Source organism: Sarcophilus harrisii, chromosome 5 (genome assembly GCF_902635505.1).
Source record: "Sarcophilus harrisii chromosome 5, mSarHar1.11, whole genome shotgun sequence".
In the NCBI taxonomy this organism is placed as follows: domain Eukaryota; kingdom Metazoa; phylum Chordata; class Mammalia; order Dasyuromorphia; family Dasyuridae; genus Sarcophilus; species Sarcophilus harrisii.
Genome location: NC_045430.1, coordinates 161,777,143 through 161,921,321, shown reverse-complemented (window position 1 = coordinate 161,921,321; position 144,179 = coordinate 161,777,143). Strand labels below are relative to the sequence as shown.

General features: G+C 34.3%; 1 protein-coding gene across 2 annotated transcripts; it reads left to right on the top strand.

Annotated features, from left to right (window-relative positions):
- The first annotated feature begins 54,518 nt into the window (after nucleotides 1-54,518).
- On the top strand, nucleotides 54,519-140,898 carry TFEC (transcription factor EC). 2 transcript variants are annotated; one of them, XM_023504822.2, is made up of 9 exons: nucleotides 54,519-54,661; nucleotides 101,015-101,056; nucleotides 101,460-101,702; nucleotides 106,699-106,794; nucleotides 121,765-121,879; nucleotides 123,149-123,205; nucleotides 130,194-130,269; nucleotides 138,856-139,003; nucleotides 139,978-140,898. In XM_023504822.2, the coding sequence occupies exons 1-9, from the start codon at nucleotides 54,605-54,607 to the stop codon at nucleotides 140,356-140,358; spliced, it is 1,215 nt and encodes a 404-aa protein (XP_023360590.1). In that variant the 5' UTR covers nucleotides 54,519-54,604; the 3' UTR covers nucleotides 140,359-140,898. The 2 variants fall into 2 exon arrangements, with proteins under 2 accessions (XP_023360590.1, XP_031794716.1); XM_031938856.1 differs by lacking the exons at nucleotides 54,519-54,661; nucleotides 101,015-101,056; nucleotides 101,460-101,702; nucleotides 106,699-106,794 and adding an exon at nucleotides 112,374-113,952.
- The last annotated feature ends 3,281 nt before the right edge of the window (nucleotides 140,899-144,179 follow it).

The following is a 144,179-nucleotide window of genomic DNA, read 5'->3' as shown; positions in this document are numbered from 1 at the left end:
GGAGCACATTTATCCCCTGGTTTTCCATCTTTCTTGCTATGTTATGGGCCTTAAATTACTATGTTAAGCTTAGAGATATTTTGAAATTATCTCAACAAAATTCACTGAAGACCCATTTGAAATATATTTGTAGCTATAGAATACTACAGACTTTCTTTAGAATATATATAGCTTTATTACTCCCAAAGGAGTTAATACCTCAACTATTGCTTTATAGAGCCTAACACAGTGCTTTTCAATATTAGTTATTCAATAAATGTTTGTGGAAAGAAAGAAAGAAAAAAAAGGGAAGGAGGGAGAGAGAGGAAGCAAGGGAAGAAAGAAAGAATGAAGGAGGGAAAGAAGGAAGGAAAGAAAGAGTGAAGAAAGGAAGGAAATGAAAAAGAAAGAAAAGAGGAGGGAGAGAGGGAATGAATAAATGAATGGGGAAAAAAGAAGGAAGGACAAAAATGAAGGAAGAAAGACTGTGATTAACATATATCTACACATTTAGATCAGCCTTTCAGGTAGCTTTTACAGAGAGTTCACTAACCTGCCAAACATTTTAGTATCCAACTTACTCATTACTCAATAGCATGGTTAATAATTCTTTAAGAGCTCTTAAAGCTCTTGATGTGCCTCAAGGACCCTTCACACCCCTTTAAACAGCCTGTTCCCTCCTGTGAATTGTTTCTACCTATTAATTACTTTCAGCTTCTATAACACTTCAACCAGAGGTGTACTTTTTTTTACATCGGGGGGCCTTTCTGTGTTAACCCACTTTCCAGTATTGACCTTTTTATCTGCATGTACTTACCTACATGTAATCTTTCACTTCATAGATTCCCCCAAGGCCAGATGGTATTTAAACTATATCAAAATGACTCCAAGCAATCAGTCTTATCATTCCACTTGTTACCTATTTTTCTAATGAACTGGGGTTCTTCTTTCCCAGTGCCTAAGAATCCTTAGTTTGCTTCAAAGTTCAGTTCAAATTCTACCTTTTTCAATAAGATCTTTACTAAGGCTCCTTGCTGCTGCTAGAACCTTAGTGCCAAAATTAACCTTATGTTTTTCTTTTTATATGTGTGTATATATATATATATATATATATATATATATATATATATCATAGAAAGATACACACACACATATACATATATATATATATATATATATATTCTTCCCATAGAATGTAAGCTGCTTGAGGTCAGAAATAATTTTAGTTTGTTTTTTTTTCTCTAAGTCCTAGCTCAGGACCTAATAGAAATTGGCACGTAACAAATGCTTCATGGTGAATTGATTGTTTAATTAGTATGGGAGCAGAATCTATTAGCTGAGACAGAGGCAGGGATATCCTAATATTCAACACAAATAGGAGATATGGACAACTTATTTTCCCCCCTCTTCAAACAATTTATTAGGACTCTAGAAGACAATAGGATGTATGATTTCGTCTCCCCTCTATTTTATATCTTCTTGGTTCACATGATCAGTGGAATACTCAGTAATGGTTAGGGTAAATAAGGAAAGGTCTTTGGTTTGGATGCCTCTTTAAGTTGAAATTTTTGGGGGAAGAATTCCATAGGACTTGGAATATTTAGTTTAAGTCAGCACAGTATCAGTCCATGGATTTGGGGAAAGTTTGGAATGGTAATTGTATTCTGTCAATCTGCTTGATGATCCAGAGTAGGCCCTTTCTCTCTCTCTTTTTTTTAAACTTATATTAAGTCCACGGTTAAGTCCATGGTTTATATGGATAGTTTGATTTATGGTATTGGTGTGAAACAGATACAAGTCTAAGATTCTTATCAGCTTTAATAAGTTGTTTTTGAGACAGCTAAGGATTACTTTCTATCTTAAAGATGTAAGTTATGAGCACATGAACTTTCCTGATGTTTTCAGTATTAAAACAGAAAATTTAAAAATGTATTTCTCAAGAAATATTCAGATAGCTCATCCAATCCCATTGACTTTTCATGTAAAAATAAACAGTTGTTTGATGAAATAGAATTCCAAATGGGAATACCAATCGCTTGAAATGAAATGCACCACTATGCAAAAAAGAATTATGGACATTACATAAAATGTCCATTGACTTTAATGAGCCGGATACTCCCACTGTGTAAGCTATGCCCTGGGAATAATTTAGGCTTTTGGTAAGCTGCATTAACTCTTTTAGACCACTGGGGTAACGTTCAGCTCACTGAAGAAGTAGTTTGCACAGTGGGGATAATCTGTCTGTTTTATGTATATTTGAAATGAAGCTCTGGGCCAAGAGGTATTTTTTTTCCCCCAGCCATGGAATTTATATTTTTTAACTTCAAAAAGAGGACAAGCACTTTAGTACGGTTGCTCTGCGCCCATTTACATCACTCTTAGTTAAGATTACCCTCAACTCATTTTTACAAATTCCCGACATCATCATTGGACCCCTAAGCAAGGGAAACTTTCAATCCCCAAGCGCTACTTAAAACTAAAAACCCATAGATTTCATTGGTCTTAAAGACTGCTCTCACACTCTTATGCTTAATATATATCATTCAATTAAATTTAATTCCCAGAAGTATTTATTAAGTGCCTACTGTATGCCAGGCAGTTTTTCCTCACAGCTTTAAAATCCTTGACCTAGCACCCTTATTATATTATTTGTTTGATTCACCATGTCATTGAAAATTTATTTAATCCCTTTCATTCTGAATCTTCTTCTGTTTGATTATACCACTTGTATTACATGGAGAAAAAGAATTGCAATTTATGGACACTGTCCTCAGAATCAGATCACAAGACTACCATATCTTAGTGAAGTATATTAAATCATCTTTATGTCATCCATCCCTGACATCTTTCTCAAACTTATGCTGGCTGTATGATCCTGGACAAGTCATTTAACTTTTCATTGCCTGAGGCAATTCTAAAAGAAATACTTTCTGCACAGGAGGTGATAGTGATGGAATCCTCATTAGAAATTCTCCATACAAATGGAAATACAGGTCTATATTTTGAGTAAGGATAGATATGTGTATATGACATAGCCATGTATTTACATATCTACATATTATACCACAATACTCATATATACATGCTTTAAGATAGCTGGGTTGCTCAGTGGATAGTGTGCTGAGCCTGGAGTCAGGAAAACCTAAGTTAATATCATGAAATGTGTGAAAAGTAGGCATATAATCTCTGTTTGCCTTAGCTGGAAAAAAAAAATATAACAAACCAGTTTAGTATTTTTGCTAAGAAAACCCCACAGACAGTATTAACATGTTATGGTCATAGGATCACAAAGAGTTGGACACAGCTGAACAATTAAACAACAACTACACATATATTTGCATGTGTATGTGTATGTGTGTGTATAAACATCATATCACATGCATATAGAGAAATCAATTTGTCATCAGTAAGGTATACATAGATATTTTGCATACATATGTGTTTGGGTAAAAATATTCATGTTATTTGTTTCTGAATTGTCTAAAGGAGCTGATATAGCTTATCAAAGGATTTAAATTTTACCATGACACATTAAAAGAATGAGCTTATCTGGCTCATTGAAATCATGAACATTTTATTATAAAGTCCATGGAAGTCATAAACATTCATCAAAAAAATCATGCATATAAGATATATGATCATGTATATGTGTACATATTTATGCAAAGTTCACTGTGTATCACAAAGTAGTTACACTAACCCTAAAAAGACATGCATGTAAAATATTTGTGTTTATATATGCAATACCTACTGACTATAATTTGATATCTCTATATGCATATAAAGAGCTTTATTTTATATTATATATATGTGCATGCATTTATGTATATATGTATATATATTTGAGTATCTATATCACAGTATGTACTTATTGGCTTGTAGTCAGTAAATGTGTTTGCATATATTTCATAGGCAAATATATCTTATTTACAAATGCTAATATATTTAATTTGTCCTGTTTATGTACATAGAAACACATAATCATATAGCTCATCATAGACCAATTAATGATGGCAGAAAATAGCAACTTTAGGTAACAAAATCTGTATCTTCAAATTCAAATTCTCATCTATCAAGTAGATATACCATGATTAATAGCATGTACTTTATGTAATTATATGTAACATATTATATGAATGTTACGTTAGTATAAAAGGTGATGGCTTATGTATAATATACATTTAAGTTTAGAAATTATATTATAATTATAATGAATTTTCTCTATGATATTCTAATTATACATATTTCACAGAGAATGTCTATATCTAATAATACAAATTGGAAGGTTACTTTATATAAAGTTATAGCATAATATCAGGAAATATTCCAATCCTCTATTCATATTAAATTTCTCTTTGATGTCTTCAACTCATCTTGCCATCTTGCTTGATTTAGTCTACAAAGTGGTGAAAGGGTTAAATTAAAGATGAAATAGCATTAAGAAGAAGGAAAAAAATCATCTTAAAATAATAAGCTTTTCTATCCTGTTGATCCAAACTGTGTAGTTCCTATTGCATATAAAAGTACAACTTCAAATATACGGCTAAAATTATAAAATTATTTTAAATTTAATTTTTGTATTCCTGCAAGGAATGCCTTTCCATTTATGCCAAAGATGAAAGATATGTAGCAGGACAATTTGTATGCTATTTGAGCTTCACCATTATCTGAATATTCACTGATCTCAATTATTATAATTACCAGGGAAGAGAATACATATTTTTCACTGCTGACTGCTCAAATATTTTTGGTTTTCAAGTTTTGAAAACGTTTACATATTCATATCCTTGCTAATAGAATTAGATAGTAACTATTTTTAAAAATTGATTTGTCAAATTATTAAGCAGATTCTATAGGTGAATTATGAGGCTCTTCTGACAAATTAATGCCTCCAAGTCTCTGGAGAAAGCCCAAGAATTACCCCAAAAAGTATTTATCTAGCATTAGACACTTTGGTAGGTGTTGTGGAGAATGCAAAAGTAAAAAATAATCAGGGATGCATCAAAACCAGCTTTCTAAACATTTTCCAAAAACCAATTGTTCAATTTTCAGTGAGCATTTACACCTCAGAAATTGCTAAACATCTGGGCTTAATTTATTTGTTTTTATTGTCTAGATTTAAGATGATGTTAATTTTGACCACATTACTGTTCAACTCATGTATTAATATTATTTTTATATATTATATATAAATTGATATATTATCATCAGTAAATATTGCCTGAGATTTAGTGACTCTAGGATTATTCTAGGGTAATAATAATTATCATCATCATCATCATCATGGGCATTTTATAGCATTTTAAGGTTTTCAAGGTTTTACATTAATTTAAAATTTATATTTTATTGTACATTTATTATGTACCTGCATGTACATTACTATATCTTTATCATGTATGTTTTATTAAATATATTTTAATTTTTATTTCCATTCGTTATTTAATTTGACATTGCTATTACCTCAAACAAAATAAACCCTGTATCCAAAGAATTCATGATCTTGCTGATGATCCAAAACCTTCGCAGATGAAAATATTTTCAATGGCTGCTATCTTCTTCAGAAGAAAATATAAACTTCACAATTGGGGGCAATCTGATTCTAGCCAACCTTTCCAGGCTTATTTTTTGCATTCTAAACTCTATCCACGCGGTGGCAGAGTGGGACAGTTAGGTTGCTGCAGTGGCTGCAGCCCTGGACAAAGGAGTTAGGAAAACCAGACGGCCTCTAGCACTTAGTAGATGGGCGGCTAGGTGATGCAGCAAAGTGCTGGGCTTGGAGTCAGGAAGCCCCAGGCACTCCCTGGCTGTGAGACCCTGGGCAAGTCACGGACCTCAACTTCATCAGTAAAATGAAATGGAGCAAGAAATGGCAAACCACTTTAATATCTTTGCCAAGAAAATCCCAAATGGGGTCACCAAGAGCCAGACCCAATTGAACGACAATAAACTAACCTAACACACTTAGCCTTTCTCTAAATCAGTTTTCTCTTCATTAAAATGGGGATAATTATAGTACGTATAGGGCTATTGTGAGAATCATACAAGGTAATAATAACAATACATTTGTATGACATATTAAAGCCTACAAGGTGCTATCTAATTTGGTCATCACAATAATACTGAGGTGAAATATGTTACACACTTTGGATATTATTTTTAAAGATGGGAGGGATTGAGGTTAAATTAAATGATATTAAGTGAAAGAAAGTGATTACCTAGTTTTTGAAGCTAGATCTTTCTGGTTATTATACTGGTAATATTCCAACTCATCCAGAAATAGTCTTTTTAGTGAACATGTGTCATATTCTTTTTCAGGGTCAGCTTCTAGAAGTTTTAAAAAGCTTCTGCCTTTTAAATCTGAGATAATTATACAGATTTCTGAGAATCTGCTATAGGAAAGGATTATTTGACTTTCTAGGAATGAAGTTATTTCCAACTGTGGGAGAGAGGGAACCTACCTAGGAGGATATTATAAGATTGTAGAACTATAAAAGTCTCTGGGGATGATTGGGATTCACTAGAGAAAGAAAGGAAAATATTATTGACTAACTAGTGGTCTCCCTTTCACTATGTGATCACAGTACATAGAAGAACAAATACCAGATAAGAAGTCAGAAATCAAAAGATATTGCATGGTTCTACTGAGGAAAGAAGAGCCTTTTTCTTTGTAGGAAGTGTCATTTATAAGAACTTAGGTTTTTAGTTTGTTTTGTTTTTTTAACCTGAGTGAAGAATGTAATGAGAGGAACATTCACTATGGTAACAAGATTCCTGTTATTAGTTACCAATTCTGTCCCTTTCTTGTGTTTCTGGAACTATTTACCAGCTTTTTAGAAACTTAGGATAACTCTGAACTATAAGTGTTAAGAAAGGGAGAATGGTGTAAATTGGAAAAGCAAAATAGTTTTCTCTAGCCTCATAAAGATTATTAGAGACTATATTAGAAACACATTGTCTCTATCCTCTAAGGTAGAGAAGAAGTAAGTGGAATTCAATATGTCTAACTCATCTAAGAGAAAAAGCTGGGTACCCTCAGTTAAGAAGGTCTTCACACATAGATAAGGAGGTCTTTATAAGCTAGCCAGGAATAGATTTAGGCCTTGCAAACAGGAAAGAAAATATGTTGACTAGCTCACAGCCTTATAAACCTGCTGTGAGCCAACACATTGAGGTAGTAGTAGGAAGAGAAAGAGAATTGTAATAGCAGTGGAAGAAGGTACTAGATTTTGGGCAAGGAGGGCAGAGAGCAAAAAGCCATAAAACCAGAATGAGAAGAAAATTTAGACTTTACCCTTTACTGTTAATGTGAATATGGAGTATACAATACAGAACAGAGGGATTGGCTGCTTAGTGTCCCCAAGTTTTTTCCCCACTGGTCAGGAGGGTGAACTTTTAAATATGAGATAATTATACAAATCTCTGAGAACTTGCTATAGGAAAAGATTATTTGACTCTCTAGAAATGGACACCAAGTTATTATGGGAGAGGTGGAACCTATCTAGGACTGAATTATAAGACTATAAAAGTCTGGGGATGGTTGGGATTCACTAGAGAAAGAAAGGAAAATATTGTTGACTAACTACTGGTCTCCCTTCAGATATCTTAGGTTTTGGTTATGTGACGATCCTATTGAAAGAATCTCTTACACCACCCTTTCCCCCCAAAACAAACAAAATAAACAAAATTGTGTTAGAAAATGTAAAGATAAATGGTCTGGATATTAAATTGTTTGACAATGAAGTTGTGTTGCAGTTTAAAACCTCAAATAAAAAATATCTAAATTTGTATAATAGATGAAGTAACTTGTAAAATAGAATGATAGTATCATCATAGATGAAACTTGTAAAATAGAATAATTTATTGTTCCTTTAAATAGTGAGATTAAAGTGAAATTTTGATAGATCCATGAAGTAACACATGTTCTACAGAGTGAAAGTCTTTAATAACTGGAGAAACTTGCATATTATGTTTTATTTTAAAGGATACAACTGCAGACCAGAGAGGGTATTTTCCCTGAAGGCACACAGCTAATCAGTAACAGGATTATATATAGATCTGAAGGCTTCTGTCTTCTCAGGGAATGCAGGAGCCCTGGGATCATAGATGTGGGACTATGCAGGATTATGTAGTTCTTGAACTTTATTCTGATTTGATGTTAGAGGAAATGAAACATTTGCCTGTCACTGAACAACATTGACAAAAGGAAGTTTACTTGGCTCTGACACAACAAGAATCTGCAATAAGGATACCATAGCCCTTAGCTTTTCTATACATCTCTTATGTCCCATACCTACCACCATCGCCCAACCTACGTTGTGGGAAATGTTGGTAGATAGTCCTTCTGATGAGGTCTAGATTTAGAGAACCAAAATGAGATTAGGGTTTCTGGTGATCAGGGAGTTAAATGATGAGGTCTAGTGGCAGGTTCATGGTTTAGGGAACCAAATGGAGAGGTTTGGCTCCCGTGCAACCCCTTGGGATTCTGCATAAGGGTAGGGAGTTTTGGGAACTCCCTTCTGGTAGCGTAAAGGTTCTCTGTCAAGGAATTTACACACCTAGACTGACAAAAGAGGTTTATTATGGGGATTGGAAGCATAAAAGTTTGGTTAGGGAAACAGGTGAGGATAAAGACAGGATGGCAGTGGAAAAGAATATTATTCCAGTGAGCAGAAAGTCCTGGTAGCTGAGTAAGCCACCGAAGTCCATCTGCAAAGACCTTAGTTGATGGAAGCTCATTATATGGCTTGTCTTGGTGGCAGTTGGGAAACCCACAAGTCAGAATGGGGGCTGGGACAACGGGAGCAGATCAGAACCAGTGGGGACTGAGAGAGCCCAAGTTGGCTCAGATCCCATGGAGGCTGGGACAAGCCCGGATCTCCTATTGGAATTCAAAGAGGTGCTTTTGATCAGGATTTGTGAATCAAAGGCCCTGGCTTCCTGGGATATACCTCAGCCAGGAGGAGCTGGGAATCTGAAAGGAATCACAGATCAATCTGAAAGGAATCACAAATCAATAGGAAATACAATTTCTTAAAGGGACCACAACCTGCTTCACTTCTATCACATGTGTGTTTGTGTATGTATGTGTGTGATGGACAACTTTCGGAATCAGATAAAGCTTATGAATTCATTAAGATGTTTGAAAATAATTGATTGAAAAGCTGAATTTAATTTAGAAATTAGTGAAAAAATGGACTCCTAGAAATCCATAGACACTCAGGCATCCAGGGATTCCCCAGGTAAAGAACACCTGATCTAGTACAACCCTCCATTTTTTTTATAGATAAGGAAACTTATCTACAGGACCAAAAAGGTTGTAACTTCAGTAAATTACATAGGTTATAAATATCAAGGGCAGCATTTGAACTCAGATCTTATTACTCCAGGGCCAATGTTCTTTTCAATGTAGTGTATTGCCTCCCTTTAGAATCCAGTCCCTATTTTCTGACTTTCCAAAGCCTCATACTGTTGATAAATACAACAATCACTTGAGGTTCCCCAATGAGCTTCTCTAAAAAGGTGGCATATATAACTTTTTTACATTACAGTATCCTTTTAATCTATCTTTCTTTCTCCTACTTTCCAACTTTTCCTGGGTAATAAAACGTTTGACCATCCCTCAAAATTTAACCAATATTTTATCTTGATCTTCTAGGGGTAAACAAAAATAAAGTCTACTCTGTGAGTATTCATATAAATATATATCTTTGATCATTGTCTAGTCATTTTCAGTCATCCAATTCTTTGTGACCCCAATTGGAATTTTCTTGGGAAATGTACTAGAGTGGTTTGCCATTTCCTTTTCCTATTCATTTTACAGATGAGGAAACTGAGGCAAATAGTTAAGTGACTCACCTAGAGTCATACAACTAGTAAGTGTCTGAAACAGAATTTGAACTCAGAAAGATGAATCTTCTTGACTCTAGTCCCAGCACTCTATCCACTGTGCTACTTAGCACACATAGATAAAAGCTAAAGTGACTGGCTCTGTTACCATAAAATGTATGCTCCGACCTCCACTTAAAATCCTATTCTATTGTTTCATGGTGACATGGATATGACTGGATTCTCAGAAGTTTTGCCAATGGAATACAAGCTCTGAATGGGAAGATTTTGACAATAAATCTGCCAATGGAGTATCTAAGGATCTAAGGATCTGCCTTAGCTTAGCTAAGTACTTAGCACAATGTCTGGCATATAGTTGGTGCTTAATAAATGTTTGTTGACTGGCAGCATTTTGGAAAAGATCATCATCAAAATATTAGTGACAGGCAATGTATTTTTCTTGAGCCATGGCTATTGGGAAGATTGGGAAGATGATCTAAAGAGATGAAGAAGGCTTGCTATTGTAGTAAAAAGAATACCCAGAGTAATGAAATCATCAATTCTTGGATTACTGATGTAAGTAATAATAAGTTATAATATATATTGTATAAATACATATATACATATATATGTATATAGGTTGCCAAGTGTTTTACATAGGTTAACTAATTTGATCCTAAGAAAGGCAAGTAGAGATTAAGTGACTTGCCTACAATCACACACATGGGGTATTCTGTTGTCAAATCTTAACACTTGAACCCAGCAACAGCAAGATTATATGATAATCAATTGTCATTCAATCAAAAGACTTGGCTCTTTTCAACAATGAGGTGATTCAGGCCAGTTCCAATAGATTTGTGATGGAGAGAGGCATCCGAATCCAAAGAGACTGGGAACTGAGTGTGGATCACAACATAGCATTGTCACTTTTTCTGTTATTGTTGCTTGCAATTTGTTTTCTTTCTCATTTTTTTTTTCACCTTTTGATCTGATTTTTCTTTTGCAGCATGGTTAGTATAGAAATATGTATAGAAGAATTGCACATGTTTAACATATATTGGATTACTTGCTGGTTAGGGGAGAGAGGTGGGGCAAAGGCAGGGAAAGAGTCTCATCTATAAGATGGCCTTATCAAAGTATGACTAATGAAAAATACTCTGGAGTGAAAGTTAAGAGATTGAAGTTCCAATATCAGCTCTAATAATCTCCTGCTGTATGATCTTGGACAAGTAACCTCTTTAGGCCTTATTTTTTTTTTTTAATTGATGAACCCTGCTTCTATTACTAATATTCTGTGAAAAAATTAATTCGATTAAACACTTACTTACAGTGTCCACTTGATGTAAATCATTACACTAAGTTCTGCAGGACTTTTTGATTAGATAAGATATTATGATATTTAATACCTTTTTATCATTTGCGCTATATATGAATTAATTTCTACATCAAGAATTTTATATTTGTAGATAAAATTACATGTGTACTTATTGGAATAACATTTTTAACAGTTTAATTTACTGGGTTTTTTGGCAGAATGTATTTGTATATACACATATAAATAAATTAAATAAATAGAATAGAATAAATCAAAAACACAAGTAACTATAATAAAATAGAATATAATAAATATCTAATAAATATTTAATGTGCAACCACAGATCAGAGGAAGAAGAGATCATATCCAGCTTTAGGAATCCTAGGAAAGCCTTATGGTTGAGGTAATATTTGAACTAGAAATTGAAAAATTCCACAAGGAGGGAATCCTAGACCAGCAGAACAGCATACATAAAGGCTAAGGGGCAGGAAAGCCTAAAACATAGTTGGGAAATTGCATATAGTTTAGTTTTTGCTGGCTTGTATAGATCATGAAGAGGTTTAACATGGAAAATATTGCAAAAATTTATTAAGCTGGAAAGGGCCTTTCTTTAAAATTTTTTTCTAAAAAATTCTTTTAAAATTTTATTTATTTAATAATAATTTAAATTTATTTAATTTTTAATTAAATTTTTAAATTGGGCTTGATTAACTATACAATTAAAATGAATAGAAAGTTTTTTAAGAAAGGAATAACCTGATCAGATTTTTTGTGTTAGAAATATTAATCTGGCTCTACTGTGTAGAAATCCTTGGTGAGGGACACCATTTAGGAGGTTTTTAAATTAGGATCCTAATCTTCACGAAAGTTAAAAAAAAAAGACTCATACTAGAATCCTAGTAGTGGGAATTGAAAGGAACAGATGAATGTAAGGAATAAACCAGAGGTATCATTAGAAGGACCAAGATGAGTTAGATGGAGAGGGAGGGTAGAGTCCAAGGTGACTGAGGAAAGGGAACTTTATCAACACAAATCTTAATTCATTTTTTACTTAGTAGAAAACTTTAGGGAGTTACCAGAAGCACATAAAAACTTTGGAATTGAAATATTTAGCTTCAGATCTGTCCTTTACAACACTATCTGCTTGATCTTGAGCAAATCTTGTAAGAGTAACAGAAAGAAGGCTGTCACTGGTTGAAAAGTCCTTGGAAGGCACTAAAGTGTAAGGAGACTGGAAAGGCAGGAGGGGATGAGGTTATATAAAGAGCTTTGATGGGCAAACAGGGGACTTTGTATTTGATTCTATAGAAGATAGGGAACTGTTGGAGTTTATTGACTAGGGGATGGGAAAGGGTAGGATGTGATTAAAAACCTACTCTTTAGGAAGATTGTTTTGATAGTCAAGTGGAGTGTGAATTGGAATGGGGAACAGACTTGAGGCAGGAAGACCAAGCACAAGATGATTTTAGTCATCCAAGCATGAGGTGATGTAGGCTTGTACCAGGATGGAATGAGTATAAAAGGAGAGAAAGAGAAATATGTAAGAAATGTCATGAAGATAGAGTCAACAGCTTTTGGCAGCAGATTAAATATAGGAAATGGGAAAGACTGAGGAATTAAGGATTACACTTAAATTGAGAGACTGGATGATTTGGAGAATGGCCATTAGGAAAGTTATGATGACTGATGTAGAATTTTGTTGTTGTTGAGTTGTTCAATAATGTCTGAGATTTTGTGACCCTATTTGGGTTTTTCTTGGCAATAATGCTGGAGTGGTTTATGATTTCTTTCTCGTTTTATAGGTGGGGAAACTGAGGCAAACATTAAACTAGTCCAGGCTTACACAACTAGGAAGTATCTGAGGCCAAATGTGAACTTAGGAAGATGAGTCTCCCTGACTGTAGACTTGGGATTCTACTTACTGTGCCCACCAAACTACCCAAATACTTTCCCCAAAAATTTGGCAGAGAAAATGAGAATAGAGATGGACTCATTGCCTAAAGCTAGCATAGAGATAGGAAAAATATTTCTTTTTCAAAGAATTGGTAAGATCTTGGTATGTTTATATAGAAAAGGACCTAGAGAAGAAGGAAAGATTAAAGATTTAGAAGAAAGAAAGATTTACAGATAATGTCCTGGGGAAAAGTAAAAGAGATAATATTAAGAGCTAGAATTATATATCATATTACTATTATTTCATCACACATTTTCTCATTGGAGCTTCATACTGTATCTGTGATACAGTATATAGATGTTATCCCATTTTACAAATGAAAAAAATGAGTCTCAAAGAAATTATATAGCTTGTCTGTGGTCACAAATTCAGTTAGTATCGGAACCTTGGAGTCAAACCTGAGTCTTGACAGAGCCACTTGTTTCTTTGAAATATCAAGGAGTAGGCAGAAGATGGTAGGCAAAAACATATAAGTTTTGAATTATGGAGAAAAACCTTAGGTGTCTTTGAGCCTATTATCTGGAATGAGATTGTTTCTTGAGAGCTGAGGGGGTCTAGAACTAAGGTGAATGGAAAAAGTTTACAAGAGCCATTTGGGGGAAAATTATAAGAAAACCCTAAGAGTTGAATATCAACCAATCAAATACAAATTTTATTAAATTCTTTCTATGTGCCAAGCTCTGGGCTGTATCCTGGGAGTACAGAGACAAAAATTAAATACTCACTTCTTTCATGAAGCTCATGTTATGTTAATAAAATTTACCACGCATTAACGAAGGCTCATGGGAAGTTAAATAAAGAAAGATTTATAAGTGTGTCCTATCAGTGAATGACTTTCTTTTGTTTTGGTGGTAGTTATGCTGAGATGAGAATAAACAAAGCAGGAACTAAGTATGTCAAAGAGTGAGATTGAAGGATACTAGTGAGCAAATGGTTGAAGTAACTGACCATGGGATTTTGGTTATGTATGGACACAAATGAGGCCAGATGGAGGAGAAAGGGGAAATGTCAAAGCTGAATGTTGATAAACTAGTTGGGTTGAAGTGAGGTGAGATCACTTGAAGTATCTAAAATCTAAAATGCTAATCAAAAAGGAGAATCTCAGTTGAGGATCATGAAGATAATGGCTGAAATGAATGTCATTAGAGTTGACTTCCCTCCATCTATTATGACCTATATGGATTAAAAAAAAAATGTTCCACATATTAAAAACCCCAAATCACAGCACGGTCTTGCCCTACAAAAGTTGACCTTGGATTTACATTTTCCTGAATAAAAGATAAACTTTGATTTGTTCCTAAAATGTGAGAAAATTTCTTGCTGTTTAGAGGCAGTTGTGGCTTAAAGGGAGCTGATCTCAGAGCCAGGAAGCTCTGGGCTCAAGTCCTACATCTGACACACCCAGAATGTGTGACCCTGCATAACTTCTTACCTAACTTTCTAAGACTCTAATTTGCAGAGAAGGTATCAATCTGCATTAGGAAAGGGAATTTCTTCAAGAGCCAGGAAGTTTTGGGCTCAAGTCCTACATCTGACACACCCAGAATGTGTGACCCTGCATAACTTCTTACCTAACTTTCTAAGACTCCTATTTGCAGAGAAGGTATCAATCTGCATTAGGAAAGGGAATTTCTTCATTTGATAATTCCCTAAATCACTGAAATTACAGATTCAATATTTATCACCATGGTCCTTGCAATTTAAAGTTTATTATTTTGCTTTAAAAAAATGAAAAGAAAACTCAAAGCAATTTAATGTGAGAGACAATTTAAACATGTTTGAATAAAATCCACATTAGTTGCACTATGGAGAGCATAAAGTTTCAGAAGATCTGAGTAACTAATGAATTCCACTGGGCCGTTTCCTTCTTCTTTGGGGCAAGTTGCTTCTGTGGTTTCATCTTCAGAGGCCTGGGTTCAAAACGTTTTAGTAAAAGCTTTATATCCTTTCCCTTTATGGGGCTTAGATTGAGAATCTGCCGCCAATGCCGTGTGAAATGGATTTAGAGATTTTTATTCCTGCGCTGAGTCTGACAGGTACAGGTATTGTCTCGGAGACAGGAGAGCCCCGACAATTGCAGAACAGCGGCATTGGAGGTCAGGACTGAGGTGTGGAGACTTGCATAATGCGGGCCTGTATTATACCTAGATCAGTCTGTCTTTCAAGAGTGCTGTGATTTTTTTCCATTGGAAAGAAAGGGTGAACAGTTGGTGTCAACCTAAATAGTAGCTGGTTATTCGCCTTCTTTCTAACGAACAAAAGCACAGTGAATATTCATAGAAGTTGATATTCTTTCTTTAGTGTTGTGGGTGTATAAGTAAATGCATTGAGGATAGTATCATGCTGTCTGCAGGATGTCTGAAGGAGTATCTTTAATACAAGATCTCCTGGGAGTACTGAAGAATCATGCAGTAATAGACACTTAGTAGGGTAGCTGATGGTAGGTTTTCATGTGGTTTCTTTTTTCTTACCATCCTCTCCACCCCCCAACCCGCCCAGCTTATCGGTGGTTTGATGTTAATATATAATCGTATTTAACACAGGCTCTCTTTCTAGCTGAGTAGTCGTTTATGTTGAACACATTTTGATAAATAGAAGTAGGTACTTTTTGATCGTAGGTTGAATATCGGGACTCAGTGGGGTTGAAATATTTAGCTCTTTAAGCACATTGCATACTTATTTTTTGGTAAACTTTTATTCTTCAGCAAAACGTTTAATGATAAATATTTAAGGATGCCATTTACTGACAAGAATTTTTAAAGTTTTATTGATGACTTGGGTTTTATGCCTCAATCATTGGATGATCTACCCTTCCTAAGAGACATTGAACCATCCCTTAGAATCCTTCCTTTCCCTCAAGATTCAATTCTACCACCACCATATACATTCATTAAGCCTTTCATAATCCCCATGATTTTGGATTCTCCCCACCCCCCTTTCCTTGTAATTACCTCCTATTTCTTTTGTATGTACATATATTTGTGTGTGTTGGTATGTATACATATACATATGTGTATAGGATGTAGTGCTAAGACTAGAGTGGGGAAGACTTCCTAAATTCTAGTCTGCCTTCAGACACTAGCTGTGTGACCCTGGACAAGTCACTTAATCCTGTTTGCCTCAGTTTCCTCATCTGTAAAATGAGCTGGAGAAGGAAATGGCAAACCTCTTTATTATCTTTGCCAAGAAAGCACTAACTGGGATTATGAAGAGTTGGAGATGACTGAAAAATGACTGAACATATCAATATATACTGCTTTCCCTAACAGAATGTGAGTTCCTTGAAGGCAGGGACTGTTTAACTTTTATCTTTGTATCCTCAGTGTCTAGAACATAGTAAACAATTACCAAAGACTTGTCTGATTTGTAACAGAGAAAAACATTGAAGCACAACCATCTGACTAACAACATTTATTCCATTCTATCTAAACAATCCTCCATGGTTCTATTGAACTGAGAGAGACAACATGGACATAGATTTAGAGGTGGAAGGGAGGTGGGTCATCAATTTCAATCCTTTTATTTTACAGATTAAGAAACTGAGCCCAGAGAGCTTCAAATTTAGACTTCTTTATACTATGGCAGTGTCTATACCACTCTTTTAATTATTAATTCTTTAGTCTATTTCAATTGGTCATTATTTAGTTAATGAGTGTTTGGTTCTCCCTTAATATTTTTGTTTATATTATGGTTTTTCCTCTATTGTGTAAATAGAAGTAAAAAAAATTTTTTTTTGGTGCTGCTTCTCAAGGATGGACTATATGTTATAATTTAAATATTGGGGTTTTTTTGGTTGTTGTTTGTTTTCCCAGTTGCTATTGAGAATAACATTTTCTAACTTGGAATAGCAGGACTAATCACAGCCCAACATACTACTTTGAGAATAACTTTTTCTCTTACTGAAAAATCATCCTATTCTTATATGCTTATAAGACATACTATTACATTTGGTAGTCCTATCACATGTAAGTCTCAGATATTGTTGCTTTAATGCATTCCCTCACTACTTTGATAAAACCCTTAAGATGTTGCCACTGGTTCTTTGATGATTTCCTCTGATGTTACAGTGGTTCTCTTTTTTCCTCCAAAAATTCTATTTTGCATAAACATGAGCAGTCAAGACAGTTTGAGTTAAGGGTAAAAAGATTCAAGTTTTAACAACAAAAGTACATATATTTGGCAATCTATTCTCTGATAGAACATGGGCATTTCTCTTAAAATAAATCTAGGCAATGTTTACATTACACTTCTGGAAAAATCTCTGCTATTATTTTTAAAGAAGCCCCAAATGTATCAATCAAGGTTGCAAGTCTGAGATTTATTTATCTCATGTCATGTCCAAGTTCTCATCAATCCAATGAGAATTACAAATAAGACTGAGGGACTAATGCTTCATGCTGACCACTATCTGTAGATAAAGATATTCACATTCCATTTCCTTTCCAACTGACTTTTAAATTAAAACCAAATTATATAGAACTGAAATTAGGATAAATTTTGGTGCAATGAAGGTAAAGGAAAAAAAGAAAAGAAAACATCCTGGATTATATGCTGGAGCTAAACTGAAGGCTAGATAATGTTAGCAGAAAAACAAAGAGGACTCTATGTCTCTTCTTCTTTTTTCTTTTTTAACTTAATTTTTCTTGAGGATTTTTATTTCATTAGGGTGGGAGATCTATGTTTTCTTTTACAACTTGATTTAAGGAAATGTTTTGCATAACTTCACATATGATTTCTTACTTATGGATGGGGATACAGGAGAGAACCTAGAACTCAAAATTGTTCAAAACAAATGTAAAAAAAAATTGTTTTGAATGTAAATAGGGAAAACTATTAAATAAATTGAAAAAAAGGCATGGAAATATTCATGCTCCTATAGAATAAGAAATACACAGAATAAGAAAAGCAATATACATAGCACTTGTATCAATGTAAATAGAAATAATAATATAAGGAAATAGAAGAGTTGATATAATGATATTTATGGCACTTCTTCCAAGACAAGATGTGATGAAATTTACTATCTCTCTTCACTGTAGTATTTGGCCACAATAGTTATGCAAAATTTACTAATCCAGCAGATATTGTTAATGTGTTGGTCAATTTTCCAGAGTTAAAAAAAAAAATCCTTTCTTTTTATAAAGTCTTTGTTACAAGAGAACCTTCACTGAGAAGATGAGAGAGAGGATATATTTGGAAATACAAAGGATGTAGAAACAAAGCAAATACTTATTCTGGATGTCTTGTATACATGTCTTTTTTATATATGAACCATTAGAATAAAAGCAATAAAGAGTAGAGGAAGAAGAAATCAATTAGTTATAGGAAATTTACATTGTGAAAATTAATAATTTGGTTCCTTAACTATAGGATTTCAATTCAGTTCTTAGGCTATAGTTCTATGATTTTATGTTTTGCTTTCAAAAGCTAGTAAGTCCTATTAATAAATAATGATGTCCCTTACCATGAAAATGTTCTCTCTCTACAATTGCAGCCCCTATCCTCTTGTACCCAGTACTGCTGCTCCCCAAAGAAATATTCCTCTCTCTCCATCCCCATCACTGCCATGGGAACCATAGTGGGGGTAAAATTGGGATATTTTACAGAAATTGTGTGTTTAAAAGTGGCAGAATGATAGAATCTGTGAAAAACAGAAACAACTAAGTTGACAGAAGGACAAACTACTAGGCAAGATTTCATCTACTAACAAAGTGATTCCTTCTTCCACTCCAGTATATACATCCCCTTCTTCCCAAGAAAATTATCTGAATTTTGTGTTTGTCATTTTGTTACTTTGCCTGAAACTGTACCAGTTAGAGAATAATATGGACTAATTATAGCATCTTCTTTTAAACATAAAAATAATAATTCATTTTATAATTTTTTTCAGTGTTTGAATTCTATTATATGACAATGTTATATGACAATGAAGCAAATAACCAGGGGGCAGCTTCCTGAACTGCTTTATTCAAGAGGAATGTAATCTGAAATTTCCCACCTTAGACCATGCTGTCTTAGTTGGTGATTGATTATGCCTTATAGCAGCACTTTAAAAGGAATAACTTTTATGAAGGGCAGCGATATCAATACATTCTACAATTATATTCTAGATTCTAGATGGGACAAAAACCAAGAATCATTTTATTCTTTATCGAGGAAATTAGGAGCATTTCAAGAATGGTTCTGAGCCAAGCCTTTTGTGGATCTTTAAGTTTGGACTGAGGCTGCTAGGTGATGTGGTAGATAAAATCCTGGGCCTGAAAGTCAGGAAGACCTGAATTCAAACTAACCTCAAACACTTAGTACTTGTTTGATCCTGTACAAGTCATTTAATTTCTGTTTGCCTCAGTTTCCTCATCTGTAAAATAAGATGGAGAAGGAAATGGCAACCACTCCAGTATCTTTGCCAAGAAAACCCCATATGGAATTATGAAGGATAAGATATGATTGAAACAACTGAACCACAAAATGTTTGGATTAGGTACTTAATAATAGGACTCAACCTGGGATCTGTAAACTCATAAAATATTTTTAATAGCTTTATTTCAATGTAATTGGATTCCTTTGTAAAACTATGTATTATATGCATTTAAAAACATTGTTTTGGGGCAGCTAGATAGTGTAGTGGATAGAGCACCAGTTCTGAAGTTAAGAGGACCTGAGTTCAAATGTGGTCTCATTTACTTAATACTTCCTAGCTTTGTGACCCTGGGCAAGTCACTTAACCCCAATTGCCTCAGCAACAAACAAACAAACAAAAAGCCACAAACCAAAAAAAAAATATTCTGAGAAGGGGTTCAAAGGGCAGCACAACACAAAATAGGTTATGATCTTTTGATCTAGTACAATATTCTCAGACTAGATTAGTATTGAATTATTTTCTTTGGTGGGAATGTAGATTGAGAGAAATGTCAGGCTTTCTTTGGAGTGGAGAGAGTACATATATATTAAACTAACAGTGCATTATTTTCAGAGGTGTCAAGGAAACACAGGCTGTAGTATCAACCATCAAGATTACAATATAATTGGGAAATATTTAACAAAGTAGTTAAAAGTATAATAAAAAAAAAGATGATGTTAATTTGTGATTTTATATGTCAATATACCAATCCTCAGAATCCTTATATATATGGTTTAGTGACTTCTGTTTCTATTTGAATTGGCACCATTGTCTTGGACACATCTCAAATCCACATCCTAAAACAGATTTAGAGGTTTACAACTATCTATTAATTCATTAATTACACATGTTGTATTCCTTGGATCTCTGGATCTTATGCTAGAAACAAGAAAATTATACTAACATTTTGCATTTGAATTGGTTGGAGAGGATACCTAGTCCAATTTTCCCATTTCAAGCAGAAAATCTTCTTGAAATAATTGTGACAAATGACCATTCAGCTTTTGTTTGAAGATATTCTAGTGAAAAGTTCACTATTGTTTGGGATAGCCTGTATTATCATTGTACAGTATTATAATAATTATTAGAAATTACTTTATTAAATAAGAGGTCTGGGATTTTTAGAAGTCCATCTCCCAAAAGGCTGTACATTAGCTCATTTTGAAATTTGAAATAATTAGTACCCATTTTAAAAGATGAATGCCTGTGCTACATTGTTATTGAGACTTAAGCTGGATCTTAGGGAGGAAAAGAGAGACAGACAGACAAAGAAAGAGAGAGAAACAGACAGAGAGATAGAGACAAAAAGATAGACAATGGGTGCCCAAAGTTATTTTCTAAAGCTTTAGTCTGTGGCAGAAGTAAAAGGAGGTGACCTCTCCTCATTAGTTCCTGCTATACTGGACATGATCTAAATGTCTCCTACTCCTGGAGTTTGGGGAAATTCTTATTTTCCTAAATCAATAATATTAGTGCTTGCTATTTGATTGAACTCTTAGCCTTTACTTGCATTCTCTTTTAAGGAAATTTTTTTTTTTTTAAATATTGTTTGTTTTATCCTGACTTGGAAATTTGTGAGCTATACATTGGGAGAGTTGATTATTCCTAGAGGACATTAACCATGAACCCAAAAGTAGCCAATAGTGACCACATTACAATGATCGGCTGCTATATCCATAGAGAATCAAAATCTAACTTCCATACATTGGTTCTAATTCTGCTTTCTAAAACCATGCAAAATGAGTTTAATTGCTCTTCCACATGACTGCTGTCAAATATCTGATGACAGTTATGATAACCTACTTAAGATTTATTTTCCTTCTCCAAGCTAAATATTCCTAATTCCTGCAACTATTTCTCACATGAAATGGCATTCAGGCTTACAACTTTCCTAATCGTTCTCTTCTATGTAGAGACAAGTTTGCCAATATACTCCTAAAATGTAGCACCCCACATTGAAACACCATCCCATTAAAGTGCTCTGAGCAACCCAGTAGGATCTAAAACCCATGCTTTTATGAATGAAGCCTAGGCTTATATGAATTTTGTTTGGTTACAAGTCATATTTTTAGTTCATTCTGAGTTGATATGCTAAAATAAACTAAGTAGTCCTGCCACCTCCATCCCCTATACCAAACTGCTTTTAAACCAGACCTTTCTGACCTTATATTTATAGCTGGACATATATATATACATACATGTGTTTATGTATATATACACACATATATTCACATATATAACCATTTTATGGAATGCTTTTAAAAGCAGGTTAAAGAGCTTGAATTTTTAGCCTAGAGGCATGAATGTGTATACATATATACATATATTTCTTTTGACCTGGATGTTAAAACTTTCCATTTAATCATGTTCAATATTATGCTCTTATTTATCTTATCTTTTAATCCTGTCAAGGGATTTAGAAATCCTGATTTTGACTTCCAATTTGTTAGTTATCCTTTCCAATTTTATGGCATATGCAAATATATATAATTCTGCCTTCTATGTTTTATTCCAAATTGTTGTTAAAACATAAAATAGCATAGGCCTGAGGGCACTCTCTTTCAGAATATGACCAGAGACCTCTGTGCTGATTGATATAAGTTCATTTTGAGGGAGGGGTGTGGCCTTCAACAATTTAAAATTTACATAAGCTCTATTTTTTGGTCACTTATCTTTACCTTGTCACTTTAACAAATAATTTATTTATTTTTAAGATAAAATTTAACTTACTAAATTTAAATAAATGATTTAACAAAAAATAATCATAATAAATAGTTTAACAAATTTTGGTAATAAGCATTGATTATGTATAAGACAGTATATTATGATAACTGTGGAAATATGTATAGAAGAATTGCACATGTTTAACATATATTGTACTACTTGCCATTTAGGGAAGAGAGTGGGGAGGAGGGAGGGCAAAAATTTGGAACACAAAGTTTTGCAAGGGTGAATGTTGAAAATTATCCATGCATATGTTTTGAAAATAAAAAAAACCTTTAATAATAATAATAAAATTTAAATTAAAAAGACTATGTTAGGTGAATGACAAGGATAAGGGAAGTATATAAAAAATGAGATAGCCCTTGATTCCAAATTTGGTACTCTTTCCATTAGATCATATTGCTATATGTGTGCACAACATGAACAGGCAAGTATAATATAACATATAATATTATAGGACACAGGGGAGAGCTATAGAGCTCTACAAAAATTTGAGAAGGAAGATATTCCTTTAATCTGGGGGAAAAGGTTTTGTGGAATAAGTAGTATCTGATATGGACCCTGAAAGAAGATAGGGATTTCACTGGTACAGCTGGGCCATAGTGTTTTTCAGGGAGAAAACTGGCTTTAAAACATTCAAAGAGGAAGAAAATGGCATAATGAGAACAAATCAGCAATAGATTCCAATATCAATTCAATTTAATAAATGTTCTTAGGCATATACTCTTATGTCAATTGCTGGACATACAAAATAAGGAAACAAAATGGTATATCTACCTTCATGAAGATTATTTTCTTCACGAAGGGAAATAACACAAATAAATAAATGCAAAATATTTTCAAAGTACTGTGGAAGGGGCAGTAATAATTTGACAAAGATCTTTTATGAGAGGTAGCGTATTAGTTAACCCTTCAAGGGCCGCAAGATGAAGTAATACTCTACTTCATTAGAGTATTATAGGTGCGATAGATAGCCTTTCCAAAAGCAGAGATGTGAGACAGAATATTGGATGAAAGAAACAACAAATGGAATACTGTGCAGTCAGCTGGGAAAAATAGGTTAGGAACATATTATAAGGGCTTTTAATGCTAAAGAGAATAGTTTCTGTTTTATCTTCTGAGCAAAATGGAGACATTGAAACTTCTTGAAGAGGAGAATGCCATGGTCAGACCATAGCTTTAGGAGAGTAAAGGATGAATTGTAGAGAATAGAGACTGAATAAATGAAGTCCATCAGGAAGTTACTATAATAGTTCAAACAAGAGGCAATGAGAAGCTGAAGTTGATTAGAAAGAAAAATGCCTAAAGAGAAATTATGTGGAGTAAAACTGGAAAGATATTGAAGCCAGTTTATGAAAGGTCTTAAATATCAGGTTAAAAGTTTGTATTTTATCCTAGAGTCAATAGAAACCATTGACAGTTTTTGAATATCTGGATGGCATATATTTGGGAAATTAAGATGGGAGGGAAAAAAAAAAGGCAAAAGCCACTCCCTGTCTTTCAATTGCTTAAAATTTAAGCAGAGAGATAACAAGCAAACAATAATCCAATGAATTCCCCAATTCATACCTGGCACTTTACAAACAACTCATTTGATTCTCACCACAATGTTGAGAAGTAGGTGCTATTATCATTCCTCTTTTACTCATGATGAAACTAAGGCAGGTAGAAATTAAGTATTCTGCCCAGGATCACACTGGCAGTAAGGTAGAAATCAACTGAGGTCTTCCTGATTCCAAGTCTATCATTTTTACCATTTATCCTCATTCACTCAATTATCTAATTCATCTAGGAGGGGAGGAAGGCAAATGGATACAATCAACATTTCTCAACTAAATATATAAAGAAACCCTCATATAGGACTCTATTAACTGAAAAATAGCTATATTTAGTTGTTACCTGTGCTCTTTAATTTTGAAACTTCATGTTTTAATAGTTTTGTTGTCTCTGGTTAACTCATCCTACATTGTTTAATCATTGTATGTATTTGGATTTGCTTTTTTCATTCTCACTTCATGAAAGTCTTTTCACGTTTCTCTGAATTATTATTTTTATTACTCTATGATTCATTAATATTCCATTATCTGATCCTAATTTGTTCCTCCATTTCCAATCACTAGTCACATATTGTGATATGTGTTTTTTCATAATAGAATTTTTATAGAATTTTTTTTTCTGTCAAAAACTCCCTTTGCCCCAAATTTGCAATCCTGGGATTTGAGCTTAGTTCCAAATTGCTATTCAGAAAGACTGAATTAATTCATAGTTCCATTACTTTAAATTAGCATACCTATCTTAAGCTGGTCCTTCCAGTAATGTATTTTCCCATACGTAAAGCAATAAACAGAGTAGGCTATTTACAGGATAAATAGGGGAAAAAAAATAGGGAAGACACTGAAATTAAAATGGTTTGGAGAAGTCCCAAAGACATCTTTGTAGGAAGTGGAATTTTAGTTGGGATTTTAAAGAAGCCAGAAGGCGGAGTTGAGGAGGCAGAGCATTCCAGGCATGGGAATAAAACAGGGAAAATGCCTAGAGCTGAGAGATAATGTCTAGTTTGTGGAACTGTAAGGAAGATGCTGTCATTGGATCAAAGAATATGTATCCAGTAGGAAGGTATAAGAAGACTGAAGAGGTAGGAGGGAGTAGGAGGTGGGATAGGTTATGAATTGAATTCCAGAAAGAGCATCTAGTATTTGTTCCTTAGGCAATAGACAGTCACTGGGAATTTGTTGAGTTAAGAGTGGGAGATTGTGGGGATGGTAACAAGATTGGACCTCATTTTAGAAAAATCACTTTGACGGTTGAATGGAAGATGGATTGGAGTGGGAAGAGATTTGAGGCAGGCTGACCCATACATTATTGCAGTAATCAAAAACAGAAGGAGATGAGAGTCTGCACCAGAGTAATGTGTCAAAGGAGAGAGGGGATATATATATATATATATATATATATATATATATATATATAGTATGTATGTATGTATATCTTAGACATTGCAAAGGTGAAATCATCAACCCTTAGCAAGAGTTTAGACATGGGGATGTAAAAGATAGTGAGGAATCTAGGATGTTCCTAGATTATGACTCTTGAGGGCTTGGAAAGATGGCATTGCCATGTATAATAAAAGCAAAGTAGGAGCTGGGAAGGTTTAAGGGGAAAGTTCCTGAGTTCAATTTTGGACGTATTGGGTTGAAGATGTCTACTGGCTATCCAGTTTGAGATGCCTAAAAGACAATTGAAGATGGGAGGTTGGAGGTCTACATAGAGTATGGGTCAGGGATAGGTAGGTCAGTGTATCATTAGGCTAGAAATGGTTATTAAATCCTTGGGAGTAGAGAAATTGGCAAAAGAAGTGATTTGGAGAGAAGGAGCTGGTGCTCTGAGGGATACCTATGATTAGAGGGTGAGATCTGCAAGAGGATTCCACAAAGAAAGAAGATAGAAAAGAAGTAATTAAGTCAGATTAAGTCAGAGGAAAACCAGGAGAGACTGACGTCCTAAAAATCTAGAGAGAAGAGAATATCAAAGAGAAAAGAGTAATCAACAATGTCGAAAACTGCAGAGTTCAAGGAGAATGAGGATGAGAAAACTGGACAATTAAGAGATCGTTGGTAACTTTAGAGAGAGCAGGTTAGATGGAATGATAAATCAGAAAGCGGATTGTAAGGGATTCTGACAAAAGGGAGAAGAAAGAAAGTGGAAGCACCTATATTATAGATGGCCTTTTCAAGGAGTTTAGCTACAAAGGATAGAATAGAGGACAATAATTAGTGGAGATACAAGAATTAATGGACATATTTGTAGGTAGGGGGAAATGAGCCAGTAGATAGGAAAAAATTAAAATAAGTGAAAGAGTAGGAAGGACAAAGAGGACAGTCATGCTGGAGGAGGTGGGATGGGATAGGATTGCTTGAACAAGTAAAAGGGTTAGCCTTATTAGGAGTAAGGCCATTTTCTCATGTGAGACAGAGGTGAAGAAGGAGATAGAAGATAAAAGGCATCTGAATGATAGATGATAAGGAAAAGGGGAGAAGAGGGATCTCACAACTTATAGCTTCAATTTTTCTGTAAAATATGAGGCAAGGGTGAGGAAGGGGAGAGGGAACCCTGAGACATTTGAAGAGGAGTAAAAAGTTGGGAAAAGTTATTGGGGAGAATGGGACAGTGATGCAATAAAGGAGGTATAGTAGGATAATCTAGCAATAGTAAGGACCCATTTGAGGTTATGTAACAAAGTTACAGTGGACTAGGTCAGAATGGTTTAACATTTTTGCCTAAAGACTGTTTTAATTTTCTTTTTTTTTTTTTTTGGTCATCACTATTTTTTTTTAATTTTTAAAAAGATTTTTATTTTCAAAACATGCATAATTTTCAGCATTCACCCTTGCAAAACCTTTTGTTCTAATTTTTTTTCTTCCTTTCCTTCCCATCCCTTCCCCCAATGGCAAGTAATACAATATGTCATAATTGTTTTCAAACAATTTTCAAATAGTTATTGATAATTTATATTTATTCTTTTGAAAATGTTCTTTCCCATGTAAATTCTGGCTATCAGCATTTTATCAGATGTATTTATGCAGAAATTTTATACCAAACTATATTTTTCATCTGATTCTAGTGGCAAGGATTTTATTTGTGTTAAGTCCTTTAAAAAAGCAGAATAAATCAAATGATAAAATTAATCACTTTATCTTTTATTATATCTTAAATTTCATAACAATTGGTAACAATGTACCCTCTCATATAATATTGCGAGAAATCAGATTTTTCATTCTCTACTCATATTTTTATGATTTTTAAATATTAAATATCTTTTGTTTTTACATTACTTCCATTTATGATTTATGTATTTTCTCCTCTCTTGCTCAGAGAGAAATTCCTTGCTATGAATAAAAGGAAAACAATTAAAAATGTTTGCAAAATTAATCAATACATCAACTGAGTTTGACAAGATATACAATGCTTCATATTAACAGTTTTCTTTTTCTAATTTTCAATAGTATTTTGTTTTCCAAATACATGTAAAGATAGTTTTCAACATTCATCTTTCTAAGACTTTGTCTTCTAGGTTTTTCTCCCTTCCTTCCTTATCTCCCCCTCCCCAAGAAAGCAAGTAATCCATTATGGGTTAAACATGTGTCCTTCTTTTAGACATTTTCATATTTGTCATGTTATGTAAGAAAAATCCGACCAAAAGGGAAAAAAAGAAACAGAAGAAAAAACCCCCAAGCAAACAAACATACAAAAAGGTAAAAATACTATGTTTTGATCCATTTTGATCTAGTTTCCATAATTCTCTCTGGATCCATGTGGCATTTTCTATCCAGAGTCTATTGGAATTGCCTTGAATCACCTCCTTGCAGAGAGGAGTCAAGTTGATCATCACATAATCTTGTTGTTACTGTGTACTTGGTTCTGCTCAATTTACTCTATCTCAGGTTATGTAAGTATTTCCACCCTTTCCTAAAATCATTCTGATCATCATCTCTTAGAAAACAATTAATATTCCATTACATTCATATTCCATAACTTATTCAGCCATTCCCCAATTGATGGGCAGTCATTCAATTTCCAGTTCCTTGCCACTACAAAGAGGGCTGCTACTAATATTTTTTCCACATGTGGGTCCTTTTCCTTTTTTTATGATCTCCTTGGGTTTTACACCCAGTAATGAGACTGCTGGAGAAAAGTTTGATAGCTCTTTGAGCATGGTTCCAAATTGCTCTCCAGAATGGTGGATCATTTCATAATTTCATCAACAATGCTTTCATATCCTAGTGTTCCCATATCCCATCTAACCACTTATCTTTTCCATACCAGTAGTTTTCTACCTCTGCAAAGATAGATTAGTCAGTTAATAACAATAACAGCAATGATAATAATATTCATATAGTGCTTCAGTGTTTGCAAAGCACTTAATAAATATTTTCATATTTTTATCCTTGCTATAGGGAGAATACTATTTTTTATGAATGCTTTTAAATATTTAAATAAACACATGTCCCAGCGATTCCTATCTGAGAATTCTTTTTTTTCCCCTACTTAATAGTACTTTTTCCCCCAATTACATGTAAAGATAGTTTTCAGCATGCATTTTTGTAAGATTTTTGAGTTCCAAATTTTCTTTTCCCCACCCTAAGACAGCAAGCAGTATGGGATGGGTCATATGTATGTGCAATCATGTTAAACATATTTTCATTTTAATCATATTGGGAAACAAACATCAAAACAAGAGAGAAAAAGCATGAAAAAGGAAAACAAAAAGTGAAAATAGTATGCTTCAAACTACATTCAGTCTCCTTAGTTCTTTGTCTAGGTGTGCATGGGATTTTTTTCATTCCAAGTCTATTGGAATTGTCTTAAAACAATGCATTGCCGAGGAAAACTAAATCTATCATAGTTGATCATCACCCAATGTTGCTGTTACTGTATACAGTTTTCTCCTGGCTTTGCTTACTTCACTGAGCATCAGTTCATGTAATTCTTTAAGATTTTTCTGAAATCTGCCTACTCATTTCTTAGAGAACAATAGTATTCCAGTAGAGTGGTGTTGCTGCATCAAAGAGTATGCTCAATTATATAATCCTTTGGGCAGAGTTCTAAATTGCTCTCCAGAATGGTTGGATCAGTTCACAATTTCAATAACAATGAATTAATGCCTCAGTTTTCCCACATCCCCTTCAACATTTGTCATTATCTTTTCCTGTCACCTTAGCCAATTTGATAGGTGTGAAGTCATAACTCAAAGATGTTTTAATTTGTACTTCTCTAATCGATAGTGATTAATTCATATGACTATAGATACCTTTAACTTTTCTATCTGAAAACTGTCTGTTCTTTTGCCCATTTATCAATTGGGGAATGATTTATATTCTTATAAATTTGCCTCAGTTCTCTGTATTTTGAGAAACAAGGCCTTTCTTAGAGACACTGGCTATAAAAACAGTTTTCCATGCTTCCCTTCTAATCTTGGCTGCATTGCTTTTGTTTGTGCAAAAACTTTTAAATTTAATGCAATCAAAACCATTTTGCTCTTCATAATGTTCTCTATTTCTTATTTCACCATAAATAAATCCCTTTTTTGACCTGTATGTGGAAAAATGTTTGTGGCAGCCCTTTTTGTAGTAGCTAGAAACTAGAGATTGAATGGATGCCCATCATTTGGAGAATGGCTGAGTAAATTGTGGTATGTGAATGTTATGGAATATTATTGTTCTGTAAGAAATGACCAACAGGATGAATACAGAGAGGATTGGTGAGACGCATCAGTTCATGTAAGTCTGCTTACATGCTGAGTGATGATGCTGAGTGAAATGAGCAGAACCAGGAGATCATTATACACTTCAACAATAATACTATATGAGGATCAATTCTGATGGAAGTGGCTCTCTTCAACAATGAGAGGATCCAAATCAGTTCCAATGATCAGTAATGAACAGAACAGCTACACACAGTGAAAGAACACTGGGAAATGAGTGTGGACCACAATATAGCATTTACACTCTTTCTGTTATTGTTTGCTTACATTTTTGTTTTTCTTCCAAGGTTATTTTTACCTTCTTTCTAAATCCTATTTTTCTTATGTAAGAAGACAACTGTATAAAGATGTATAAATATATTGTATTTAACATATTTGTTAACATATTTATCATGTATGGGACTACCTGCCATCTAAGGGAGGGAGTGGGGGGAAAGAGGAAAAGTTGGAACAGAAGTTTTTGCAAGGATCAATGTTGAAAAATTGCCCATGCATATGTTTTGTCAATAAAAAGCTATAATTAAAAAAGGAAGAAGATCCTGGGCAAGTCACTTAAACTTGTTTGCCTCAGTTTCCTCATCTGCACTGGAGAAGGAAATGACAAATCACTGAAGTATCTTTGCCAAGAAAACCCCCAAAACACAAAGAGTTGGACACACATGAACAACAATAGGCAGCCATCCTCTAAATAGGGTCTGCCAAACTTGTGATTAAAGATGTCACTCATTTGAGTGTCTGGTGAAACATGCCTGTGGATTTTTTTTTTTTTTTTTTTTTTTTTTAGAATCATGTTTTTAAATGTATAAAATAAAAGAAATACTATTTCAAAGAAAAAAATAAATCTGACTGGAAAACTAAAGAAATAGAGCAAGAAAGCTCTCCTGATTTATTTATGGTATCACCCTCTATCTCTTCATCATGGACCCTTTGACCTTAACTTGCTATTGGGTGTGAAATGTTGATTTATGCCTAGTTTCTGCCATACTATTTTCTAGTTTTCCTAGTAGTTTTTGCCAAATAGTGGGATCTTATCACAGAAAATAGAGTCTGAGTTTATCAAACATTAAATTACCATAGTCATTGACTACTATGTCTTGTGTGCCTAACTTTTTCCACGGATCTACTACTCTATTTCTTAGCTAGTAACTAATTGTTTTGATGACTGCTACTTTATGATATAGTTTTAGTTCTGGTATATTTTTGGGCTGTATTCCTTTGCATTTTTTTTTTTTCTTTAATTGCCTTGATATCCTTGACCTTTTGTTTTTCCAGATGAATTTTATTATTGTTTTTTCTAGCTCTATAAAATAATTTTTGGCACTTTGGTATGGCACTGAATAAGTAGATTAATTTAGGTACAATTGCCATTTTTATTTTATTAGTTCAGCCTATCTATGAGCAATTAATATTTTCCCAATTATTTAAGTTTATTTGTGTGAAAATTATATACATCATGTTTCTACCTTCTGATTTAGGTCTTCCTGACTACAAGTAGTAAATTCTATTTGCTATATTATTTCTCTGTCTGTAGTAATAATAACAGTGATGATGATGGTATTGATAATGGTAACAATGGTGACAGAGTGGACATTTTTAACGGACACCTTATCTTTCTGGGAATGCTTCCAGTATTTTTCCATTCCAAAAAGCAAAAAAACAAAAAAAACAAAAAAAAGCTATTTGTTTTGGGGCAGATATTTTTGTAAAGGTCCCGGGTTCTTGTGGGGCCTTGTCTCTACTATATGTTATTGCTATCAAGTCTATGGTTTCTTCAGTGCTGTCTACTGGCTCTGGCTATATTAGCTCCTGTGTGTTGAGGGATAATGGTTAGAACTTCCATGATAAGGGCAGACAGAAAGCTCTTTAAGAATTACTGCACTCCGTTGGCTTACTCAGAGAATAAATGTCTCCTATCTCTGGACTGAGATTGATAATCCCTCAGATAAGATTTTGTTTTAGGGTTAGATATTTTCTTCTGTTACTAAGTAAATGAATTTGATTTGAAACAAAAGATAAACTAGGGAAGCAAACTCCACCCAACCTGCATTCCTGGCTTTAGTACTCTCATATTTGTTATTTGCAAAATCACTTTGGTTGTGGCCCCTATATTTTGGTCAATGAAAAACTTCAAGTCTCCTTACAGTATTTGTCAGGTCCTTTTTATATTTGATTAAACAGTTTGTGTAGGACAGGAATAATTTGTTCTTAAAAAGTTTTGTGGAATTCATTTCTAAAGCATTTGTTTTAGAGTGGAGAATAGGTTTGTCTGTCATTTGTCTGTATTTCTTTATTTTAATTTTATGGTCTCTAAAAATGAATTATATATTATTGCTTTCTGGGTTTCACTTATGAGTTCTAAAAAAAAAATTAGTTATTTTATTTGGTTGTTCTTTATACCATAGCATGTGATAAACTTTTTGAAGATTCTATAAGATGCTGAAAAAAATAAATATAACTTTTATGATTTTAATTATAATTGCTCCAGGTTCTATTATAAATCGAATATTCTTTTGAGAAATTTCTTGTATGTCTATCAGATTTATTGAAATCTGAAAGTGGCACAATTGAAGTCACCAGTCACATTATCTAAATCTTTTTTGGAATTCAGTTAATTTTTCCTTTAAGTACTTGATACTTTGTAAATTAATGCTTTTAGATTGATTATATAATGCTATTATATTAATATGTATATTATATTGATTATATTTATAATGATTTTATATTGTTTATTTATGGTATCTTCAAGCATAGGAAAATTTAATTCATTGTCTCTTTTGCCTATATTTTGATTCCATAACTTTTCCCCAAAGCCTTCTCTTTTTCTTAACTTCTTTAATATTGCAGGTACCACATCCTCCCAGTCATTCAATCTAGCTATATAATAAGAACTCTTATTCAATCTACTGCCAAGTCCTATCACAATATGTCTCTGATATTCCTCCTTATCTTCATATCCACAGCCACAACCTTGACGTAATTCAAATCATCTCATTTCTGAAATACTCCTTTCTACTTGGAATTCCTAACTTAAGTTTCCTTACCTCTTCCTATCCATTCTCTTCTCAGCTGTCAAAGTGATCTCTTAAAACACAAGTCTGCCTCTTTCAATGAACTCCAGTGGTTTTCTATTGCATCAGTGATCGAGTATAAAATGTTATGTTTGAATTTTAAAGCCCTTCATAACCTGGCCACCTCCTATTTTTCCAGTATTCTTGCATCTAAATGCTCTGATTCAGTGAAGGAGACACTTTCTCCCTCTACTTCATGCAGTTTCACTGGCTGTCCCCCATGTCTCTTTCTCATCCCTACTTCTTGCCTTCTGTGGTATAATAAAACTGGGGTTCCCTCATTACTCTGAAATAGGGTTGATATTCAATCATTTCAGACATCTTGTGACAATGAGGTTTTCTTGGCAAAGATATTGGAGAGGTTTACCATTTCCTTCTCCAGCTCATTTTCAGATGGGGAAACTGAGGCAAACAGGGTGAAATGCCTTGTCCAGAGTCATGCTGCTAGTAAGTGTCTGGGACCCAATTTAAACTCTAGAAGATCCATCTTCCTAATTTCCAGCCCCATGCTCTATCCATTGCACTGCCTACCTGCCAAAAAGAGGATTTAATTTTCCCTACGGGACCACTAAGCTGCCCCTGAGCCCTGATTGGCTTTTGTCTCACTTAATACAGATATTTGATCATTTAAGGGCATAACAAATTCCACCCAAATGGAGCTGAGTTCTTTTGACATGATGGATGCCAGAAAACCAACTGAATCATTGATTCTGCCCTTATGTACCTTTCCACGAAAATCCTGAGGAACCATATCTATAGAACTTAAGTGTCTTATTCTTGTATAATCATGGCTGCATCTGTAAGATCTGGTTCACAACGTGTGGTGTGAAAGCAGTGAGCAGAAGAGTAATCAGGGGGCATCTGAAGAGCCTGGGTAAGGCTACCCAGACGTCCTCAGCTCCAATAAAGTCCAGGGCTCAGGATTCTTGGGTGCTGATGAGCTTTTGTTGGTGGGTCTATCAGACTCCCAGTTTGTGGCAGTAGGGTCCTCGTCCCAGGGAAGTTTGACACTGGCCACCATGATCCAACTGCCTTTATATCCTAGAACTAGGTGAGGTTCCATTTTGGGGAGGATCCCCATCCAGCTATGCTTGATTGTTCCTTTCTTTGCTCACACAGTTTTCCAAACTTTGCCACCACAATCCTCTTGCCTTCTCAACTTAAGACTTCTCTCAGAGCTTTAGACTTTCTCATCTTAGACTATTCCTCTGCCACACTGTCCCTTTTCCCCCATCATTGAAGTCCTTCTGGGACCTGCATTTGGGGAATTGGCCCAGGCTAGCCATACTTCATGCTAGCCTAGGACTTTACCAGCAGGCTTCTTTATCTGTACCTTCTCTGATCCCCTTCCCACTTGCATTTTATGCATTTTCTTCCCCATTAGAATGTAAACTCTCTAAGGGTAGAATCTCTCTTTTTGTTCATATTAGTATCCCAAGCTCTTAGCACAGATACTAAGATACCATCCTACCTACTGGTAAGGTTAGGTCCTAGATAATCTAGGACCTAATCATTTCGGACAATCAATAGATGCTTTTTGCCTGCTGAATTAGAATAAACAAACTTCCTTTTATTAATTTTTAATTGATCCCTAAGTACTTCATTTTCCCCAATATCAAAACTGAACCAACAAGTTAAGCTTGCCCCCAATATCTGCTGGATTCCTTCAAATTTCCCTCTACATCTTGAATGCAGTTTTTTCTTGGCCCCTTGATATCAGTGCCTTCCCTCTGTGTTAACTTCTAATTTATCCAGTAAATATCTTATTTGTACATAGCTCTTTGTATCTTGTAAGTGTCTTAAGGGCTAGAACTGATTTTTGCCTTTCTTTGTACCCCTAACACAATGCTTATTGACTCAAATTTCAAATTTGTCCTCAGGTTTCTTTAATTTCAGGCATTTTTCTTGTTATGATTCCTTGAAATGGGGCATTTAGATTTTTTCCCACCCAGTGACCCAAATTCTTAGATTCTATCTCTAAGTTCTGTGTTCTGATTTTTTAAAAAAATCGTAGATATCTCATTTTCTTTTAGTTTTGCTAGTATTTGACTTTGTTTTCCCTAATGTTTCTTGTTATATAACTGAATTTTTGAATTCCATCTCATATTCTTTTTCAGGGAATCCACTCATTGTTTTAGTTCTAAGCAGTAAATGCTCCTTAAAGTTTTTCATTGAGATCGATAATGTCATTTCTCTTATTAGGTTTTACAATCACTTTTGGAATTCTTATGGCTGTTCCATTTCATTTGTAGAGGTGATTCTTGTTCTGTTATTACAGAATTATTGTCTTTATCTTTAATTTGTGCCTGACATTACCTCATCCTACAGTGTTTCTTCATTGTTTTTGCAGCCTTTGACCTTTGTTTATCTTTCATTATCTGTGCCCTTTTTTTCTTTGATGACTTCTTTACTTTTTATATGTCTTTCTTTAATTTATTTGCTGCATTACTACATTTTTGGAGGTGATGAGAGGGGAATATCCATAACATTTTTCATTAGCTGTTTTCTAGAATCTGCTATGAACTGACTTGGAAAATCAAGGTTTGTCTTTATGTCAGGTTTTTTGTCTCTCCTGTTTATCCAAATTCTTCTACCATGACTACAAATGAGTCTGATATTATTACATGATCATCACATATTGTTAATCTTATCTGAATTTCTCCTTGAAGTTTACAGAGTTTTTCCTAAAAAAACCTATTAAAGAAGATAGTATAATGACTATTATCACCATTGTACAGATGAAGAAATCGGGGTTTCATAGACATTAAATGTTGCCTGTTATAATAAAGTTAATATATGATGAAGCTGTCCTTTTTCCAAATACATATCTTATCTCTCCCTATCAGATTTCAAAAGTAATAGCTAGCATATGGCATTTTTGTAGGCTGTAAAATACTATCTCATTTGATCTTTAGAATGATTCTATGTGTATTATCTCCATTTTACAGATAAGAATATTGAAGAATCTTGAAAAATTAAGCAACTTACACAAATTCACATATCAGAACATGTTACCAGCAGGACTTGAATCTAGGACTTTCTGACTACTAAGGTCAATCCTCTTCCCACCATATTTGCCCTTAATTCAATGGTAGGAATTATGGTTTGCTTATCATCCTTGGGCCTAACATAGACCTTGTATGCAAATTTTTGTCCATCATTATTGTTATTAATCTAAAAGAAACAGAAGCGTTGCTGTTCTTTTGTTTTTGTCCAAAAAAAAATATATGTTGGCTGTTGTCAGCCTTACATGCATAAATGTACTACAATGAGCATTTAAGTGCTACTGTATTTGCATACAATATGTCTCTCTTTAAGAACTTTCAATTGGGAATGAGAAAAATGCAGATAACTGTAATAAAAATATTTCAAGATCAATGAATTAGAGAAGGGCATCTCTGAGTCTCCACTATTGTCCTCATAGTGAAAGATGAAAATCTTCCATTTGGGTATCATGGAAGACTGTAGCCATGGCAAAAAAGAAGAGGGATATTAAAGATAGCACACAATATTTCTTAGGAGAAAAATCAGAAGATAATCATAGGTCTAGATCAAAATGGATTTTAAGTTAACTTCAAAGAATATTTTACAGATGAAGAAACTGAAATCTAGAAAAATTAAGTGAATTGTTTACAATCACTTAACCAGTAAATGTATGAGACAAGACTCAAATTCAGGTCTCCCTAACTGCTTTCTGCCCTGGAACTCTGATGAGGGTCCCCACTCCACTGTGGCCCCAAGTTCTGGTGTGCCAATGTTCCTCCTTACCCTAGTATTAGCAAAGAGACCCCTGTAATCTCCTTCTGATTGACTGAACCAGAAACTACAGTCACTGCTGCTTCAGTGGCTCTCAAGGTCTGCTCCTGGTTTGCTGGGGCTGGGGCTATGCTCTGTTATACTCTCACCCAGGTGCAATGGGCTTCTCCTGTTGGCTTAAGTTCTGGACATCATCTCAGTTGCCACTGACTCAGTCACCCCAAGACCTGTTTTCATTTTGCTGGGGTCAAACTTTCAAGTTGTTCGGGATTGGAAAATTGTTTCATTCCATCTTTTTGTGGATTTTGAAGCTCTAGAATTTGTTTAGCATCATTATTTAAGGGTAATTGGAGGGGCTTGGAGGATTTATCAGAGGAGACCTTGCTTTTATTCTGCTATCTTGATTCCACACCCTTACTACATGTTTAGTTCTAACGCAATGTGCTTCTTATAGGATCTCTAATGTATATACATCATACCAATACCCATAAAATAGATAATTTTTAAATGAATTTTAAATACAGGCACATGGAAGGAAATTTGACAGTAAAAACATCAACAGGATTGAACTCACATATGAAATCTCATTGTGGAAGGTTTTATTTTTTCCCAAAGAAATATCTTTCAAGGTTCTATCTGGTTTTAAACCCTACAACATTATCATCTAATAGGAAAGTTAAAAGAGTAGTATTCTACGTCAGAGAGGTATATAAGTCTATATAAATCTATAATCCTGAAGGCAAGGGAAATTTTGGAGAGCACTACAAGTCATATATGATATGTCTGTGAATATGAGAGAAAACTAGAGCTACCTAGCCTGATGGATAATTTGTTATTAAACACCCTATATGCATGTAATTAAGGCACTTGTACAATACAGGGGAAACAGTGCTGAAAACCATAGGTCATGGTATTTGCTCTGAAGAAGCTACAATCTTACAGGGGCAATAGGAAATATAATACTATATTATTATATACTGTTCTATAATACTTGCACTCATCAGAGTTCCAGGGCAGAAAGGAGTGCTTGTGGTTGCTCACAGACCACAGCACAGTGTACTATAATAATTGCAATAGAAGACAAAATGTGTTAGGTGCTGAGAAATCTAGACAAAGTAGTATGACAAATTTGAGGATAAGATTTATTTTTGTGTATATTAATACTAATTCTATATGTTTTTTTATCAATTATTTCCCTTTTCCCTGAAGTGATATCTTTTTTATCTATGGAATTTAATTTTTGCAGTCTTGTAAGCTAAGTTTTAGGTTGTCTTAGTCATTCTCTTATTTATATTTGATTTTAAAATAGGTTTTACCTTATACTTTGTATCCTACCCCCATTATCCTTATTAGATTGCCTTTCATTTCCATTTTTTATCTAATATTTTCCTTTGCCTTATTACATCAAGCTTTCAAAACAAAAGGGAACGTGATTACATGGAAGATGTAATGCAGAAAAAAGAGTCATACTTAACTCATCTGGAAAAGCTTAAACACAGAGTAAAATACTAGCTAGACATGCCTAGTTATTTACATTTAGAGAAATATTTCCATTAACAAATTTAAGGAATCCTTTTCATTTAAGTGTCATGCCAGAAGAGTAATAAAATAGATACATGAACTAATGAGAGAGAAACCAAGTATTAGTATTCCCTCAAGTGAAAGGGCAACCTGAAGTAATAAGGACAGTTTTCCACTTTTAATTTCCTAATCTATGGCATTTTACATAGTTTCTTCTGTCTTTTGAACTCTGTCAAAAAAAAAAAAATCCTTGCTAAGCCCTGAGCATATAATGCAAGCAAGATAATGATGAGAAAGTCTGTATTTGAATGGAAGAAGGCAGCACCTAACTGGAAGGAAGGTAGAGGGAAGGGGATGGGAGGAGAACCACTGTACAAAGAATAGCCTGGTTTGGCGATGGAAATGAAGAAGTCATGTGGGAGCCTGAAGCAAGATAAAGCAAAAAGAACCTATCCAAGCTCATGGTAATTCCAGAGAGAGAGTCCAAGGTTCTGGTGCAAAGGAGATGGGGGAATGGGGTGGAGTTGGAGGTACCAATCACCTCTAGATGTGATTTCATTAGCACAGGGAACTTCTCCTGTGGAATTCCTTTCACAAAAGCAGATGATTGGTTTGCCAATAAGATTAAATAACTTGCCCATAGTCCCTTAACTCTGTCAGGCAGGATTGAAATCTAACCTCCCAAACCCTTGAACATAAAGTTAAACCATAAAGTCTATTTTCTTTGTATATTGCCTAAATCTAGAGAACTGTGTTTAAATAGCAATAATAATGGTGACAATAAGTGGCATTTATCATGTCGCTTTTAGGTGTGCAAAGCATTTTACAAATAGCTCATTTTATTCACACTTCCACCAAGGAGGCAAGTACTATCTCTGTTTTACAAATAAGAAAACTGAGGCGGAAAGAAGTTATATGATTTGCCCAGAATTACATAGATAGTATCTGAAGCAGGATTTGAACTTGGGTCTTACTGATACCAAGTCCAGTGCTCCATCTACTGTGCCATCTAAATGCTCTGTGAAGTAAGAGGTACTTGCTCAAGGTCCACAGGCACTTGGGAATTGTCAGTAGTTTACATCAGAAATGGTATTCTCTCCAGGAGGAACTCCAGGGGGAAAGAAAGGAATGGAAAACAAAGGGTTTATTTTGAAAGTTCAGTAAAGAAAAACAAAAATAAGGTCAATCTCCTAAGTCTTTTTGCTTTCTGTTTCACTTGTACTTATAAATTCTCAAAAAGAAAGATCTCAGGGACTATTTTGAGTCACTCATTCTGGCTTCAAGGCTCCAAAAACAAAAGGCTATCGATTCTGAGGTTAAAAAAAATTTTCCTAAAATAGAATAAAAAATACCATTCCCATCCCCACTTATAGTTTCACTTAAAATCAAAATGAAAGAAAATACTGTGTTTTTCTCTTTACTTCCCTCTCTTCCAAGAAGTGATTCCTTTCTCTCATTTAAATCTGCTTCTGTTTCTGGCTTGCTCTGTTTCAGAAATTCTGGCTTCTCAATTAGAGTTTCGAACAAAAATCTATTATTTCTTTATCATATTTTCATGTGATCCAGAGAATTATAGAACCATAGAATTTCAGAACTAGAGGGATACAATAGGTCTTTTAGTCCAGACAACTCACAATGCTCTGTTTATTACCCAAGTAACTTTGGGGAAATCACTTAGCCTCAGCTTCCTCATCTGTTAAATGAGATAGCTGAACCAGATTGTCTCAGAGGTCCATTTCTGTTCTAGATAGAAGACTTAGTAATCACTTCATTTTGTAGATCATATCATTTAGGCACAAAGTTTGATTTGCTTAAGATCCACCTGAAAAATTATAACAGAACTGTATTCCACAAAACTTTGACTACCAGTTGGTACTTTTTCCACTTCAGAAAGCAGCCTACCATGAGTAAAACTCATTTTGGAGCTCCCTGCCATTCTTCTTCCTCAACAAGTTCATATATAGTTATCAAGAAATGTCCTTTTCCTTTCTTTTCTTGCTCACCCTCCTTGTCCAGTTCAACTTGTGAAATGAATTAACTGTGTATAGGAAGGCTACAAGGATTCCTCTTCCTGTCTTTAAGTTGTTGGAAGGATGATTTATTTAACCTTTTCCACTATTTACACTACTCAAAATTCACTTAAATTAAAACAAAGCTTTTTTTTTTTTTTTTTTTTTTTTTTAATGGAAGGTGACTTTATATATAAGATGTTCCTAGCTTTGTATTACTCTCTCACAGGGAAATGAGAAAACGAGTTGTATATAGGATACATTAAGAAAACAAAAAGGAAACCACACTTCTCCCTGTCTCTTCCTCTAACTCTCCAGTGTTACTGGTACTTCCCTTTCAAGACTTCTCCCTTCTCCCAATATTCTAGCCTCCAACAGATGCTCCTCATAGGTACCAATCACCTTAAGCACCTGCTCTTCTCCTTGGTATCCAGGATTTGAAGGAAGATGTGGATTCCAACTTGCTTTTTGCCTCTTCCCTGCTTTTTGTAGTTTTTGCTGAAGAGGTCAGAAATTAGCTAACTGGTTCTGTGTGTGGGAAGGCAAAGGAGAAAACTGATGTTTACTTGAAGACTGAGCTCACTGTTAATCTAGTTGAATCTAAAGTATTAATCTAGATGCTTTATTTTGTGGAGCCATTCTTTTCTTTAAAGAAAAGAGAGGGTAATTTTCACTTGGGAGTTTATAAAACAGAAATCATTGTGTCGGGTACATGATAATTTATGATTATGAGTTTGCAGAGTAAGGAGAGCATGTGCTTTGCTGGGAAATTGCCACTGACCACCTCACCCACCGAAATCTCCCTAAAGGCACTTACAAAAGCTTGAAATCAGCTTCTTTCCTTTAAAATAAGGATCCTGCCCTAGTGGAAATGCAAATGCCCCAAAGGAATTGAAGTTATTTGTGGATTTTGAAATGGATTTTCCAGATCTTGTTTTAAGAGTAGATTTAGGGACAAAAAAGTAGATTTAGAGAATAGGGAGGAGGTAAATACAATGAGGGGAGGGCACACGCTAGGGGCAAGAAAGGGTGTGGAGGATATATTCAGGGAAGACTAAGATCTCTCCAGAGAGGAGAGATGAGCTCTTTCTAAGGCTGCTTTCCATGTTTGGTGCCTATCTGATCCCACCTTTCTCCAGTGTCTCCAAGAACCTACTGTAGCATGCACAGTGACTACACACTGGTTTGGGCTAAACCAGGTTGAGGGTAAGTGAGGGCTCTCAAATCCTCCAGTGAATTAGAAGAATGTCTACCACAAGGAGTAAACAAGTACAGAAAAGAGCAATTAAAGGAGTTGAGAAAGTTAAATACAACTCTGTTGATCCTTTTTTTGTTTTGTTTTGTTGCTGTTTGTTTGTTTGTTTTAATAAGGCTGTTAACATACCTTGGACAGGGAAGTAGAAGTAGAAGATAAAGTATAAACTCTGAATGTAGTTCTGTAGAAACCTTATATATTTTGTTAGTTCTTTTCCTTGTTTTGTTAAAAAAAAAAAAGTGAATAAGGAAGCTTGGAAAAGTCACCACAGCTGTAGATGTTTCAGTTTGCCCATGTGTCATGGCAGCAATGATAATCCTCACTAGCTTTGATAGGACTTGTGAAGATTAATGAGTTGATGTTTCTAAAGCACGCTGAGGTAGATGAAAAAAACTTCCTGAGGTAAAAAAGAAATTATTATTGGAATGATATAATGATATGCACATCTTAAATTTGTTCCACATCCTTTATGTCATGCTTCCTTCCTAATTACTGAAGTCTCAGAATACCATTGAGGGCATTGTTATGGATATTATAACTCCAGTTTAATAAAAGTTAAACAGAATTTTAATAGGCTAGCCGCTGAAATGGTGTTTTCTGAAGATAGATCTGGCTAAATTTCAAGATTGGTGATGTCCACTTATTGATCTATATGGTTAGATAGGGACTATAATGTAGTTGATTAAGTACTGACGTTAGTTCAAGTCCCAACTCAGATGATACAGGCTTTTTAGTAGGAAGCAAGGCACATCTCAATGTTCCCAAGCAATCTTCTCAGACTGATATAGAACTGTTGTCTATCAGAATCATAGAGGGAGTTTTTTCATCAGGAATCTCCTATACCAATTAAATCTGATTTGTGGTCCAAAACCAAAAATTTTGGGGATTTTCTTGGACATTTTCTTTTCCAGCTCATTTTACAGATGAGGAAACTGAGGCAGACAAGGCTAAGTGACTTGTCCAAGGTCACCCAGCTACTACATGTCTGAGGCTGGATTTGAACTGAGCAAGATGAGTCTTCCTGAATCCAGACCTGGAATTCTGTCCCACTGTATATCTGGTATTGTATTTATTATATAATTGTATGTTATATTACATTATTTTAGCATTATATTATAATATCTGCTTTCTCACTATCTCCATGCCATTCCTCTGACCACAGTTTCTCATAGCCATTTCATCCAGGTCATCTCCAGTCCAGTCCTCTTGATCTATATCTGGATACTGGGCCCAGATGCTTCTGGAGTAGCAGCCTTTGCACGGTTCTCCCTCACTTAAATCCAATTTATTTGCATGCCATGGTATCACCTCTCTGATGTCCTTTTCCAGAACAAAGGTTAAAACAACAACTTCTGTGAGAACATAGCAAAGTCTTACGTATTTTTTATTCATTCATCTAATGATTTTTCTAAGTAGAAGTCTAGAAAGAGAAGTAAAATTTAGCTTTATAACTTTCATCTGTGCTCTACTAAACTATTTATTGCTTTAATATAGTTTTTTAGTAAAATATCTGTTTATCTGATTAGAAATTAATAATAATACTATTCTTACAGGATAACATAATTCTAATAGTCCAATTTTATCATGTTCATGTATACATCAGAGATGCCTAGAGTAGATAGTCCTCTTTTTTTTATTTTTTGTGGTAACATTAATGTCTTTTCTAATCCTACTTTGAATTTCTTAGAAAATAAAACATTTGTAATTTGTAATTATACTTTTCCCCCTTACATTTAACTTTAAGATGATAGACTGTCTGATTAGCAGCATTTTAGTGAATTAGAAATGATAAATGTAAATTATGTATGCATTATGCACTAACTGTGAATGTGCATATATTAATTAACAATCACAAGAGAATACAATTGACACACATTCATTAAGTACCCTGTATTATCCTAAGTGATGGGGATATAAAAACTAAAAGGTGCCTACTCTCAAGGTGCTTACCTTCTAATGGATGACCCAACATGTATTTGTATAAGCTTGACCAGATTATATACAAAATGAAAACATGGTGATTTGAGGAAAGCTTGAGGATAAAGAAAGACTTTCATGTAGAAGGTGATTCGTGAACTGTGTTTCTTTTTTTCCCCTTTATTTCTTTCTTTTTAAAATTTCTTCAATATTAACCCTTGCAAAATCTTATGTTCCAATCTTCCCCTCCTTCCCCCATCCCTTCCCCTTGATGGCAAGTCCAATATATGTTAAACATGGTAGAAATATATGTTAAATCCAATGTATGCACACATACATTCCTCTCACCTCAGTTTCTCATTCTGAGGCCGTGCTCACTAGATGATAAAAGTTGCCTATAACTGACCTCAGTGGTCATGTATCCTTTCTTCAACATTGTCTCCAACTCTCTGCACAAGAAAAATCAAATCAAACCAGAAAAAAAATGAGAAAGAAAATAAAATGTAAGCAAACAACAAAAAGAATGAAAATGCTATGATCCACACTCAGTCCCCACAGTTCTCTTTCTGGGTATAGATGGTTCTCTTCATCACATGATCATTAATACCAACCAAAATCATCTCATTATTGGAGAGAGCCATGTCCATAAGAACTGATCATCATATAGTCTTGTTGCCATGCACAATGATCTCCTGGTTCTGCTCATGTCACTTAGCACGAGTGCATGTAGGTCTCTCCAAGCCTCTCTGAAATCATCCTGTTGACTGTTTCTTATAGAACAATAACATTCCATAGCATTCATATAGCATAACTTATTTAGCCATTCTCCAACGAAAGGACATCCACTCAGTTTCCAGTTTCTTATGAGCTGTGTTTCTGAAGAAGGTTAGCAATTTGAAAAGACAGAGCTTATGAAGAAAAATATTCTGATTTTAGGGTAGTTAATTCAAAGACCAGAAATAGGGAAAGGGAGGTAACATGTGAGAACAGTGGGTGGGCCAGTATAGCTAAAACATAGCATGAGAGGAGTAAAGTATTAGGAAAAAAGATTGGAAAGAGAGAAAGAAGCCAGATGGTGAGGAGCTTTACCTGCCCAGCAAAAGAGTTTAGATCCTAGATAGAATAAGGAAATACTGAGGTCAGGAAGAGGCAATGATGACCTGAATGATGGTTGGGTGAATTGGGAAAAGGAGATGTTATAAAGATGGAAACAAAAGATTCGACAATTGATTAGATGTGGAGGATGCGTCTGAGGAAGGAGTCAAATGATGATGCTGAAGTGGCAAAATTAAGTGACTGGAAGGATGTTAGTGACATTGATAGTATTAAAGGTCAGAAGGGAAAAGGTTGAGGGGGAATAAAATGATCTGGTTTGAAATATGCATTTTACATGCATAGAGGGAACATAAATAATAGGAATTTGATATGGAATTAGAACTCACAAGAGACACTAGGGCTGTATTTATAGTTCTCCAAGACATCTGAATAAAAATCATAATTGAACTTATAGGGGCTAAGTGTTTCTCCAATTAAGACAGTGTAAAGAGAAGAGGGGAACTCAGGACAGAGCCTGGAAAATGACAAAGGGTTATGAGTTGGAAAGGAAGGAAATAGAGGGAGCTCACCACATAACCTCAATTTTCTTGGCCAAACAGGAATATCTTAGCAAAGATAGAGAGGGAAAGGGATACTATGGGTCCTTTTTATAGAGAGAAGAGATGATTTAGAATAACAATTGTGAATAGAATAGAAAATCAGATAGGAATGAGTAAAAATATTGGGTTTGCTCTATTTAATGCACAGTTGAAATTAGAAAAATTTATAGTGGACATAGCAATCACCTTCTAGTTATCATTCAGGAATGTGTAAGTACAAAGGAGGCAAAGGTGGAAGTAAAGGGCTGTAATTTCCACTTTGTTAGTTTCATACCCTCTTCCCCACAGCTAATGTAAGGGCAAATATGAACAAGAGATATTCAGGACAGGGAATTATGTGGATGTCTACATGATGATAGCAATGGATATATTAATGAATTGTCTTTGGCCAATTTATTTCTTTTTATGATTTTCTTACGTGGAAAAGAAAAAATTCTAAACATTTTAGACATCCATTCACATAAGAAAAAAACATAAAAGAGATTTTACTAATAGCCTTTAGAGACTTGCATCTTCAAAACCGAGGAAATTTTGTCAGCATTTCACATTTAAAATCTTGTCTCTAATCTCTGCCTTTTCTCTTTATCTCTGTTTTTCTCTTTCCTTCTCTCTCTTCCCTCCTCTTTCTTTTTCTTGTTCGTCCATCACTTATAGCATCATTTCTCTTCTTGTTTTTTTTTTTCTTTTTCTAAGAACTGCTTTCTGATTCTATTTCTAAAAATACATTAGCCTGCATTTGGCAAGCACAATTCTCCCCCCCTTCCCAACTCATCAATAGTTCTAACTTCAACATTATCTATTATTGATCATTGATCCTAATGCACAAAAATGAGCCTGGAATTTGGCAACCACACAATGTTCATCATTGTAATACTTCTCTTTAACTGGGCAAAACTTTTTGAGAAAGAAAAAAAATAAATGTTTATATGTTTGGTTTTCATGCTTCCCATGAAATATAGTTAAAAAGAAAAAGATGGGTTTATAAACCACAGATTCTTTTCTAAGAAGACACCTATTATCTCTCATTGAGATAAGGGAGTAGATAACAAACAATAGCCAACGTTTATATAGAACCTATTTTGTGCCAGACAGTGTGCTAAAACTGCAATTATTATCTCATTTGGTTTTCATAAAAACCCTGTGAGGTAAGTGCTGTTATTACCCCATTTTACATTTGAGGAAACCGAGGTAAACAGACTGGGTAAGTCACTTGCCCAGGATCATAAACTAGTTAAATATCTGAAGCTATATTTGAACTCAATTCCTCCTGACTCTGGCCCAATGCTATATCCACTGCCCTATTTGTGTTCCAGAATTTCGAAAAGTACTAAGTATGGCATCTATACAGAATGGGGAAAGAAACAAGTATTTATTAAGTTCCTAGAATGGAGTAGGAATTTTGCTAAATGCTTTACATTTATCATTTCATTTGAGCCTCAAAATACTGCTTGGCTGCAAATGTTATTATCCCCATTTTATAAATGGGAGAAGGAAGAAGACAGAGGCTAACTTTGTCCAGACATTTAGTAAATGTCTAGTGCTGGATTTGAACTCAGTTCTTCCTGAATCCAGTTAGAGTGCTCTATCCACTGAGCCACCTAGCAGACTATTAATTTTGATAAAGAGATTGGTGAGTGAAGTAGAAAAATGGGTAATTCCATGACTTGCCAAGACCAAAGTTAGAAAATTTAAAGAGTTCAGAAAAATAACCAATACTGAGTTAAAACTAAGAGTTATGAAATAAGTTGGACTCAACAGGAAAACATCTAAAAATAGCTAGCATTTACTTAACACTTTAAGGTTTTAAAGGGCTTTCTAAGTTATCTCATTTGATCTTCCTATCCCAGTGAAGGAGATACTATTATCATTCTCATTTAACTGAGGCAGACAGGTCACACAGCTAGTAAGTGACTGATGCAGGATTTGAAGTCAGATTTACCTTACTCCAGACCCTATGCTATATTGATTCCATCTGTTTGTGCTTTTTCTACTAGTAGCTACCTATTTTACTTTGTCAAAATCTTTGCCAAAGGCAACATCTTTTTGTGATAGTAGCTTGGTAACCACACCCTTTAAATACATTATTTAATATAAAATGTAAGCTATATATTAATATAACATGTAGCACTTTACTGTTCTCAAAGTACTTTACAAATAGCTCATGTATCCTTAAGCCAACTCTGGGATGTCGAAAATGCTATTACCTTTCCCATTTTACAGATGGGGGAACTGAGGCAGACAGCCCAGCCATGTAAGCCAGTACATGGCCAATAAACGTCTGAGGCAGGATTTCAACTCAGGTCTTCCTGACTCCAGGTCAGTCTCCATCTACTGCAGCCCCTAGAAGTCTATTTCCATTACTCTTGATGCCATGCTTTTCCCTATCTTAAAGCTACAGGTTAATAGGATATCATTACTGGAAGGTCTCCCTTGATTCTGTGGCATATATTTTACATGACAGTTTCCATGATCTTTCTTAGGCTAATAATCATTCTAAGCTCCCTGCTAATGGAAGTGTTTGATATGGATTAGTAGGGATTTAGTAGCTATAGTTCAAGATTCAAGTAGGTCCATTACAGCAAGACTCATGAAATTTGGTGTGAATATCTAGTAAGGAGAACAACATTAGCTAATAGAAAACAAATCTCAACAGCTGTGCCATTGGGAAGGAGCCTAGCAACTAATCTCTCATATCTATCAATTAGAATAAATATTTTGAGTAGAGCAACAGACTTGAATCCCTTATACTTAATGGCTTTTTAGGGATGCAACATGATAGTCAACTTCCTATTGAAATGCTATTTCTGCTATTCATAGCACGATTTGAAAGCTGAGCCTGGATAAATGCCTCAGGTAGCCAGGGCTACCAAGAAACCAAGATCTGACTAGAAACAAAAAAGTTGTGTAATATGGAATGTTTTTGGATGGATGTGTGAATGGAATTATTTTAACAATTCTGTGCTAGGTGATAGAGTAACCAAGTCATCTTGGGTGCAAGACGTCTAATAGTTATGTTCAAGGATTTTTTTTATTCTCTTGTTGAGAATACTTGTCTTAGAGAACTCTGTACTTAGAATATGGTGACTAGTGCAATATAGAAATAAGAGAGAATCCAGGAATCCTTTGGGTGTTATAAGAATGGAGACTGGGGAGTCAGAATATATATTGTAGAGGTAGGTCAGTGGTTTGGGGTAATCCAGCAGAGGGAAAGAAATGCACTAAACTTGGAAAGGCTGTGCTTAGATTGTCTACCCACAATATTGGGGCAATTCTGCTGTTACCAGTGTCCATGGGTAGAAATCAACAGGTGATGCAGCAGGAGCTTATTTTACAGGGGGCTTTGCAAATACACAGGACTAGATATGTCTGTCTTGCCAGTAAGTGCTTGGGTTCAAAAAGTGAGTTTCACAAATATAAGTCAGAGAAGACATGGTTAGTTAGACATCAATTTTTCCTAAACAATAATAACAACCCTAGGGTTTTTCATGGATTAGAAGCATAGTATGAAGTAAAAGTATGATATGGTGATCAAAAAAAGCTGTGACATTAGAATATATTAAAAGCCATAGCTTCTGAGAGTAGGGAGGTGCTATCTACATAATGTCCTGATCAAATCCCATTTGGAATACTGAATTTAGTTCTGGGTGCCACATTTTAGGAAGCTGATACATTGGAGTGTCTAGAGAAGGGTAAACAGGCTGGAAGAATGCCTTGAGACTATCCCATATGAGGAATTATGGATGTCTAACCTAGAGAAGAGAAAATTTAGGAACATAAAGTGGCATTTCTTTTCAAATATTTGAAGAGCTGTCCAATGTGTTTGGTTTGATTCCTGAAGGCAGAATAAGGAGCAAGGAATGAAGCTTTCAAAGGGATAAGAATAGGCTTAGTAGAAGGAAAAATTTACTAATATTTGGAGATACTCTAAATTAGAATAGAGCTGTGTCAGGAGATAGTGAGTTCCTTTTTCTGGAGTTTTTAAAGAAAAATGAGATTATCACTTGTTGGATAAACTGAGGGGCATTTCAGTTCAAAAACAAGGTGGTTTGGATGAATTTTGAGGTTGCTTCCAATGCTGTGATTCTGTGAGCTGACAAACACTTTGTAGGTACTTCCAGGTTCTTCTGGTTTGTGTGGATTTTTGATGTGATATATGTTTTTTCAACACGATCTCTTCATTCCTCAAATTAGGGCTTACTGTGAGCAATTCCTTTCATATAAGATGGTTCTTTTCCACAAGGTTCAACATATTGAAGGATTCAGATAGCTATGGAGTACAGATCCTTCTATGTCACTGTTGACATCAGTGCCCATAAGGAATTGTTTGAGGTTGTGGATAGTTAAAGACAGGGGTTAAGACCAAGTTCTTAGTAGTAGTTTCACCACCAGAAATCCCATGGGAAGTTTGGAAGTATTCAGCAGAAAGTATTGGGGGGGATGCTTTCAGGAAAAAAAAAAAGACCTCCTGATGTAGTAACAATAGGATCTCAGAAAACTGAGGAACTGCTAGGGAAGTTTCAACATTGTTGGGATCCCCACTCTGATATCTCCTCCACCTTACACGGATCCATATGGTCTCCCTAGTTTATAACATATCTCCCAATATTCATCTCCTCTGCATATTGACATTTCTCCAACTTGGCAAGTGAGTGGAATAGCATAGTTTTTCAAGATGCCCTGAACCAATTTGGTATTCTGGCTAAAGTCCCTGAAGTGGATGAAGATAGTTTCAAGATAAATCATAGTTCCATCAATAAGGAAGATCTTGAGCTCTATGGCTTCATTTGAGCTAATTCATTGTGGATAAAGACAATCAAACCCTTCAAAAATTGATCTACCAGGTCAGGAGTTTTCCATTAGAAGTCTTGACTTAGACTCTGGAAAGGAGCTAAAATATTCTTCTTATACTTGTTCAAGATAATTCAGAATTTGGCCATTCTGAGAATGAGGGGAGTCAACAGACTCCTTGAAATCTTCTAAGAACTTGTATATATTTTCCAAGAGGATGCTATTTCCCATTAGGCAAAAGGTGACTTAGTAGGAAGGGCATTTCTTAGGAGGGTTACTGTAAAAGTATCTTTAGGTTAGATTGTGGTATTTCTCTGAGAATAGAGGTACAGGACCAAACTCACATTGGTCAGAAACCTGTCTTCATGAGAAAAATATTATGTCAGAACTATAACTGGAGTGAGGTTACTAAGAACTCAAAGAAGTGATTCCAAAGCTAGGAAACTCATGTGATACATCAGGTGAAATATTACAGTAGGAGTAGGCTACTTGGTGCTGTCATTTGTTTCATGACTTTCCTGTCCACAATAGCATTTTTTTTTCATGGTGCCATTGACCTGACTATGAATCTTCCTCATTCAGCTGCATCAGCATTTCTGTGAAATCAAGCACAAAACAGGATGTATATCATGGACATTAAGGGAAAAGTGAAAACAATAAAAGCTTCATGCATTCAAAGAAAGGAAAAACATTGTGGCTGAGTTTTCAGGGAAAGTTTCCATGGAAGTAATAGGACTAGAATATATAAAATTATTATATAAAATCATCTAATAAATCCAAAGAACTGGTGGAAGAAACATAATGCTTCTGCAGATAGACTCATGGTCATTTTCCTGAATTATGCAAGTCTGAACCAAAGTCCACTGATCATTCTGTGTACTATGGAAGAAATAGAATAGTAGATTCTTTTTTTCTTAATTGAAGCTTTTTATTTTCAAGGCACATGGTCAGATAATTTTTCAACATTGACCTCCCAGTCTTGTATTCCAAATTTTCTCCTCTTCCCCCACCTGCTCACTCTAGATATGCAATCCAATATGCTATACATGTTAAAATATATGTTAAATCCAATATATGTAAACATATTTATACAATTATCTTGTTTCACGAGAAAAATCGGAAGGAAAGAAAATGAATAAGAAAACAAAATACAAGCAAATAACAACAAAAAGAGTGAGAATGTTATATTGTGATCCATACTCAGTTCCCCCAGTCCTCTTTCCGGGTGTAGATGACTCTCTTTGTCATAAGATCATTGGAACTGACCTCAATCATCTCATTATTGGGAAGAGCCACGTCCATCAGAATTGATCATTGTATAATCTTGCTGTTGCCTTGTACAGTGATCTAGTTCTGTTCACTTCACTTAGCAACAGTTCATGTCTCTCTAGGGCTCTCTAAAATCATCCTGCTGATCGTTTCTTATAGAACAATAATAAGGAATAGTAGATTCTACAGTCATTCAGTCTCACTAAAAAATGGCTAAGTTCCATAAAAATCAAAGAAGTCTTGAGGTCCCTGAAAGCTGTGGAACCATGATGCTGGGGGTTGGGTATGGGTCAGTGTTGAGAGGTATGAGCAGGGGGGCTGTAGGTACTAGTCATCCTGTGGAGTTTGGTGGGTTGGGGTTCTCTTCATGTTGACATTTCTTCAACTTGGCAAATGGCTGGAATAACATGCTCCTCTTACCCATACAAGAAGTTAGATTTAGTATGATTCTGCTTTGGGCTTGTGTTTGGAGCCTCCATTTACTCTGGAGTAAATCAGATGTAGTATATCCTGAGTTATTCAAGCTCATCTATGTCAACTGTTATGAACTGTTATGGTAATAGTGGTGAGATAGGAGGAATGCTAGAGAGCACCCTGAAGCATTAACCATCAAAGCAAAAGAGAGTCTTTGTCTACAAAGACCCTAACTAGAAATTCTAGTTGAATTAAATTAAGGCTAAGGAGAAAGAGATTTGTAGGCGCTCCCAAAATATATCACTGTAGCCACTGATCTTGCGTGACTCATGGGATATGGGTCCCCAGGGCAAGATCTGGGGGGTGGGGGGGGAAACAGGCCACAGGAGAGGGATGTAATAACAGATCCTTGGGAGCAAAGAAATGGACTGCAGGAAGGAAACAGCCTTCACAAATGTTAATGCCCTGAAAAGGGGAAGTCTACCCCATACCTCTTATTTCCCATAGAGTGTTGTTGCTCTGGAGCAAAGCCCCATTCAACCTATTTTACTTAAGTTTTTAAAAATGAATCAGGTTATTTTGCTAGCAACTCTTCTCTGGGTTAATTCATCACAAATGAACTTGACTAAACCTTAAAAAAAAAGATCAAACAGGTATATTCCAAGATAAATCTTGACTTGGTGTATTGAAAGAAGTGGACATATTTTATAAAGGGTGGTTTCAAATTTTTTCTTGAGTTCCTGGAAGAGACAATCCTTTTTGTCTAATAGGTACTTATTCCCCTTGAGGTAGGCAGTAGGAAGCTGGTCCAACCAGGTAAAATACTGCAAAGGCCCGCTTGGTTCCAAGCTGTGGAGTGTTCCTGAGAGTGTCAATCTAAAAATTCTTTCTCCTTAGGACAGAAAATCTGGCAGGTTCTTTACCTGCCTGCAGAATGAATTTACCAACTCAGTAGTGAAACTGAGCAGTTAGTATCAAACTACTGTGGGAACCAGTTTGTTTATTTCCTAGAAGACCTTGATCTTACTGTAAAATGAGGGATTTGGGTTTTTTATTTTGTATTAAACAAAATTTATTGGGTTTCCATCCTGGAGATGATAAGTGATAAGGGAAAGACTACAAACATGGGGGAAGAGAAGGTATTTCAAGAAACAGCCCCCCAAAAGTAATACAGAATACTGTGCTTGGGTTAAAGATAAGAGTTTCAAGAAGGAGCCAATCCACAGTTGAATAATTATGAATCTCATCTCCTATTAATAGACTTGCAAATTTATGTTTTGAAGCAACTAGAGAGCTCTGCTTTGAAGTGATTTTATTATCCTTAAGGCAGTGAGGTAGCATAGTAGATAAACGTGCTGAGCCTGGAATCAGGAAGACCTGAATTCAAATGTGACCTCTGCCCCTTACTAGCGGTGTGACTGTGGCTAAGTCACTTTACTCTGTTTTTCTCGGTTGGACACGATTGAAATGACTGAACAATACTAGCCTTGACTTTTAACTTCATTTCTTTTTTTTTTTTTTGGTTTGTTTTAAGGCTAAACTAGAATAAATGGTATTCCTAATTATTTTATTTTTCCTTTTTTCAAGTGCTAACTTTAATGCAGTCAAAAGTTTTTCTGTTCTAAATATTCACTCTAATCAACAATTTTTACCTTTTATTAAAATCTCATCATTCCTTTAGGGCTTTCAGCAAGGTTGATACTGTCATCTGAAATGAAAGATGATTGGGGAACTTAGCTATTCTGGTAGACTTTTCTTCCCACTTGACTGTTAGGGAGATATTTTCCAGAGACTAGGAAGCCAAGTATTTTGGTGAGATACTTTCAGTTATTCTAATCACCCTCCTTGTCAAACATAAATGTCAACTTGACTGCACTCCTCTTTTTAAAACACAAAAATTACAGTAATATGAACGGAACCTTTGGAAATGAAAATGAAACTTCAGTCATTAACATGAAAGTCTTGCTCCAGGAATCAGAAATGTAGGTTAAATAGAGAAAAGCAGATGAAGCCACTATTCTCTAGTGTCCTGCTAATTCTTATAGCACAAATTGTGATTGGTGAGCAAAAGTGAGAGCTCTGGATTTTGAACTCCTGAGGGATATACTCTGACTATTAAGTACTCCCTCTTGGGAAGGTCGATCTGTAAAGATAGGGCAAATCCCATCAGTGTACCTCCAGGAAAAACAAGGATTAAATCAGGATAGGAAAGGAATAATGAAATCCAGAGACTTCGTAATTTCCTTGCATTATGTTCGGAAAAACATTTAAGTGCCTGAATCAAGCATTGTAGATCCAAAACAAATAAACCAAGAGCTGAACAGTCCCCTACCCTAAAGAGCTTTTCATTATATTTGCCTTCATCTTGGAATAATGGACTTGGAATTGAGAAGACTGGACTAAACTTGCTTGAGTAATTTATTAGCTATATGACACTGCAAATCACTTAGCTGTTCTGGATCCTAGTTTTTACATCCATAAATGAAAGGATTAGACCAGTTGACCTTCTGTCCCCTTCAGCTTGAAATCTATGATGTTGAGATCTATATTTTGTCAATCAACCACCAAACATTTCTTAAGCATCTCTAACTTATGCCAAGTATTCAGGGACTGAAAGACAAATGAAATTGCCCTCATAGCACCTATATTCTATAGGACAGATTCTTAACCTGAGGTCTGCAAGTTTGATTTTTTTTATTTTGATAACTGTTACAACATCATTGATTTTCTTTATGATCCTATGTATTTTATTTTGTGCATTTAAAATGTTATTCTGAGAAGGGATTTATATTTCACCAAATTTGCCCAGGGAAAAAAAAATTAATTGAGAATTCCTGCTATAAGGAATCATATCTCTTGATCCCATTGATAAGATGAAAATGTAATTGAGCAAGGGGATATAATGTATGATATAAATGATCCTTAAGGAACTTTTTAAGCAAAATGAGATCTAAGGAAATAAAAAACTAAACTTTATGCCAAAAAGGAAGCAAAAGCTTGACAAGTATTTCAGGAGAAATACAACCTTCTGGAGCTGAAAAACACAAGCAGGTGAGAGCAATGAAAGAGGGGTAGACTCGGAATTGTCACAAAGTACAGGACCGTAGTCCAATTTGATAACAAGAATGTGTTTTCTGTGCAAAAGCAATAAGGATGGGGCAATCCTGGGATCAGAGTGAGCTCTTTCTGGGGCCTCACCACCACTATCTAGGTGGGTTCATTTGGCCACTTTTCTCCACTCCCCAACACACTTGGGACAAAGATAGGAAGTCCCCCTCCTCCTTAAAAGTGCTTTGTCATTTCTTCTCCCTTAACTGAAATTCCAACCAGGGTTCAGGAAATGCCCTAATGAGCTACTTCTCTTTTCTCTCTTCTGAACTAAGTGGATTCAAACCAGGCCATGCTATACATTATTCATGGTCCAGTTTTGAGCTGTGGTTTGTTTCTTCTGTCCCTTTTTGCATGCTGCTGCTTATGTGCTGGTGGCAGGGATTATGAGTCGATGCTGCTTAGTTGAAGTGATAACAGTGATAGAAATCCAATCAGTGCCGGTAGGTATCTGAACTGACCGGTTAATTTTCTGTACTTTAAATAAACTGATGAAGACCATTCTAATCAATACTTGTTTTCTGTTGCAATATGTGGCTTGCTTGTAATTCAGGGATCATCTTGAATGTCAAATAGGCAACTGGATATTAGAGTTGTCAAGCTGTGATTTCCTATAATTCTGTTTAAATTGATCTCGTAAGTAGCTTTGGATTTCTTGGCATAATCAAGAATGTGGTGATCTCTATCTATTTTAAGAATTTTGGTTACTGAAGCAAATGTTTTTTTTCCCTCCATTTTGATGTTCACAGGTTTTTGGTTTCTGAAAGGGGAAAATTCTTTGGCATTTCATTTGTGGCAGTACATTTATAGATGGTAATTTATGATTACATGTTCATTCCTAACTGTATTTCTGAAATTTATTTTAATGAATTTCTAAAGTATTTAACACTTGGATAAATATTTTTTAAAAATTGGGACTTATAGTAACAGACTGCTATATAGTAGTAATATGGTTTTAATCCAGAGAGTAAGATTTTTATTGTAATTGAAGTTTTTAATTAAAATATTATGGTTAGGAAACAACTTTTGCTAGAAATACAAAGAATTTTTTTAAAAAAAAGTAATAATGGCAGTATATATAGTATGTTTTGAAGTTTCTTGGTTCTATGAAACCTAGTACTGTCATTTCTATTTCAAATATTATTATTTTCCCCAAATTTCTGATTTGAAATGTCAATTTTAGGACTTAAACAAGAGACCCAAATCCAAATCTTAGGTAATGGTTAATTTCTCCTGGGTGACTTAGTTATTTATTTACTACAAACTTCACTGAATATCTAACTTTATAAGAAACTTCAGGATTTTTCTCTCCCAAGTCAACAGAAACAAATGGAAACAGAAGACTGAGGTTATAAGGAAAATTTAGAATCCCTTTGAACTTGGATTATGAGTCTGAGTTAACATATTAAAAATGACTCCTTCAAAATGCATTTTAAGGAGTTAGAACTTTTTTATTGTTTATTAGGAAGTTATTTTTAAAAGATCTCCAATTTGCCAATTCTGTTTTTGCAGTCAAAGACCTTCATGTACTTAAAATTAGTATTTCCTGGTAATAAGTGGTTTGTAAAGTTAAACCTTGCAAAGTGAATTATAAACTTTATCACACTGACCAAATGTTACAGATGTTATTCCCAATTTACCGATGAGGAAATTGATTAAATGATTTCACTAGCAACCACTGTCTCAAGTAGTTTTTAAAGCCAGTTTCTTCTTAATTCCAGATCAAGCACTGTCTCTACTTGACTGTCTTATAGTTTGTGTTTGACTGTCAAATTCTTGATTTCATGGATAAGAACTCATATAAGTCTAGAAACCGGTAATTTTTGATGAACTGAAACTTAAAATTAGTAGTTAAAAGAAATGAAACAAGCTGAATAATATTCTTAAAAGTAGCCCTGACTATTTTTATTGTGGCACAACAGTTTGCTATGTCTCTTTCTCAATAGCTGAGGAGGTTATAAAGATACTTAAATATGGTAAATATAGTTAGCCCAAGGAAAAGGTTTAAAAGAAAAGATTATTTATTGTTTCTTGATATGGAAGAGAAAATATTAGATACAAATAAGGGTGCTTATAAGTGGGGAGATAGGGAAGAAAACAGTCTCATAAAATAATCTCAAAGAATGATCACACATCTGGAGCTGGAGGGATCTTCAGAGACAAGGTAATCCAACCCTTTGATTTTTACACATGAGGAAATTGAGGCCAAGGTTAATTTATCCAAAATCACACAGGTGGTAAATCTGAAAAATGAGATTTGAACTTGATTCTCTGACTCCAAGCACTTCTCTCTTTATTGTACCATATTATAAAATACTTTGGATTGGATTGATAGTAAAATTTGTCATGAATTCTTTTGGAAAATGGATGCAAAGTGAGAAATGAAAATATATCAATACCAAAAAATGAAACTTCATAGTTTCTGGGCCTGATATAAAGCTAGTCTAAATTAGATGGGATTATCCAATAACAAATTTCAAAAGGGAAAAAAAAATTCCTCAGTGGAAACTGAACTGACCAGTAGTACAATAATGGGTCTATAAAGCCAGTCGTGTAAGATTTTTGCAAAAACAAAAACAAAAAACAGAAGAAAGAGACTCTTTTTAAGGGGACTATCTAATATACAAAGCAATTATATTTAGTTGTTTCTTTAATTGTAGAACAGTGTCCTTTTAGCTGCAGAATGAATGGTGCTCAGCAGAGTAACAGGAATAATCCACAATAAAGAAAATATGGCTTATGGAGGAGAGTTTGGGACAGTAGTGTTCTGGTTCATTTTAGGAAAAGGGAAGGAAAAGAAAAGACATTGAAATCTCTAGAGAGGTTAAAAAAAAAAATCCTGACTCTAGACAGCAATGAACCAATGAGAAGTCAAGGAATTTAATCTCTCTGAAGATATCCAAATAGCATCAATACTATCTCTGAGAGTTTATGATCAGTGAAACTTGAAAGCTGGGGTTGTTTTTGGAAGCCATTCTTTTGTTTCCTCTCTTCTTAGTAGACTGTAGGTAAGGGTCATTATATGGTAAGAAAAGAAACTGTTGGGTCCTTTTTGTCATAACTGGTAGAAGAAAGTTATGTGACTTAAATGTGTGAAAGATTTTTTATTAATCATGAGGGGAGTTTTCAGATGACTGAATTGTTGAAATATTGAAATAACTTAAGGTAAGTTGTGGAATTTCCTTAGTTGTAAAATTTTAAGAATGGATTAGATAACTTAAGGGAATGCTTTTTTTTTAAAAAAAAAATTAATTGCTATGAGAAAACAGCAGGGAATTTAATTTAATGATCTAAAAATTTCATTAATTGCTATCTTTCTCATGTTTTCTTACTTTGAAATAAAAGGAAGAAAAATTAAATTAAATCAATGACAGCTAGCAGTTAATCCTATAAAGCAATATGAGGTGATGATAGTCATTAGTATAATTAAAAAAGGGAGAAAGCTGCAACCGGAATCCTGAACACCTGAGTTCAAACCTAGCCTATGACATTTATTAAATAGGTGACCCTAGTCAAGTCACTAAATTTCTGTTTCAGTTTTCTCATCTATAAAGTGGGATTAACCTGCCTCTCAGGATTATGAAAATAAAATGAGATCCTTTGTAAAATGGTTTGCAAATCTTCAAGACCATGTAAATGTTGCTACTGATAAGGAATTTTCCCTAGTTGGTTAAATTTAGATTGCCAATGAGATAATGGAGTAGATTTTCCTGGGTCTTTCCTTTCCTTTCTTTTAGTTTACTGCTAATTCCCCCACCTGAGTGGGGTTTAGGAGGGTGGTGAGAGACGTGACCAAGTTTATGTACTTCTTTCTCTGATATTCTCTCATAAGTCTTTACCTTCTTCCTTCCTGTCCCTGAATTTTGTTTTAGGCAAACAATCAATAACAAACACCTATTTTAGAGCCTTTCTTATGTACCCTGCTTAGACTAAATCCATATAATTCTCTTTATATAGACCCCAGCACAATAATAACAATAGCTAGCATTTAACTAATGCTCTGAGGATTGCAAACCTTTTATGAATAGAGCACTATTTCATTACATTTTCACAACAACCCTTGAGAGTAAACTCTCTTTATTATTTCTATTTTATAGATGAGAAAAATACTGCTCAGGAAAGTTTAAGTGACTTGTCCAGGATCATTGAAGTTGATCTTAATTCAGGTCTTCCTAATTTTCTGTGCAGCCCTCTATCCACTGGGTCACCCAGCTATCTATCAGGAACGTAAGGGCCTGAATGCCTTTTGTTGATGACCTCTGGCCTAAATGATTGGAAGTGGACAAGGCTGTGGTGTCAGTGGCAGTAGTGGTCATAAGTACTGGCAGGAAGATGAATGACCCCCTCTGTTAAGAACAAATGGTATTGGTTAGGACACTGGGCATGGAGTATTAATTAGATTTTGTGGCCTGAGCAGAGGCTAAATTGTAAGGTGGTTTTTTTTTCCCTGTGTGTGGTGAATTTCTTTGAATCTTTATGACCAAAATATGAAATGGGAAGTCAGAAATTCAGCATTTTGAGTCCCAGTGGAGCCACAACCTTGCCATGTGATTATGAATAAGTCTGAGTTTCTCTGATGATATTGAGAGTTGAAATAACTTCCAGTGGAGGAAGGGAACAGTCAGGGAGAAGTGACAAAGTCTGGCTCTCTGAGATGTGTGAAAACATTGTTTTTCCTTGTTTGTGAATCATTGTGATACCCACAGGAAGCCTGCTGGGTTTGTTGCTCAAATCCCCAAAATACCGAGCTTACCCCCCTTCCTAGGATACTTCTAATATTGCTACCTTAAAGTACCATTCTGGAACAGTTCTACCAAGGGCTGACTATAGCTATGGGATTAGTATAACTGACTTTTTTCAATATCATCTTTGAGAAAGGACTATTTTCATTAGGACAGATCTCCAAAAATAGAGTAGAGAATGGAGATCAGCATTTGGATAACTTGGGAAGAAATATCTTTTGCTTTCCGTCATTGCCCTTTTGTATTTTCACATGTTCTCCTTATCCATACTGTCTGCGTATCCCAAGGCTCAATCTTTGGCCCCTTCTTTTCCCTCTTGACAATGTTATTTGGGGATCTCATCGGCTTCCAATGGGTCCACTTATTTTCTCTCAGCAGATGATACCTGCATCTACATATCCAGCCTCCTTCTGCAGCTGCAATTTTACATCATCCGTTGTCTTTAGGGCATGTCCAACTAGGTTCCTATCAGCTTTTGAAGGTTAATGTATTTTAAATAAGACATATTAATTTCTTCTTTAAACCTTCCCCTCTTTTCAACTTCCCTATTACTATGAAGGGCACCCACTATCCTCCCAATCACTCATCCTTCCCAGTCTCTGAGTCATTCTCCTCTCCACTCATCCCACATTAACCACTGCCTTCCTAAATCTTGTCATTTATAATTTCATAAAATATCTTACATACATCTCTTTACTCACACAGCCACCGCTCCAGTTGCAGGTCCTCTTATCCCTTAACCTGGATTATTACCATTGGTCTTCTCCTTGTCTTGTCTCTACCCAATATTATCACAGCCTCTGTTTAGCTGCCTAAATGATTTTGGTAGATCTACATATGTCTCTTCTTATTAGATAAACCAAAGTAGCTTCCTTTTAAAACAGAATCTGTCTGGCATATAAGGGAAGGGAAGGGATGGGAGTAAGCATTTATACAGTGCTATATGTCACTTAAAAATATTATCTCATTCATACGTAAGTTTAAAAAGGAAACTAATTATATTGAAATGAAGCTAGTAAATGCTTACCTATCCAAGTACATGATCTTTACAATGACTCTGTGAGACAGATGTTATTATAATCCTTGTTTCACAAGATGAAGAATGTACACAGGTTAAGTGACTTGTTCAGGATTGCTCAGCATGTCTCAGAACAGTTTTGAACTCAGGTCTTCCTGCTTCCATCTACCTGCTTCTGAAATTTGAAATATAGTTATTTATATTTATACAGTGCATAGTTTCTACTTTCCAGTCTTCTTACACTTTACTTTCCTTATTGAATCCAGGATCCAGCTAGACAAGCTTACCTGAGGTTCTTTAAACATAACATTGCAGAACTTCCTCTCAATATTTTTTCTCCAAACTTCTGTTTCTCAGTTTCTGTGGCTTCCTTCGGATCTCATTTCAAATCACTCTTCTGCAAAAGGCTTTTCCAGCTGCTATTGCCATCTCCTCAGAGAAGATCTCTAAGCTCCTCTAAATGTATTTTATTTGTATGTATTTGTATATATTTACATATTATCTCCTCAGTTGGAAAGGGAGCTCTCTGAGGGCAGGAACTGGTTTTTACTTTTGTTTGTATTTCCAGGGCTTATTCTTTGTTGCTCAATTGGCCAGTGCCATTTAGTTCTCCAGTGGGGCAGCATCTCCTGCTCCTACTCCTGCTCCTCCTCCTCCTCCTCCTCCTCCTTCTCCTCCAGTTCCTTCTCTTGTTCCTCCTTCTCTGTTCCTCTTCCTCCTCTTCTTCCTCCTCCTCTTCCTTCTCTTCTCCTCCCCTTTTTTTCTCCTTTTCTTCCTTTTCCTCCTCCTCCTCCCCATTGAAATTATTATTCTTCATTGTTGAAGAGGACTATGGCAGCAGGGAGGTGATACCATGACATGAAAATGAAATGGATTTAATAGTAAGATATATATTTTTTGATTTATCATTTGACTATAGGTGACCTGCATCTTTTCTGCTTTCAGAATTCCATCCTTATTTTAAACTTTGATGCTTTAGGTCAACTTGGCACATAGATAAGTCTAAATCTGGATAAGTCACAGACAGAAATGTACTTTATTTGTGGCTACATCTAGTATTATATGCTCTAAAACTTCAAATTATTTCATTCAACAGGAAAATATTAAATACTATACTCAAGCTACCACTCAAGGCACTTGGGATATACACTATTTTAAAAAAAGAACCAGACCCTATTATCAAAATAGTTTACTCAGAGGAATCAATGTGTGCACAGACAAAATGCAAATTATTTACAAAGTATTTTTTGTAATACTTTGTACTTGTAATACTCATACAGTAAAAACTGGTGAGATCAGAAATGGTTTCTTTAGGAGGAACAACTTGAGCTGAGTCTTAAAGGAAGGGATGGATTAAAGGGCTGAGGTGGAAGGGAGAGTATGTTTTAAGCATGGGGGGGGAGATGGAATTATGTGGCACAGTAAATAAACTGCTGGAGTCAGCAGAACCTGAATTCAAATTCAGCCTCAGACACTTACTAGCTGTGTGATCCTAGCCAACTCACTTAATCCTGTTTGCCTCAGTTTTCTCATCTGTAAAATGAACTGGAAAAAAATAATGGCAATCCACTTCAGTATCTTTGCCAAGTAAACCCCAAATGGGGTCCCTGACACTGAGTCAGATACCACTGAACAACATTACAATAATGGAGAAAAGCAAGGAAACCAATCAATTGTTAACTTAATTTGTACTAGATAGTTTAGAGGAAAAGGAATGCTAAGGTTGTTATATTGGAGAGGTGATTTAAAATTTGAGTGAAAGGAAGAAAATCAAAAAGGAAAAAAAAACCCAAAATAAATCACTAGATTTTGGGGAACAAAATAGAAAAAGAAAAAAAGACTGATTGAAAGATCTTTTCTACCAGACTAGGGATTTCTGCTTGGATTTTACTGGTGACCTCTCTATATATAAAGAGTAAAAGAATAAAGAGGTTCTTAACTTAGGATTCATGTATTTGGATGAAAAAACATTTTGATAACTGAATTCCAATATAATTAGCTTTCTTTTAAAACATATATATCATTTTATATACTTAAAAAAGGATCATATTGCCAAAAAAAGTCATGGGCAAGGAAAAAAATTGAAGAAACTCTGATAAAAAGTATACTAAATGCTTCAGAGGGCCTAAGGCCCTCAGCAAGTCCTCTAAAATGGAAGTGATTTTATGAGATGTGCTGTAACAGTTTCTTATAGCACTAAATGCTATGATCCTAAATTAAGAAATTCTATCTGTACATTTTTTCAAGTTTATTTAAAAGCAACAATAACAACAATATACTCCTAGTGTATTATCTACTCCAAGTACTTTATTATTTAAAATGGATTGTACCATCATTAAGCACCCCTGACTTTACCTCCAATAACCTTGTCTCTACATAGGTAAAGTGGGTTTCGGACAGCAGGTGCAGTGAATAGAAAGCCAGGCCTGAAGTCAGGGACACATAGCCTCCTGAGTTCAAACGTGACCTGGAGAACTTAATAGAACCCTGGATAAATCACTTAATCCTGTTTCCCTCAATTTCCTCATCTGTAAAATAAGCTAGAGAAGGAAATGGCAAACCATGCCAGTATCTTTGCCAAGAAAACTCCAAAACTAGTCATGAAGAGTTGGACAGGATTGAAAAATGACTGTATCACCGTAACAAAGGTAGTTTTTATTCTGTAGGTATTCTGCTTATTATAGGATCTTTGAAGTCACAATCTTTTTTAGCCTAGACTAATTTTTAAAGGGAGGATTTAGATTAGGTGATCTACAAGGCCCCTTCTAGATTTAACTCTCTGATCTATGATTCCCTATTTCATTGTGTATTTCAGAGACTAAATAAATATTTATTAACACCTACTCTGTGCCAGAGCCATTGCTAAAGCATTGGGGTAAAAAAGACAATCCCTATATCCTCTAAGAGCTTAAAATCGAAAGGGGAAAAAATTGTGCAAACAAATATAAACAAAGCTAGATATATTGGGAATTAGAATTAAAGGGGTTGGGAAAGTTCCCAGTAAATGAATTTTAGCTAGGACTTAACTGGGATAGGGAGGTCAGTAGGTGGACTGGAGGGGGGAGAGCATTCCAAGGATGGGGAACAGTCAAAGAAAATGCTTAGAACTGAAGGAGGAAGTATCTTGTTTGTGGAGCTGAGCGAAGGCCAATGTCACAGAATCCAGGGTACTGGGTAGTAAGGTGTAAAAAGAATGGAAAGATAAGAGAGGATCTAATTGGGATGGTCTTTAAATATGAAACAGGATTTTGTATTTGATCCTGGAGGCTATTGGGATCCTGATGTCTGAACAGTAGCTTAAGAGTCACCATTGGAAGCCTTTCCAAACTCAATTCTAGTGCATTCCTCCTTTTAATTCTCTTCTTTTTATCCCATATATAGCTTGTTTGTACAAATTTGTTTGCTTGTTACCTCCCTAGCTCCTTGTCATGTGGAAAAGATTCCTATCTTTGATTCCCAAACTCCTCTAATTAATGTAATTACCCTTTGACTCACAAATCCTGGTCCCTTTAAATTCCAATAGAAGATCCGGACCTGTCCCAGCCCCACCCGCATTTGAGCCATCTTTGGTGTTACACCCAAACCCCCCCCCCTCCCCCCCAGCTAAATCTCCCATTATAAAAGGGACACACTGGGAACCCATCTTTGCAGAGATTCCAAACATGCTAGCCATGTGAGGCTCTGTCCAGTGGACCCTGTGTCCAGTGTCCTCCTTATCTCTATCTTCACCTATCTCCTTACTTCCAAACCTAATAATAAACCTCTTTTATCAATCTAGCTTTCGGGCCAATAAATACTTTTGTTGGGGACTCAAGCTGCTACTAGACCTCACTTACCACCGAATCCAGGGGGGTTGTAGGGGAGCTCCATTTGACTCCCTGTACACCAAATCTGCCACTAGACCTCTACTAAACCCTAATTTCATTTAGGTACCCCAAATCTAGACCTCAACACTTGGACTGTCTTTTGCCTTTTTGTATTCTAGATGCTTAGCCCAGTGTCTGGCACATAGTAGGCACTTAATAAATATTTATTGCCCAAGTGATAATGTAGAGCTCAGATGTGTGATCTTGGTTGCAAAGAGCTTTAAACTAGGGTGAGGAGTTTTTGTTTATTTTGCATCATAGCAATAAAAGGAATTCTCTAAAAAATTTTGATTATGAGAATCAATGGTCAGAGCTCTGTTTGGAAATATGAATTTGGCAGATGAAGAGGGGAGAAAGTAGAAATGCAGAGACCAGTTAAGAGGTTTTCACAATACTCGAGAGATGGTGAGGATGTGACCTAGGACATGAAGAAATCCATGCAAGAGATGTTGGGGAGACAGAGTGCATAAAATGATAACAAGTTGGATATGTGGTTTAAGGGAGAGAGTAAATTCAAAGCCGCCTCTAGGGTTAAGAACCTAAATGAATAAATGGGGAAAGCTGACATTTGTGGGAAACTGCATTTTCAATTCATTGAATAAGAAATATCTATGGGGTCATCTAAGTTGAGATATCTAGCAGAGGGCTTTTCTGACAAAGGTTGTATTGCCTTCCTGGAGAGTATCCAGGAGAAGGAATTTAAACTTGCAAACAGATTGAGTGGTTTTTCCCAATTTTAAATTTCTATGTATCTGATTTGAATATGGGTGAAGAATTCTTTGGGCTAGATATCTAGATTTTGGAGACATCTGTTTTGTGATGGTAACTGAATCTTTTGAGATATTGCTGGAAGAATAAAATAGAGAAAAAGGTTTAGGATTGAGCCTGGGGTGACAAGTACATTTAGTGGAGGAAAAAACAGTGGTTGATAATCTAGATAATCTAGCAAATGAGGAAGAGGTGACCCAAGAGAGAGCAGAATCACAAACCAAGGGAAGACACTGTATACGGAAGAAGGTGATAGTGTTAGATACAACAGAGAATTCAAGTAGAATATCATTTTGTATGAGATACTAAATGGTACCAGATATCATTTATTAATTTAACTTTACTTCAATTTTTCTGATTGGAGAGAAACTGTTAGCATTATTTCCTGGCCTCAGACATCTTTCTATAATACAAGATATTTGGAAGTAATATTTGTCAAATGAATTAATTGTAAAATTTAATGATTTTTCTTCAAATTTCTTAGCTTTCCTGACCTCTCTAGACTTTTCTCATACTATTCATTGGTTCTTCTGTGAGTCAGATCATTCTTTATCAGTCTCCCCAGTTTACTGTGGGTGTCCCATGTCCAATCAGCCACACCCCTACTTTTCCTACACTTTACCTCCCTTCCCTCATGTACTCTTCAATTCAGTAATCCTGGCTTCCCTTGCTCTTCTGGGACGCAAGAGACTTCATCATCTCCATGCTTTGGTCTTGTCACTGGCTACCCTTCCCCACCCTCAAATTGGAATGCTTTCCCCCCACTTTTTAGAGGAAGCCTTTCCCAGTTCCTCTTGATTCTAGTGCATTCTCTTGGTTGCTTATTTCCTATTTAACCTGATATAGTTTGTTTGTATATATTTTTTTCCTTGCCCTCTCACTCATTAGATTCTGAGTTCCTCAAAAGATGGGGCTGTCTTTTGTTCTTCTTTGTATTCTAGGCACGTAACACAGGATTTGGCACCTAGCACATATTTTAAATGGTTGTAAGTGTGACATTTACAGGAATCTTGTAGAAGGAAAATGTAAAAGTTTTGGGTTAAAATCATTTCCAATGGAGCAGTAATGAACTGAACCAGCTATGCCCAGAGAAAGAACTCTGGGAGATGACTAAAAACCATTACATTGAATTCCCAATCCCTATATTTATGCCCACATGCATTTTTTATTTCCTTCACAAGCTAATTGTACAATATTTCAGAGTCTGATTCTTTTTGTACAGCAAAATAACGTTTTGGTCATGTATACTTATTGTGTATCTAATTTATATTTTAATGTACTTAAAATCTACTGGTCATCCTGCCATCTGGGGGAGGGGGTGTGGGGGTAAGAGGTGAAAAATTGGAACAAGAGGTTTGGCAATTGTTAATGCTGTAAAGTTACCCATGCATATATCCTGTAAATAAAAGGGTATTAAATAAAAAAAAAGGCAGGAAAAAAAAAGTTTTGGGTTCTAAAAAATAAAACAAAATCTTTTAAAAATTTAAAAAAAAAAAGTTTTGGGTTAACTTTCTAATCCTGCAGATACAATAGAGTCCCTTAATCTTTCCTGAAAGCCCCAGGAGAATCATTCTCCTAAAAGCCACTCAATTCTTTTATTTTAATCACTCTTTTCAAAGGCTCTCCCCCACCTATCTGGTCTCGGCAAACTAAAGCCACCAATGAGATCTGTTTATTCTGATCTGTACCCTAATCCAGTTAGGAAATGGGGAAAGGGGATAGTGTTTAGCTTTAATGATAAATCTCTCACCTAGAAGTGTTTTAACTTCTAAATTTGGTTACCACTCTTAATTAATTTTATCCAGTTTCAACTTTCATTTTCATTCCAAAAACCTTTTTCTTAAAAAAAAAAAAAAGGTATCAGGATTGAGAAGAAGGATTTTAATGGGGGACATTGTTTCCTAAGAAGTTTGATTTAGTACTGATCAAATTTACTTCCTTCTGGTAAATCTGCAAAGAACTTTAGGCTGGAGAGATTTATTTCTCAATATTTTCTGTTGAAGTCAAAGGGAAATTGTTAATATGCTTTCACAATAGGAAGAAAAAAAAAAGAGGCCATTGCATTTATCTGATATCATTGGTAGTCCTGGGGAGTCCTGGAAAGGTGGTGTAAGAGTAGTAATACTAGAAGCTAGGATTAAGTTGAGGGAATTGAGTCCCATAGTGTAGATAGTTTATTCTATGCATTTGACTGTGAAATCAGTAAATATGGGATGATTAAGGGAGAAGCTGAGAGAAGTGAAAGACTTCAAGGATAGCTAAGATCTGTATATGTATATGTTTATAGAATTTTATGGCTAAGTAAATATTATATTCCTTCTCTGATCAAATGAAATTATTTGTCTGGAAAAGAATCTTTTTTTTTTCCTTCTGACATCAGATTCGAGAAGAAATTTATCCTGGGCAATATGATCACAATGTATTTTATAAAAGATGGAGACAAATTAAGAGACATTTCTTATGTCACTGGGACATAAATAACTGAAGCTATAGCATTAAATATTATGACTGTTCTTTTGTGGTTCTTAATCTCTTAGATATTATTTTCTGGTTTAACTCAATATAGGGAAGGAGTTTAAAGAAGTTACAAGACAGGATAAGTAATATGATCTTTAGGTTATCTCAGAAAACACATCTCAAGCAAGTTTTAGGCAAGTAGCAAATTGCAGTCAATTCATTGTTAAATTTCTGTCAGAAGTCAATATTGTATATCATTGATAAAATAGTTTTTTTTTAACTAAAAGGCATAATAAAATAAAAATTGATAATCTTTTTTGAAAAATTTAGAAGTATGACTTCTTTTCTCTACCAGTCAGAGAACATCTCACTTCTGCTTGGAGGTAACCCATTGCTTCAAGTGGACTTCATTGGCTGTTGCCATTTTTGATTGAGAACTTAGATTTTATGCTATGAAGAATAAATAAGATGGCTTCAGGCTTGAATGTTTTCTAGGAGAGGTACTAATCACATTTGAGGCTGCTAAGTGATGCAGTAGATAAAAAGAGTGTCTGGTCTGTAGTTAAAAAAAACCTGAGTTCAAATTGACCTGTGTAACTCTGAGCAAGTTAACTTAACCCTTTTAACTCGGTTTCCTCAATTGTAAAGTGAGCTGGAGAAGGAAATAACAAAAGTCATCATTATCTTTGCCAAGAAAATCCCAAACAGGGTCATGAAAGAGTAGAACAGTGAACAACTCCTACCAATATATTAACAACTTTGACCCTGAAAGAACCCTCATATGGGCCATCTTGTTTTATATATGAGCTTGTAGAGTTTTGATGTTGAGTTGAATTGCATTCTGAAATATTGATCAGAATTATCTTGATTGAAAACAACTTCTTAAGTAATTAAATGACTTGATTTGCTAAATAAGAGTAGCTTTTCACCCCTTGAAATAAAGGAAAAAACCTAAAAATAGAATGACTTTAAGTGCATAGGGTTGAATGCAAAGTTGTTAGCTTTCATCTTAATTAGCTATTGTACTCAATAGCTGTGCTCAGCTGTTTCTTAAGGGGCTTTCTACTTTTAGGATCAATCACTACATCTTGATCGCTATTATATATCTCAGGGATTTTTTAACTTTTTTTGATCACGGATCCCTTTGGTAGATTGAAATGAATGGACACTTTCCCAATGTAATATTTTTAGATGAATAACATAAAATACATAGGATTATAAAAGAAACCAATTAAATTGAAATACAGTTATCAAAATGTTTTTAAAAAATAATTTCAGGGACTCTAAGTTTAGCACCTTTGGACATAATCAGTTTACCTCTAAAACATGTCACATAGGCTAAATGATCTCTGGTTCCTTCTAACCTGAAAAGTCTATCATTCTAAAGCTTAGATGAGCATGCTTGTCTACCCGTTTCCTATAAACACATAGCTATAACATCCAAATACATCAACAATTAAAAAAATAAGAACCAGGATATGGCTTTTTTTTGGACACTCCTTAGAACTGGAATTTCACCTTTTAAAGACCTCAATATAGTCTAATAATTCAGGGTGCTGTGGTATATATACAAAGTAGCATGGGATCCATAACCAAGTTATATTGTCTCGTCCATTGATAAATGTAGTCTATGGATGAAACACAGCATAGAAGAATGGAAAGAATCAAGTGCCAGCATATAGTACGCAGTTACTAAAATGCAAGTTGGATGTTAATGTGAATATTGGACTATCTCATGAACAAAAATGAGCAAAATGAAGACCATATGAAAGTATGTGTACCATTCTATACCTATACTGAGGAGGGAAAATAATTTTGATGTTGGTCTTCTGGAGATAAAATTAATAATGAATAAATAGTCTTTTGAGGATATTTCTAGTAGTTTTTAATTTTTATAATGTTGAGGTCTAGATTTGGGGTGCCTAAATGAAATTAGGGTTTAGTTAAGGTCTAGTGGCAGGTTTGGGGTACAGGGAGTCAAACAGAGCTCCCCTGCACCCTGCCTTGGATTTGGCGCAAGGATACAGCGGTATATGATTGATAAAAGAGGTTTATTATTGAGTTTAGAAGTAGGAGATAGGTGAAGGTAGAGATAAGGAGGGCACTGGACAGAGGCTCCAGTGGACAGAGGGTCCTCACATGGCTGGCATGTTTGGAATCTGTGCAAAGAGGGGTTCCCAGAGTGGCCCTTTTATAGTAGGAGACTTAGCTCGAGGGGCTTTTGGGTGGAGCCCCAAAGTTGGCTCAGATCCCGGTGGGGCTGGGATGGGGCTGGAACAGGTCCAGATCTTCTATTGGAATTCAAAGGGACCAGAATTTGTGAGTCAAAGGGTAATTTACATTATTAACTAGGAGGGGGTAGGAATCTAGAAAGGAATCTTTCCCACATCAATAAGATGAAGAATGTAGATAATATCTTTATCCTTATATCCTTATCATCAGGTATATCATAGCTAGCTTTTTCATAGATTAGAGTCCACTGCTCAAGTCAGAAATTTAAAGATTCTAGCAGCAAGAGATCATCCTCTGAAGGCATTTTCAAATTTATTATCAATTCAACAAAACATTTATTAAGTCTTAGTTATACATCTGCCATTATGCTAGATATTAGGGGTAATAAGATACTGATGCAGGAAAGATTCCAATCTTTGATTCCCAACCCCCCTAGCTAATGTAAATTACTCTTTGACTCACAAATCCTGGTCCCTTTGAATTCCAATAGAAGATCCAGACCTGTCCCAGCCCCACCTGGATCTGAGCCAACTTTGGGGCTACACCCCAAAGCCCCTCGAGCTAAGTCTCTGACTTAAAAGGGCCGCACTGGGTGGGAACCCCTCTTTGCAGAGATTCCAAACATGGTTGCCATGTGAGGACCCTCTGTCCACTGGACCCTCTGTCCAGTGCCCTCCTTATCTCTACGTTCACCTATCTCCTACTTCTAAACTCAGTAATAAACCTCTTTTATTAATCTAGCTCTCTGGGCCAATAAATGCTTTTATTGGGAATTCTGCGCTGCTACTAGACCTCTTATACCGCCGTATCCTTGCGCCGAATCCAAGGGGGTTGCAGGGGAACTCTGTTTGACTCCCTGTACTCCAAACCTGCCACTAGACCTTAACTAAACCCTAATTTCATTTAGGTACCCCAAATGTAGACCTCAACATGTGGTCTACACCTCAACATTTGGTTCCTGACCTCAACAATACTAGGGGTAATAACAGGAAAAATGATGTGGTTCCCACCTCCAAAAAGTTATAATTGAGGTGAGAGAGGGGATAAGAGGAAACTAGATGGTTCAATGCATATGAACTCTGAAACATCTAGGTTCATATCCTGCCTTGCATATTTACTAGCTGTCTGATCCTAGGTAGGTCACTTAAATCTTTCTCAACCTCAGTTTCCTCATCTGTTAAATGATGAGAATGAGTGCTTACCTCACAGAATTAGTGGGAAGACCAAATGAGATAAACATTTTAAGAATTTTTCAAACCTTATGTCTTGTGATCATAAATATTAATTATTATTATTAAGTTATGCACAAAAATAAGTATTCTATATGATAGAATGATAAAAGCTAAGGAAAAATGTGAAGAAACATGTGAAATATGAAGAAAAACTTTTACTTGGGCATATTTAGAGCGTCAAATAAATCTAATAATTAGATATCATCTAGGGAGAATCCTGAATTTACAAAATGCCTAAGATTTTAAAGTCCAGATAATTTGGTACATGCATTAGAATTTCAGTTTCTTTGATTCATCTTGTAGAAACCACACTTTGGGTATCAAATGTATTCTGATAATTTGTATAAAATTAGATCTGAATTTCAAGTTTTCTTTTCAGTTCAATTGACTTATTGTGTTGGAGTATTTAAAAACTCATGTTCTGTAGCAGGAAATGAGGGTACAAAACTAAAACCCCAAAAGATTCCGTGTCCTCAAAGAGCTTACATTCTACTAGGGGATATAAATTGTTAAAAATATTCAGGTAACTTTATGGATGTCTTCATTTGAGCTCTATTTGCAAAGTTTTAAAAGCAAAGAGGATTTTTTTTCTCTCCCCAATAATCTTTATTGAAGCAAAAAATAGGATGTTGAATCCCTCTGATTCCTCAGGCATGGGTTAGGAAAGGTTGGTTTCTGCTTTTATAACTGTTGTGTAATTAGAAGGGATTTTTTCCCCCTGAAGACAAGCACAGCACAGTGTAGTAAATTCTTTCGTCCTCCAAAGGTGAGACCTTTGCTCCCTTTCAGCTTTTTTTATCCAGATAATCTCAACATTGCAGTTATGAGTATGGTGGAAGCACATGGACAGCAATATTGAAGGTCAGAGTGAGTTTAAGAAGGAAGTTGATAACTTTCAACCCAATTTAAACTATCTCAAGGGGAGAGATAAGGAAAGGAGGGCTGATTACTAAATAATAATAAAAAATGTTGATATCTTGGTTAGAGGTGCATGGGAAATGCCCCTCAACTAATTCCCTGAACTGCTATTGAGCAATATTAGGTTTTAATGCTAAATGAGTTTGACCAAGCATTTTTTCCTGTGGTTCATGCTGCTCTCCCCAGAGAAATACTCAATAGGGAAGTAATTTTACAAGCTTAGATTTCCTATAGATGAGACTTTGGCAGAATGATTGCTAGTCTTAAAGTACTATTTTTCTAAAATGATCATGGCAGTTAATGCATACAAAGGGAATATCTAGTTTCTAGTCAATCAATAAACATTAATTATCTCCTATGAATCAGGCGCTAGGTTAAGCACTGAATTCTGAGAGGTCTCTTTTGGTGGAATCAGTGTCTACTAATAGAAAGCATGTTGGTCTGGTCAGGGAACTGAAAATAGCTTTGGAGAAAATAAGGTATTGTTATATATCAGGTCTCTGAGCTAGAACCTCTGACTTAGAACTCTGAATATAGACACTTTCTGTTTACCAATCTTGACAGTTCCCTCTTTCACTTTCTACCCCTTGTACTGTTCTCCCTTGTTGATGATTCCTCTAGGTCTGATCTGAGGTCTTATCTCTTGTCATCTCTCTTCAATTCCTGCTTTTCCCCTTTATCTAATTCTTTATTAAGAACTGCAATTGCCCTTTTGCAATCAGGCTGAAATCTTGTCCTTGCCTTTCCTTCCTTTCCCTTCCCTTCCCTCAAATCTGATACTATACAACATGATCCCTTCTTCTATAAAAATTGGGCTGTTGGAAAGTTTGCTAAGAATAAGGTCTACAATTTTAAATAAAATGGTCTTATTTTCTAAATGCCCTTTTTTTTTTTTTTTAAAAGATGTTAAAGCTTGAGATGAAAATCAGTTTTTTGATTTGCTTACTCATCCTGCCATTGTCCTTGGAAAGAATTTTTGTCATTAGGAAGAATGTTCCTATAATACTCATAGGGGAAAAAAATACAGCTGCTTGTTTTGGGGAGTTTAAGATTATAGTATTTCATAATTGTTGGGTTCAGAGAATTTGAATTGGGCAGGCCAGACACATCTGGGCAGGATTGCAGGGTATCATTTTAGTTCCTTGTAGTAGAAAAAAATTTGTCTATTCCATCTGAGGAAGAAAGGTTTGACATGGAGTTCACTGAATACAGAGTATAATTGGATGTTCTTGCAGGTGAGAGTAAGTGAAAATTTGAAAGAAGATTACAATGAAAGATAGTGGCTAGTGTTGGACAGGGTGGTTGATATTGTTCGCGCTGGCATAATGTTTAGTCAGGAGCCATATAGATGGATAAGTTTCAAAATTATAGAAATCCTTAAGAGAGAAAAGAACTGAGTGAATGGGAACTTTTGTTGCTGAAAATGTTCTGCCAGTGAGAAGAATAAGGCATTTAATTAATTACCATTTATTAAACATCTACTTAGAATTAAGAGCAAGGGCCAGCATATTGATCAGATTCCTCTGAAGCATACAAAGCCTATTCTTGACAACTTTGGGAGCTTATATAAAAGAACTTAAGAAATTCTACCTCATATTTAAGTATTATGGCTGAAGTTAAGAAGTTCTATTATTTTAGATAGATCTTTATTATCAAGGGAAACTTATAATTTGTAAAAATGAGGTGATTTAAAAAACAGTAGCCATCTGATTAAAGATGGCTTATGAGAATTATCCCAACATTAGTTATGGCACCTAGGATTCCTAATGTGTGCCATTTAAGCTATGTCCGGTTCATAGCATTCAAGGAGGTAATCTATTGCTTATAAATTCTCATTCCACAGAATCTCCCTTGATGAAACCTGAATAAAACATGAAATCATTAGTAAAGCCGTAGAGTCTATTTAAAGTAGAATACAGGCTAAATGTAAGCATTGAAGATCCTCAGTACTTATTTACCAAGCTACCATTTTACTCCTTGTCCCAGAATAAATTCTGGTCTCAGATTTTATTTAACCACTCTGGGTTTATCCTGATACCTCCCCAATACATCAAAAAGAACTCAGGATGATTATTACATAGATTTAAATAGATTAAGTCTAATATTAGATGAGGGGAGAAGGATGGTGTTAGAGAAGGACCTAGAGAGTCATAAGTACAATATGAAGAGAAATTAAGGCATAGCTGACCTGAGCATTTTCCTTAAAATGGAGGCTTTGGGAAGGACAAGTCAAACAGAAGAAGAAGGGTTAACATAGGGAGAGAGTACTTTTAGTACGACTTATTCAGGGGAATAAGAAAAGTCTTCTGTGACATGATAAAGAAAGTTCAAAGTTAGGAGTGGGACCTGGAGCAGATGTTTCCTTCTACATTCCCTAAGATCTTATATGATCTATGAACCCCCAGACAACCGACCTTTAGGCATAGATAAGAATTAGGTGCCTCCAAAAGAGGTATTTACATCACAGAGTTATTGGGAAAAGCTTCTTTGTTATCAGTTAGGGAGATCTTTAACTAAAGTCTAAGTGGTAATCAGATATCTTCAAAATCCATCAAACTTCCCTAATACTTAAAGACAAATAGTAGAATACTCATTAGCAGTGACCAATATTAAGTAGATTTTTTTTTCAAGAGTGTAATGTGGTATGGTGGGTGGGTAGAACACTTAACTTGGAGATGGAAAGACTTGAATTTGAATCACTCTTCAAACTTTTATTAGCTGTGTGACTCTGCATAAGTCAGTTAACCTTTCTATAAAATGAAGGGGTTGTACTCCATGACTTTTAAGTTTTCTCACAGTTCCAAATCTATGATCTTGTTACCCTTTAAGAATTTAGGTGAAAACCATATAATTTTAAGATAGTTCCTTCAATTTTTCTTTTTTTTTCCTTTTTTACTTTTTTTTGTCACCCACTATTGTATACAATACCATAAATCAGAAAAATGCTATTTGAGAAAGACAAACTTCCCAAATATTCCGAGATGAGGAAAGGTGCATGTTATTGGAAGCTTTTTGTTCTTCAAAATGGTACCTAGTCCTCAATATATATGGTATAATCTCTGACTCAAAAAGGAGCAGAAATCCCAGCTGAAGAGATAACATGAAAATACAGGTAGATATCACAAATGAAAGTAAAAGTAAAGAAGAATGGGGGCAGCTAGGTGGCACAGGGGATAGAGCACTGGTTCTGAAGTTAGAAGGACCAGAGTTCAAATCCAACCTCATAGCTTTATAGATGTGTAACCCTTGGCAAATCACTTAACCCAATTGCCTTCCCCCCCTTCCAAAAAAAAAAAAACCCTCCAAATAAAAATAAAGAAGAATGTTTAATATTGAAATAATGGATTGATTGTTTACTAGTTACAATTAAAATATAAATAAAATTAGTTTAAAAATAAAGTCAATTTTTCTTTTTTAAATTTGGTTAGAAAAAGGTCATTGACTTTTTTTGTGTAACTGAACTGTTCACAGAGACTAGCTCTTTCAAAAAAAAAAGGAGAATTAATTGTTTCGATTTTTCTCTAATTGCTTCAGCATTTCCCTTTTCTTTACCATTGGAGATTTGTCCAGAGAGGAGAAAAGTCAGAAGTCAGAATTTGAGAGAATCTGCATAAAAAAGGAATCTGGGGAGACCAAATTATAGCATTAGGTGTAATAATGATAATGATATTTAGCATTTTCCCCTAGGAACATTGTGGATTTCAAAGATCTTTTCAATCTTTAATCAGACTACAGGGCACGCTTATGAGAGAGTTCACTGTTTTTATTTCCATTTGGAGGATGAGACATCACAGAGAGGTGAACTAACCTTGGACAAGTCACGTGAGAAATCTGTACTGGTTATTGCCTCCATTCACCTAATTTGTAGCCAGTAGCTGGTATTATTCCCAAGTGTTCTATTCATTCCTATTCTGCAAAAGTCTTCTGGTTTCCTACACATGAATATCTCCTTTAATACTGGAGTTAAACCTATTCCAGAAAACATTAGAAGTTACAAAGATAACTCAGAATCAAACAGTTCTTAAGTTTTTGAAGTATTAGTTAATGTTTGAATGATGCTTGATTGTTTCAAAGTATTCTGTCTATATTTACTATATGTCTTGGGAACTCTAGATCCTACAGTTGCAATCTACAGTTGCAGAGGGAGTGCAGTGTAGAGGATATCCAGCTATGGGCTTTTGCATTGGGAAGTAAATGTTCTGATCTGTTCCCTTCTCTACCCTTCCCCAGGAAGCTTTATTGTTGTACAATCAGGTCTGAATAGTCTGCCCTGTTCTTCAGCTCATTTTATAGACGAGGAAACCAAGGCAAACAAGGTTAAGGGTCACACCTGTAGTAAGTGTCTGAAACCATATTTGAACTCAGGTCTTTCTTCCTGACTCCACTTAGTGCCACTTAGCTATCTCCTCCTCCAGTGATAGGAACCTGGAAGTGGAATCCAGTGCCAAGTGAATATTAGGGCATTTACCTCTTGCTATATGAGTTGGAGGAACAGAAAACCAGTTTTTTTCTCCATATTGTCATGTTGGAAAAAGTCTAGTTATGGACAATATGAAAGGAAATGAATGAATTCCTGTGGTCTTTGGTGATTTTCTAATTGCTTTCCTATATAATTCATAAGATGTATGTGCATTAAAAATGTCAGATCTAAAGACAGGAATTGGACCTGGGATTTCATTAGGATCTAGAGTTTCCAAGTGAGGAAACACCCACTATCAATGTAGAATGGCATTATCTCTGTAATTTGTTGTCTTAAAATGTTGCCCAGAGGAATTAAGTCACTTACTCAGGCTTAGTATATGTTAGAAGCAGAAACTATTTCTATCCATACTATTTCTCATGCCAGATATAACTTGTAAAATTCTTTGTGGGCTCCAGAAGCTATGTGTCTTTAGGCTGAAGATAGTTCTGTCAGATGATGTTCTACTCTACTTTCCTTCATTGACCCAATCATCAGTTCTCTTTAGGTGTAAAGAATAAAATCTTTATTCCAATCTTTACCCAGAAATAGTAACTACTTTTTCATGAAGATAAACTTCTTATGAGTAAAATATAATTGTGTAGCTTTGATTATTAATAATTCATAATGTATATGTTTAGAAATATCTATTAAAGATGAAAACCAGTGTAAGAATTTATTACAGAATGGGAAGTGGTTAACAATCCAGATACTATCTGAAGTTCATCTTTATGATATAATCTATATTGAAAACTAATTTTCTCTTTTTCCCTTTTCAATAGTATTTTAGTTAACAATATATGTAAAGATAGTTTTCAACCATTCATTTTTGTAAGACTGTGTTCATATTTGTCATGTTATACAAGAAAAATATGATCAAAAGGGGAAAAAAACACAGGAAAGAAAGAAATAAACAAAAAAGGTGAAAATACTATGCTTCAAACCACATTTAGTCTCCATAGTTCTCTCTCTGAATGCAGATGGCATTTTCTATCCTTAGTCTATTGGAAATGCCTTGAATCACCTCATTGCTTAGAAGAGCCATGTCTGTCACAGTTGATCATCACATAATCTTCTTGTTCCTGAGAACAATGTTCTCCTGGTTCTTCTCACTTCACTCAGCATCAGTTCATGTAAATCTTTCCAAGCTTTTCTGAAATCAGTCAGCTCTTCATTTCATATAGAAAAATAATTTTTCCATTATATTCATATACTATAACTTATTCAGCCCTTCCCCAACTGATGGGCATCCACTCAATCAATTTCCATTTCCTTGTCACTATCAAAAAGGGCTGCTAAAAATATTTTTGCAAATGTGGGTCCTTCTCCCTCTTTTATAATCTTTTTGGGATACAGACCCACTAATTAGATGGCTGGGTCTGTAGGCATAGCAAAACCTTTTTTTTTATTGAGAAAAAATAAAAAAAGTAGAGTGCACTCCAGCACTCTACTTTGCCCATCTCTACATATGGTATACTTCAGAATAAGGCTATGGAGTGACGGCCTTCCTTTTAATTAGTAATTTATTACCGAAAGCTTCTGTTTTTTAAATGTTGTTTAAATAATGACTATTCTTAAGAGTAGAATTTAAATAGATCCAAAGGGCCAGAAGATTCCCTCTAATTCAAGAGGTGAACACTGTTCAATACCCCTTTCATTTGTTTTTAACAGTTCCTTCCTGACCTAAAATACTTCCATACATTTTTGGGGAAATTTAATTCTCTGGATTGTCGTCTTCATTTAAGAAATACTCTTAACAACTTTAGTCTGTGACAGTGCATCTGATTCATAAGGTTCAAAACATGCATAAGATATATTAGAACTTACTCTGACATATTGATGAATCTATGATGAATCCCATCCATGTGAACATTTCTTTCAGTGATGCAGATTGTAACCCACCCAAGCCTGCCCATTTTTAATTACTTTTGTCCTATAAATATGACGCAGGATTTTTACCCAATATTCTAGGATTCTTCCTTTGGAACAGAGGTTCTAAACTTAGAGTCGGTAAACTTAATTTTTTTTTTTTGCTGAGACAATTGGGGTTAAATGACTTGCCTCAGGGTCACACAGACAGGAAGTGTTAAGTGTCTGAGGTTAGATTTGAACTTGGGTCCTTCTGACTTCAGGGCTGGTGCTCCATCCACTGTACTTACTACCTAGCTGCCCCTGTAAACTTAAATCTTAAAAAAATTTTTTTTTTGATAATTATATTTCACTATAACTGACTTCTTATTCATACATCTAAAAATGTTATTTTGGAAAGCCCATAGGTTTCTATATGATACATTAGAAGTTAAGCACTCAAAATCTAGATCAAGACACTGATAAATATTTATTAAGCACCTACCAGTTGAACACAAAGATTCTTAATTCATTATTTGTCATTATAGGACTGACCCATCTTGATTTCCAGTAATGAATTTCATATATTTTCTTCCATGTACTTCCTCCCATGAACTTTTTCATCTTCCATGTAGCCTAGTCTCATAACTATTTGTGTTAAGATGAAAAAGTAAGTGTTAGTAAGTGTATGGTTCAGTAATTACTGAGAATATTTTGGTTGCCTTTTCTTGGTAATAATGTCTTTTTTTTTTTTTTACCATCCTCTATTTTTCTAGATTTCTTCTGAACTGATCCTTCATTGCTTTCAAAATCATTACCTTCAGCAAAGATGTCCTTTGTTTATTATACTCAGTCTAGACCAGCTGTTTTGTTCATTTTTATTTTTGTCATGATTATTTCCGATCCCTTTTGCCATACATTTGGTACTGTGATTTTTAGACTCCAGATGAGCATGTTCTGCTATCTTTGAATATGTAAAGAGTTTGTTATTAAAAAAAAATCTTTTTTCATGTTATTTGCTTTTTGTCCTTTTGGTTTCATACTTAAATGTCTTTAGAATTGCTTTGATTAATTGCATCTCTCATCAAGATTCCTTTAAGTTTGGTTTTCCCTCTTTGCTGCTTATCATTGCTTTGTTTTTCTTTAATTCTAAATTTATTTATTTATTTATTTAATATGCCTCCCCCTTTACATTCAAAACAATTTTTTTAACATTTGTTTTTAAGGTTTTTTGAGTTCTAGGTTCTCTCCCTTGTCCCCACCCACAATTAAGAAAACACATGTGAAATTATGTGAAACATTTCCATAAAAGTCAAGTTGTGAAAAAGAAAAACATATCTCCCACCCTAATAAAAATTAAACCCTCAAGAAAAATTAAAAATGAGAGAGAGAGAGAGAGAGAGAGAGAGAGAGAGAAAGAAAGAAAGAAAGAAAATGCTTTGATTTATATTCAGACTCAATCAGTTCCTTCTGAATATGGATACAATTTTTCATCATGAATTCTTCAGAATAGTTGTGAATGATTGTGCTACTGAGAATAACAAAGTTATTTACTGCTGGTCATCCCAGAACATTGCTATTACTTTGTATATAGTATATTTCACTTTGTTCATAAAGGAGTTTTCCATTCCAGCCTTTTTTTTTTTTTCCTGAGAGCTTCCTGCTCATCCTTTCCCAGAGAACAATATTCCATCAGAGAAACTTGATTTGAAAATTTTTTTTACAATTACTATTGCTAATTGTATTTCCCCCATTTATTCTCTCTCTCCTTTTACCCTGTCCCTCCTCAAAAGTGTTTCCTGTAATGGACCCAAAGTTGTCTTTTCTGGACACTTTGTAGCTTATTCTTATCTGTTTTACTCTGTGGTTCTCAAAATTAAACACAGTCCCTTGCCCCTCAACTGCATGGTTAACTTAACTGAAATCTGACCATGGCAGAATATAGTAGAATTATCACTTCATAATGTAACTCAAGATTGCAGAATCAGTTTCAGTGTGTGTGTGTGTGTGTGTGTGTGTGTGTGTGTGTGTGAAAGATATGGTACTTATGTTGAATATATCTCAATTATTTTGTTGAAGAAAATAGTCTTGATCCATACATGTGAATCTTTTGTAGTCTACTGGCCTAGGGTCTCTCATTTTTTACTTATGAATTATATTTTTCAGCTTATTTTTCCTGTAATACAGGATGTCTTTTCACTGATGTCTATTAGTAGCAAAGCATGTGTCTGTTTTTATTACCAAGTTCCTTATGGAGTTTTTTTATATGTTTATACTCTGCAATGAGCTACAATTGTTATTTTGCATATATTCTTTCAAATACTATAACATGAAATGACCAAATGCCCCAGGAAATGTATCTTTGGGCATAGGATAAAACCAACTCCATCAATTCCTTTATTGTCTCTTCAGGGAGAATGTGTGAGTCATTATCCTTCCATTTGGTTGCAGTTTCTTTTTGTTATTTGTTTGCATTAATTATAAGAAAATCAAAATATAAATGATCTATTTCCTCTATGTTCACTTGGTCTCAAGAAAAAGATCTGACATTTAGAGCTTTAATTGATGACTACCTGAATGGATAGTATAAAAACTGATTCTTAAACTTTTTTTCTGTTTTCACCATTCTACAAAGCTCATTACAGATGTGGAAGGGAATTGAATAGGACTGAGAACTGATTTACATTGTCTGTTTCATTGGCTTGAAATGGCCACAACTTTGCTGGTAATGAGTCACCTTACCTAGGCCCGTACTTAAAAAGCAGGGCAAGTCAACTAACTTCTCTGAGATGTCTTTTCTCTTTCATCTAAAAAAGGGAGAAACCTTTTATCTCACAGCATAGCTCAATTGGTTTACGTGAAATAACATAAGTTGTTCCCAAAGTCTTAGTGCAGTTTGATGCACTCAGACTTTTTGGGACACCTATAATAAAGTACTTTGGCACTTTAAAGCTCTATATAAGCTCCCAACTATTATTCTTATGCCCTTTCCTTTCTTGGAGAGGCTCTCAGCTAATATTAATCATAATTAATAATTAATAAGATAGCTAGCATTTGCAAGAGCTCTTTAAAGTTTGCAAAGCACTTTAAAAATATTACCTCATTTTATTCTAATGTCTCTTTTACCAGTTGATGGGAAAGCTATTCCCAAATTCTTGCTGCTGCTGCTAAAGTTCCTTAAATATCAGTTAATATAGCTGTGAAAAAACACATTTTAAAAATTATTTCTCTATTTTTAAATTAAATTTTACTTAAAAAAATTTTAGTCAAAATATCTTCCACTGAAAAAAAGGAAAAACCATTATAAATATGTCATCAAATAAAATAAATTCCCATTTCTCCATGTCAAAAAAATTAGTTTCAATTTGCACTTTGAATCTACAGCTTTCTATCAGGAGATTGACCCATTTCTCTTAAAGATAATATAGTATATATGAAAGGTATGAAACATGGTCCATGGGACACATGGGATCCTTATGTTTAGTTTAGTGGCTCCTGTTTCTATTTGAGTTTGACACCACTAATATAGCCTAATTAAATTTTTTCAATCTGGATGCATATACAATTGCTAAAATGTGTGATCCACCAAAGCTGGGCATATGAATTCAAAGTAGTTTGACTTAAAAGAAAACAAAAATTCCCCCCAAAACCATTTTGACTGACTGTGGTTCATTAGGCAAGAAATGAACATTAAGTTGGAAGCCATTTGAAAAGATTTTTCTTTTTGGCCTGACTTGACTGTGTTTCTCCCTGAAACCTCCCTAGTTTAACTGTTTATTTGACTTCCTTGACAATCTGCACTGAATTGGTTAATTTGGAAAGATAGTTTAAGTGGAAACCGAACCTTTGGGTATGTGGATGTCTGAATCTCTTCCATGAAGTTTCACTTGAAAGCTACTACCTGTTGTGCCATTAGCATTACCATTAGCAAAAGTTTTAATGATAATGGTCTATGATAGATTACTGCATTGTTTCCCAGATCAAATTTTAATCCTTTCAAGGATATATGGTTTTCTATTTATAGGACAAATCAAAATCATTTTTTTTGAAAAAGGAAGAATGGACATAAATTGGAAAGTAGTGAAAAATTCCTTATTTTTCAGCTATGTGGTCTCAACTTTTTTAAAAAAGCTTTTTATTTTCAAAATACTTGCATAGTTTTCAACATTCACCCTCGCAAAACCTTGTGTTCCAAATTTTTTTCTCCCTTCCTTCGGTCCACCCCCTCCCCAGATGGCAAGTAATCCAATATATGTTAAATATGTGGAATTCTTCTATACATATTTCCACATTTATCTTGCTGTCCCCAAAAAATTGGATCACAAAGGAAAAAAAATGAGAAAAAACAAAAAGCAAGCAAACAACAACAAAAAGTGAAAATGCTATGTTGTGGTCCATACTTGTCCCCAGTCCTCCCTCTGGGTGCAAATGGCTCTCTTTATCACAAAATCATTGAAAATGGCCTAAAACACCTCATTGTTGAAAAAAGCCGTAACCATCAGAATTAATCATTGCATAATCTTGTTGCTGTGTATAATGATCTCCTGGTTCTGCCCATTTCATTCAGCATCAGTTCATGTAAGTCTCTCCAAGCCTCTCTGAAATCATCCTATTGGTCATTTCTCATAGAACAATAATATTCCATGACATTTATGTACTATAACTTATTCAGCCATTGTCCACCTGATGGGCATCCACTTAGTTTCCAGTATCTTTGCCTTACAAAAAGGGCCACCACAAATATTTTTGAACATGTGGGTCCTTTTCCCTCTTTTAAACTCTCTTTGGGATATAAGTTCAGTAGTAACACTGTTGGGTCAAAGGGTATGCAGTTTTGTATCCCTTTGGGTATAGTTCTATATTGCTCTCCAGAATGGTTAGATCAGTTCACTACTCCAGCAACAATGTATTAGTGTCTGGAAGTTAAGAAACGAGACAGATTCCTGTCTCAGACACTTAGATTTCTGGGAAAGTCTCTGTGCCTTAGTTTGCAAATTTGTAAAATGAAGATAATTGTGCCTATTATCACAGGGCTTTTATGAAAGTCCTGTGGAATAATATTTAAGTTCTTTGTAGGTCTTCAAGTGCCCAACTCTCCTTTTTTATTTTTATATGTAATATATTAAATAATACTGATTTTGTTTGGGGGGGGGGTTCATCCTGTCAAAATTATTTTTGATGTTTTTTTTTTTTTTTACTTCTTAGTAATTAAATTCCATATGGGACTGAGACAGAGTTCTGTCAAGTATACCTCTTAGTAAAAGTTTTGTATATATTAATAAACCAAAAATGGGGTGTTCTGGGTCTAAAAATGATTTTTTTTTTTACCAAGATTGCTTTGGGATATTTGAGGCTGACTGTTTGCTAAAAAAACTTCTGTCAGCCCTAACTCCTAATTAATTAGATTTTTTTTTTAAATGCTACTTTTGGGTTTCCATTAATAAAAGTTCCTGCATAAAGACTTGCTTTTATTTCTTGTTCTTTTCTGGATCTTTCTCACACTGCAAAAGTTCAGTGCTATATAAAGAGAGGATAAAATACTTGTGATTTTTTTTTTTCTTTTCCTCATCTCTTCTTTCTTTTCTATCATATGTGTCATTTGTGTTGCATGATAGCCGATTTTATGGATGGCTTTTTTAGAGGATGAATTTCAGGGTTATATGGTCATAAGCAAGACTATAAGGAATGATCAAGATGGAAGGTGTCTTGTTCTATTCCTTGATGCTTTTGCTTTCACCTTTGTTCATCTTTCTTGTCATGTAGTTTGAAAGATTAAAAATTCTGTTTCTGTGATAGAAAAGACTCAGGCAGTCTGTAGGCCTGGTGTTAGGAGTTTTAAAATGATATAAAAGTTTAAAAAGTGAATTATGGGAGTAATATATCAACATTTTTAGTTCAGTCTGACTAGCCTTTTTTCATATATCCCCAGAAATACTTGAGATTCACTCAGTCTTACTTTATTTGGTTATTTTAAGAAGCTAATATAATTAGCCAACAGTTCTTATAAGAATAGCCATCTTAATGCATTTAATTAACAAGCATTTATTAAATTCTTCTTTTATGTCAGAAACCAATGTAAGGGTCAAGGAGACAAAGAAAAAATGAAGCAGTTCTGGACTTCAGGAAGATTGCATTCTGCTAGGGGAAAACATAATACCTACCTATAGATAAATAGAAAATGTATACTTAAAAAATATGGTTCACTAATAGTCAAAATCAGGAAAAACTTTATAGGACTTTATACATGTTTTTCCTCATTAGGGAGGCAATTTAACTAATAAATAATGACTTCTACCAAGGAATTTTTCATGGAAGAGGTTTTGCCTCTATTGTTTGTGAAAAACCAGCTTTGCAAGAGGGGGAAGATCCAAATTGCCACTTCATAATATAGCTCCTCTCCTCTTTCTTGCCCCATTCCCTAAGTCTCCCTCACCCTCATAAAAAAAGGACAAAACATAGTCAATCTGGTCCTAAGGCATCTTGTAATATTGTTGGACACAAAAAGAAACCAAGTAAAAAAATTGTATCCATCAAACCAATCGTTATCATTGGAACAAATTGTTAAAAATAAATATCCTTAAAAGTGGGTCAATATTATCCTTGTACAAAAAGAAGACATGTTTATGGAGAAAATTGGGAAATTATAATATTTTAAACTTTTTATTAACCAGATGTTTATATAGGAGATTATGAGCTTTTTGAGAATAGGTTTTGTTGTTTTTGTCTGTTGCCAGTCTATTACAATGCCTTGTATATGTCTATTAGATTAGATTGGAAGCTCCTGCAAGGCAGGGATAATCTTTTACCATTTTTTGTGTTTTCAGTTTTTAGTACAGTGTCTGGCACATAGTAAACCATTAATTTTTTTTTTTTTTTTATTTAATGACTGACTGGAAGTTTCAACAATGACCTTACTTCCCAGCAAGGAAATCAATTTTCCAGGGAGAACTCCTGTTGGATTGACTCTTGGACATCCCAGATGTCTTAATTCTGAATCATGTCATTAGTTTTTGATCCATGTATTCCCTGAAATTTGTTTCAAATATGTCATTTTTGTTCCTTTATTTGATATGTCAAGATGAATGATTTGTATTGCTTCCAAAAATAAAAACTAATGTAATCAGTACATTATTGCTGAAGAGAAAGGCATGAACTGAAAAACACTTGAATCACAAGCAAAGTTAAAGTTGGTCTATTATCTGTTAAAATTTGAGGAGTATAGGTATGTTCACTTTCTTGCCATAGTTCTTTTTTAGCTCAATTGATCCAGACTGGCCCTAGACCATCTGGAGTTGAATAATTATGCTTTCATTGGATGAATTCAATTAATGCAGAGAGCCAAAGATAGTTATATTTACCAGTCAATCAAGGTGAAAGAAAGACAAATTTCAACCTCAAAATGACTGCTGAAGTCTGTAAAAGAGACAAGGGACAAAAGCACTTACGAAGCCAAGCTATTTTCAGCAGTTTGTCAATCAAAATGAATAATCTCAAAGTCTCATTTTCAATTAAATTATTTTAATATTTAACTATTTAAAATGTCCCAATCATATACTTTATGAAATGGTTAGAATGGACTACTACAGTTCTAATGATGACATTTTATTATGATAAAAATGACTCTATTAATTGATTACAATATATCAACCCATAAAATGAGTAGATAAAGGATATAAAAAAGTTTTCATGGTTAAAAATATTATAGAAACCATTTGCCTGCTTTAGGAAAAAAATTTCTCTGACAGAAAACATTTTTAATCTTGTTATTTTCAAAGTTACATATCTTTATTTTTATCATTGTTAAATATTCAACTAAATTAAATGACAAGTCTATTTTTCAAGGCTGTTAATAATGGATGTTAATATATAGATAGTACTCCAAATTCTACTATTGAGCTATAATAAAAAATTACAAATATGGTACATTTACATCACAATTTTAATAATAAATGATGAGCGTGATAGAGCTTTTCAGGGTGTCTTTCTCCCCCAGATGCTGTCCATTTATAACCTTCAAAGTTATTTTAGGACATCTAAATTCCAAAATAGAACAGACATCGATGACTTTCCAAGGTATTTAAAATGTGACCTTTGTAAAGAACTCAGCAATGTTGCTTCTTCACTGTCTACATCCTTGAAAGAACATCCTCAACTTCTTTATGAATATGATATCAAAAGGTCACTGTAGCCTGGATGAAAAAATCATCCATTTAAGAGTCACACACAAGCTTTGTTTTAACTTAAAAGACATAGCATAGTGTAAAGCATCATTGAAACACAATTGTTGATTTTTGAAGCAGGATGTCTTCTGCTTTGTTTCTGTCTTTATGCATATTTATGATGAAGCTCTAATGCTACCAGATGAAAGTTTTCCGTGGGAAGTTTCATTTGAGATGTTTTACAGAGTTTGCTTAAATAATTAATTTGCATATTTCAGCTTCGGCATGCTGCTGTAGGTTTGGATGCAAAATGAGTGAGTTGAACCAGTCTTTGATAAGTTGTTTTAAATTTGGTAAAAAGATATTCATTGTTTACTTTAAAGACAATTTTGATATTAAAATCATTTAAATGTCTACTGCTAAAAAAAATCCATTAATTTCGTACAGTTATAAAATGTTGTTAGACTTTGGAAAATTCACTTTAATTAGAGGAAGGATTAATCTTTCTTGAAGTTAGTTACTGAAATTGAGCATTTAGAAATGAGTTTTTTGGTTCCAAGTAACAGCAACATAGGCTTTTCAATTTTTCACTTTGGGGTATTACCTTTAAATGGAATTAATAAATTGGATTCCCAATCACCCCAATTAAATAATTATGAAGAAAAAACTGACTTTTTATTTTATGATCGCAATCATGTTAAGTTCTTTGATATAATACTAATGCATTTTTGTATCCTTTTCAAGTCTTAAATCCTTGATATATGCTTAAAAATAAATACCCTAAGGAAAAAAAATGATTCATTTGTAGTTCTTACTACTGGGAAGGCTGAGGCTGGTGGAGCCCAAAAAGTTCTGAGATGCAATAGATAAAAGCTGATAGTGAGTCTACATGGCCATACATCACCATGGTGAGCCTGAGAAGCAAAGGGCTACTAGATTGCCTTTTGGTCACTTCTTAGGCAATGTTCAGAAATGGAGCAGGAAAAAGCTTCCATGCAAGTCATCAATAGGACTGAACCCTATGTGACCATTGTACTTCCAACTTGGGTAAGTTAGGGAGACACAATCTAAAAATACATAATACATAATACACACATACACACATATACACATATGTAAGTATGTATATATGTGTGTATATATATATATGTACCAATAAACATTTATTTAGTGCCTATTGTGTATCAAGAACTGCATTAAATGCTAGGGACACAAAAAGAAGAAAAGATAATCTCTTTCTTTTATCAAATAGCTTATGATATAACAGAAGAGAAAACATGCAAATAAATATATACAAAGCAAGATATGCATAATAGAGTGATATGTTTTATATTTATATCTATATATATGACAAATAGGAAAGAAATGACAGAAATCAACTGTACCACATATTAATATGGATGCATTTTAAATTCCCTCAGAGAATGAGCTGTGCTATACCTATATTAGGGAAACTTGCTTTTTTATATAACTGCATATGATCAATTGTCTTATCTACACTTCTGCAGGATCTCAGAGGGAAGCTTTTGTTATTTCCAGCATCCCGTACAGTAACTGGCATATAGAAGGAACTTAATAAATGATTATTGATTGGCTGATAGGAAAATTTATTTTCAAGTTTCCCAACTAACTATTTTTGTAGCTTTCTTTTTCTAAAAGTTGGTGTTCATAAGTTAAGCAGCAATTCTGGGAAGTTGATTTTACAGCTAGAGGGATAATGTGTAAAAGGCAGCAAACTTTCCCTAATCTGTACTTAGGAAGTTTAGCCAGGTAGTCAATACAGATTTGTATTTGTATTGCTAAAATATCACACAATCAAAGAATAACCAATTAGTGCATTTTGGCAAAAAGGGCCCATTTAAAAAATTTTGGAGTTCTTAAAAATGGTAATTTTTTTTTTTTGCCTCTCTGATCTGATTGGAACCCTTCAGGTTTGAATGCCATAAGTAGCATCTTGCAGTGAAAACAGCACTTGATTTGGAGTCTCCAGGCATAGGTTCAAATTCTTTTCTTGTACTTAGTGTTATGAGTGGAAGCAAGTCATTTAGAATCATCCAATTTCTTTAAGCCTCAATTTCCTCTTTAGCAAAACATAGGGTTTGGACTGAGTGATTTCTAAGTCCCTCCAACTTTAAATGTGTTCCTTTTTTTAATGAATTGAGGGATGCTCACTCAGCTAAAATGGGCTGAAAGATATTCAGAAACCCACGCCAAACTTTTGATGAAACCTGTCTTGAGTTTTGTAGTTTTATCTCAATCAGACATTCAGTACAAGATGATTTTCGGGCTCGTCACCCCAGGATTTATTAGAATACCACTGTCAAAGACTAGTGTTCCAAAGGTGAGATTTGAAAAAATGACTTATTATACTTTACTACAAGGCATTAACAAATGTCATATCCTTCTTACGAGTAGATATGTAGGAGGTAGGGATATTAAGATCCAAAATAGATTCCCTCTTATACATACCTCTCACACTAGTGACATAATTAATAGTAACCTATTATTCAATTGTGAAGTCCAAACTTTTACTTCATTCATTAAATTCAAACTGAATATAACATTAACAACATGAAATAATGACAGTCATATTACAGTGAATGAGATTGCCGTGAGTGGTCATTAAAACCTCAGGCTTCATACTGTCTGTCTTGATTTGGATATGGTTTTTTTTTTTTCCCCTTCTGATATTTAAAATGATCTAGTAATATTATTAGAATAAATCAAAGTCTGGTCCGAGGATTCTAGACTACTTGAGAGAAGCTCATGGATCATATATCTCTGTAACTAAATTTCCACAAACTAGCAGAGCAAGTGTCCACCTGCGTTGACAGGGGTATTCTCACCTAGGACTTACCAATACCAGTGACATCACAGATCCCGTTCCTATCCCTGCTAATTATCTGACTAATTTTATATTATTATTATTATTGTCAGCAAAATAATAGACAAAGCAGTTTTTAAAATAAAATTTCTAGTCAGTAATATCTGACATAGCTGTGATAAGTACATAGAAGTGAGATGGTGTGTGGGGCCTGGAGTCGAGAAGACCTCAGACAAGTCACTTAACTTTGTTTGTCTCAGTTATCACATCTGTAAAATGAACCAGAGAAGGAAATGGCAAACCTCTTCGGTATCCTTGCCAAGAAAACCTCAAATGGGGTCATGTAGAGTCAGACAGGACTGAAACAACTGACTTTTAAAAACAAGCACTTAATATATGTTTGTTGATTGATTGTCAACTTAAGAACTTAGACTTTCTTCCATAAAGCCATGAGATATCAGAGGAAGAATTTGATGGAAGATGTTGGCTACTAACAGTTACCATCATTATCATTTTTCATTTCATTCTTATCACTTTTTTCAATATAGTTTAAATAGGAAGAGCCTCCATATTGTGAATTGTTATAGATGAAATAATTGTTTTTTAGAATGGAATAAGATAATTATAAATAGTAACATAATAACTTACTTGAAAGAATGCTTTTATGGTTCAAAAAGTGCTTTCCTCACCTAGTTCTAGGATTATCTCCATTTAGCACGTAGGAAGTAAGATAATGAAATTTTTAGCACTGTGACTTGCCTAGGATCCCACAGTTAATAAATGCTTGAAACCAAATTCCATGGACTCCAGTCTTTGCTTATCTAACTTCATTTTTATGATAGGTTTAGATAGAGCAGTTTTCTATCTAATTTCAACATTTTCTTAGAGTTGGATTCTTACAGGGCATCTGGCAGTATTTGTGAGACTTTGAGTGATTCAGCTGATTTCAAAAACTGCTGTATTGAGAGAACTTTATCTGTCTATTATCTGCTCATCAAAGCAAATACCATAAGTTGCCTTTTTCTGTATATATATCTGAATTTTTAGTGCTCTAGCGTATCTTCCTGTCTTTGTGTTAGAAGTAGTAAAAAACAAAAAACAAAAAAAACCACTAAGGTTGTTAACACTCTTTCAGTTAACCATGGTAATTCGCCTAGGAGTGTCCTTTCTCCAATTAGGAAAAGGATTTTCCTCTACTTCACTGGGTTGCTTACTCTTTGCCCTTTGAGGGTAGAACTTTTGTGATTCAAATTTTCATCTGGTACTTATGTTTACTTATTAAACAATTCTTGGCTAGTTTTGCATCTCACAATTGTAGCAACCTTATAAAACAGAAATTTAGAAACTTCTAGATTTTGTTAAAGAAATTATGACACATTGAGGACACAAAATTCTAAATTAAAGTAGCATTATTTTGAAATTGAAATGGAGTAATTTTTCCAAATACTTTTTTAAAAATTGAATTTTTGGCTTAACTACTATTTAGGTTAATTAAAATAACAGTTCATATGTAGATCTAGGCAAAATTTATGTGCTAAATCAATTTTTTCATTTTTTGATTTTATATCAACTGATAATATGATGCTGAAATTGTGGGGATATATTTTAGCTTTATCAAGGCAAATTTGCAAATTCTTAAGTTCCATAGGAATTTGGCTTTTTGATATGTGTAAATTGGAAAGGTAGTTTATCATCATGATTCAGGTCAAGATGATATGGAGTCAGGAACAACTGGTTTCAGGTTCTGTCTCTGGCTCTGGTACATATGTATTAATTGTATGACTGTGGTAAAGACCACTTTCAAGTGTTACTGGCTGTTTTCTAAGACAAATTAAAATAAATTAAAGACAAATACAAATAAATTGTAGATCTCCTTTTGCAAGGGCAGTATCTATACTGGGAGTTCCCTAAAGTGATGAAATCAGTTCCTAATTGGGGGAGGGGAGGAACAGAGAAGAAAAATTGCTGAAATTCAGATAAAAAGCAAAGTACTTCTTCTTTCCAAATTTGCCAGATTTAAAGTCAGAAAGACATGAGTTTGAATTCTGCTTCAGACCCTTAATACCAATTGACCCTGTGCAAATCAATTTACCTCTTTTACCAGTTTCTCCACTGACCTCCCATGACTCTTTAATTGTATAATTGCTAGAAATAGCTAGGTGGACAGTAGAATGAGTGAAGAACTTAGGCATCAGGAAGAACTGAATTAAAATTTGGTCTTACTTACTAGCTGTGTGATCTTGGGCAAGTCACTTGGTCTCTTTCTGACTCAGTTTCCTCATTTGTATGGAGATAATAATAATAGCATTGACCAAACATGATTGTTATTAGAATCAAATGAGAAAATATATGCTCAAGTACCTTGCAAACCTTAAAGTTTTAGTAAAATGCTAGCTATTATTATTGCTGCACATATATTAGCTATGGTAATGATAAAGAAAGGTTTGCTAAAATCTGAATTAATGTACTTAGTAGCCTATGTTTTTGACTCAAAGATTCAAGGAAGAACTGGAAGGACTTTTGGACATGTAAATCAACCTCTAAATTTGTGGATAAGGAAATGGAGGGCCTAGAAAATCAAATTACTTGCTGGCTACAAATATAGAATTAGTGAGTGGCAATTATGGGACTCTGGTATTCTAGATTCCTAATACTTTACTGAACATTTTACCCACTGAGTGTTAGAAGCGTGAATAGCTTTTCACTTGAATCCTTCAAAGGTTTCAAAGATTCTACAAAAGAATTCCAGAACTTTTATTCGTTGTTGTTGAAGGTACTATTTATTTTTTAATATCCTATTTTTAAAGTCACATTTTAGTATAAATAGAAACTAGTAATGGGCAAATCTCAAAAGATTCAGAAATGAGATTAGCAATATAAACCATCTGATTCTGCCTATTCAGAGATTAGGAAAGCTTTCTCAGTGTTCAATCTCTAAAATAGGAAGGAAATATACAAGAAACAAACTTCCTTAAAACACTGTGAGGTGCTTTCTATTTAAGCCAGAATCAGTGAATGAAGTGATAGTAGGAAAAGAGAGGAACAAAAACAGAAAAGAAAATCATTAAATTATTTTTTTTTTGAAGTTAGAAAACTTGAGTTACATTTGTATTGAGTACATTGTATTGTCCTTTGTACAGTGATTGATGAGTGGGATAATGGCATAGCCATCACCCTGGTGCTTTACCTTGCTTGGATAGTTGCAATAGCTACTGGTGCATCAATTTGCCTCCTCTGTCCCTTATTCCAATCCATTCTCCACTTAATTATTAAAATAACTTTACTAAAATACCCCTTTTAAATTTTTTTATTTTTTTTGCTAAGGAAATTGGGTTGTTACTTGCCTAGGGTAACATAGTTAGGAAATGTTAAGTGTCTGAGCCCAGACTTGAAAGTACCTCTTTATTTAAAAAAAAAAAAAAAAAGTCCAGTGGCTTCCTATTGCTTCCTGGATCAAATGCAAAATCCTGACATTCAAAGCCCTTCATAATAGCCTTACTCTATAACACATCCTCTTTGATCCAGTGATTCTGACCTGGCTTTTCCATAAACAAGACCCTACATCCTTGGGGTCTAGACATTTCTTTGGTTGTCCCCCATAAATTGAACTCTCTCCTTATCTCTCTTTGCCTTCTAGCTTCCTTGGTGTAAGTCCCAACTAAAATCCCATCTTTTATAGGAAACCATTCGCCACCTTTCTGAATTCTAGTGCCCTCTCTCTGTTAAATTATTTTATGTTAAATCCACACATAGCTTATTTGGACACATTTGTTTGTTTCCTCCCCCATCAGATAATGAGTTCTTGTGGACAAGTCTTTTGCTTTTTGTATTGCTAGTGCTGAACACAGTGCCTGGTACAGAGTAGATGCTTAAAAAATAATTGATGTCTAACAGACATTTTTAGTAAAAACGGTAAGAGCTTTCATTTCTCTTAAGCAATTAATCAACAACCAAGTGTTTATCACACAGCTGTTGTATTCTACATGCAGTATTAAGTGTTTACAAAGATGATAATGTTAACATGTTCTGTTGTCTTAGACTGAAAGGGGTGAAACTTTTGGGGGGAGGGACACAACACCAATATAAGATTATACAAATATATTCAAAATTGACACAAAGTAATGGGTGTGTTTGTGTGTGTGTGTGTGTGTGTGTGTGTGATGAAGATGGGCTTCACAGAGAATAGTTGTCCTCAAATTTTTTTGTTTTAGGACCCTTCTACATGCTTAGAAATTATTGAGAAACCCCAAAGAACTTTTGGTATGTAGGTCATATTTCTAGAAATTGTGAATTATATACTTTAAAAACATATAATTTACTATATTTTTATTTATTATGAAATTTTAATTTATTAAATTTATGAATTTATTTTAAAGTAAAAATAAATCATCATATATATAACTAATTATTTTTCAAAACAAAAATTAGTGAGAAGAGTGACATTGTTATATATTTTCATAAATTTCTGGCTTATTAGAATATAGCTGGACTCTGTTGTTTCTTCACTGGATCTGTTGTGACATATTGTTTTGGTTGAAGTCTAAGAAACCAGGTGATATAGTGGATAGAGTGCTGGGCCTTTGTAACCCTAGGCAAGTCACTTAACCCTGTCTGTCTCAGTTTCCTCATCTGTAAAGTGAGCTGGACAAGAAGATGGCAAACCACACTAGTATCTTTGCTAAGAAAACCCAAATGGTATTATGAAGAGTTGGTCATAATTAAAAAGACTGAATAATAACAGAAAAATATGAAGAAAGTACAGCTTCAGACATACAAGTATTTGAAAGAGGCAGAAGTAGGCTTTTCAAGTAGTTCCTTATGTGTTAGGAAGCTGTCAAGCTCATAATGACATAGATGTTTTCCAAAATTCAAATTTTTACTTGAAGATTCAGATTTTACAATGATGGACAGAAGCAGCTATACCCAGAGAAGGACCACTGGGAAATGAATGTAAACTTTTTGCATTTTTGTTTTTCTTCCCAGGTTATTTTTACCTTCTAAATCCAATTCTTCCTGTGCAACAAGAGAACTGTTCAGTTCTGCACACATATATTGTATCTAGGATATACTATGACATATTTAGCATGTATAGGACTCCTTGCCATCTAGGGGAGGGAGTCAAGGGAGGGAAGGGAAAAGTTGGAACAGAAGTGAGTGCAAAGAATAATGTTGTAAAAAATTACCCATGCATATGTACTGTCAATAAAAAGTTATAATTATTTTTTTTAAAATTCAGATTTTATCCTTTGCAACAAATATTGTCAATTGTTTTCCTTGAAGTGACAGGCTTGTTTCATTTTTGAGAAAATGTCTGCCAAATATCCAAGTTTAAATAACCATAGTTTTTGTTAGCCACTCTTTTAAGTAAATATGTTTCATGAACAAAAAGGACCTTGGTAAAGCTCACAACTCAAATAATTACACAGATGTTTTTACTCAAGACATGTCTTGTACTATGGTAGGCAGTGAAAAAAAGTTATTTTATACACACTTTCCTTTTGATCACTTAGAAAATTAAAAAGTTTTATATTATAAGGTTGAGACATAATAAAATTACTATTTGTGGATTAATCAAGGGCCTTTTAAAAGGGAAAATGGCATTTATTTTTAATTTATTTTAATAAACATTTGACTAATTAATTTTAAATTTTAATTACTATTTATTTAACATCCCTCATCCACTCCTTTATTTATTTAATGACTATTTTTTTTTTTAACTCTGAATGCCTAGAGGTGAAGAATACGACTGATAGTTTGTTTTGGTGTCTCAGCCTCAATTCTCACTAATGTGCCAGCAGTTTTACCCACCATTGTTTTTACTATCCATGCAAATATCAGCACAACTTTTCTAAAAAACAGACCATCAGATTCAAAGAAAGTTACTCAGCATTTTGAATATTTTAGTATTAGTTGTCTTTTCTGTTAAACATTCACATAAAACAAAATCTTTGTTAATTAGTTGATATTACTACCAGATAAAAACAAGCAAAATCAAAGTTAAATCATGTGTGGAGATTTGTCCATTTTTAAAGCAAAAATATAATTCTATAGTTGAAATAACAATTCAATCTTCATTTTTTGTAGCTAAATCTTTAATTTAGAGGCCCTGTAACCTTTAGAAAGCTCTACTATATACTTAATAGTAGAATAAAAATGAAAAAAGGCAATAACTTCAATATTATTATTTAAATATTATTATTTCAGCCTTGTGGACCACCTGAAAGGACCTCCAGGAGTCTACAGACCATACTTTGAGAGCCACTGATGTAGAAAGTGATATTTGAGTTTAGACTTGAAGGAATCCAGAGAGTCTGAGAACAAGAGTTCATTCCAGGTGTTAAAAACAGCCCGGGCAAGATAGGAAAATAAAGCAAGATAGGAAAATAAAGCAATTGAGTTTCATATATTAAGGGGCAAGTTGTGTTGATCCAGTCTGTCAATTTTAGGTTTTTCTAGGATGTCCCATTCGAAATGATCATTATTCAGCTGGTAATACAGAATTAGAGCTCAGGGTAGAGACCCGGACTAAAAATGTAGATCTGGGAGCTATCGTGGAACCTAGGTGAGTGGATTAAATATCATGGTGAGAGAGAAGAGAGTCTACGGCAGAATCTCAAGGTATTCCTTTTGTTAGGAACTATAGTGGATGATTTTTTAGTAAAAGTTTGAAAAGGAGTGATCCTACAGGAAAGAGAAGAATCAAATAAGAATAATGTCACAGATACAGAGAAGAGAGTTAAAAGAATGTCAGAGGCTGCAAATGATGAGTATTGAGGTCATTAGATTGTCAGTAAGAGATCATTGATGACTCTGGAGAGAACAGTTTTAGTTTTTCATCATAAGCTGACATGTTTAGAGACTAGCTTCTTAAATTGTGGTTCATGATCCCATATGGAGTTGAATAACTGAATGTGAGGGTTGAAAAATTATGCTTTATTATCAGTAAATGTTTGATTTGTATTCCTAGTTTATTATGGCTATATACCTGGAACCATGTAAAAATTTCTCGATCATAAAGGGGTCATAAGTAGAAAAAAAAGTTTAAGAAACCCAGATTTAGAGTATCCACCCATGGGAAATAAGGATGAATGGTATCTTTTATCTGTTATCATAAGGTTATTATGAAGAAAAATATTTTGTAAATTTAGAAAGTCATTAATTCATTCATACATACAAATTATTACTATTATGTAAGCTACCTTGCAGGTTGTATACTATTTATTAGGCTAAATGGAACTTCCTAAAAATTTGGGCTGACATTTTTTGAGAAATATCCATGCTTGTGAAGGTTGATGATATGTCCCATTAAGAATGATTGATTAAGTCTTCATGATAGGACATGGCCTCAGAGTCTGGGCTACCCTTTTTTTGCTGAACCTATTATAGAAAGCCACGGTGCACGAGTCAAGAAGAAGTGATTTGATCTCATAAACTTCTCTTTTCTCCAGCATATTGCCTCTATCTTTATCTCCGCCACATCTTCTTTCCCCACCCCCCCACCCCCACCCCCTCCTCCCCCGCCCTCCCTTTCCCTCTCCCCACCACCCCCAACTTCACTGTTGACCAAATGGTGCCTTTTCAACTAACTATAAACACACACACACACACACAGATCCCTCCATCATTCTAAAAATCCTCATTTGGTCCTACTTTTTCTGCTGGTTACCATCTGCTATTTCCCATCTTCATGGATAATCTGCATGAGAAAGCTACTTACCAATTAACTATGACTTAGCTCCTCTCAGCAATACAATGATCCAAGACAATTCCAAAGGACTCATAAAAATGCTATCTATCCAGAGTGCAGATCAAAGCATTAATATTCTTTATTTCATAGTTTTTTTGTGTTTTTTTTTTTGGTCTGTGTTTTCTTTTTCATAAGAAGAATGATATAAAAATGTTTTGCATGATTGCACATGTATAACCTATATCAAATTGCTTATCATCTCAGAGATTGGGGAGATGGGAGTGGAAGAGAACTTGGAAATGAAAATTTAAAAAACACCCAAATGTTAAAAATTGCTCTTACATCTAATTGAGAAATACATATGTGTTTATATCATTTGCTGATCTCATGAGTTCTTGTGGGCTGAAAGTTTCTATGGAGATGATTCTCGGATCTATATAGCCCTAATCTCTTTCTCTTCAGATAGTTACACATCACAAAAAGCCTTGAGGAAATCTTTAAATGACTATCCCATAGGAATCTCAAATTCAACATGTCCAAAACAGCACTATGCCTCCAGTCATTTGGACCTACAATGGGTTTGCCTTCCTCAACTTCTCATTTTCTCACTCCATTTTCATATCTTGTAAGTTTTGTGTATATCCCCTTCTCTTCACTCACACAATCCTCATCTAGTTCCCATTACCTTTCTCCTTGACTACTGCAGTAGCCTATAATTTCCCTGCCTTCCAGCCTTCCTTTCAGTTAAGGACAGTGCCATAATATCATTGAAAATAGAATTAGCTGAATGTCACTATGCATGTAGTATTACCCCAGTGATAATGCTTGTGTTCCAAAGACTGTGAAGTTTCTTCTTTTGTTATCAAGTAAACAGACTTTAGAAGGCATTGCTGTTACTTATAATTCTATTTTCTGCAAGGAAATAGCTTATTGTTCTTATTTGTGAAAAGCTCAGAGCTCCATAACTGTCAGCATCTGTCTTAGATCTGTAAAGGGAAGGTGGTTAAAGTGCAGAGTGGATGAAAGGACTCATTCTTACTTAATGAATATTTTCTGTTATTCAGACCCTGAATTGGAATGCTGCTTACTTTTATCTAAATGATGCAGAAGTAAAAATGATGACTACTAAGTGGCCTTAAGGCAGAATAGGCAGAGAATTAGGATAAAAATGGACTTTAATTTTTAATAAATAAATTTTATGGCCATATTTTTTACATTGCTTAAATTTCTCCCAGTCTCTCTCCCTCTCAGAGAAGCATCTAATGTAACAAAGAAGATTTTAAGGATAAAAAAAAAAATCAGTAAAACCAATCAATACATTGAAAAAAGCTAAGGACATATGTAAGATTCCACTCCAGTCCTAGCAAAAGAATCTAAGGTGTTATTATTATCATTTTTTGGAGCCATGCCTATTGTTTGTATTTTTGGGGCAGCATTCACTTAATTAAAAAAAAAAACTTTATTTCAATCAGCAAAAAGCCTTTTCCTTTTCCTTCCCATATATCCTCAATTGAAAATGAAAGAATATAAAGAAAAACCACTGATACAAATATTCATATTCAAGTAAAACACTTTCCTTATTAGCCATGACTAAAAGAAATACACGTTTCATTCATTCTTCATGTTTGAGTCTTTTAACTTTTCTATGGGAAGATAGGTAGCATGAATCATTAGTCTTCTGGAATTATGGTTGGTTAGTTCCTAAGACTTTCAAAGTTTTTGTCTTTATTGATTTTTATTATTAAAGCTTTTTATTTTCAAAACATGTACATAGATATTGTTCAACATCCACCTTTGCAAAAAACCCTGTGTTTCAATTTTTTCTCTCCTTTCTTCCACCCCCACCTGTAGATGGCAAATAACCCAATATATATTAATTTTTATCGTTGGTATATTATTGTCATTGAATAAATTATTATCCTAGGTCTGCTTACTTTAGTTTACCTCAGTTCATACATATCACCTCAGGGTTTTCGGATACCATCCCCTTTATCATTCTTACAGGACAATATATTTCATTACAATTATATACTGTCATTTGTTCAGCTGTTCCTTAATTGATCAAATTCCTCCTCAAATTCCAATTCTGGGATGTTTCAAAAAGAGTTATATATTTTTACATCCCTAGCTCATGACATAAAAAAAGGCTAAGAAGCCATCTTCTAATAGGACTCTTTAAAGGCCTATCTACCCATTATCTAAAACTCTTTCCACATGGACTATTGTGTTGGACAGATGCACATATAAGCCTTCTAACTGGTAGCAGTTCATCCTTTGTAATTAGAAGTAAACAAATGCTTCATAGAGAAATACATTAGTTTCCTTTGAAGATATTCATCTTTGACAGTGTCTCATATTTTGTTGTGATTTGGGGGAGGATATAGCTTTCTTTTTGGAAAAATACTCTAGATTGTTTCTCTTCTTTCCCTAATCCCAACTATTGCTTTTCGGTTATTTCCCCCTACTTGTAATGCTTTCCACTTAAATACATCTAATTGAACGAAGTTTGATGACCATTTATTAGGTGCCTGCTACAGGCAAGGCAAGAGGCATGCTGAAGCAGAAAGAACGCCTCTTAGAGTAAGGAATAATAGGTAGTATTTATATATAGTTTTGGAAAGTACTTTATAGATTTATTTATTTGTTAGTTTAACATCCTTGGGACTAAGGTGCTATTATTATTATTATTCTCATTTTACAGATAAGGAAACTGGGGCTACCTTTGTACTGAGGTCTATCTACTGTACCATTTACTTACCTCTTTGACATATTGGCTATGTAATCCTGAGTAAGATACTGATCTCACAATTTTGAAAGCAATTTTCTAAATTGAAGAGTAGTTCCCTATTAAATTGGGTAACATTTTCATTAAAAGTTCTCTTCTTATACCTATGAAATCTCAGCTCCAGTTGACCCTCCCAATCCCACCCCCCCAAAAAAAAATTCCACCAAAACAAAGAAAATAAAATTTCAAGGACCAGATGCTATGGGTTTATTGTTGTTCAGTTTTGGTGCAGTCTGATTCTTTGTGACTTTGGATTGGTTTGCCATTTCCTTCTCCAGCTCATTTTATAGATGAGGAAATGAAGACAACTGGTCTTCCTGACTCCAGACCCAGCCCTCTATCCATCGCATCAGTTAGCTGCCTTGTGTTATGGATACAAAGATTAAAAACTAGACAGGAAGCAGTTTTTGAGCTTATGTTCTACTAAGGAAATACAGATAAATAAATATCAAAGAGCCGTCACTAGTCCCTCGAAGTCATCCCTTTACAGGGTGCCACATGCTGTATGGCCCTGGATCAACCTTCTTTCTAAGACTTCAGTCAAAGTTCATTTTCTTGAAAAACTTCTACTCTATCAATTTTCACTTTTTGCTTTAGTTGGCCCTACTTTATGAATTGTTGTTTTGTTCATCAGTTATCTGATCTGCATTAATCATGTTGTCCTAGCCAAATTATAAACTCCTTGAAGATTTGAACTGAGTCTTCTAAAACTTTGGTTTCCTTCACAGTACTTCCTATAGATGCTTTTAACAAATGCTGCAGAAGAGACGAATGAATCTGGGGAACTGATGAAGTCAACATCCTTTCATTTGAACCAGAGGCTCTCTACTTAAAAAAAACAAACAAACCAAAAAACAGAACAACAATAACAACAAAAAAAACCTACCCAACCTAATACAAATGCCCTTAAATATTAATGTAAAATACATAACTAAAGAGGACCCTAATTTGTGAGTCTGAAAATGCTATTTATGAAATATATTTTGTAAATGTGTGAAGAGAATGAGGAGTGTTAACTTAAAACTGAAGAATAATCTAAACAGCCACCCTAAAAAATTCCCACTGGTATTTTAATGAAATGATATTTTACAACTTCAAAGCTCGTAGCAATATAATTAGTAATATGTGTAATCTTTATTACCAATCTTAATCTTTTTTTATATGACTGAAAAATTATTTTATGGTCACACAATTAAAATAATGCTAAAAATGTCAGCATAACAGAATTAAACTAAAGTAAGTACTACAATATTGTACCCCAAACTAGCTCATTTAAATGCAAAATACTTTGTATGGGCTATTTGTCTGGGCTAATGTATGTTAAGGGAATTAAACAGTAGTTTGTATAGCTGAAATAAAAAAGAAAAAAAAAATAAGCACTGTACTGCAGCCTTTACTATTGTTTAACATGCCGGGCATATTAAACACACTTACATATGGGCCACTTGAGGAAAATTTATTACTAGAAATTGGTGACTAGTCACATCATAGGGGAGGGGGAGAAAGAGTCAGAAGGCCAAGTTGCCAGCAGCCTTCTGTGTACATGAGCACCGGAGCACGAATGCAGTACTGGTGAAAAGGAGTCTGAAATGTGGAGAGATTGCCTTGAGCTTTCAAAAAGATGGGGTGCTTTTTACCACTGAGGTCTATAAGCAAGATCACTGACTGTATAATGACCCACTAAGCTTAAAAAATTTCATCTTTGACTTGTAGCCTCGGAAAGCCCAAACACTGGTTGTTTGATTGACATTTGATATGTGGGTAGGCTTTCCTTAGGACTGAAAGTTTTTCTTTTTTTCAGAACTCAGCAATGCCTCATTTAACTGATCGACCTTATTACAAGGTAAGTAAAGAACTCACAGCAGCAAGATCTTGGTCATTTTCTTTATCACTGTTACTTCATTATGCAATCACTTTTGCAATTAATTTTGTGTCATTGCATGCCATTTTCTTTTGCACAATATTTTGAGAGAAATTAATTTTTACCAATGCTTTTGGCATCAAATGATGTGTAGTAAAGGTTAAGAAATCCAGCAGTCTCACTGACACATATTGATTTTTCTAAATAGTAAAGTCATTACAGCCTTATGTAACTTCTGACAACCATGAAAATCTACAAAAGGCTTGGGGTATTTTAGAATGTTATGTGTTTAATGTCACGATTGGCAGTTAAAAATAGAACTGTGTTAGTCATTATGATTTAACAAATGATGTGATCCATTAACATTTATCTTTTTGATTTCTAGGTTCAAACACAAGTGGAAAACCCAACTAGGTACCATATACAGCAAGCACAGAGACACCAAATTAAGGAGTATCTGACTCTAGACACCAAGTTGCCCAATCAAACCCTAACACTGACTCATCCACAAGCCACAGGTGTCACACATATGGTACAGAATGGACATGTGCCTCCTGACAATGAGATTGAGATCACAGAAAATCCAATCACCAGGTTGCTAGCTCTTGGGAAGGACCATAAAAATGTGGTATGGAATATATATGACTAATGACTTTGAAAATTATCATTAGTTGCTTAAGACTAGAAGGAAAAGATAGAGAGGCATTAGAAGCAGTATACTGGAAAAGATGGGTAGATTCAAATACAATTTTCTACCTTTGTGACTTTTAGTTGGTCACTTGACCTCAGTTTCCTTAAGTGGGAAGTGAACTAGAAAGTTTTTTAAGGTCCCTTCCATTCCATGATCATAATTCATTAATTTTTATAAAAGTGATGTATGTGTGTGTTTATACACACAAGAAGTTTTAAATGACCACAGTTCTAGAACTGCCCAGCAAGTTCATCTTAATTCTGAAAGTCATTTGGGCCGTGCACTTTCTTTCATTTAAAAAAAAAAATGGAGACTATCTTAACATACTAATTGGTTGTAATTTTTTTTGAAACATGAATTTGGATTCAGAATTTTCATAATTCCATTAAGATTACAAACATAAGAGGAGAACAAGTTGATTATTAGCTATTAACAACTTATAAAGGACAAGGGATCTTATAAATATCCATTTTCTTTTTAAAAAATACTTATTTTATTTTTTCCTCAGTGATTGTTTTATTTTTAACATTCTTTTAAAAAAATTTTTAGTTTCACATTCTGACTTTCCTTGCCCTCTCATTGAAAAGACAAACAATTTGTTATAAATTATACATGTACTGTTCTATAAAACAATAGATATCCATTTTTGAAATGCATTTTGGTATGAGATGACTCTTTGGTGAACAGGGGTAGAAAGTAAAAATTTATTGACATGATCTCTTGCTCAGTAGAGCTTGAGAATATGGGCTTTTTAATCTAATAAGCAAAATATGAGTCAGCATTGTACAGGGACAGCCTTAGAACCTGGAAGACTTGCATTTCAGTTCTAACTCTTAAACATACCAAATCTGTGTGCCTGCAGATGAGGCACTTACCTTGTCAGTACCATAGACAGATCTCTAATAGAATAAAGTTTGGATAAGTTAATTATTGACATTAACAGAAGAAGTTTCCATGTTGGAAGTTTCTGGCACAAATGATGAAAACACAGTCCAGATCAAATAGATAAAACAAAATGTGAAGTGTGTTTTCTTTTTTTCTTTTCTTTTTTTAAATTAAAAGTTAAATCACAAATGATTTGAGCAGGACATAGTTGCCCCACTAATGGTAGCCTTGAGGCATCAACAATTCAAAGTCATTTTCACAATTCTTATCTGTAGAGGATTGAGCCAGAGGAAATTATCTGAAATTTAGGATTTTGAGTTTGGTTAGAAGTTGTTGTCTATGAAAAAGAGAAATACATATCCATCAGTGTTGCAGATGTTTTTCCCCTCGCTATTATTTAGTCATGCATCGGTTAGTTCAATTAAGCACTTGTTGAACATCCGTAATGTTCAGTATAGACACTGTACTGATATTGAGATTTCAAAGGCAAAAATGAATTAATTTTTGGTCTCAAGGAGCTTGTATTGTGCTGGAAAGGTACATGTACACAGATAAATAAATATGAGGGCATTTAAGGAAAGCAGTGGGAAAAGTCAGAGAAAGCTTCTCAAAATATTCAACACATTTATTAAACATTCACTTTAGGTCAGATTTTGTAGTGGGGATTATAGAGGGATTAACTAAATGATTAAATAAGACCTTCCAATGATTACAGTTTGGAAGATAGGAAGAAGAGAAAACTGTAAATAATTATGAAAAAGAATGTGGTAAGAGATGTAAAGGAACTACCATTAAAGTTTATTAGTAAATCAGAAGGAAGGATTGCTTATTTGCCCTAGGAGTATAAGAGGAATTGTCATAAATGAGATCATGTTTAAGCTCAGCTTTGAAAAAATGGATAGAATTATAAGGAAATTTGGGGAAGAGCATTCCAGGCAGAGGGACTGCTTGAGTGAATGAGCAGATGACAAAAGTATGCTTAAAGATTATAATCTGTTTTAGCTAGACAAGAGGCTGCATACAAGAAAAAGATTGTGAGGCTTGAAAGACATAATGGTACCAGAATATGAAGGACATTGGAATACCACATGGCTTTTATTCAGTGAGGTACATGGACACTGTAATGTGTATGAGTGAGAAAACGACACAGACTTTTAAAATATTAGAAATCTTCCATATTGGTCCTCCAATACAACAGGAAGCAGCATTGCACTGTCCCTCTGATAGATGCTCCTTTAGTTTTTGTTCAAAACTGTGAGTCAGAGGAAATCCACTACCTTATAAGGTAGCCCATTTCATTTTCAAATAGCTCGAAATTTACTATGAAGGCTGTTAAGGACCACTGCAACTTTTTGAAGAATTGGCTCAATACCTGCTGTCTAGGGTAGGGGGAAGGAAGGGAGAAAAAAAAATTTGGAGCACAAGGTTTTGCAAAAGTGAATGTTGAAAATTATCTATGTATATTTTTTGAAAATAAAAAAGCTTTTATAATTAAAAAAAAGAATTGAATCAAGATGGTAAAAAGATAGAATTCTCCTCAGTTTATAATGGAGGAAATACAGGCAAATAAGCTAATTATCAGAATGCATCAATAATATAAGTGTGAAGTGATAAGGTCCTGAGAAATTGGTGGTAGCAGTGATAGAAATGAGGGAACAGATGTAACCGAGATTACAAGTTAATATTGAATTTGGAAGATGATGATGTGTTAATGCCATTAGGAGAAGCAAATTTCTGGGGAAGAAGAGGAGTTCATTCCATGACATTAAGTTTGACATGTTGATGGAATAGGCAAAGGAAGATGTCCAATTAGGCAGTTGGAAATATAGGACTATTCAGAAAGAGAGGTATGGATTGAAAGTAGAGACTTAGATAATGAAAATCAAATGTGGATGAGTTATTATAGGAGATTAAATAAGGGGAGCAGCAGGAAGAAAAATCAGAGAAACAAGAGGAAAGTCCAATAATTCAGGATCACCGGAGCCAAAGGGAGAGCAAATTTTAATGAGTAGATGAGTGAAAGTGTCAATATTATCTAAAAGTCAAGGAGGATGAGACCTGAAAAACAGTGGCATTCAGAAGTCATCTAAGAGCCCTTTTAATATCAAACTGCCTCCCACATGACTGGTATTCTTTATATAATGAATAGATGAATGGATGAATGAACTATACATTTGAGGAACTGGTGTCAAGGACAGTTTCTATTTGTTTGGTTAGCATAACGGAGGTCTGAGCTTATCTGCAGATAAAGGGGAAGAACTCAGTGAAGAGGGAAAGATTGAATATATAAGAATATAACTGAGAGATCGAGATCATAGTACCAGAGGAGATAGGAAAGTATAGGAAAAATAGAGAACATTTAGGTGGAGCAGTTTCAATATTATCTATTTTATTTTGGAGGAAAGATAAGAAAATAATCTTGTTTACCATGACTTTTGTTATTTCTCACCATTTAAAATTTTTTTTCTTTTCCTGGTACTCTTTGGATGTGGAATTAATTTTGTTACTTAAGTAAAAGGAAACACTGAAAACTGAAAACCTGCTGACAATAATAATAAACATTCTATATATCAAACTTTCCAGAGATTAGATTATCATGAGATAATTATAAGCAAATCATATTTCACTTTCTTAATTTTAAGTGGTAGTCCCAATTACTTTTATGTGAATCATAAGCAAATCCTAGTGAAGATAACTAGATGAGGCTACAGTCTACATCATTCTCAGCCACATTATTCTTGATTCTTCTAGATCCATGGACATCTTGGTTAGGATTTAAAAGTTATGAAAAAAATGAAATATTTTGAGCCATCTGTAGGAGTGTCATTTATCTCTACATGTTTTTTTCACTCACTTTCTTTTATTGGTTTTCACATCCTGAGCAAAGAGAACATGGCACACACTCTACTCCTATGTATCCAAACTAGCATTTTCCCATACAGGAAGGAGTGGAAAGGGGATGACAATGAAAAGAAAGGATTAATGAAGTAGATTGGGAAGGGATGTGAATTAAATTAAGTTTTTAGGTCTTCTTCCCGGTATGTAGGCATGTATTTATTTGTATGAGTGCTGTACTAGAATTATAATTTAGGCCCAATCATACAAAAGCTTTGTTTTATTTGTTGCTGTTGTACAGCAACATAACCATTTTCAAGGACAGAAAAAAAAAAAAGGTTTTATGAGTGAATTGACAGGTTTATTAATCAGTGGTCTTATTTGCCTGAATTCTGTATCTGGAAGAATGATTGAAATATATCAAGGTAACAGCTACCAATTCCCTTTTATAAGAGATACTTTGCTGTAGTTGATCATGGAGCAAGTATGGAGAAAATCAACCAAAGGAGAGAAAGTTAATTTATAGAATTTTGGATCTAGAAGAGTCCTAGTGATTACATATTATAATCTCCCTATTGTCATAGTAGAGAGTGTTAAAAAGAGCTAGGTACTACAATGGCTAGAATGCTAGTTTTAGTCAAGAAAATGCATATTTGTGGGTTCAAATTTGGCCTCAAACCTAGCTGTATGCCTCTGGGCAAATAACTTAGCCCTGTTTTCTCAGTTTTTTCATGTGTAAAATTAGCTGGAGAAGGAAATGGCAAATTGCTCCAGCATCTTTGCCATGAAAATTTCAAATGGAATCACAAAGAATTGAAAATGATGAAAACAATCCAACAATAAAGAGATTGTCAGTATCAGAAAATGCTATGATGAAATATCAGGGTCACATCTCCTGGTTCCTGGGTTGGGGCTTTTCACACTCTTTTCTGGTTGCTTCTGGTTCACTTTATTGCTTCCTATTAATCTTTAAATCTTATAAAAGAATATTTTAGCCATATAAAGCAATGGACTGACCATTATTTTGAGCATATAAAGATTTGGGGGCCATTTTGTATATGACACAATAATTTAATTTTTAAAATGAAAGCATTTAGCAAGTTTCTAGCTCATGGTCAAAGTCTGAAGAATGCTTGTCAATCGAGTGATTACAGAGATAACACAGTTGTTATGATCCTGTATATTTATTCTAAGTGATATTATATTTTGCTAGATGGATGATGTTTTTGAGAACATAATCAGCATGGAATCAAGTTTTAATGATAAAGGAACAGATTGTCCAGAAGCTCCACTCCTAATGCAAAGGACGGTAAGTGTTTTTAAATTTTGATTGATCTGTGTCACAAAATGATATAGCATAGAAATAAACAAAACTCAAAACTTTTGATAATTATATAAAGATATCTCAAATGACACTTTTTTTTCCCTGCTCTTAAGTGACTGACAAAAATGTATCTTCTGTTAAAAATGATTTTTTTTTTTTTTTTACCTATACTAAGGTATAGTGGAAAAAGAACTCAACAATAGAATCGGCACATTTAATTGTATGCTTTTGGCCAACTCATTAGACCTCTCTAATTCAATCCAATTCAATTAACATTTATTAAGTGCTTACTTTATAGTAGGCACTTATGTAAATATAAATATATAGTAGGCTTACATTATGTAAGTGACTGTGCTAAGTGCTAGAGATAAGAAAACAAAAACCAAACTGTTCTTACCCTAAAAAAGCTTACATTTTGGCTACAACATAAACACACATATAATAAAATACAATTTAGAAACAGAAAGAACACTGATAACTAGAAGAATGAGGGAAGACCTTATCTGAGCTTAGTCTTGAAAGAACTAGAGGATTTTGAGAGATTGCAATGAGGAAGGCATCCATTTCAGCTATGGGAGAGGGCCCTGTTTTAAAACAAACAAAAAAAGACAGAAACAAAAATAACCTCACCTTTTCTCCCTATATCCACCCCCCAAAAATGGAGGCAGAAACTGGAATGTCAACCTTGGGGAAAAGCTCAGGAATATAGACTATTTGAAGCAGAAGAGCAAGAAATAAGGCTGAAAAGGTGGGTTGAAGACCTTAAATAGCATCCTGAAGTATTTGTATTTTGTCTGAAGCATCAGAAACTGGCTTTTGAGCAAGGGAAGGATATTGTCAGATCTATGTCTTAAGAAGATTTCTTGTATAGCCATGTAAAAATGTTGTTTGTCATTTTGTTTGACTCTTTTGGACCCTATTTTGGGTTTTCTTGGCAAAGATACTGGAGTGGTTTGCCATTTCCTTCTCCAAACAGGGTAAATGGTAGTTAACAAGCCTTTGCCAGAGTTGGCCTGATAACCTTGAATTACGCATGGATTTGGGGTTATCTGCATATATATAATCATTGAACACATGGAAGCTGAGATCACCAAAGGAAAGAGTTTAGAGTGGAATTATATATATGTATGTATGTGTTTATTCATAAACACATATTATGGCTACATGTACAATTGATCCCTTTTATTCAAAGATTTTGTATTTGTATAATTAATACTGAAAGTTACTTTCACAGTCTTTCATAGACACAAGTCCCAGCTGAACAAGGTAACATCTTGCCTTCTTGTTTCAGCTTTCACACTGCAAAACCAAGTGTCCTTTTCCTAGTCTAGTTGTTGTTCATTTGTTTGTCATATCTGACTCTCCATGACCTCAACTTTGGGTTTTCTTGGCAAAAATACTCAAGTGGTTTGCCATTTCCTTCTCTAGGCCATTTTACAGATGAGAAACTGAGGTAAACAGGATAAAGTGACTTGCTCAGGGTCATACAACTAGTGAGTAGCTAAAGCTGGATTTGAACTCATCAAGATGAGTCTTCCTCATTCCAAGCCCAGGGCTTTATCTACAAACTGCTCTTGATCTATTTATTGATACTTTCTTTGTTGTTATATTTTTGTGCTGTTTGTTAGGGCATTTTGTTGTTTTAAATGGCCCCCAAACATATTATTAAGAGAAGTAGCTTGTAAACAGGTCTTAAAAAACCACTTAATCTCAGCTTGTCTCAATTTCCTCACCTGAAAAAAAAAATAATAGCACCTACCTCTCAGGGTTTTCTTGAAATATTTTGTAAAGAAAGCACTTTGCCCACCTTAAAGTACGATACAAATGCTAGTATTATCATCAGCATTATTACTTTGTCAGGGGTGAAGATGAGCAGCCTGTGTATGTGAGTATAACATGTAAAAATATGTAGAACTGCTCAGGTCAGTGAAGGACCCTTGTAGGAGGTAATACTTGAGAGCTGAGCCTCGAAGCAAGGGAGGGATTCCAAGTCATAGATTTAGAAGAGTAAGCATTACCATGATGAAAAGAGAAACTTATTATAAGGCTCTTAAATAGTATTTATGGCTAGTACAAGTAAAACCTTCTGCACCTAGTACAGAAGCACAGAGGGTATGACTGATGTCGAAATCAGAACAAATTCCTTCAAGAGTGTTTATCCCCTTCTACTTGGAACAATATGCAGTGGAAGCCAAGGATTGCATCTCATCTGCAATTGCTCACTTAACCTTCTCATTACTAATTAAAAAATGAGCAAGGATACAAGATGTAGTATATATAGATCCTCCTTCAGGACTCCTTGGGGAATTTCTAGACATTTTCATCCTTTCAGAAAATAAGAGAAAAGTGAGCACTTCAAATTCTGAATTTAGTTAGTTTTTTTTTTTTTTTTTTCTTTTTAACAACTTAATGATAGGAATTCTGAGTGTTTTGGCACGCAGTATAGTGCAGGAGAAAAAGCAAAGAATTTGCAATCAAAGAACCCTAGGTTTGAATCCCAACTATGTCATGTACTATCTATACAACTGTTATTTCTGGTTCCTCATTTATAAAATGATATTGGGGTGGGAAGGGAATGTTGAATAGATTCCTTCTAGGTCTAATCTGTGCAATTGCGCAAAACAAGAGCGTGTTCCTTGAGTACAAAGGTTGTTGGCTCACTTTTGAGGGTTGTAAAATTCATATTTTGAATTCTCAAAAAGTTTCATAAAGAGTCCTTTTCATTTCCACAAGAATGCATTTCCTATTTCCTGTCTACCGATACTTTTCTGCCCCTACTCTCAATCTGGCAATTTAATGATGGCTAAAACATTTAATTACCATTGATGAGGTTTTAAACTTGGGATTTTTATTTGGGTTGTTTTGGGAAATTTTGTGCCCAAACTTTGTTATCTTGGGCTAGTATTCCATGATCAACTTTACTGAGGATTGCTATTTCAAAAAATTCTACCTCGAGTCTTACCTCAAGCTTTAAGTATAATTAAAGTTTTCTGGTCATGATAAATTCTGCATATCTAACTTCCTGGAATGGAAATATTATTTTCTTATTATTTCTTCACTCCCTAGATTAAAAAAAAAAGGTGGCTTAATTTCCTGTAAACTTCCTCTTATGTACAAATTTAATTACTTGAAATAATCCTGTTCTTCAATATACACACACACACAGAGCTTTCATCATACTTTTCTTTAGAACTGATTTCTTCTTTTCTTGGGGGGGGGTATTAGAAATACAGTTCTTAAATTGTTGTTTTTTTTTTTTTTATTTTCAAAACATATTCATGGATAATTTTCCAACATTGACCCTTGCAAAACCTTGTGTTCCAATTTTTCCCCTTCTTCTCCCCACTCCCTCCCCTAGATGGCAAGTAATTCAATATATGTTAAACATGTTAAAATATATGTTAAATTGGAACTGATTTCTAAGTATGATTTGATTATAACATATCCATTTCCCACATGTGGAATGCAATATTAAAATGACATTAAATACATATGCCTTATCTCAGAGTATGAACAATTTTTCTTAGCTGAGATTATTGACTATTATAAATTCATATATGTATTTATTTAGATGATTTTGATAGCAATTTAAAATTATTTTTTAGAGATCATAGCTTGAATACATTTTTTGGAGGGGAAAAAAAGAACACATTTGGATAAAATAGGCCATTGGCATAAGCCCAAAATGTCAAGATTTAACCTCTAATTAACCTCAAAGCTAGAACCTAGGAAAATAGGAACTGGGATAGAATATGAAAACTCACCCAGAGACTCTACCTGGCACTTAGCAAACTTTTAATATACTTGTTAAAGCACTCATTGGACAGTATAATAATCACTTAAATATTTATTTTTTCTACTTTCAACCTGAATACAGAAATTATCAAATTCTCTTCAATATTATTTAAAAGAATTTCTCACTCCTTATTAATAGAAGGGGAACTGAACTGTTGGTTTGCATATGATCATAAGTATTAGACCCAGTCAGTCTCTTGGGACCAGTCAGCTTATTCTGGCTTTAATATTAGATCACTAAACCAGTGATCTCACCAATGTGTCCAATCCTGTACAATTCATCTGTGCCTTCTTATCCTTTCCAGTTCTAATAAATCCATCATATAGGGTTTCATACATGTATGTTTGAGGCTGCATTGAAAGACCTTTCAGTGGCAGATAAAGAAGTTTATATTTGATCCTACTCAGTTATTGGAGTTTTGAGTATGGAAGTGATGTGGAAAGATCTGAGCTTAAGGACACTCAATTTGGTGCTTATCTGAAGGATGATTTGAAGGAGAGAGAGAATTGAGACAGGAATATTATATAGGAGGATATTTTAATAATCCAGGAAAGAAATGTCAAGTGCTAAGGTTGTGACTATATGAATGGAGAGAGAATGATGTGTTTTAGAAAAAGATACATCTGATAACTGATTGGATATATTGGGTGGAGTAAAGTAACCAGATTTTAAACTAGGATGGTGGTACCTATGGCTGGGTAGGGAAGATAATGAGTTCTATTATGAACACCTGGTTTGAAATATCCGCTAGGCAGTTGGGGATGCAGGACTAGAATTCAGTAGTAAACTTATGGCTACATATATCAATCTGGAAGTCATGTACAGAGAGAACCCATGGGCGCTGAACAGGTCACCACATGAGAGAAAAAAGAGAAGAGGATCCAGGTTAAAACCTTGGGTGTTCATCCAGTATTAGTGGTTATAAAGACAAAATAATAAAGCAAAGGAATTCCAGATTAGAATATAGATAAAAGGAGAATCAGGAGAAAACACTGTCATGAAAAAATCAGAGAAGAGACTATCTAGTAGGAAACTGGTCAACAGTGAGAAATGCTGCACAGGATTGTAAGAAAATGTAAGTTCCTTGAGGAAGAAACTATCTTTTGCTTCTTCTTATATGCCCAGCACTTAGTAAAATTCCTACTACATAGTCTGCATGTAATAAATGTATATTGGTGAAGGAAGAAGATTAAGAAGGGTTAAGTTTCACAATTATGAGATCCTTGATGATTGTGGAGTAAGAAGTTTGTCTAAATCGTACAGATGTATATTAAGAGCTTCTTGAGGGAAATATCCAGTCAAACTATTTTGTCTATTTAAAGACTGCCTTCTATATAGCTTAAGTTGATCTCATGCTTATTTTGGTGTTGATGTCATAACATTTCATGGTTTTAATCAGGCTTGGATTCTTTTTCTATTATTGTTATCTGTTGTTGAAGAGACATAGGAAAAGGACTTTAGTAATTAGTTGATGTCTCTCAAGTGATCTGTTCATGAAACACTGGGATGTGATCTCTGGACTTACCAAAATGGGAAATCTTTGTGAGGTTGGCAGTAAACTTTGTATGTCCAAGAACTGGCCTAATTATATGTAGAGAGATTTACTTAAATTTATGTATTGAAGAATTTTTTTTTTTTTTTTTACCTTAGGTCATCCAGAAACTATTTACTATTTCATTAAACTGTTTTCTGAGTTGGAGAGGGGGTTAGGATCTAACCAACTGTGACCTCCTAAACTGTGGACTTCCTAAAGTTTTGAATTCTTATGGTAAATACATGAGCATTAGGTTGATCACAATTTCTTCAAGCAAAATTAGATTAGTGCTTTAGGGAAATGTTGGCATTTATGATTTGGGTGGAGATTGGAACAAGATGATCCCTTATCTTCTAATTTTAGTGTCCTGTTTTTAAGAAATAAAAATATCCTTCTAATTTTAAGTGTCCATATTACATTAGCAAGTAGGATTTTTGGCATATTGCAGTCAGAACTACATAATATAATTGTGAATATAATATCTTTTGTGGGAGTAGGGTGAGATTTGGAATGAGAGCATATGACTGGTAAATTTTGTCTTTTAACATAAAAAATAATAGAGGCAGTGACAGTGGGACTGTAGAATTAGGTGGTTTAGTTCATTCCTTGGAGGACAGCATTCTTTAGCTTTTTGGAGGTTTTTTCCAGAGCAAATTGCCCATGTCTCTATTTGTTAATAGAAATATTGATATTTGAATCAATGTTTGTGTCAGTACACTAAAGAAAAAAGGAAAATGTGGTAATAAATTGAATGTGTGCCAAGAGATTTTAATGACCACTTACTGATGATAACCATGAAACTATTAATCCTCAACTCTGTTTCAGAAAGAATAAATTATTTTCATTAGAGTTAGTTTGTCAAAATTCATATAAGAAAATGAGACCTCAAGGAATAGTTTTTTGCTTTGTTCATTAAGCCTAAGTTCAGATTTTCACACATTCCCTCTCCACATTGATGGATGATTTTATTTGGGGAAGAGGAGATAATCTCTTTCTATATGGTTTTTCACCAGTTACTAGATGCTGCTGGTGTAGCTCTTTCTACATAGTAGATACCAAATAATCATTGTTGACCAACTGACTTAATCATTAAGATAACCATAAAGAATCAATAATTTGACCATTTTTGCTGCTGTGATGAATCAGAAATTCAATCCCCTGGATTAGTTAAGTGTATAGTCAATAAATGCATGGATAGTAAATACCATAAATGCTAGAATAGTTAGAATCCATGAAAAAGGGAGATTAAAATGCTTTTTACCAATTTCCTGATTCTGGGGAATGGGATGTGGTTCTTAGAAACAAATATCAAATAGATAAAATATTTCCCTTTTATATTACTCTGTGAGAATGATTTTGTTATGATAATGAAAATGCAGCTGCCACACATTAGGAAAGATAATAAGTTGGTACATATAATTCTGCTGACCCAAGTAACTCATGTCTTCATCTTATTTTCTCGGCATTTCTTCAACTAGGTAAATGTAAATGCTGGTGGCATTTGGCAATCTAAGTAAACTGTTAGAGTTCAAAACCATTCCAGGGATGGAGATTGAGTAAATATTAACAACCCACTTTGCTTAGCTGAGTAACTTGAAAATGTGCATAACATCAGTGAGGAAGCTTTTGTCAGTCACATCCTGGACCAAATTAGTCTTAAAGTCCAAGAAAGAGTCAAAGTTCACTTTTGTGCAGAAGTTTCAGCCTAGATTTTCTGCTTATTGTTTGCAAGTTTAAGGCAAAGAGAATGATGAAGGAAAAAGAGAAAACCATTGCTATTGTGAAGGTTATAGACTCTCCAAAGTTCAGACTGGTGAGCAAGTAAATTTGGGCTATCTTTTAGTGTCTTGAGTATGAAGTGCAGTAAATGCTATGCTGAAACTAATAATCTTAGAAAAAAATAAAAGAAGGTATCTTGAAAACAGGCTACCGGAGCACATGGAAATAGGTTAACAAGCTTTGGTGACTGAGTTGATAGATTTTCATGCTATGTACTTTATGAAAACTTTAAAGTTCTATGTGTTTTATTTTCTACAGGATTATTAGAACCAAAGTAGTGTACTGCTCTGGCTTTTTTATTTAAAGGGGAAACATTAAAGTCAGATTCATCCTGGGAAGGAACTATATGCTCATTTGTATAAGTGTTTCTATATTAAACTAATTATATTTTATTGGAATTGTTTAATTAATATATTGGATAAACATAAAGTACATATGTATATATATATTCCTATAAATGTGAAAAGAACATGAAAAAATTTTCATTCTCTTTCTACATTGGATTTTCTCTATTCAACTCAAGTTAGAAGGGACAGAGCTAGGTTTTTAAAATCTGCTTTTCATATAACTTTGTAATGCATTATTTGTACTCAAAAAAATGAGTGGGCCTTCCTTCTATGTTCAATGTTTGCCAAAGCTAGGCTCTTAGGTTCAAATGATAAACAGAAATGAGGCAGGATTGAACTCAACAGTGCATCCTAAAACTGTAAAAGGACTGTCTACTGCATTTAAATGAATAGGAGCCCCAAAGGAAAATGTGTTAATCTTTGAAAAGCTAAGCTTTTCATGTATGCATACATTGTACATGTACATGCTCCCCTACTGAGTTCTGCATTTATGCCTGTAGTTTATCTTCCTTTTATGTCCCCAGTTGTTCTACCTAATAGCCTCATGCTAACTTTTCCCATCACCCCCTCTCTGTAATAGTATGGCTGCATCTCCAGTGGAAAAGCAAAGCAGAGGAGCCAAGAAACAGTCTTAAAAACTCAGACAGCCTTCTGCTCAGTGTTCCAGGGAGACAAAGGATGGCATTATGTTTTCAGGCCTCCATAAGTTCCTGTGTCCTTTTAATTAATCATTCATTCAATGAGTGTTTACTGAGTATCTACTCTCTACCCATCTATGCTTTAAGTGCTCTGGGGGAAACAAAGGTAGCAGATGAAATAGTCTTATTAAAGACATCTTCTTAGAAAGACAAAACTAACATAGGAAATATTAAAATAAAATAATCATTAGCCTGTGTGGAACATATAATATGTGGAATAGAAGTTTAAAAGAGGCAGGGGAGCATCAGTTGCCTAAGGTAATTAGGGGAGACTTCTTAATGGAGGTGTACTCCCCACTGACTGTCACTTAAAGGTGAGAGGAATTTTGAATGTGGAGGGGAAAAATGGAGGACATTTGAAGTAAGGTTAATGTATTAAACAAAGGCTGGACTGACCAGAATTAAAAGTACATGTTGGGAAGGAACAGGAGATGTGGATGGATAGATCAGATAGAGGACCTTGAAAGCTAGGAGGAATTTAGATTTGATGTGACTGCATAGAGAATCATGTTAAAGTCTTGAGCAAGAAAGTAACTTAATGGAATTGGTGATTTTAGAACAATGTTTTATCTTTGAGGCTTGGAGTAGGGAGAAAGTTGTGAATAGGAAGAACATGTCAAGCCGTAAGTTAGGTGTTTTTTTAAATTTATATATTTGATCTCTGAATCCGTAGAGCTTGAGCCAAACAGTCATATCTGTTAAGCCACACTTGAACTCAGGACTTCCTGTCTGAGACAAATTTTTTTGTCTCAGATTCAACAAGGATTTATTAAGTACCTGATCTGTGGTAATTGTTAGTAATAATACTTCAAGTCTACAGACATCAGTTGGAAAAGACTGCTCCTGCTCTATAAAAAGACAAGGTAGACAAGGCACCTTTTGCTGAGGAGAGGAAAGAGACTGAGGAGCTCTAACAGTCCATGGAATTGCTCCCAGCAGTTAAAGAAAATGCAAAATAGTTTAATGATCAGATGTTCTGTTATCCCAAGATAGGGTAGGTCATACCCTGAATATAAAATATTCAATATTAAGTCAAATGTGTTTGAAAAAATCCATACAATCATGGTATTTTGATGGTGATGATGTCTTTAAATTCTATATCTTTGCCCAAATGAAACAGAAATAATATATGATTTGGGGGGAAAAAAGAGATGAGGTCACATCAAGAAATTTAATACTTGTTTATGGGAATTTTGCAACAGATTGAAAATAGATACTCATGGCTTCAGCTTTAATATTTCAGATTTGTGTCTGTATACTGTGCATATCCATTGATCAATCCCTTGATTATGAGGTGATGATTTTCATGAGTTTCTATAGTAGAAAAATTATTACATGGGGAATGCTTTTGTCTAATTTGATAAGTATGCCTCAGATGACAGGCAAACTATCTTTTACTAGACCCATAATTGAAGACTTTCCAAGTCTGCAGAACTTGGTAGAGCTTGAAATCAAAAAATGTAGAGATGCCCAAATAGCCAGAGCACTGTACTTGGAGTGAAGGAAATGAGTTCAAATTCCTCCTTAAATCATTTAACTTCATTTCACCTCAGTTTCCTTATCTGCAAGATGAGGATAATAATAGCACCTATCTCACTAGGTTATTGGAAAGATTAACTGAAATCACATGTAAAATATTTTATTAATTTATTGGGATAGACATCAGATTTTTGATTAGTACAGAATATTTTCAGTTGGGAAACTTTCTCTTCTAACTTAAATTGGCATCTTCTATATAATTTATAGTCATAGGATCCTGCAATATGGGGTGACTTCCATAAACATCCAGTAGGTATCAGAGCAGGACATGAACTCAGTTCTCCTTGGCTCAGCTATCTATCCACTAGAACAGGTTTGTTTTTTACTTTTTATTTTAAATCAGATTTTATTTGTATAAAAGTTTTTTTTAATAATTTTTAAAATATAGTTTCTGAGTTTGTTTAAGCAGTATACCTTATTTAATACTGGCTGGAATTATTTTAAATTTATTTATTTACTATTTTCCCCCAGTTACATTCAAAACATTTTTTTTCACATTTATTTTTAATATTTTTGAGTTCTAGTTCTCTCCCTTATTCCCATCCATAATTAAGAAACCACATGTGAAGTTATTCAAAACATTTTCATAAAAATGTGAAAAAAAAGATCTCCCACTCTAATGAAAATTTAAAACCCTCAAGAAAAATTAAGTTAAAAATAGAGAGATAGAGAATACTTCGATCTATATTCAGACTTGATCACTTCCTTCTCTGGATATGGATAGGATTTTTCATTGTAAGTCCTTCAGCTTCAGAGTAGTTATGGATTGAGAATAACAAAGTCATTCACAGCTGGTCTTCTTAGAACATTGCTATTACTTTGTATACAGTATATTTTACTTTGTTTGTAGAAGACACTGCAGGTTTTTTTTTTTCCTGAGAGCATCCTGCTCATCATTTTCCAGAGAACAATAATATTTCATTAGAGAAACTTGCTCCAATTTTTTTTTATAGTTTCCATTACTAACTGTATTCCCCTCCCCCCCGCATTTATTCTTTCTCTTTTTACTCTGTCCTTCCTCAAGAGTGTTTTGCTACTGACTAGTCCCTCCCTCAATATTAGGGCACAATTTCTTAAACTTTTCCCATTTGCAACCCCTTTTTGCCTGAGAAATTTTTGATGACCTCAGGTATATAAAATAGGTATACAAATCAAACATTTGCTGATAATAAATCATAATTTTGTGACCCCTACATTCAGTTATGAGACTCCATATGGGCTCATGACCTACAGTTTAAGAAGCTTTGCACTAGGCCATGGTTTCTCTATTTTTATATTTGTCTTATTACAAGGATTGGACCTTATATATAACACAGTTTCTAGGTGAGGAAACTCCATTTACCAGTGTGGATCAGTATCTTCTTGGCAACTTGGAGAGTTAGTTCTAGGATCAAGGGCCATAAATTTATGGCACTGTGTGTCAAAACAAGGGAAAAGAGGGAAGAGAGGGGAGTAAGCATTTTTAAAGCCACTATGGGGCAGACATTGGGCTGAGCACTTTACAAATGTTATTTCACTTTATCTTTACAAAAACTTGGTGAGATAGAAGTTATTCTATCCTCATTGTACAGTTAGGGAAACTGAGGCAAATAAGTGCTCAGTCACTTGGCTCAAGGTCCCACAGCTAATAAGTGGCTGAGGTTGGATTGGAGCTCAGGTGCTCTCGAGTCCAGATGTGATACTCTTATCCACTGCACCACCTGACTACCTTGATGATAGAAATGTGAACACAGATGCCCCATGTTCCAAGGTGAGCTCTCTGTTGACTATAATTGGCTACTTCTTGAAAATGAAGAATCATACATTCATGATTCAAATTAACCAAAATTAGAGGGCAATACTTTAAGTGCTGGGAATAGAAAGAGCAAAATGTCATGGTCTCTTCATAAAGGGAGAGTAAATTCATTAAATTGGTAACTGTGTGGGAAGGTTATGATATGGACAGAGTAGGGAGTCGCTAAGACTGTAAGAGAACTCTAGACAAGTTGCTTTAGGAATATGTGATCTAAAAGAGGCTTTCACTTAGGGGATTTGGAAAGGATAAATGGATATAGGCATTTGAGCCAAGAAGGGATAAGGGCTTCTAAAATACAGATATGAGAAGAAAGTACTTTTCTAACACATGCATTTCAGTAAAGGGAAAGCAAATGCAGAGAAAGAGAGAGAGAGAGCGAGAGAAAATATGTGCTGTAGGAGAGAATTTTTACAGAGAGATAGGGTCTAAATATGAAGATTTGGGACTCAACTATGCAAAGGTAATAATTGAAACTATGGAACTGGATAAGATCACCAAAAGAGAGAATGTAGACTAGGGTGAAGGACTCAGATCAGAGCCTGAGGGCTTATACTCTTGGATAAAGGGAAGAGCAGGAGCTGAATGAAAAAGCAAAAAAGGAGATTTTTAGATAGCAAAGTAGAAGAAATAGCACTATTGGAAGAACTTTTTTACAGAAACCAAGTTACAGATCATAGGAAAACTCACTAGATTTGGAATATGAGTATCTAGGATCAAATCCTTGCTCTTCCCCTTACAATCTACATCAGGGGTCCTCAAACTTTTTAAATAGGGGACCAGTTCACTGTCCCTTAGACTGTTGGAGGGCTGGACAATAGTAAAAACAAAAACTTTGTTTTGTGGGCCTTTAAATAAAGAAACTTCATAGCCCTGAGCGAGGAGGATAAACGTCCTCAGCTGCCGCATCTGGCCTGAGGCTGTAGTTTGAGGACCCCTGGTCTACATGATACTAATGGGGTCAATTCACTCAAATTCCATTTAACTCTAATCAATAAACCTCAAACATCTAGGAAATGTTACTCTGTGCCAGGCATTGTGATAAGTACAAGTTATACAAAAATGAAACAATTCTTACTTGCAAGAATTTATATTTGTGTAATTATATTTGTGCCTAAGTATATCAAACACCCAAATACAGAAGAGACAGGCTAATGAAGCAAGCTTTCTTAGCATAATTCCTAGCACATACAAAACATCTAAGAACTAGGGATCAAAATTCAAGCAAGAAAGACGGTTTCTGCCCTTGTGTTCTAATGGCAGTAGAGGAAGGGGCTAATATAGGAAGAAAATCTCAAAAGCAGGGGATAAGGCATGAATAAAAAGTAGCATGTAATGGAGATGGACTCAATATGATGTGTGTAGTGTACTCTTCTTTTGTATAATATGATGGTTCTCTGGGAGCAGGTTTCTTGGGGGGCTTCTGGAGGAAGCCTTAGTTTTAGTTCAAAGTAATAATCACTTCAAATGCAGCCAGGAGTTAAAATCCAGTCCTTTATTGTGTCTTTCAAAGTCTTGAGCTTCAGCCCCTAGCTCCCTCCGAATGTCTCCAGCCAGCACAGAGGTGGAATATGGAATGAATCTGTTTCCGCCTCCGAGAGTGGGCTTCTGTCCCTGGCCCTGAGAGCTTCTTGCTTATATGCTGTACACTGAGTACACACCAATCTTTATATCACTGGGAAACCATTATTTGTTGTAGGATTAAATCAATGCTAAATTAGATTTAACCATTGTCTCCTCAATTCCACTTAGTACCTTATTTCAAGTTCTGGCCCATAACATCTCCTTGTAGGATCAGATCAATCATACTGAACCATGCTAAATTAGATAATTATTGCCTCTATCAGTTCTAATGACTTAACACTTTGTAAGGATTCCAACAGATGTGCAGGGTTATATTGGGCCAGAATAAGACAAAAAAAAAAAAAAGTCCCAGAAATGATTCCCAGGACACAGTCTGAGGTCCTGGCAGGAACATGGCGAATGTGATGGCCAGAGTGGAGAAAATATGCTATGGAAATGGCTGGGGTGTGAGGTAGATTCCTTAATACTGGCAAGATTAGGCAGGAAGGGTACTAGCTCTGGTGGGGAAACTTAAGCTAATGGTGATACTTGAGCATCATGTTGGAAGTTAGAGATTTATGAGGCAAGCTGAGGGAAATAGAATTTGAATTTGCAATGTTCTAAATCTGCAATCTCCCAGTCCTCTGCAGATTTAGGAGGCAAGGCTTGTTCAACAACACAGAAAACTGAAGGATGAATTTTGGGAAAAGCTATGGGATCTAGCAATTAAGAGACCACTGATAACTTTTGAGAGAACAGAGAGATGAAAACAGAGTTCAGATTGCAAAGACTCATAACACAAATCAGGAATGGTGGTACTGCTACAAATTAGGAACTGGAAAGAGATGGACCTTTCTTGAATTTTAGGAATGAAAGGTAGAAGGGATATGGACTGATAGCTGGAGGGGATGATGAATCAAAGAAAGAGGCCATATCTAATGGAATGTGGAAAGCTTAGTATTTGTCCAGTTCTTGGTCCTCTAACTAAAATGAAATCTAGCTATTTAAGATGGAAATCTTGTTAACTTTCAGATCCTTTATGTAAAATACAGCCTTTTTTTTTTTTCCAGTGATAATCAGAGCAGATTTTAAGCATGCTTTGAAATTAATTTCCCTGGGAGTTCAAATACATGAACAGATTTTCCAAAATTGCCCTGGTGTCTATTTCAAATTGAGCATAAGTAATGGCATTCCACAGAGTCATTCTTTTGGAAGTAACTTAAGTAACACAGTCTTACTCTATTTGGATGGCCCATACATTTATTATAGGAAAGATGTTAGCCTAGCCTTTATATGCAGCTGAACTATTTATAGCAAGAGAAGTAATCCTTTCATAAGCAAAGATGTTTCATTTAACTTTAATATGTGATACTCCTTTTGATTATGAGATGCTTCATAGTATTTATTTAGTATTTAAATTAGCATTTAAAGTATTTGATATTTAAAAAACACTTAAATAAAATATTTTTATACTTTAAATACAATAGTATTTAAAGAAATTCTCCTAACAAGTCTTCCTTAGTTTTAATTTGATTTTCAATGAAGTCTCAATCTCTCTTCATGCACTTATTAATTTCTCCTAAGCTGTGATTCCTAAATGTTTTTACTTTTTATTTAGCTAGGCTATGGAATAGATCTAAACTCTCATAATACTTACAAATATTCAAGAATTCTGTTTCCATAAGCACTAGAGCTCACTTTTAGCCTAGATAGTAAGCACCCATTCCCCTGGTATATTTTAAAATTTCCACATATTTCTATTTTATTGCTATCGGATAAAGATTTACCAAAATTTAATAAATGGAAAATTTGTTAAAACTATTTTAGAACCAGCAGTAGGGTTGATGATTTCATTAGTCTATTCTGATTTTTAAAAACATTTTTTCTTCCTCCTCTTCTTCACAAAGTTATCTGGAAGCATCTTGGATGTGTACAACGGTGACCAAGGCATTTCACCAGTTAATATGGGACTTACTAATGCCTCCTGTCCAGGAAGTCTACCTGTGAAAAGGGAAACCCCAGGTAATATAGCAGTGCTATTTTTGTATCCTCTTAAAAATATCAGTAGGTCAAATGTTGATAATATATTTGATGAAACTATATGTGATGTGTGTTTGTTCACACTGCTGACACAGCCATTTAAAAATAGGGAAACTCAATGTGTTCTTTCCTTTCTCTCACAACAAAGTTTTTTCACTGAAAAATCAGCTTATATCAGGCTGAGCTATTGATTATTTGGACACTGGTTAATCTCATACCAAGGCTATGTCACATAAAATAATCTGACAAAATTTTTTCATTTTCAACTGCATCAATGCTATATCAGAATAATATCAGATTAAAAACAATAAATTGATGAATTAGACCAAATGATTATTTAATATCATGAACAAATGAGTTGATTTTGTTCTACTTTCTAAGTGGAGTTGCTTTCATTTGCATTTTGTCATTACACCAAAAACAGAAAGAATAAGACTGAAGTTATAATCACTTTTAATTCCTAGAGCTAGAATAGAACTTAGTGTTCATCTCTTCTATTATTACATTATATTACATAGAAGAAAATTTCCCCAGATTTCCAGATATTCACCTAACTCTACAAGAGCAAAAAATAGTTAGAATTAAATGTTTACACTGACTTCTTATTTTGATGACTTAAAATGATTAATTTTTTAGGGCATACCAATTTTTCTCACTTTGGATCCCAATGCCATAAAAAGGTAAATCCTGCCTAATATAATAAATTGTATCTATTTATCTATAAATATAGATATATGTATATCTATATATAAAACCTTTCAATAAAACCATTCAAAGAAAATGTGAAAATATTTTGTATTGAGGGTTATTTATTTAATTGAAAGAAGTTATACTTATCTAAAGAATTGCTAGGAGAGTGTTATTTATTAGAGAAGATATAATGGATGTTTCAAGAGAAGGATCTTGAAAATCAAATAAAATTCAACTCAAGAGATACAGAAATATAAATTTCTATATAAAATTAGGTAATAAAATAATATCTATAAAAGCAAGGGGGAAAGGGTATCCCTGTTGGTGACTGATCTTCTGACAGCCTAGGCTTCCCATATGAGATTCTATGAATTACAATTATGACTTACTAGAAAAGTTTCAAATTTACAAATATTTAAGTGAAAAATGCACGATTAGTAGTATTATCTAAATAAATATCCTTTTACTTAATTTTAAAGTCTTTTGATGTTACTAGGTATATTAAGTAAGGTTATTCAAACCAATTCAGTGGTTTATATTAATAATATTGCTTTTGATCAGAAACAGATACCCGGGCTCTAGCAAAAGAGAGGCAAAAAAAGGACAATCACAATCTCAGTGAGTATACTTTTTTTCTTAATAAATAGTGGATAAAAAAAAGGAATATGTTGTAACTAAAAAAGCATGCTGCCTTTCTAACACTCTTCATATCAAGTGAATATCAGTTAACTGTATAGGTTGGGCAGAGAAGAAGAGAGAAATTTGGAAACTTATTTTTAAAAATGTTATTTTTACATGCAATTGATGACAAAGTAATTTATTTTTTAAAAAAGTGTATGCTGTATAGTATCAATAATTGTGTCAAAAAAGACAGTATTAGTAAAAATTATATGAAAGACAACTATTTTTCTATGAGAAGAAGGTTAGAAAGGAAAGAGGATCCATCATAAATAGAAGAGTAGACAAAATATTCTAAAACATTAATGAAATTATTGTGAAATAATGTAGCAATTTAATACAGAATATGCCTGAATATTATTAAATGTGATATTCAGAATGAATATCAAATCCTTTTCTTATACTGAAAAATCTTGCTTTCCTTTATCACTCTTTGGTCAAAGAGTGTATGTACTATGTTGTGGTTTACTAATTCAATGATTTATATATCAACATAAGTATCTCAAAAAGATTCCCAGTTTTTTACTGTAAGAGAAATAGGAACAGAACTGTTCCTGTTTCCTCTGACAACAGTAAGGATATCATATCTCTGCCCAGTGTAATCCTTGCAAATGTAGCTCAGATGAATGCATATTGGTCAATTGTATCATATAATAAATGCTTAAATGGAGAAAACAGGACAATTTGGTGTTGGAAGTTGTGCGTTTCATAACATATAACAGGTGTACAGAGTACATAAGTGCTCAAGTGATGCTGACTAAATGAAGATGAGGTTTTATGTCTAAGCAACCAAATTCAACAAAAGGAGGAAAAAGTAAGGTGTGAGCTGTGTAGAGGGTGATATCTGTGCACAGACTACATATCCCTGCAATGCTTGTAGATGAGGAACCTTCCTCAGCAGAGGAAATGTTGACCTCACTTCCCACGAACACATGTCTAAGGAGTCAGCAACACATTCCATAAAGAAATAAAGGACAATTGTCATAGAGTTGGAGCAATATTTGTTGCTCATGGTTGGGCAGTGCCAATATAATAAAAAAGATAAGATTACCAAAATAAATTTACACTTTTAATGCTATACCAATCAAATTAGCAAAAGGATATTTTATAGAACTTGAAAAAATGATGACAATTCGTTTAGAAAAACAAAAAGATAGAGAACATTAAGGGTAATGATGAAAAGTTAATTACAAAGGAGGAACAGTACTTTCAGACTTCAAACTATAAATTATAAAGAAAGCAGCAGTTGGTATCTAAAACAAGTTGGGTATTGGTTAAAAAAATAGGAAGAAAGGTAGTTCAATGGAACAGACTAGTCAAGGGAGAATCAGAAAAAAAGAATCAGTTTTGAGTAAAGTGGAAAGACTTAGGAAACATTTCATAAACATTGCTAGGGAAACTATAAAAATTATCTTACAGAATTAGGCCTAACCAACAATATAACCTAAATGAATAAGTAGCAGATCATTCATAGCTATGGGTAACAGATATATTCTTAATCAACTAAGGGATAGAAACAATTACAAAAGATAAAATGGATAATTTTAATTATATGAAACTGAAAAGCTACTACACAAATTTAACTCACCTAAGATAAAAAGAAAACTATTCATATGGGGGGGGGGGAAGTCTTTGTTTTAGATTTCTTTGATAAAAGATAATATAAAACATTAAATAATTAATAGCTCTACATAGTGGTAAAAGAATATAACTTCTTACTATATTGTTTCCATACCAGACAGAATTAGTCACTATAGTTATTTTTCTAAACCAGGACAACTTAGGGAGACAGACAAAGAGATCTTAGGATACCCAGGAGGGAGTTCATCTGAGAATATTCCCAACAAGTAGCAGTACCACGCTCAGAGACTGAAAGAGAATAATGATTGAGCACCAGAGCAGGAAGCACTGGGGCTGGAACTAGCATAGGGTATGGTTGCCATATGGCAGCTGTCACCAACTCTCCAGTTGTGGGTAACAGGAGTAATGGCATGCATGGGCCCCAGCTATGTACTGGGCAAAGAACAGCCTCAGAAGGAAAGGCTGCTATGTGGTTCTGTTTCCAAGAGAAAAACAGAGACTTCATTTGCTTCTACCCCAGCACTGAGTTATTCAGTGGAATAATTAGGACAGAGGCTCCACACCAAAGTAGAGTCTGCACTTCAGTTGATCTGAACCCGCAGACTCTTTCCAGTTAATCTCCCATCTGGGGACATGCTCACAGACAGAACCTGGGTCGGGAACTTGCAGATCTCAGACCAGAAGGGCTATGAGCAGACCCCCTCCTGGATCACAAGATATAAAAAGATATATATAAAAGGAAGCTCAAGCCAGATATTTTCCAGAAATGCATAGAGATATGCATTAACAAATCCAAGAAAAAGAAATGGGCTAGATGAATATGTAAATAAATATAAATATAACCAAAAGTCATTCCCCTGTAGCTGTGTGGTCAAATGAAATGAACAAATAGTTCTCAAAAGAGACTTAAAAACTATTCACATCTAGATCAAAGAATATTGCAAAATATTAATAATAGAAAGAATGCAAATCAAAGCAACCCTGAGTTTTACCTTATATCTTGAAAATTGGAAAAGATAAACAAAAGATGGCAATAGTCAATATTGAAAGTGTTGTAGGTAAATAGGAATACCAGTATATTGTTGGCAGTGATGAATTAATACGATCATTTTGGAAACAAATTTGTAATTATGCAAGAAAGTGACTGAAATATTCATCCCCCTTCCTGAGTTTATACTCCAAAAAAGTCATTGATAAAAAGAAAGTCTTTTTATATACCAAAATATTTATAGTAGCACTTTTTATGATACCAAAGAATTGGAAACAAAATAGATACCCCTCAACTGGGGAATGGCTAAACACATTATAATATATGAATGTAATAGATTATTATTACGGTTCAGTAAGAAATGATTTATATCATAAAGCATGGAAAGACCTACAGAAAAGCAATATACCCAGTAACTAGAACAATGTAATCGAAAAGAATCACACACACAATCACAACCAAACACAAAAACGTAGCAAAATTATATAGAACAAGCATTGCTCTAACCAAGACATATGAGAAAATGCCCTCACTTCACTTTTTTGCAGGTCCATTAGTACTGCATATTGCCTCAGACTTAAAATATATTGCTCAGTCATACTAGGTTTACCTCTTTTACTTTCTTAGGATTTAAAACATATTATTCTTTATTTTATTTTATTTTTTTATTATAGTTTTTTTATTTACAAGACATATGCATGGGTAATTTTTCAGCATTGATCCTTGCAAAACCTTCTGTTCTACTTTTTTCCCTCCTTCCCCCCCACCTCCTCCCCTAGATGGCAGGTAGACCAATACAAAAACATATTATTCTTTACATGAGAGTGTTCTCTAAATAGAGAGCAGAATATGGGAAAATTATGGTGGTATAAAAAACAAGAGACAATAACAAAAAAATCTTTAAAAAAAAAAAGAAAATTAAATTCTGATGTAGGACAGATGAAAAGTTTATAAAGTCCTAAGAGTATGGGAAATGCAGGCTGATTATTAACATAACTTTTCTCAGATGAATTTGATTGGCTCTCGTACAGCTTATCAAATGAGAATAAATGTTAAGTGATTTGCAAATGTCAAATGCTAGCTGTATGACTTGTAAGTACATAGAAGAGAGAAACTCAAGAAGAGAAAAAAAGTTGGACCCTACAAATTGTGAGTTACTAAATATGCTAATTGGTAGTTAGAAGGGAGGAGAAGGTGAATTGCATAAGGATATAAGGATTGCTCTATACATTGCATTGACTTCATTGTTGGACTAAGGCTATGACTGGAGCATAGTACTCAGTGTCATTAAATAGGAAGAAACAAAAAGGAAGTAGAAACTGCTATTAAGCCAGCTATGTTCAATATTCACTGACTTAATTCAAACTTTTTTTTTTTTTTTATAATATCTGTTTTAGTAAGTGACCCAAACCATTTAATGGGTAAGAGTATAATAATTTTAGGGCTATTTCTAAATTAAGAGTATTTTTTTTTTTTTTTTCTGTTTCTTTGACGGTCATGAGCTTGAATTTTTATGGGGAAAAACACAGAGTAAAGAACAGCAACTTAAGGTTCAGTTCAGTATATTTAATTAAAATTTGAACTCTCTTGACTCTGGTCTCATCTTCCCTCCATCCCCTTCTCTGAAGTTTATATATTGTCATGACCATTTGCAGATTCACAGAAACTCAGAATAGAGGAGGCTCCTCAACTCCTTTATAAACTCAGTCTATCTAAATTCAACTCACTCAAAAATCACATTGAAAATTGTGGCCCCACCTGACATATTTGGAGGCTTTTTCGAATGGTTTATTTCTAGGCAAAAATCCCAGTAGACATTAGCCACAGGCACATTGGACTCTAATGCTGGATTGTTCTCTTGAATGTACCGCTGGATGTTACTTGAACCATGAACAAAAGTATTATGTTTACCTATTTAAGAAATGGCTCTTCTCACTTTTAGCTCTAACAAAAGAAAACTCATTTCTTCATCTGTTGTGAACTTGATTTAACTGCTAATTGAAATCAAAGCTCAGATCATGTTACTGAATCATCCCCATAAGATTATGTTTCATCCACTAGAAAGGGACTTAATTTGGGAGATATGTGATTCCCTTATCTTTGCCTCTTAAAACAAAAATCAGGTAGGCTGCTAAAAACTAGCTTTCTTTTATTTTGGCAGTTTAAATATTATATAAATATAATATAAATATACATATGTTATATGTATATAAATAAATAAAATAGTCATTTAACTTAAAACAATATTGATATCTGATTCTTAAGAGTTTTAGCCATGCCCCTTGGTGCTTCTGAGTATCTTACTTGCTTTTTAAAGTGAAGTACTTATTCATCCATTGAATTTAATAAATGATTTTGAATGCTGAAAATATACATATTTCACATATTACTGAAATTATAATATATTTCCTAACATTTTTCATTCAACTTTAAAGATACATGGATAAATAACACTGGGATCTAGAGTTCTCGTTCTAATTGATCAACAACACTGAAATTTTACAGAGCACATCCTAATAGCTGATGACATTTTGTGTATAGTGATTTAAAATAACAGAATATGAAAGGACCTGAAAAGAAAAACCCATCCTGATTTTGATGCAGGAAAAAGCCTTTTTAATCCAGAACTGAATATTATTCTTTGTTTAATATATAGGGTATATGAATATTATTATTAGTTCAGATACACTGAAATAATTTTCTTTTGTTATTCAGGTTTGTCTAATTTTTCTTCTCTCAAAATTAAGTACTCATACTTAACCTTCCTTCTAATTGTATCCACCAGAAAAACAATACAAAAAGAAAAACCATTGTGTTGTTTTACTTTTGGAGAAATTTTGGTGGGATACTTCTAAAAGTGAAATCCTTTAGCCATGATTTGCTTTGCAGAATGTTCTCACTAAGATAATTGATGTTCTTACAGATTTATGTTATCCCAATGTCTTCAAGAAACAGATCAAAGTAATTTTAAAATATCTTATTGATCTACTTTGGGGAATTTGATCCATCTTTCTTTTTTTTTGTTGTTTAAGTTCTTTACTTTATAGGATCATAGATTTAAGGAAGAAAAGTATCATTTAGTACGAATCTCCTATTTTTTTTAATTAAAAAAAACCCCCAATATTGTGAAAGTATTACTCTTTCCCAGAGTCCCAATTTGTAAGGGAGCAGAAACAGGATTTGAACCCAAATCCTCTGCCTTCAATCTAGCATATTTTTCACAATACATTATCCTTTGCACTATCCTTTCCTAAGAAGCCCGTCTGTGATCACTCAAGTGATCACTTCACCCTGTGAAGTCTCAAACAGGGCCAGGATTAATTAATATGGGAAAAATCCTGGTTATTCACATGGTGATTATCAAGCATCTATTATGTATTGTACTAGTCAGTATGAGAGACTATGAAGCCAGAATATTATAAAATCCATACTAAAGAAATTTTTAGTTGAAAAACTTAAGAGTCCATTTAAAATGCTTGTAGTAAATTATAGCTCATATCATTATGCTTTTTCATATTTTGGAAAGTTATAAATTAAAGTTGACCCTTATATAAAAGTTATTATAATACTAGAAAAACATAACACTTTGAAATAACAAAGTGTTATGTTTTTCTAGTATTATAATAACTTTTATTTGAAATAACAAGTATTTATTTAGCATGCCCCTATTATGCCACTAGCATTTTCTAGTTATTTTAAAGACCACAAAAAAGTGTTGGAAGTAGCCACTGCTTTTCTTGAACTTTATAGTCTGGTTGGTATCAATATGTGTGTCAAATCACACAATCAATGCTCAAGTAGATCTATGAGCTTATCTAGAAGACCATATTAAGTGATAGTCCATTCTATTAAACTCTGTCTGCTTCCCCATCTAAGTTCATCATAGGCAATCAGCCTCATGTTTTAGGCTTCCTCCTCACTTCTTTTTACTATTGTGAATACATCAGTGGTAATGATTAGTTCTCATTCTCATCATGACACATTTTTTGGAAAACAGCTGTTTCTCAGTTGTTATTCCTTATGGTGCTGCTGCCTTCTCAACTCCACCATACATTTCTCATATGTTTGTATGTGTATATACTCATTCACATATACACACAAAGAAAAAAGTAACGTGGATGCACAAGGTACACAAAAAAGAATGGAAAAATTCATTTTGGGGAGCTTAAAATAATGCAGTATCAGGATCTTTCTGGTTCTAGAACAATGACATCCATTTTTTTTCTTTTGTCTATAACTTTTTATGACTAAATTGTAATCTTTCCCTACTGTTTTCAGAGATATTCAAAAAAGTTTACATCTAGTCACAATTCCACTGTGCTTTAATGAGAATAATCAATAATGTTTCTTTTCTAATAGTTGAAAGAAGAAGAAGGTACAATATTAATTACCGAATCAAGGAGCTTGGCACTCTTATTCCAAAGTCTAATGATCCGTGAGTTCAACAGTCATTTCTATAATAATGTCTATGGTTTCAATACTGGGAAAAAATGGAAGAACCAATGACTAGGAAACTAGGTGGTTCAAGGAAAAGATAAGGATATTACTGAAACACATTTTTAAAAATCCATTCCAGGTTGACAGCTGCTAATGGTCAAAGTCATCATTGAGACTTGGTTTTATAAGTCTATAGGAAATGAGTAGGTTGTTTCCTTCTAGGTCTTAACTAATTTCTATATCTGGCATCATTATGTTGGTCTGAGGGGAAAGATCAAACGCCATTCAGAATAAGGAATGATTTAGCCTATTTGATAGTGATTCTGGATATCAACACATAATATTGTTGGGCCATTTGGCATAAACCTGAATTGTCTAATTGTCTCAAAGATCTGGAGACATAACAGGGAGAAAGTTATTTTTAAAAATTTATTTTAATTTTATTTTTCCTAGTAAATTTATTTTTAATACACATTACTTTATGAATCATGTTGGGAGTGAAAAATCAGAGCAAATAGGAAAAACCACAGGAGAGATTAAAAAAAATAGAAAAAAGAAGTAAACATAGCATGTCTTGATTTACATTCATTTTCCTTAGTTCTTTTTGTGGATGCAGATGGCATTTTCTGTCCAAAGTCTATGAGGATTGCTTTGGATCACTGAACCACTGAGAAGAACTGAGTCTTTCATAATTGATCATTACACATTCTTGCTATTATTGTGTACAATTTATTCTTGGTTCTGCTTGTTTTGCTCAGCCTCAGTTCATGTAAATCTTTCCAGGCCTTTCTAAAAATCAATTTGTTCATCGAGTTTTATAGAATAATAATATTTCATTACCTTGATATACCACAACTTGTTCAACCATTCTACAGCTGACAGGCATCTATTCATTTTCTAATTCTTTGCTACCACAAAAAGTGTTGCTAAAAACATGAAAAGTTATTATTTATTTAGATTTAACTCCTACAGGTCAAACAATGAGGGAAAGTTTTAAAGCTTGTGGAATTATAGAGGCAGACCCTCAGTGAAGCTTAATGTTTGGTTCTCAGCAATCCAAGAAGCTTTTATTGAATTAAGTCTTTACTGTTCAAATGATTGTATTGTATTTACATATCTAGTCTTGGAAAGCTATCAATGCAAATCCTTTGAAGATGTTACATAAATGAGTTTACTGCATGCTACTATTAGATTATAAGACTAAGAAACTGGATTAATTTTACAATTACCAATATGTAAAGCATGTACAGATTTAAGGTCTATCAATTCACCTATTGAAATATTTTTCCTTTGAGGTCCTGCTTAGATGTCCCCTCTTCTATTAAGTCTTCCCCAATCATAATAGCTAAAAGTAATCTCTGCCTCCTTCAATTTTCTTTTATTAAAAAACTTTGTATGGATCTCTTCTTCCTCCCTTCAAATTCCATGTTAAATTGTAATTATCTGTCTTTATGTGCTATACCCCTTCCTTATCCATTTGAATGAAAGCTTTTTTAGTATAGGAATTGTTAAAATTTTTCACATTTTTTTCTTACACCATATCTAATGATTTGTCCTTAATAAATGTTTATTGAATCTAATTGTATTCAAAGAGAATGCACATAACCCACTACCACTAGAACTAATGAAAACTTTAATAAAAATTAATATTAGCTAACTAATAGAATATGAAATAGGGTCATAGCATTTGGATTTGGAAAAGCTACCATGGGTCATCTAGTCTTAGTGAGTCTCAGAGAAGATAAGTGATTTCTGTAAAATCGTATTGGCTTTTAATTCAAGTCCCTTTTCCACTATGTCACATTCCTTATAGTTGCTAAATATCCCTAACTCTTACTTTATCATTGTTTTTGTTTGTCTCTTCTGAGTTCTCAAACAAACCAGAAAATGTAGGAGAAATACAAAACTACATGATGGGAAGACTAGGTTCAATTTAAAATAGATTTATTGATGGACAGAAAGGAAAGTAGATTAACATATGATAAAGTGAGGGGTCCTCTCAATATTGGTTCAAACTCATTTTGTGTAATATATGCTTGAACAGATTGTTAATATCACATGGCTGGGTGTGTGTATCTTTCAATTTTTGAAGAAAAATAATTAGTTCTATTGCATGTTATATGCAGGTATTATTTTTTAGTTTAATATAAATGTATTGATTAAATCCTTATAGACACAATATGTAAACCGAGGCTCAGGCTTTTAAGAGTCCACGTATTTTAGCTTCAAATATTTCTTTTACTTTAGAGAGGTAATGGAATAGCAAATAGAGAGCCTAACTGGGAAGAGCTGTATTAAAAATCTATCTCTGGCACATTTTGGCTGTTCCAACCTGGGCAAGCTACTTGTTAGTGATCGAGTAATAACTGAGTGCTGAATTTAAAGGGTGCTAAACACACTTGAAGGCTTTTAGCAACACAGAAACAACAAAACTTAGCACCAAGGAAGAATAATTAGTTAAAATAGGAAGCAATCCAGCACTTTTTGTGATAGCCAAAAATTGGAAGGTAGATGGCCACCAATTGGGGAATGGCCAATCAAGTTGTGGTGTGTGAATAGAATAAAATATTATTATATGGAAAGAAATGACCTTTGTAATGATTATAGAGAAGATTGGAAAGATCTATATGAATTGATACAGAGTGAAAAACCAAGAAAACAATACACAGCAATAATAATGATGATGATAATACAGCTAAAAGTCATATAGCACTTTACAAATATTATTTCATTTATTCCTCACAAAAATCCTAGGATGCAAGTGCTATTATTATTTTCATTTTACAGATGAGGAAACAGGCAAACAGAGAGATTAAATGACTGGCTCTGGTCACAGAGCTAGTATATATCAGAGGCTAGACGTGAACTCAGGTCTTCCTGACTCTAGAACTCATGTTTTATCCACTATGCCCACCTGTAACTGTCCCTGCACTGCAACAATGTAAATGTGAAGAACTATACAACAAAAAATTTTAAAATGCATGTAACAAAATCATCAAAAATCAAATAGAAATCAAATGAAGAAATGTCAGATGGCACCCCTCCATAGGAGGTTTCACATTGCATATTTTTTCCAGACTTTTTCAGTGTATCAATCACTTGTTCTAATTTTTTTTCTTTTTTTTTTTAGAGAAGAGAAAATTTTTTCTAAAAAATGCTATTTTGACTCTAGAGGGAAGTGAGTGAAAAGATACTTAGAATAACTATGGTGAGAGACAGAATATACATCACTAAAAAATTATCAAAAGAAATTTAAAAGGAAGCTGCCAAGTGAGGGTTGTGGTGAACATCTCTTTTCTTCCCTCTCCACTAAATCACAATTTGCCCAGAAATAACCTTGAGACCCTAATATCTCTCATCACCATAACAGATCTGAATGCACACTTTATAGAGAATATAATTTGACATAGATTGTAATACTTTTATCAGGTCAAAAAAAATCTTCCAGTTATAATAATCTTATAAGATCCTCACAGTCTCATTTGAAGTTGTATTGGAGGCAGTGGTAAAATTTCCCCATGTTACTAGAGAGGGGAAATAAGAAAAGTCTGACTGTAAAGGAGAGGAATAATGCTTCTCCGTTAGCTTTTAATAAGTATGAATTCATTTATTATTTTAGCTACTATTTTTACCACTGTGAAAAGGCAGAAGGAATAGAAAATGAGGTAGGGAAGAAACAGCATCCTAAAGAGGAAGCTCTATGACGTACATGGCCAGGAAACCTAAGCCCCAATGGAACTGGGATTAGAATGGTGGTATGTGATTCGATTGCCTACTAATTTTATAATTTTGTTTAGCTTGTGCAAGCCTCTGTTTATATTTAGTTTTTTTTTTTTTTTAAATAAAGATAGTTCCCAATATTCTCCTTTGAGAAACCTGGTATTCCAAAATTTTCTCTCTCCTTTCCTTTTTCTCCCTTCTTCAAGACAGCAAACAATCCACTATATCTAGTTTAAGTATTATTACAGTCAAGCATAGGGTAGGGCAAGCAATACCAGTGAACATATTAATCATTTTATCTTGGAGAAAAAGGCCATTGCTATACAACTATTTATTAAATGCTTACAATGTATGTGCTAGTCACTATTCTAAATATATTCATCCCCTGATCAAAAACTTTTAATGGTGTTCTGCTGTCTACCGAATCCAGTCTAAACTCTCTCTCTCTCTGTCTCTCTCTCTGTCTCTCTCTCTGTCTCTCTGTCTCTCTTTTTAAATTATAGCTTTTTATTTACAAGTTATATGCATGGGTAATTTTACAGCATTGACAATTGCCAAACCTTTTGTTCCAACTTTTCCCCTCCTTCCCCTCCTCCTCTCCCCCAGATGGCAGGTTGACCAATACATGTTAAATATGTTAAAAGTATAAGTTAAATACAATATATGTATACATGTCCAAACAGTTATTTTGCTGTACAAAAAGAATCGGACTTTGAAATAGTGTACAATTAACCTGTGAAGGAAATCAAAAATGCAGGCAGACAAAAATAGAGGGATTGGGAATTCTACGTAGTGGTTCATAGTCATCTTCCAGAGTTTTTTCGCTGGGTATAACTGGTTCAATTCATTACTGCTGTATTGGAGCTGATTTGGTTCATGCCATTGTTGGAGTTGGCCACATCCCTCAGATTTGATCATCATATAGTATTGTTGTTGAAGTATATGATGATCTCCTGGTCCTGCTCATTTCACTCAGCACAGTCTAAACTCTCTATTCTGTCATCTAAAACCTTTCATGCTTCCCAAACTACCTTTCCAGCATCCTTCACATATATTGGTGTGTATGTGTATATATACACATATTCATACATACATATATATGTAATAATATATAAATATACACATATACCTACCTATGTATACACACACACACACACACACACACACACACACACACACTCCTGTGATTTTGTTGGTGTAGAGAGTGCCCAGTGGAGAACTTCTAACCTTGCTTGCAATCTTGAGTGGAGTGGACAGCCAGGTAACACAATGGATAGAACACTGGGCCTTGAGCAAGAAAAACCAGTTCAAATCTGGCCTCAGATATTTACTAGCAGTACGTGGACAAATCACTTAATCCTGTTTGCCTCAGTTTTCTTCTCTGTAAAGTGAGCTGAAGAAGGAAGTGGCAAATCATTCCAGTATCTCTGCCAAGAAAACTTGAAATAGAGTCATGAAGAGTCAGAGATGACAAAAACAACCACCACAGGGGAGTGAGTTGCCTGGAGCACTGATGGATAAAATGATTTTCTGGAAGGTCATCAGGGCAGTATGTGTCAGAGGGAGGTATTAAATCTAGGTTTTTCTGAACTGTAAGACCAGTTTTCTATGCACTAAGTCATACTGCCATTTTGGGGTACACATTATCTTTTATAGGTAGGGGAACCAAAGGTCAGAAAAATTATGACTTGCCAATGAGCTAACACCTGAACTGAAATTTTTGACTCTGAGAACTGTGCGATTGCATGGTATCATATAAAGATGTGAATATCTCTTTGATATTTCATTGGAAAGAAAACGTGGAATTACAAGCAGAAAAGCGTGTAGGTGAGAAATAGGACATGGGTGAAAAATATATCACAGAGCAATACCTTTACTAATGAGAAAACTGCTTGACAATCTCTCTGCCACCTAAACTTATCACATGAGAGCTATCCTACCCAAAAATCAATCTTTAGGGATCCCCCCCATAACTGTTGTTTTCTCAATTCATTTAAATAATGACAAAGTTTAAAAAAAAAAAAGAATCCTCATTAGTATACTTGTTGGTTTTTCCTTACGACACTAAACAATCAACATAATGTGTACATTACTAAATTGGTTAGTTCAAATCTATAAAATTGATTTATTTTCCCCTGGATTATCTTTATAAATGATTTTAGTCTCAGCTTTTTATGAAAAATGGGAGTTGCTGCGGCAGGAATGAGACCATACTTTTAAATCTTGAAAAATATTTTAACTTCTATAGGAGGTTGGGGAGAAGATATTTATTTTTCAAAAATGTTCCTGGATAGTTATTTATGCCTAGTTCTGATGATCATCCTGAGCCATCATTTTAGAAAAGATATGTTATTATAGAACAATTAGGTGCACTCACTGGTTACTAGCTACTAGCAGCATTGCAGTAGCTCAAAAGAAACACAAGCTAGGCAAATTTAGAATCATCTTCACTCTAGATGTTCATATGGACTGTTTGTGCTCAACCTGTGGGGGAGAGTCTTCTGAGGGCATATTGGTCTCATTAACTACAGAAGGTCACATTGTACTTTGAACAACATGGTAATGTCCTCTTCCAGAATGAAGGACAATCTTCAACTAACTGATAGTTTAAAAATTCCCTTAAGTTACAGGTGAAGATTGCTTAAACAAATTGAAAAATCCTATAGGTTTTTCTTTCTTTCTTTCTTTCTTTTTTTTAAAAGGTATGTCATGGATTAACCCAATTCTAAAAGTTAGCATTTTTGAAATTATTTTCTAAGGGCTAACTTTTTAATAAGATGAAGATAAAAACTATCTATAATTCTTATCCACAGTTATATAATTCTTACCACCATTTTGAAAGATCTAGATTTAGATCTTTAGAAAGAAAGATTTAGATCTAAATCATGGAACATCAGCATCAGCATCAGCAAAGGAGATTTTTTTTTTTTAATGTAGGAAAAGGAAGATGGTTCCATAATTACCATTTTGTGGCTTCTCAGCTCATAGTTACTTACATCTTTAGGTCTGGCATCTACTATATTTTTCAACCACAGGTCCTGCCTATGTAAGGTAAAAGTGGCCATTATTCCCTTATTAGGATAATAGCTTCCAAAAGGGAAAGGACCTTACAACCATCTGGTCCCATGTGCTCATTTTATTAATGAGTAAAAGGAAACTGGAGGAGGTTAAGTGATTTGTCCATGATCACACAGATGGCATCAAGTGGCAGGAATGAAATACCAACCCAGATCCCTGGGACACGAGCTCTTTTTGTTTTGTACTATGATGTTCACCTCCACTAAGAATGTGTGAAGAAAAGTGTCATTGTGGTGAGATAATCGTGCTTCTAAAAAAGAAGTAACCGAAATTGTGGCTTCCCCTCACGCCTTTATAATGTGACTGACAGAGGACACATTCCCAGTGCATCTGTGTAAATGGGGGCCCTAGGAGTCATTTGACTTTCACATCACTTTTGGTATTTTTTTTTTAAAGTATTTTCCTTTGTGCAAAAATCACTGGTTACAGATTATCTTTACAGAATACACAAATCATTCATTTGCATTCATTCTACATATGACCTCTCACCTCCAATGACTATACATGATGTGTCAGTGTGATTCATATATAGTCTCTGGGAGTGAAATCTAGCATGCTTCAAAAAACAGGCACTGAAAGAAATTAGGTTTTATTCTTTTATTGTCTTATTTATTTATGCTGCATTGAAAAAAATCCCTACTGCCAATCAGCTAGAAATCCAAAAAATATTTTCCTAGATCTGCTTACATTGACACTTAAGGAATGCCTACTTTCTAGTGCACACATGCAAATACTCATCTGGCATTGACTCTACTGATAGATGTTCTCAGGAATTAAAATCTATGGTCTGTTCTATGTTTTCAGATTTGGAATTTCTTCTGTAATAAAAATATATGTGTTTTAATAAAATGCACATTTCTTTCATGCAAACCTGAAAGATTAACAGGAAGTGAGAAGCAGGGCGTTTTAGTGGAAAGCAAATTGGTCTAGGAATCAGGAAGCCTTGGTTTTAATGCTACTTCTGTCACTAATTAATGTACTTGACCTTGGACAAGTCATAACCTTGCTGGGTCCCAGGTTTCTTATCTGTAGATGAGGCATGGACAAGCTAAGCTAATCTATGGCCCCTGATTGCTCTAGAATTCCATGGTTTTATGTCCATTGTTTTTATAACATTTATCCTTTCAAAATATCTGGTTCTCAAATAAGCACCTAGCATTTTCAACCATTTTGCTGCATTTCATGAGGAAAGTTTTGCTAAATCTTTTAAGAAAGTTTTGCTTTATTAGTGATATAATACTAAATCACTAAACTGTGTGGTTTTTCTGTTCCACAATCAATGAGGATCAGCACTTGTACGGACCTTTTTTTATTTTTTTTTTTCCTAACCAGCATAAAAGCAACCTTATTAGAAAGTCAGGTAAAAAGAGTAGTATATTTGAAATGATCTTAAAAAATTTAGGCTTAAGTCCTCAGTAATGTACATTTCCCAGTTCATTAATGCAGAAATACTGCACATAGATTTTAATCTTGGAGTTAATAATAAAAGCAATTTTCACTAAAAATATAAAAACTGTAATGGTAGAATCATGATATTGCATTTAGCTCTCCCACAAAAAGTCACTTTATTACTTTCTTTTGACACTTATTTTCATTCAGGGATTAATTTTACTATATAAGGGCTTCTTAACTATTCTATTAAAATTTCTATTCAGAAGCAATAATATCTAAGAGTGAATAATAGTCATGTAAATCATTATTTCATATTAATGTAAAAGATTTTGTAAGTTCTTATGAATTCTGCTGACATGCACAATTGTGAAAAGGTTATCTCTACATTCCGCAGTGATATGCGCTGGAACAAAGGAACTATTTTAAAAGCATCAGTGGAGTACATCAAGTGGCTACAAAAAGAACAACAGAGAGCCCGAGAATTAGAACACAGGCAGAAGAAATTAGAGCTGGTTAACCGACAGCTTCTACTTCGAATTCAGGTTTTTATAAGAATGTTGCCATGAACCGCGAAGCTTATGCACCATTTTCCCGTCATCAGTTTTATTCATTGGCCTCATTTATATTTTTTTCTTATTCACTTTTTTCCCCTTCTCTCTGAAGGACAATTGGAAATGTCTTTGCAAATTCATAGAGCAGATTATTTCAGTTGGTTTTTGGTTATAAAATCCAAAATCATATGACCTTAAAGAGAGAATATACATATATACATCCTTGTGTGTGTGTGCATATGTGTGTATGTATGCATCTGGAGAACTAATTACAAAATTTCAGGAATATGTGACCTATCCCATTCACAATATATTTCCAGCCACAAGACACACATACAAAGTGCATGTGTATGTATTACACTAAGTAGCACATTAATTTCTTAAAATGATATTGGACACTGAATTCTTTCCCCTACCCTTTTCCTTTAGAAATATTCCTATAGTTTGTTTTGCCTGAGGGTATGTGGTGCCAGGCAATATTAAGTCACTCATCACCTGTACATGTGGCACAAGGTACAAGAATATTGATTTTCATAATTCTTACCCTCAAGGTTTTTTTTTTCTTCCCTTTAAGATGGCATGCATATTGCCAGGTAAAGTACTTGCTAGCTTTATGTGAAACTGTCCAGGACTGTTATCGATTTTTCTATAACCCTTTGAGAGGCTCTGTGGTAATATGGGACTGTCTCATATTCCTTGGGATTCCAGGGAACAGGAATGGTGAGAAGAAGGGAGATAAATGTGTTTCTTTCTTTCTTTTTTTTTTTTTTTTTTTAGAAATAAACTGGTTTCTATCATGGTGGAGAGGCAGAATTACAATTTTTAATAGTGATAATGTTTAATAGTATTTAGGGTTAGGGTTCATATTATGAAAACCTACTCATCATAAGGGTATCATTGTGGGGAGCATTATATTGTGACACTTACTTTCAAAGTACTTATTGAATTCTCATTTCAAACTACAGGAATTGGAAATACAGGCTCAGGCACATGGCCTGCCAATCATATCTTCACACAGTGCAATTGATTTGGCTGCCCATACCACCAATCATCATACGTATACAGAGGATAAATCAGGAGATTATTCCCAAGAACTGACTCTGGCTGAGGGATCAAGATCTGACCTCTGCGATGGATCTATGGCTTTTTCTTATCCCTTGTCACACTTTACTGATTTATCATTTAGTGCTGCCTTGAAAGAAGAACAAAGATTGGATCCTATATTATTGGATGATTCAATATCTCCATTTGGAACAGATCCTCTGCTATCTGCGACTTCACCTACAGTATCCAAAGAGAGCAGTAGGAGAAGTAGTTTTAGTACAGATGATGGAGATGAGCTATAAGAAACAAACAGAACAAAAAAACTGAACAAACCCAATCTTCACATTGGGAAGAAATTCTCTGCTGGTGCTATGCAATTTTGCTCTGAGCCTGGTATATTGCTGAGGCTTAATTTTCGTAACAGAGTAAATTGTTCATGGCAAACTGAGTTTTGAGGAGTGTTGCAGCTAAGGAAGAGACTGCTTGAAGATGCAAAATTAAGTTGGAGATATTTTTGGCTAAAGTTACCTAATTTGCATGGATACTTCTTTCTGTGTGCAGTTTTCAACCAAAATTGAAATGGTTCCCAAATGTGTGAAAATCATATGTAAAAAAATAAACACAGAATGTAGACTTCTACTTTGGAGTTAGCCCTGCACTGAAGTTTGAAAGTAGAAATTGAACTAAGGGCTTATGGACAGAATCAATTACAGTCAATGAAAACTACAAACCTCTACTTAGTCATTGATTTCAATTTTGTGTCCATTTCTCCATTTTGTCCATTTTGTCCATTCTCCAACATTAAAAAAAAAAAAATCAGTTTATGAGCAACAAGATTGACAGATTTATGGTTCATTGGCTCCCCCTTGCCCTCTGGTGGACATGCTAATGAGAACCCATAGCCAAATGGAGGCATATTACAAAATGGAACATCTGCCCCTGGATAATTAAAATTAAATCTACAATAAACACTGGATGTTTTCCAAAGCACAGTGCTGAAAATTTCCAAGCACTTTAACAAGTTGTTCTTAATTTTTCCAGCCATTTTTCCCCTCATTTGCTCTTAAAACCTCACAGTTTAGTTAATGATAGATGTATTTAGTCTAGAACAAAGAACTTGATACATCATTTTCCCATTCCACTACTCATAACAAAGTGAGCTTATATTGCATCATCTCTAAAATGACTGCCTCAAAAAACCCTCATCCAAAACTGATGCCATTCATTTTCTTTTTTTTATTTTTTTAACCTTTCTGATTTTATAGTCAGGATAAGAAAATACATTTTTCTTTTCTCTATCAGGAAAGAAAAGTGGTTGATTTTAGGAAATACTATTAAATTATGATTAGGTATTTATTTTGATTAGCAATAAGTTATGATTTAAAGCATTTCTTTCATTATCCATCTTTTAAAATCAATGATTTTGATTGATTAGATATACTAGGTAGTCATCGATGGAGATGATGATGAAATTATTGGGTGAACCAACAGATTTTAAAGCTTCAACTTATTTCTATCTATTCCCAGAGGATGGTATTGCCTTTAAAAGAACTTGTTGAATTTTTCTGAGTTTGGGTTAGTGTATTAATTCATGCAAATTTATATCTTTTCAGTATTTCTTAAATTTTAAGGCTTGAGTTACCAAAAAAAGGCTAGTAGGATATACCTAGTTGATTTAAGCCAGCAACTAATTAGCAACATTTTAATCAATATTTAGCAAGATCTCAATGCTTAGTACTTATTCATCACAAAGAGACAGAGGAAAGTATGAGACCTGGCCTCTTCCATCAGGAAGATTGGGTAATAAGATTGACATACCATGAGCCAACATAGGAAAAAACATAATTTAAATCTGAAATATATAGTATTGACTCCAACTGCTGCAGAAAGTCAGAGGACAGAAAGATCAGTGAGGAAAAAGCTACTAAGCAAGACTTCATGGAAGAGCTGGGACTTGATTTGTACCTTGAAGATGACATGTAGGCTTTAGGGAAGATGGTAGTGTAATACATCCCAGATTGTAGATAGAATAATATGAGCAAGGTAAAGATGGAAAGAAAATTACTTTTCTGATCTGATTAAAGTTAAGGGTGTATTTAAGAATATGCTAGGAAGTAAGGCTGTGTAGTTGAATGGAAAAAATTATAAAAGACTTTGAAAACCAGGTAGAAGAGTTTAGATATGATAAAGCAGAAAATTACAAAAATTGCTAGACTATATATTGTCAGGAACCATGGCTTAAAACATTTATGAAATGACTAAAGAGATTTTATTCCATCACTCATCACAGGTACTTTATACATTTTTGTTGTATTGAGTGAGTGAATGAATGTATATTCTTGATTTAGAAAATACAGTCATAAAATACTGTTCAGTTTAGGTTTTAAGAAGGGAATATTTCTATAATTGAGATCATAGGAAATTTAAAGCTTAGTTTCTATAATCTCCTAGCAAAATTTTTTTTTCTTTGATTTTAATTTATGTCTTGGTTTTAGATGCAGTGGTCTTAATTTTCATTGAAAATCTCAAAGACTTTATCTACATCTTCAATTTAGAATGAGATAACAAGGATTAAAATGAGTAAGAAGCTATCCTTTTAACATAATTTCCAGGACCCTATTTTTATTTACAAAAAAATCAGTCTTCCAGTTTATGAAAGCATTTAATACAATGTTTGTTACATAGTGGGCACTTAATTATTGTTGTTGATTTACCTTGACTATGAAAACCTACCGCCAGTAATTAATTCAATATTCCTAAGTGAAAAGGAGGAAATCCATAATTTAGAATAAGAAGTAACATGAGTTGCTAGGTAGGAACTGCTTTCTGCTCTCTTCTCATCTCTTATTCTCTCATGCTCTGTGGTCTTAAAACATTAAAACATTGTCATCCCTCCTGCCTTTGCTGGTTCAAGGCATCTCCAGTCTGTTGGACTTGTACTAGTAACTGATTCTCCCCATAATCACTTCTACTAATAAGGACTGCATACAAAGAATTGAAAGCAAAGCATGCCCAAAAGAGAGCTGGAGATGGCACTAATAACTACAGGGCAGTGGTGGCTGCTGCAGGATTATAATTGCTGTGGAAGGATTGTAAAATGGGTAATGGGTTTTTAAAGATGGAGCAAGGAAGAATGGGGGTGTGTCAAAGCAAGTCAAATGGAGAAAGGGGAAAGAAAGATTGGAGAGCAGAAATGTTGAGATGGGGGAGGGATAACTCTACTGTGTAGATAAGGGAACACCAAAGAATAAATAACAAAAAGAAATGGTGAAGTGGGTAGAGTTAGGTCAAATATGCTTTTCTCTTCCTATTTTCTACCTCAAATTTTCAACCTGCCTTTCCCTACCCTGGGTTTTAAACTTATGGGGAGAATAATATTGAAATCTCTTAAACTGTCGACTATCAGCACCTTGATTTGCTTTGCATATTTTGCCTGATTTTAGTCGGCAGGATACTCAGGATTCGCAGTAATATCTATTAATTGTGTTTTTTACAGTTGAAGTTGAAATGCCTACAATGTAGGCATTTCATATATTTAAGAGGCATTGATTTCAGGGAGTAAGAAAACCTTTTGGTCTTGCTCAATTGAGGCTTTTAATAGATAATATTCTTAATTATATACATATTCCACACCCAGACATATATATGCTATTTTGATTTTATTGGTGTAGGGAATTTCTAGTGTGGGAAAGCCCTTCACCAGAGGTTGCCACTTTTTCTATAATTTGTAATCTTTGAAGGATGTCTAGAATGCAAAGATATTTAAGGACTTATGCATGGACATGTAGCTAGTATTTATTAGAGATAGTACTTGAACTTAGATGCTTTTGATTCAGCAAGGGCAGCTAGATGGTTCAGTGCAGTCAGGAAGATCTGAGTTTAAATCTGGGCTCAGACACTTAACTAGCTATGTGATGGGGCAAAGTCATTTAATCCTGCTTGTCTCAGTTTTCTCATCTGTAAAACGAGCTGGAAAAAGAAATGGCAAACCACTCCAGTATCTTTGCCAAGAAAACCCCAAATGGGGATCATGCAGAATCAAATAAGATTGAATGACCATAAAACTTTTGGTTCTAATTTACTAGATTTCATTACCATTCACACACATATAAAGACATTATTA

Coding starts and splice junctions, on each gene's coding strand:
- TFEC (XM_023504822.2), top strand. CDS start 54,605: ATGAGTCGATGCTGCTTAGTTGAAGTGATAACAGTGATAGAAATCCAA. Junction 101,057..101,459: donor CTGATCGACCTTATTACAAG/GTAAGTAAAGAA, acceptor TTTGATTTCTAG/GTTCAAACACAAGTGGAAAA. Junction 106,795..121,764: donor CACTCCTAATGCAAAGGACG/GTAAGTGTTTTT, acceptor TTCTTCACAAAG/TTATCTGGAAGCATCTTGGA.